This window comes from Nicotiana sylvestris, chromosome 6, assembly GCF_000393655.2.
Source record: "Nicotiana sylvestris chromosome 6, ASM39365v2, whole genome shotgun sequence".
In the NCBI taxonomy this organism is placed as follows: Eukaryota; Viridiplantae; Streptophyta; class Magnoliopsida; order Solanales; family Solanaceae; genus Nicotiana; species Nicotiana sylvestris.
In genome coordinates this window covers 15,960,181-16,104,359 of record NC_091062.1, presented here as the reverse complement: position 1 = coordinate 16,104,359, position 144,179 = coordinate 15,960,181, and the positions used below count along the sequence as shown (strand labels likewise).

Here is a 144,179-nt window from a genome sequence, read left to right as displayed (position 1 = left end):
GGGGTTAGGACAGACACTTACCAGCATATGGGGTTGGTTGTGCTGATGCTACACTCTGTGCTCTTTTGCACATATCACGGAGTTGAAGTAGCCTTTGGATAGCAGCAGTAGATCGGGAGCAGGCCTTCAGTCCAGAGACACCGAGGTAGCCTTGCTGACGTCCGCAGGCCCGAAGTCTCTCTCTCTTTATTCAGTTTGTTATCTTTTGTAACGAAACAAACAGTTTAAAATTTTCTTTCAGACGATTGTATTTAGTAATCTTAGAAGTTCGTGAGCATTGTGACACCAATCTTGGGTAGAGAATTTTATTAAACTTTCCGCAATTCTATTCAGTTTTTATATAAGTTGAGACCTCCGCATGAAATTTTAATTATGTTGCCTTTATTACATGTTGATAATTTCGGAAAAGAAATGTGCGTCAAATGGAAAGTAATTTAAGTTGGCTTGCCTAGCTCCTATTAGTAGGCGCCATCACGACTCCCGAGGGTGAAAAATTCGGGTCGTGACATCCATGGGTTATTCGACATGCTAAAATTATCTAAAGTCGATACTTCTTTCGCTATTTGTAATATATGTCTGTTTGTGTATGTGTGATCTTCTATATATTTTTGAGATAGAAACCACATTAAAACCACAAAAAATTTATAGGTTGTGAAACATAAATAGCTGAACTCTAAACAATTAAAAATTTAACATAATATGTGCTAATTTATAACTTAGAATTGTTATATTTAATTTACATAAAGGGTCATGAAATATTTTGTTTGGAGTCTCCAATAATTTATTCTCTTATATTGTTTGGCGCGACACTTTATAGACAAAATTGTTATTTACCATTTTTCTCAAAATATTTTTTAATATTTTACCTTATAAAAGAAACACTACCATTTAGGAAGAAATTTTATCTCCCATGGTAACAATACATCATTAATACTCTGAAATATGTTAAATTAAAGGAGCGAATTTTATTTTCTTATTTACAAGAGTTGTTCGGAACTTTGGATTGCTTATTTATTTTTTAAAATGAAATTAAATTGCACATGCGAATCTCCTAAAATATGGGTTAGAATTAATTTATTCTAGCAACTATAAAGAAATATGAACCTATTTTTGTCTCATAATAATGAGGAGTCATTCACAAACTTTAATTACAAAAATCAAATTAGCAAATTATGTTTAGAAAAGACTTACGTAAAATCGTTTACAAAAGTTTTAGAAATATAACCAATAATTTATTTATTTTATATTTTTTTGCAGGATACATATTATAAATTCAATGCACAAATAAATAATATAAAAAATAAAAATGATAAGGTCCTTAGAAATGTTGATTTAACTTTTTATCATTTACTAAAAAATTTCATAGTCGACGAAAAAGTCATTTTCTATTTTCTTAAATATTAAATAAGTATAATCTTATACAAATATAGGCTATTTTGGTAAGAATATGCTAGAAATAGAAGTCTAAATAAATATGTTATTTAGTGTCACGATTCAAAAGTATCTTTAATTAAAAATATACGAAACAATATCATGCAAATAATTAATAAAAGGAGTTTTTACTATAAAGTCGCCAGTGATAAAGTTTAATGTAATTCGTTTACAAACGTTTTAGAAATAAAACCAATCCAATTAATTTATTTTATATTTTTCTACAAAATACATATTATAAATTCAATGCTCAAATATAAAAAGTAAAAATGATAAGGTCCTTAGAAATGTTGATTAAAATTTTTCGATTTACTAAAAGATTCCACAATGACAAAAAAGTCATTTGTTATTTTCTTCGACATTAAATTAGTATAATCTTATACAAAATTATATAGGCTATTTTGATAAAAAGTGTGCTGAAAATATAAGTCTAAATAAATATGTCATTTAGTGTCATGATTCAAAAGTACTTTAATTAAAGAGATACGAAACAATATCATACAAATAATTAATAATAGGAGTTTTTATCATTAAAGTTTATCAAATAATACTATACAACAATTTATTCTTCTTGTATACTACATTTTTTACTTATTGACGATGACATGCGCATGCAAAGCACATACACAAGGGGTATAAAATTTAACGGCAAGCAATTTAGCAACGGATTAATGACGAAGTTCGTAACTAATAGCCAGTTTCACCAAGCTTCTAAAATCAGCTTATTTTGAGAAGTGCTTTTCTCAAAAGTACTTTTTAAAAAAATGCTTTTGGTGAGAAGTTTGTATTTGGCTAATTAATTTGAAAAGTACTTTTGATCAATAATTAGTGTTTGGCCAAACTTTTGAAAACTGCTTCTAAGTATTTTTTTTTTTCAAAAGTGCTTCTCAGAAAAGTGCTTTTGGAGAGAATTTGATTTTTTCTACTTCTCAAAAACTGCTTCTGTTTCTCCTCAAAAACATTTTTTTTCCTTCCAAAAGCATGACCAAACACCTCAGTTTTTGGCCAAATGTGCTTTTGGCCCAAAAAAAACTTGGCCAAACAGGCTATAAGTCCAATTCTTTTATGTAGGTATGCGTTTTAATCACCCGCAATGCACGTACATATATATATATATATATATATATATATATATATATATATATGCGCGTGCTTACCAAGTCGACCAGGAAGTCGTGAAAACATATATGAGAAGCCACAGCCTGGATGATATCCTAATCTTGTTTCAGGAGTCGAAAAATACTATGGTATCAATGAAATAAAAGTTAGATACTATGATAAATCTCCTACATATGATATTAAAGTCAGAATTGCATGTATGTGTATACTAATAGATTTTTCAGGGACAACAGAGAACTTCATTGGCACCATCAAATATCCACCTCCCCCATACACATTCCATGAACAAGAGCAACCTGTAGTATATCAACAGTTAGAAAGGGCAAATTCTCTATGACGGGTTAATTTTACATATGATCATTCAACTTTATCTATCTATAACAAAAAATGGTAAATAAAGTTAAATAACCATACGTGAAATTAACCTAATATATGATCTCTCCATTTTGTTTTCCATATCATATACTACTAATTATTGAATTGTAGAGGAGCAACACACAATTTGTACCTGTGGTTTCTTGTATGTATGAATGTGGTACCAAAGCCAATACATTCTATAAATACCTTCAATGCAAGAATCCCCTAAGAAATACAGTCAATAATTCAATACTTTTAGAGTATACAACTAAACATATTTTGTCACCCCAAAAAATTGAAAAAAAGAAGTTAGTTACTTGTCTTTCTGCCATCATAAAAATATTTCAAAGTTCCCACCAGCAGAAAAAGCTCGGCCAGCTCCCTATATATCTTGCATTACATAAAACCCAATATTAAAAAAAAGGCTAAATATGACAATTTGAAAATTTCAAACTCAGTTGTAGATAAAAAAAACTTGATATTAGCTAAGTAAAGAAGGGTAAAGCGATGTACCCATTAGAAATTGAGTTACAAATCGTAAATCACTAATCTCTGACTAAAAAGGCAGCCTGGTGCACGAAACATCCTGCATTCATGTCAGGTTAGGGGAAGTGTCGCACCCTAAGAGGTGTGATGTAGGCAGCCTTTGCTGATGCAAGCATCAGTGGCTAATTCCACGGGTTAAACCCGTGACGTATAGGTCACACGGAGACAACATTACCGCTGCTCCAATGCTCTCCTTCATAAATCACTAACTTCTAACTGATTATAGAAAAAGAAAAAGAAAAAGAAAAAGAAAAATGATTAAAGAAAAAAAAAGATACTTACCTTGATGATAACAAGTTGTGCATTGTCATCTTTCTCAATTTTCTCGAGTTTTTGTCCTAGAACCAATGCCTTGTACAAGGAAATTAAAATATGTTTTTGTGAATGGGAAAGACGCCATTTAAAACAATTCTTGAATTAAATAATCAGATTTAATTTTCTTCTTGATATTTTGTAAAACTTATCACTTTTGTAGAGATGACATTTAACTGGTTAGGACGATTTAAAGTGAGCACTCTAACATGACCAGCTTCCTCAGCAATAACAACCTGGTGAAAAGTTATTTGTCTTTAGTCATGCTATATAAGTTGAATATATATTATAATGCCAACGAACATCTTAGATATATTTCACCTATGGTCACCTATTTTGTTCACTAATAAACTTACAAAATATTTTTTTTTCATATTAAAGTAACAAAATATTTGCATGACGATGATATGAATTGGGTTTGAAAAACGAAGAAGTGATAATTTATATTGCCGAGCATAACTTTATTTGGGGTTGAAGCATAATTATTATTGTTGTAAAGTATCAGACTTTTATCTATATTACAAAAATATTTTTGCCTGTTAAAATATATTACTTTATCAATTAAAAGTTTAAGTTGTTAAAGAAATCAGAAAATTACTTAATTATATTTTCACTATACCAGGTTATAGTTATCTCTTGTATTGATTATAAACGGCTTTTCAATGGGGTTTATATATGACGTCTTAGACCATTCCACCCATCACCTTAAGAATTTGGTTGGATGCTCAAATTTTTTCACATAGTATCAGAATCAAACTTTTGTGCCGTTTGCAACTTTGCATAATCGATTTCTCTTTATTTATCGCTCTCGGCTTCTCTCTCTTAATTCAAGCCGTCGACTCATAACAATTAGGGGCGGATACAGCAAGCGAGTGTCGGGTTCAACTGAATTCAGTACTTTCAACGCGGAGCATAAATCTATATGTAAAACAAAAAGTTCACATGTAAACCCTAGAATTAGCTAGGTTACACATGCGAGAGGGCATTAATTAGAGAAATGCATTTGTCCCTCATTAGTTGTAAAAAAAATTTCCAAAAGAGTTTATCATATCTTAGATTACTTCAACCAATATCTTAAGATTTTGAACTGAATTCTCAAAATTTCACACACATAAAAAATTACCTCTTTATTTGGTTTTAGCATTGCTTGAGCCATTGTATACTTAACAGGCAGGGAGTATTATTTGCTGACCCAAACAACATTGTTGAGATTTAGTTATATAATAGAATTAAAATTAAAACAAACCAAAAATAGCACTAGTCCACTTACAAAATAAATATGAGAACTTCAAACTAGGATGGTAAAACTACGAAGAAAAGGCACAAAAAAAGATGTATAATATAGTAGAGGGATTATTTCGGCTGAGTTTTTTATGCACACAGAAGAGGAATATATATATATATATATATATATGGGTTTGCAGCTTACAAATAGTAAATAATTACACAATCTTTATTTTCATCAACCTAATTTCAGATAATCAGTTATCTACCTACTTTTTTTTTTTTTGGCAATCCGCTAGGCAAGCGCCTAGGGCTAGTTTTTATATATAAAAATCAGAAGAAAAAGAAAATTATTACAACTAATAAAAGTTTGTGGTGGTCTTAAGCGATGAAAGAAATAAAAGTTTAGTGGCACATAAATCCTATTACCGGTGTTGAGGTAAATACTCAACATTGGTAGTACAATTTCCATACTAAAAAAGCATGTAATGTGAGGATGTCTATGCATTTACATTATACATTTTTGGCTTAGTCCATACTTTTGTTTGTAGCGCAAATGACCATATTCCTTTTGTAGCACTTTGAAGATCTTCCATGTTGTTATGTTGCCTTGTATGAAGTCTGTGCAATAGTGGTTTCTTAACACATTGGCCTCTCTCCTATCATCGCAATAGTACTTCAATGTTTTTGAAAATAACCTCCAGTACTATATCAAAGAAAGCATTTGTGGATAGCATTGTGGAGAGGAGTAGTTATCGACAAATGCGATACACCAGCTAGTGTCGTTACTATGGCCCATAGAATCGATCATAAAGCCGTGCAATAATTTGTTGCATATGTCCAGTTTTCTTCTGGATTTGCGCGAATTGCCACACCCATGTTTGGGTTCAAATGAAATATTGCAAAATTCCATAACCGAAAATCTTTGTATATGCAATCCTTCCTTTGAGTCTATTCTTTTTTCTATCTTTAACTTCCTCCCCTTGGAATGAGTGCATTGCACTAATACCACCAAAATGGAATCCATTAAATAATAGAGCCTAGATATAGAAACTGCACCTGCAAATGAAATAAACAGGTTAATGAAGATAAGGCATCCCCTGTGCGCATGATTGGTTCTGCGTGCTTTGGTGCAGAAGTGTGGAAAGATCGAACAAGAATCGAAGCCCAGAATTGGTTGATGTCCCAGAGTAGTAACATTGCATATCTCTAGCTGTGAAAATTTTGTTAACTGCATACCATTTTGCATCATCGAGTAAACCATATATTTAACAAGTGGCGTCGAGAATTGTCGACCAAGTCTGCCCCTAACAAAACATGTACATTCAGTGAATGATTGTCCATATTGTTGTGCCAATAGATTGAGAAAAGTAATGTAACTTGGATTGGGTATTTGCTGTGATTCTCTGCAAGAAACCAATTTCAATGGAATTCTGAAGTAGCTGTGCACTTCCAGTGTGCTAGTGTAATGAGAACCTTGACCTTCCTGCTCGTAATCCTTCATGCTTATGGTAGATTCTCCAATTAAATCAACAGTATGTGCTAAAACCACCCTTTGAAGTCTGATCAACATGTAAGGCATGTCAAAAGGAGTTGTTCCTGCAAAACAGAAAGCTGAGTTATTAGAAAAATGTAACCTTTAAGTTTTAACCATCTCCTTCCTTGCTTGCATCCTTATTGTCTTGCAACTTTCATCCTTAGATAAGGACATTGTAATTTGTCATTATTGACAATTCTCCTGACTTTTGTATTCAGCTCTTGAAAACATTGTGCTTCGATGTTGCCCATGTCAAGTGCTTGATTCGTTAGATGGTCTGCCAAGCAATTCCCTTCTCTCATGATATGTGATAGTTTCACATGAATTCTTGACATCGCCTTTGCGATTTCATCTACATATTTTGCAATGACCCACGGAACAGCCCCAATTCCTTCTATAGCGTTCTTCAAGAGGAGCGAGTCAGTTTGCAAAATAACTTGCGCGAATCCTTTTGCTTCACAGTATTTTAGTGCTTCAACAATTGCCAAAGCCTCTGCCTCGTTATTTGTTGTTTCATGTATCAACTTTCCACAAGCATACTTTATGTTGCCTTCATCATCTATAAGTGTGTAACCAATTGAGCTCCAGCCTGGATTTCCTCTCGATACCCCATCGCAATTGACTTTGATCCATCCGTGTGGTGGCATTTCCCATAAAACTTTAGTAACCTTCAATGGAGGCGTGAACTGTTCCAGCATGCACAGAAGTTGTGGCCAGTTTTGAGGAACGTTAGCCAAGCCAGGTTTCCTTAGTTTAACAAGTGATTGAATGGTTGTGGACACCTGATATATCACCCTTCTAATCGTTACTGCTTCCCCATGTTTGTAGTTGTTTCTTCTCTTCCACAACTCCTATAAAATGATAGCCAGAAGTGCTTGAAAAATTGGCTGCAATCTTGGTAACACTTTGAGCGTCCAGCACTTCACGATTGCCTGGTGCATCAACATACTCTCCAGATTAATTCCAGCATTTATTAGGAAATATGACCAAACTTTGTTGGCAGCAAACGAGGTAAAGAACAGATGCACTAAGGTTTCTTTCCCTGGTTGCGCACAGCACCAACACCGCGAAGGCATGGAGTATCCCATTCTCTTCAAATGGCCGTCTAGAGGTAGTTTCGCTCTCCACACTTTCCACATAAAGAACAAGATCTTGAATGGTAAACCCTTTACCCACATCTTTTTGTATGTTGTCCCTGTATCATTTCTCTGCCTCAAATACTCCCACGCTGATTTAACTGAAAAATTACCTCCTGTCTCAGGACACCAGTATGGTTTGTTAAGTAATTGTTGCTCCCCTGGTGGTTTGATATTGTCGAGAATGTGCACAGTATATTCCTCAGGCAGAATGTTCGCTAACTTGTTTGCATCCCAAGCTCCTCTATCCACAACATCAGAAACATTATTAACTGATTCATCAATGTAGAATTCTGGAGGAGTTATAAAGTATAAAGCTCCCAGTCCCGTCCAGTTGTCAAACCAGAAAAGTGATGAACCCATTTTTGTACGCCACCCAATTTGATGTTCAACAATGTCCCGACATTCTAGCATTTTTCTCCAATCATGTGATCCATATCTCTGAGGTACAACAATTGGATTTAATTTTTTGCATTATTTTTGTGACATGAAAGAGCTCCATAATGTTGGTTTTGTCCTGAAATTCCACCAGAGCTTAGAGAATAGTGCTTTCGCAATATCATGTAGTGATCGAAAACCTGCTCCTCCTTCTTCATAAGGTCGACATAAAGTAGCCCATGATGCCCAGTGCCTACTTTTGCCACCAATAGAACTACTCCAAAAGAATTGTGCGAAAATCTTGTGTAACTTGTTGATGACAAATGGAGGGGGGTTCATTGCCGATAGTAGATGGATCGGCATGCTTTGTAACACATGTTTGATTAAAATTGCCCTACCACCAATGGACAATAATTTTCCTTTCCATGCTTGCAATTTGTCTGTGACTTTGTTGATCAAACCTTCATAAAATTCCATTTTCCTTCTAGTGTAAAAAATTGGGCATCCAAGGTAAATGAAAGGGAATTCTTGCTTGGAAATACCCGTAATTCTTTGGACCTTATTCACCACATATTGAGGAGAAGCATCATGCATGTATACAGCTGATTTGGACTTGTTAATCTGCTGTCCAGATGCTCTTTCATAAGCTGCCAAAATTTCCATTACCAACTGCAAAGATTTAGCATCTGATAAAGAAAAAATTATAGTGTCGTCAGCGTATGATAGATGATTTATTTTTGGACTTCACTTTGGCATTCCAAAAGCACAGAAGTAGAGGTTGAGGTGCAAATCATTTAAAGCCCGTAATAATGCCTCAGCTGCAAGAATGAAGAGAGTTGGTGGAAGCGGATCTCCTTGCTTGACGCCCCTAGTAGACTTGAAGAAACCATATGGTTGACCATTGATGAGAACGGTGTACCAATTATTAGACACAATTCCATACACCAAGCCAATAAATGTTTCACAAAAACCCATCTGCCTCAGGACTTTAGTGAGGAATAACCAAGAAAGACGATCATAGGCTTTCGTCATATCTAGTTTAATCACTACATTTGGCCCGACCTTCGTTCTTAGTCTAATATCAGGGATTATCTCCTGAGTGAGGAGCACATTTTCAACAATGTTTTATCCTTTTACAAATCCAGCTTGTTCATCATAAATGAGCATAGGTAGTAGACTAACTAGCCTCTCGTGAATCGCCCTTGATATAACTTTGTTGATGAAATTACTTAAGCTAATTGGACGCAAATCTGAAAATGTTTGCACTTCTTTCTTCTTTGGTAATAGAATTAGATTTGTATGAGTTACAAATATTGGTAGCGCATGACCATTGAAGAAACTCTTAACCATATTAAGGAAGTTGTCACCAATGATATCCCAACATGAATGAAAGAAAGCGCATGCGAAACCATCTGGGCCTGCTGCACTTTCTCCATTTAGACCCATCGTAGCCTGTTGTACCTCCTCTTTTGTGGGCTGCCTCATCAAGTGGATGTTCTGCTCCGTTCCTACCAATTTTGGAACATGATCTATAATTTCAAAATCACATGGACTTCTGTCTTCATAGAACTGCTCAGTAAAGTAGTGAACTGCTTCATCTGCCATTTGATTGGCGTCTTCAATCCAGATTCCATCTCTGTTTTGAATCCTCGTAGCTGCAATCTCTTCCTTCGCCCGTTGACTTGAGCGTGGAAGAATTTTGTGTTTCTATCTCCATCATTAAACCATGTCATCCCTGCCTTTTGTTTCCAAAATTGTTCCTCAAGAGCAAGAAATTTGATAAGTTCTGCTTGAACTTTGCAAAGCCTTTCCCTATTTGCCCGAGTTGGATTTATTTCAAATTGTGCCTCGTGAACCTTGACGACCTCTTCCAAACTGGAAATCTTCTTAAAAATATCTCCATATGTTGATTTGCTCCAGATTGACAATTCTTTCTTCACTCTTTTCATCTTATGGTTGAATAAAGTGAAAGGATTTGCTTCAAAATCGGCTTGCCAATTTGCCTTGACCACGTCTTTGAACGTCGGATGTTTTGTCCAAAAGTTAAGAAACTTAAAGGATTTCTTTATCGCAATAGTTTCAAGATCACATTTTAACAACATGGGACAATGGTCGGACCCAATTTTTGGCAGATGGGTAACTTTTATTCCAGGGAACATTTGTTGAAATTCAATGTTAGCCATACATCTGTCAAGTCTTTTGAAAATGCAATCTTCTTCTGCTCTTTCATTCCACCAGGTGTATATACTTCCTTTGAAGCCCAAATTAAAAAGATTACAAGTGTTCATGCAATGTCGGAAATCATTGACTTCATTCAAAGTCACCGGAAGTCCCCCAAACTTTTCGTCTTCGTCCCATATGACGTTGAAGTCACCACCAACAGGCCAAGGAATATCCATATCTGCTGCTATTGCATACAATGAGTCCCAAAGTTCAATTCTTTCGATTGCATCACACTTGGCGTAAACCAAAGTAATAATCTGCACAATGTGTGTTTCTGTATGAATCATTTTTAACGTCAGTTGCTGCTCCATGTCGTATAGCACTGTGACTTCATACAGATCATCAAAGAAAGCCCACACCTTATTTGAAATGTTTGAAAAAGCTTGAGATAATCCTATTTTTCTTCTGTACAATTCAAGCTTTTTATTATCCTGCATTGGTTCTATGAGACCAACAAAATCGAAATGATGTTGTCTATGCATTGTTACTAGCCTCTGAAAGGCTTGCTGCGTATTGACGGATCTAATATTCCAAATAATTACATCCATTACAAATTATTTGATTTAGTTAGAGCTCGTCGAGTTTGGATCCCAGCAGTAGGCATGCCAGTTTTGTTTCTGTTGAGTTTTCCTTTTTTTGCTTTTGTCACAGATTTTACTTTTGCAATCTGAGTCGGAGAGAGATCTCCTTTTCTTGCCACATTGAGGAAATTTTGAGCAGTTGATTCCTTATCTAAATCCCTTCCATTTCCCAACATGTTTTCTTCTTCTTTTTCTTGATTATGTAGTGGCCTTGCCAAATCAAGTGAAGGTGGATGAAGCATTATGGCCTTGTCTGCAATATCCTTAAGTGACTTGACCCCACTGTTCTTGCCAGCAGTCTTTTGGTTATCAGCAGTTTTGCTTATTCCTTGTTCTCCCTCATCAATGCGGTTTACAATATGGAGTGATGTGATTTTGATGTTTTCTCTGTTTGAAGGCAGAGTATTTACTCTTTCTGGAGACAGGGTATTTACTCTGTTAAGAGCCAGAGTGTTTTCAGGTACAACAGTTGTGGCATAAAATTTGCCTTCAGGTATATGTTCCCTTTGACATTTTTCAGCTGTCTCGAAACCTTGTATGTCTGCATTTTCTATTGGTATAAATTCATCTGTCATTAATCCCTTTTGGCATTGCATAAGTGCATTCAGATTTTCCATCTGGCTAACCACGACTTCAGAACCTACCAATTGCATGCTGCTTATCTTTTCATTATTGACAATGTTTGTTGTATTGTCATTAACCCTTTGCTCTTCCTCCTCATTTCCTTCATGGTTAGCTTCATCTTCCCCATGTATTCCATCTGGAATTTCGCCTTTTTCGGAGTCTTCTTCTGCTTGATCCTCCCATAGTTTGCCGCTAGTCAAAGATAACCTATCTTTCTCATTCACCTTTTCAGATATACTATGTATCCATGGACTGAGACGGGATATCTTGACATGATTGATTAGTGGTAACTAGCTTGCTTCCAAAAACCTTATTAGCCCATTGTGCAGTAGATTCTTGTTGTGACTGACACTGGTTCAAATTCTCTTTATCAATAAGAGTAAAAGCAGTAGCATTTGGATTTAGCTGCATTGTCACTTTTGATAACCTATTTGTCTGAACAGTAGGAGTTGTTCTTGGATTGGTAACATCTGCTGCTGCAACTACATTCTTATTTGGCTCCATATTAATTCGATATTTTGCAGCAGAGGTTTCTCCTACCCACATCAGATTATTTCCCACATTACCATCACTTTGTTCCATTTCTAGAACTGCAAATCTGTTCAAAGTTTGAACCTGGTTTGGCTGCTCATTTTCGATCTCCACCAATGCCAAATTATTTGTCATCTAATTCTGCTTGGTTACAACATTCAAAGAAATAGTCTCATGCCCAATTTTTATTTGAACACAATTCTCATTATTGACAGGCTTCACACGATTATCCCTTCCCCTCTTTCCATTTCCAGTAGGCCTTTGACCTGTGATGATCGCAATACTTCCTGTAGCATTAGCCTTACCTTTCGTCTTATTCTGAGTATGTGAAGTGTCATCGACCACTCCCTGCATTTGAGTCACATTGACATTTTCTTGCAGCTGATTGGCATCTCTTATTGCATTCAACAATTGCCTTGCATCACCCTGAAGCTGTTCAGTAGAAATCTCATCCAAATCATTTCGACTTTTTTGCTCGATATTTTCCTTTGAAATTTTATTATCTACCTACTTAACCTATTAACTAATAGGAAAAAAATTAATTTTATTATATTTTTTTAACAAGTTTCATAAATGAAGAGTTATGCTGTTAAGGCTTTCTCAAGTAATAGTACTTCATTTAATATTTTCTCTATAAGAGAAAAATAGCATTCTTAGGGATAATAAAACTTTGTATATATAATATTGTTTATACCTCAACTATTATTAATGTATACAGTTTTCTGGAAAGTTAGAAATATTACTTTGATATTATCAAATTGGCAACTCAGTGCAATATAATGCCTAATCAATGTTTTTGGTAGAGTTTTGAGGGACCAATTTAACACCAAATATTATAGGGACCGACTAGAGTTTTGAGGCTCGACCACCTATCTCTGCCAAACTACAAGCTTTTAATTTTTTTTTTTGAAGAATTAGCCAAAATAATCTTTCATCCAACCGCTTAAGTGAATGCATGATATATGTATAATTCTTGTATATAATATATATATATATATATATATATATAATACTGTATAATTTGTATATACTAATTAGAAAAAATAAATAATTGTTACGATCCAGATTCTTTACCCTCGGGAGTCGTGATGGCGCCTACTAATGTGACCTAGGCAAGCTAATCCTTTAAACTAATTACTTTATTATCCAATTAATTCCCTTTAACAGATATAAAACGATAACATATAAATAACGGAATATTTAATTAAACGGAAGAAAAATAATAAAATATCTGAATTTGTAGCTATTACAACTACTTAAGCCTTAATCATCCAAAACCTGGTGTCATAGTGTCACAGTGTCACAGACGGTCTAAGACTGCTAAATACAAGGTCCGAGAATAAAAGACACACTGTTTCTAAAGCAAAAAGATGAAACATGAAATAAAAGATAGAGGAGACGCCAGGGCCTGCAGACGCTTGCAGGTCTACCTTGGATCTCCGCGTGGACTGAAGGTAGCCTCCAACTACGGTCCAAGAGCTGCTCCGGGATCTGCACATAGTGCAGATTGTAGTATCAGCACAACCGACCCCATGTGATGGTAAGTGTCTAGCCTAACCTCGGTGAAGTAGTGTTGAGGCTAGGACCAGACCACCAAATAAACCGGTGCAGTTATATAATATACAGCGGAAAGAAAGCAGGAATAAACAAGTAAAGATGTGAGGGGTAAATATGCTTCGGGGAATAACATGTAAAACAGAATATCAAGAGAACTATAAAGGAATCAAAATCCAACCACTAACAAGAATAAAGAAAACAAAGGCAGATTTCACTTTCTTTTCACATCTCGTGGCAGACGTGCAACCGGATTCCATTTCCTGTTTCTCGTGGCAGACGTGTCACCCGCTCCTATTTCTTGTACCTCATGGCAGGTGTGCCACCTGCTCCCATTTCATTTATCTCGTGGTAGGCGTACCACCCGCTCCCATTTCATTATATCTTGTGGTAGGCGTACCACCCGCTCCCATTTTATTATATCCTGTGGTAGGTGTACCACCCGCTCCCAGTTACAAGCCAACAATAATCACAAGGAATTACTGCAAGAGAACAAGAGCAATATAACAACTTTCCGGCAAGGGAACAATGATATTTCAACAACATCCCGACAAGGGAACAATAATATTAAAACAAACATCCCGGCAAGGGAACAATAATATCAAAACAAACATCCCGACAAGGGAACAATACTATCAAAACAAACGTCCCGGCAAGGGATCATTAATATCAAACAAATATCCTGGCAAGGGAACAATGGTCATAATAACATATGAAACACAAAAAACCACAATGGAGTAATAACAATTATAATACAAGACTCACGGGCATGCTTGGCACCAACATATAGATACTCGTCACTATGCCTATACGTCGTACTCCACAATTAACATGTAGCAAATAAGACACAACTCCTAATCCCTCAAGCTAAGGTTAGACCAAACACTTACCCCGATGCCTCGAACACAATTCACGATTCAATCATAGCTTTACCCCTTGATTCCACCACCAATTCGCTCGAATCTAGCCACAAGTTACTTAATTACATCAATAAACGCTAAATGAATCAACCCCAATGTATGAAAATGAGCTTTTTCTAAAATTTTACCCAAAAAGTCAAAAAATACCCCCGGGCCCATATGGTCAAAACCCGAGGTTCGAACCAAAACCCGATTACCCATTCCCCCACGAACTCAAATATATTATTTGTTTTTAAATCGGACCTCAAATCGAGGTCCAAATCCCCAATTTTTGATAAACCTAGGTTTTACCTAAATCACCTAATTTCCCCCATGAAAATCATTGATTTTAAGTTGAAGTCATGTTAAAAGATGTTAATGATTGAAGAAAACTAGTTAAAAACTACTTACAATTGATTTGGAGAAGAAAAAGCCTTTGAAAAATCGCTCTAGTGTGTTTATGTTTTGAGAGGATATGAAAAATGAGTTTTAAATCGTCTAAGTCTAAAAGTTGCAGGTCTCAGATATGGAAATTGCGAACAGGGGTTAACAATTGCGAACCCCGACCTTTGCTGGCTTGGGAATTGCGAAGGGAAGTTGAGAAATGCGAACTGGGAATTGCGAAGGGAGGTTGGGAAATGCAAACTGGGAATTGCGAAGGGAGGTTGGGAAATGCGAAGCCTGCAGGCCTGCAATTCCTTGAGTCCAAAATTTCACCCCGCGGCCTATCCAAAATCACCCAAGCCCTCGGGGCTCCAAACCAAACATGCACACCACCATAAAAATATCATACGTACTCGCTCGTGCATTAAAATTACTAAAATAACATCAACAACTATGAATTAAACCTCAAAATCAATGAAATTTTCCCAAAACTTCTTTAAACATCAAATTTTGCACTTAAAGTCCGAATCACGTCAAACGGATTCCGTTTCTTACTAAACTTCACAGAGTTATCTTAAATCACATATAAGACCTGTACCGGGTGCCAGAACCAAAATACGGACCCGATACCAACATGTTCTAATCAAAATTCATTTCCAAATCCTTTAAATAATTTCAGAAAATTATTTCTTTAAAAATTCATTTCTCGGGCTTGGGATCTCAGAATTCGATTCCGGGCATACGCCCAAGTCCCATATTTTCCTACGGATCCTCCGGGACCGTAAAATCACGGGTCCGGGTCCGTTTACCCAAAATGTTGACTGAAGTCAAATTAATTTATTTTATAGTCAAAATTTATCATTTTCACATATTTTCACATATAGGCTTTCTGGCTACGCGCCCGAACTGCGCACGCAAATCGAGGTGATGCTAAAATAGGGTTTTAAGGCCTCAGAACGTAGAATTCATTTTAAACACAAGTGATGACCTTTTTGGGTCATCACATTCTCCACCTCTAAAACAACCATTCGTCCTCGAACGGACAGAAGAAGGAAGTGCCTGAGTCGGGGAAAAGATGGGGATAACGGCTCCGAATATCGGACTTGGACACCCAGGTCGATACCTCATGAGGCTGACCTCTCCATTGAACACGAACAGAAGGAAAACTCTTCGATCTCAACTGATGATCCTGCCGGTCTAGAATAGCTACCGACTCCTCCTCATAAGACAAGTCCTTGTCCAACTGGATAGTGCTGAAATCTAATACGTGGGATGGATCGTCGTGATATTTCCGAAGCATGGATTCATGAAATACTTGATGCATGGCTGATAAGCTCGGTGGCAATGCAAGTCTATAAGCCATCTCTCCCACTCGATCAAGAATCTCAAATAGGCCAATGAACCTAGGGCTAAGCTTGCCCTTCTCTCATCACGCCCTTCATAGGCGACACTAGAAGAAATACCCACTCACCGACCATGAATGATAAATCACGAACCATGCGGTCGGCATAACTCTTTTTCCCGGACTGAGCTGTACGAAACCTATCCTGAATGATCCTAACCTTGTCCAAGGCATCCTGAACCAGATCCGTACCCAATAACCGAGCCTCTCCCGGCTCAAACCAACCAACCGGAGACAGATACCGCCTACCATATAAAACCTCATACGGAGCCATCTGAATACTCGTCTGGTAGCTGTTGTTGTTGGCAAACTCTGCTAAAGGCAAAAACTGATCCCACGAGCCTCCAAAGTCAATGACACAAGCTCGGAGCATATCCTCCAAAGTCTGAATAGTCAGCTCAGACTGCCCGTCTGTTTGAGGATGAAATGTTGTGCTCAACTCAACCCGTGTGCCTAATCCTCGCTAAACTGCTCTCCAGAAATGGGAGGTAAACTACGTACCTCTATCCGAAATGATAGACTCGGGAACACAATGAAGATGAACAACCTTCCGGATATAGATCTCAGCTAACCTCTCAGATGAATAGGAGACTGCCATAGAAATGAAATGCGCTGACTTGGTCAGCCTATCAACAATAACCCACACTGCATCGAACTTCCTCTAAGTCCGTGGGAGACCAACAACGAAGTCCATAGTGATACGTTCCCACTTCCACTCAGAAATCTCAATCTTCTGAAATGAACCACCGGGTATATGATGCTCGTACTTAACCTGCTGACAATTCAAACACCGAACCACATATGCAAAGATATCATTCTTCATTCTCCGCCACCAATAATGTTGTCGCGAATCCTAATACATCTTCACGACGCCCGGATGAATAAAGTACCGAGAGCTATGGGCCTCCTCTAAAATCAACTCTCGTAGCCCATTCACATTAGGCACACAAACTCGACCCTGAAATCTCAAAACTTCATCATCACCTAAGGTAAACTACTTGGCACCTCTGCGCTACACCGTGTCTCTAAGAACACACAAATGGGGATCATCATACTACCGATCACGGATACACTCCAATAAATAAGAACTAGCGATAGTGCAAGCTAACACCCGACTGGGCTTAGAAACATCCAAACTCACGAACTGATTGGCCAAAGCTGGAACATCCAAAGCAAGTGGTCTCTCACCGACTGGAATATAAGGAAGACTACCTATACTAACTAGCTTCCTACTCAAATCATCGGCCACCACATTGGCCTTTCCCGGATGATATAAGATGGTGATATCATAGTCTTTCAACAACTCCAACCACCTTCTCTGCCTTAAATTCAACTCTTTTTGCTTGAACAAGTACTGCAGACTCTTGTGATCCGTGAACACCTCACATGCCACACCATATAGATAGTGCCTCCAAATCTTCAATGCGTGAACAATGGCTGACAACTCCAAATCATGAACCGGATAGTTCTTCTCATGAATCTTCAACTACCACGAAGCATAAACAATAACCTTTCCATCCTACATCAACTCTGTGCCAAGCCCAATACAAGGTGCATCACAATAAACTGTATAAGGCCCTGAACTTATGGACAAAATCAACACCGGTGCCGTAGTCAGAGCTGTCTTGAGCTTCTAAAAGCTTGACTCACACTTGTCCGACCATCTGAACTGGGCACCCTTCTCGGTCAACCTGGTCATCGGGGCTGCGATAGATGAGAACCCCTCCACGAACCGACTATAGTAGGCCGCCAATCCCAAGAAACTCCAAATCTCTTTAGCTGATGCTGGTCTAGGCTAGTTCTTGACTGCCTCAATCTTCTTCGGATCAACCTAAATACCCTCTGCCGATACAGCATGACCCAGGAATGCAACTGAACTCAACCCTAACTCACACTTGGAGAACTTAGCATATAACTAGCTATCCCTCAAGGTCTGAAGAACCACTCTAAGATATTGCTTGTGCTCCTCCCGGCTGTGGGAATAGATCAAATATCATCAAATGAAGACTATCACGAACGAATCCAAGTAAGGCATGAACACTCGGTTCATCAAATCCATAAAATTTGTTGGGGCATTTGTCAACCGGAATGACATTACTAAGAACTCATAATGCCCGTACTGAGTGCAGAAAACTGTCCTAGGGACATCGGATGCCCTAATCCTCAACTGATGGTAGCCAGATCTCAAGTCAATCTTCTAAAATACCTTGGCACCCTGAAGCTGATCAAACAAACCATTAATCCTTGGCAATGGATACTTATTCTTGATTGTAACCTTGTTCAACTGCTGGTAATCGATACACATTCTCATCAATCCATCCTTCTTCTTAACAAACAACACCGACGCACCCCAAAGTGAAACAATAGGTCTAATGAGACCCTTCTCAAGAAAGTCTTGCAACTACTCCTTCAACTCTTTCAATTCAAGCTGGGCCATACGATACAGTGGGATAGAAATGGGCTGAGTGCCTAGAGCCAAATCAATGCAAAATTCAATATCCCTATTGGGTTGCATACCCGGCAGGTCTGAAGGGAAAACCTCAGGAAACTCACGAACAATGGGCACAGAATCAATAGAAGAAACCTCAGCATTGGAATCACGAACATATGCCAAATAGGCCAAACACCCCCTTCTCGACCATACGCCGAGCCTTCACATAAGAGATAACACTACGGGTAGAATGACTAGGAGTCCCTTTCCACTCTAAACGAGGCAAACTCGGTAAGGCTAAGGTCACAATCTTGGCATGACAATCCAAGATAGCGTGGTAAGGTAATAACTAGTCCATCCCTAATATGACATCAAAATCGACCATCTCCAAAAGAAGCAAATCAACACGAGTCTCAAGACCTCCAATCACAACTATACAAGAACGATGGAATCGATCTACCACAATAGAATCACCCACCAGTGTAGACACACAAACATGATCACTCAAAGAATCACTAGGCATGACCAGATACGGTGCAAAATAAGATGACACATAGGAGTATGTAGACCCTGGATCAAATAACACTGATGCATCCCTACTACAAACCGTAACCATACATGTGATAACTGCATCGAAAGCCTCAGCCTCGGGCCTGGCTAGAAGAGCATAACATCAGGGCTAGGCCCCACCACCCTGAACTACATCTTTGGGATGGCCTGTTGCTAGCTGGCCTCCACCTCTAGTGGCCTGAGTTCCACCTCTAATACCTCTACCTCCACCTCTAGCACCTCTACCCCACCTCTAGTGTCACGACCCCAACCCCAGTCGTGATGGCGCCCAACACATTGCTAGGTAAGCCTGACTAACAATCAATCTCAACCCTTTTCTTTATAAAATTCGTTACCAGCTAACAGGGTTTAAATACCAATTTAACATAACATAAGTCTAAAAATAGTAGATTAAATGTGCGGAAGTCATAATAATATTACCACATAGCCCACTGATCTGGTGTCACAAGTCTCGAGCCTCTAGTACAAGTTTAATAGCCTAATACATAATCAGTCTGTGAAATACGGAATAACGAAAGGATAGAAGTGAGAGATCTGGGCTGCGGACGCCGTGCAACTACCTCGATGCTCCCGGTGAATACTGAACAGCAGAAAGTTCACACTACGCCTCAGGAACACCTGGATCTGCACACAAGGTGCAGGGAGTAATGTGAGTACTCCGACCCAGTGAGTAATAATCATAAATAATGACTGATAGAATGAAAACACGTAAAAGCACTACGCAGTTCTATATCAAAGCAGTAAATTAACTTAAAACAGTAAAATAGTGAAGAAGTCAAGTGAAATCTCTGTAGATCAGGTAAAACAGGTAGCTTATTAGGAAATTAACAAGTATAAATCTGCTCCTCGAGCACAGTATCCATTAATTAGTACTTATCTTCAGCACTCAATCCATATATCTCTCACAATAACCGAAATCAAAATAACCATTGCGGCGTGCAGCCCGATCCATATATCGCTGTGGCGCATAGTCTGATCCGTATAAATAGTCGACCGCGCTCGCTGGGGGTGTGCAGACTCCGGGAGGGGCTCCTACTGCCCAAGCACTATATTGTTGCGGCGCGCAGCCCGATCCACATAAGCATTTGCTTCAGCGTGCAGCCCGATCCATATAAGCATTTTCTGCGGCGTGCAGCCCGATCCGTATAAGCATTTGCTGCGGTATGTAGGCCGATACATAACATCCTCACTGTTGGGTTCTCAACCCCTCTCAGTCATTATACTCACAGCCTCTCGGGCATAATAATATAAGGTAGGGATCTCAACCCACATATTTCTCTCATTTAGGATTAGCATTGATAAAACCGGTTCTTATTTTTTAAAACAAATACAAACATGACTGAGAATATGATTTTTAACAAGTGAAGTGAGGAGAATCATTCAAAATGCCCCTAAGGGTTCTACAGGTCGGTACAAGGCCCCAAACATGGCAACTAGCCCAAATCACAATGATATTAAATAAGTCTGAGTCAAAAACATGTAGTGAAATCGTCAATTGGGACGGACTGAGTCACAATCTCCAGTAGTAATGGACCCCACGCTCATCATACAACATGTGTCTCAAATCAATATAGCACTTCGTTGTACAAATTCGGGGTTCAAACCTTCAGGACATCATTTACAATCATTACTCACCTCGAACCGGCTAAAGCTCTAGCTTGTGACGCCTTTTCGTCTCAAATCGGCCTCCTCGCACATCGAATCTGACCAAAACCAGAACAAATACGTCACAATATGCTAAGAAAACAATACCTAAGCGAAAACAAACGAAAAATATCAAAAATCTCTAAATTGGCAAAACTCGAGCCCCAGGCCCACTTCTCGAAACTCAGAAATTTTCACATCAACAGGTTCCTTATCTCTCCACGAGTTCATACATATAAAAATTTCTCAAATCCGACCTCAAATGGCCCTTCAAATCCCAATTTAAAATCTCAAAATCCCAAGCCCTAGTTCTTCCATTTTTAGCTAAATTTCCATGAATTTCTAGGTTAATTTCACAATATAATCACATTTTTGGTTCATAGAACTTACCTCCAATCGCTTCTCATTGAATCCTTCGTCAATTTCCCTCAAAGAGCTCCCAAAATACTCAGCTATGGAGGAAATATGGCTCAAAGTCGCGGATGAAATGTTTACAAACTTCACTGTTCAGTTCTGGAATCCCTCCTCCGCGAACGCGGCACCATACCCGCTAACGCGAAGAGCAATAGCTCCTGGACATTCACGCGCCAATCTCAACTATGCGAACGCGACATCCATCACGCGAACGCGAATCACAACCTCAGGCCCCTCCGCAAACGCGAGCCAAAAGATGCGAATGTGAAGCACAAACTCAGGGCCACCCCAACTTCATTCTACGCGATCGCGAGGGACCTCTTGCGATTGCGAAGGCCAAAAATCCTCTGCACTGCTGCTGCATTTTCTGCAATTCCTTAAGTCTCAAAACTTCCCGTTAGCCATCCGAAATCACCCCGAGGCCCCCGGGACCTCAACCAAAAGTACCAACACATCCTAAAACCTCATTCAAACTTGTTCCAATCATCAAAACACCTAAAACAACACCAAATCCATCAATTCACATCTAATTCAAGCCTAGCTTTTCTAAAAACTTCCGAAACACACTTTTGATCAAAATCCCAACCAAACCACGTTTGAATGACCTGAAATTTTGCACAAACATCACAAATGGCATAACGAAGCTACTGCAACTCTCAAAATTCCATTCCGACCCTCGGATCAAAAATCTCACCTATCAACCGAAAATCGCCAAAATACTAACTTCGCTAATTCAGCACTAACTGAATCGTGCTGAAATCATCATATTGGATTGGCGAAACCTTCAGCAAGACCTTCTCACCAATCATGTAGGATACATCTCAAACCTTTTGGTCTGCATAACGCTTCTGGCGCGACTGCGCTGTACAAAGCCTCTCCTGAATTACCTTCACATTCTCTAAGGCATCCTGAACCAAATCTGTCCCCAATAGTCTAGCCTCGCCAGGCTCGAACCACCCAACTGAAGATCTACACAGCCTCCCATACAAAGCCTCATACGGATCCATCTGAATACTCGACTAGTAGCTGTTGTTGTAGGCAAACTCTGCAAGCAGCAAAAACTCATCCCATGAACCTCTTAAAACAATAACACAAGCACGTAACATGTCCTCCAATATCTGCATAGTACTCTCGGATTGTCTGTCCGTCTGAGGATGAAATGATGTGCTCAACTCCACCTGCGTACCCAACTCTCTCTGCACGGCTCTCCAAATTTGCGAAGTAAATTGAGTACCTCTATCTGAGATGATGGAAACCGGAACGCCATGTAACCGAACAATCTCCTGGATATAAATCCCTACCAACCGCTCTGAAGAATAGGTAGTACACACAGGAATGAAGTGCATGGACTTGGTCAGCCGATACACAATCACCCAAATAGCATCAAACTTCTTCAAATTCCGAGGAAGTCCAACCACAAAGTCCATAGTGATCCTCTCCCACTTCCACTCGGGAATAACCATCTGCTGAAGCAAGCCACCCGGTCTCTGATGCTCATATTTTACCTGCTGACAGTTAAGACACCGAGCTACAAATCTCACAATATCTTTCTTCATTCTTCTCCACCAATAGTGTTGCCTCAAGTCTTAATACATCTTCGTGGCACCCAGATGAATAGAATAACGCGAGCTATGGGCCTCCTCAAGAATCAACTCTCTAAGCCAATCCACATTGGGCACACAGATCCGGCCCTGCATCCTCAACACCCCATCATCACCAATGGTCACATCTCTAGCATCATCATGCTGAACTCTGTCCTTAAGGACAAGCAAATGGGGATCATCATACTGGCGCCCTTTAATGCGATCATATAAGGAAGAACGAGAAACCATACAAGCCAATACCCTACCGGGCTCCGAAATATCTAGTCTCACAAACCGATTGGCCAAGGCCTGAACATCGACTACAAGGGGTCTCTCCCCAACTGGAATGTACGCCAAACTCCCCGTACTCACTGCCTTTCAGCTCAAAGCATCGGTCACCACATTGGCCTTTCCCGGATGGTACAGAATAGTAATATCATAATCCTTAAGCAACTCTAGCCATCTCCACTGCCTCAAATTAATATCCTTTTGTTTGAACAAATGCTGAAGACTGCGATGATCGATGAATACCTCACATGATACGCCATACAAGTAATGCCTCCAAATCTTCAATGCATGAACTATGGCAGCCAACTCCAAATCATGAACATGGTAGTTCTTCTCATGGGGCTTCAACTAACGAGAAGCAAAAGCAATAACTCTACCCTCCTGCATCAATACACAACCCATCCCGACTCTCGAAGAATCACAATATACAGTATATGAACCTGAAGCTGATGGCAAAACCAATACTGGGGTTGTGGTCAAAATTGTCTTGAGCTTTCGAAAGCTCTCCTCACACTCGTCCGACCATACCAATGGGGGACCCTTCTGAGTCAACATGGTCAAGGGCGATGCAATGGATGAGAATCCCTGAACAAACCGGCGATAATAGCCCGCCAACCCAAGAAAGCTACGAATCTTTGTGGCTGAGGACGGTCTGGGCCAACTCTGAACCGCCTTTATCTTCTTTGGATCAACCTGAATACCCTCGCTGGACACCACATGTCCCAAGAAAGCCAATGAACTAAGCCAAAATTCACACTTGGAGAACTTTGCATAAAGCTTCTCCTCCCTCAGTCTCTGCAATACAACCCTCAAATACATGAACGCTGCTGGGGCATTGGTCAGCCCGAAAGACATGACAAGAAACTTATACTGACCATATCTAGTCCTGAAAGCAGTCTTAAGAATATCTGAATACCTGATCTTCAACTGGTGATAGCTCGAACGGAGATAAATCTTAGAGAACACCCTCGCTCCCTGAAGCTGGTCAAATAAATCATCAATGCGAGGCAAAGGATACTTGTTCTTAATTGTTACTTTGTTCAATTACCTATAATCAATGCACATTCTCATCGTGCCATCTTTCTTCTTCACAAACAAAATTGGTGCACCCCAAGGTGACAGACTAGGCCAAATGAACCCCTTATCTAGGAGTTCCTGTGCAAATCTGGGGTTTCAAACCCTCAGGACATCATTTACAATTAGTACTCACCTCGAACTGGCTAAAGCTCTAGCTTGCAATGCCTTTGCCTCTCAAATTGGGCTCCTCACGCGTTGAATCTGACCAAAACCAGAACGAATACGTCACAATATGCTAAGAGAACAACCCAAGCAAAAACAAACGAAAATATCAAAAATCTCGAAATTGGCAAAACCCGAGCCCCGGGCCCACTTCTCGAAACTCAGAAATTTTCATATCAACGGGTTCCTTATCTCGCCACGAATTCATACATATCAAAAGTTCTCAAATCCGACCTCAAATGGCCCTTCAAATCCCAATTTAAAATCTCAAAATCCCAAGCCCTAGTTCTTCCAATTGTAGCTTAATTTCCATGAATTTCTAGGTTAATTTCACAATACAATCACTTTTTGGTTCATAGAACTTATCTCCAATCGCTTCTCCTTGAATCCTTTGTCAATTTCCCTCAAAGAGCTCCCAAATACTCAGCTGTGGAGGAAATATGGCTCAAAGTCGCGGATGAAATGTTTAAAAACTTCACTGTTCAGTTCTGGAATCCCTCCTTCGCGAACGCGGTCAAACCCATGCATTCGCGATGCACAATTTTCCTTGACCCACAAATAACCCTTCGCGAATACGGCACCATACCCGCGAACGCGAAGAGCAATAACTCCTGGACCTTCACGCGCCAATCTCCACTATGCAAACGCGACATCCACCACGCGAACGCGAAGCACAACCTTAGGCCCCTCCGCGAACGTGAGCCAAAAGAAGCGAACGCGAAGCAAATACTCAGGGCCACCCCAACTTCATTCTACGCGATCACGAGGGACCTCTCGCGATCGCGAAGGCCAAAAATCCTCTGCACTGCTGCTGCATTTTCTGCAATTCCTTAAGTCTCAAAACTTCCCGTTAGCCACCCAAAATCACCCCGAGGCCCCCGGGACCTCAACCAAAAGTACCAACACATCCTAAAACCTCATTCAAACTTGTTCCAATCATGAAAACACCTCAAACAACACCAAATCCATCAATTCATATCGAATTCAAGCCAAGCTTTTCTATAAACTTCTGAAACACGCTTTTGATAAAAAATCCAACCAAACCACGTCCGAATGACCTGAAATTTTGCAAACACATCACAAATGCCATAAAGAATCTTCTACAACTCTTGAAATTCCATTCTGACCCTCAGATAAAAAAACTCACTTATCAACCGGAAATCGCCAAAATACTAACTTCGCCAATTCAAGCCTAATTCTGCACCGGACCTCCAAAACCAATTCCGATCACACTCCTAAGCCACAAATCATATACTGAAGCTAAACGAATCATCGGAACTCACATCCAAGCCCTCTAACTCATAATTCAACATCCGGTTGTTTTTCCAACTTAAGCCTTCTTAAAAGAGACTAAGTGTCTCATTTCTTACCAAATCCACTCTGAACACAAACTTCTCAAGTCAACCACATAAAACACGGATAACGAAGCATAAAGAAGCAGGAATAGGGGAAAACGGAGTGGTAACTCATGATACAACTGACCGGGTTGTCATATCTAGCTGGGGGCTCTGGCTGCTGGTCAGTTGATAATGAAGCGCGTGTTCTTGCCATCCGCGAAAGAACAGAGTAAAAATTCAATTATCTTTGAGAAACCAAATTGCACGACAGGAAAGAATAAATGTGAGGTTTTTCCTAATTCTGTAGCCTCTAGGGGGTAAATACAGACATCTCCGTACTAATCCCTCAGACTCTACTAAGCTTGTCTGTGAACTGTGAGATCCATGTAACCTAGAGCTCTGATACCAGCTTGTCACGACCCGGATTTCCCACCGTCGGGAGTCATGATGGTGCCTACTAATGTGAGCTAGGCAAGATAATCCTTTAAACTAATTACTTTAGTATCCAATTAATTTTTTTAACAGATATAAAGCGATAATGTATAAACAGCGGAATATTTAATTAAGCGAAAGAAAACCAATAAAATATTTGAATCAGTAGCTATTACAACTACTTAAGCCTTAGTCACCCAAAACCTGGTGTCACAGTATCACAGACGGTCTAAGACTGTTAATACAAGGTCCGAGAATAAAATACACACTGTTTCTGAAACAAAAAGATGAAACTTGAAATAAAACATAGAGGAGACGCTAGAGCCTACGGACGCCTGCTAGTCTACCTTGGATCTCCGCGTGGACTGAAGGTAGCCTCAAACTATGGTCCAAGAGCTGCTCCAGAAGCTGCACATAGTGCAGAGTATAGTATCAGCACAACCGGCCTCATATGCTGGTAAGTGCCTAGCCTAACTTCGTTGAATTAGTGATGAGGCTAGGACCAGACTATCAATGTCACGACCTAATTCCCCGAACCCGGTTGTGATGGTGCCTCTCATGAAGATAAGGCCAGCCAGACCAAAACAGACCACCTCTTTTACACATTTAAATACCATAAGTAGTTCTAAAACATGATATAATAACCATAATTTGCGGAATTAACGATAACAATAGTAGAAACCATCTTGACACAGCCCAAACCGGGGTGTCACAAGTCATGAGCAACTAAGAAATCCGGATACAAGTCTATTGAACATTAAATCTGATACAATAGTTCTAAGAACATGAAAATGATAAGATAAGGAAGGCACGGGGCTGGGACACCAACAGCTACCTCGTAGTCTCCGAATCACTGCCTGAACTGGGAGAATCATCACTCAGGAGCGAACTCTGCGATGCTTGAATCTGCACACATGGTGCAGGGAGTAATGTGAGTACTCCAACTCAGTGAGTAATAATTATAAATAATGGCTGAAAGTATGAAAACGCGTAAAGGCACAAAGCAATTCCATATCAAGCAGTAAATTCACTTAAGGCAGTAAATCAGTGAAGAAATCAAATGAAATCCCTTTTAAAACAAGTAAAATAGGAAAATTTTAACAGGTAAATATCAAGTAGAAATCTGCTCCTCGAGCACAGTATCAATCGCTCAGAATAGTATCAGTCCCTCGGACTCACTCTCAGTAAAATATCAGCCCCTCGACTCACTCTCAGATCATAATGGGTACCCGTGCTCACTGTGGGCGTGCAGACTCCGGAGGGGACCCTTACGGCCCAAACACTATATCAAGCCACCTCGTGGCATCATCACTCGGCACTCGGCCTCACATCACTCAGCACTCGGCCTCACATCACTCAATCCACCTCGTGGCATATAAAGTATCTCAGGATCTCGGCCTCATATCACTCAGCATATCCTCACATATGGCCCTCGGCCTCACTCAGTCCAAAAATCATCACAAGCCCCTTGGACATTAGTAAAACAGTAGTTCTCAGCCCAAAACATGATGAAGAAATATTATTTAAGTTTCAAATCTGAGTAAAAGTGGTTGAGTTTGTAAAACAATAGATATCAACCGGACTGAATTCAAACAATAAGTCAAGCAGTGAGGAAAACAGTGATAAAAATCCCCGAAGGGTCCAAATAGTTGGCACGAAGCCTAAATATGGCAATCAGCCCAAATCATGATGATAACAAATAAATTTCAGTCAAATACGTGGTAAAATCATCAATCGGAACGGACCAAGTCACAATCCCCAATAGTAAAAGACCCCGCGCTAATCATCCAGCGTGTGTCTCACCTCAATATTGCACTACGATGTGCAATCGGGGGTTTCAAACACTCAGGACATCATTAACAATCATTACTCACCTCGAACCGGCTATAACTCTAGCTCGCGATGCCTTTGCCCCTCGAATCGGCCTCCACGCGCGTCGAATCTATCCAAAATCAGAACAAATACGTCACAATATGCTAAGGGAACAAAACCCAAGCGAAAACAATAGAAAAATATCAAAAATCCCGAAATTAGCAAAAACCCGAGCCCCGAGCCCACTTCTCAAAACTCAAAAATTTTCACATCATTAGATTTCTTATCACCCCACGAGCTCATACGTATCAAAAGTTCTCAAATCCGACCTTAAATGGTCCTTCAAATCCCAATTTAAAAGTTCAAAATCTCAAGCCCCAGTTCTCCCATTTTTAACTTAGGTTCCATGAATTTCTAGGTTAATTTCACACTAGAATCACATTTTAGGTTCAAAAATCTTACCTCCATTCGATTCTCCTTGAATCCCTCTTTAATCACCTTCAAAAAGCTCTCAAAATGCTCAGTTATAGAGGAAAAATGACTCAAAATCGCGGATGAAATGTTTAATAAACTTTCTGCCCAGGTCTGACCTCCCTTCTTCGCGAACGCGGTCAACACCTCGCGTTCGCGAAGCATTAAATTTCGTTGACCAACTTTTGCTCTATGCGAACGCGTCAACCCATTCATGAACGCGATGCTTCTGCCTCCTATACCTTCGCGAACATGGACGACCTTACGCGAACGCGATGAAGAAATTACTTGGACCCCAATTTACTCTATGTGATCGCGAGTCTCCTCTCGCGAACGTGATGCACACCATCACCACCATTCGCGAACGTGGCACTTGCCTCGCGAACACGAAGGCCAAACCTTCACCTCCCTCAGCAGATTCTTCGCGAACGCGAGGGTCCTCCCGCGAACGCGAAGAACAAATGTCTGCAACTGCTGGAACTGATTTTATACAGCTTCCCAAACTCTAATTTGGTCCGATTGACCACCCGAAACTCACCCGAGGCCCCCGGGACCTCAACCAAAAGCCCCAACACGTCCTAAAACCTCATTCAAACTTGTTATAATCAACAAAACATCTCGAACAACACCAAAACCATCAATTCACATCGAATTCAAGCCTAAGTTTTCTAAAATTTCCGAAATACGCTTTCGATCAAAAATCCAACCAAACCACGTCCGAATGACCTGAAATTTTTCACACACATCACAAATGACATAATAAAGCTACAGCAACTCTCGGAATTCCATCCCGATCCTCGGATCAAAATCTCGCCTATCAACTAGAAATCGCCAAAGTACTAACTTCGCCAATTCTAGCCCAATTCTACATCGGACCTCCAAAACCAATTCCGATCACACTCCTAAGTTATAAATCAACTCCCGAAGCTAATCGAACCATCGGAACTCACATTCGAGCCTTCTAACACATAAGTCAACATCCGGTTGACTTTTCCAACTTGAACCTTCTAAAAAGAGACTAAGTATCTCATTTCTTAGCAAAATCACACCAAACGCAAACCAATCCACTCGACCACATAAAAAGCGGATAACGAAGCATAAAGAAGCAGAAATGGGGGAAAACGGAGCGGTAACTCATGAGACAACTGATCGGATTGCCACAATCAAATAAATTTGTGCAGTTATATAATACACAGCGGAAAGTAAAGCAGGATTAAACAAGTAAAGATGGGAGGGGGAAAGAATGCTTCGGGAATTTTAGGTAAAAAACAGAATATCAAGAGAATTATAAAGGAACCAAAATCCAACTACTAACAAGGATAAGGGAAACAAAGGCAAAATTCACTTTCATTTCACATCTTGTTGCAGGCGTGCAACCTACTCCCATTTCATATATCTCATGGCAGGCGTGCCACCCGCTCCCATTTCATTTATCTCGTGGCAGGCGTTCCACCCGCTCCAAATTCATTTATCTCGTGGCAGGTGTGCCACCCGCTCCCATTTCATTTATCTCGTGGTAGGCATGCCACCTGCTCCCATTTCATTTATATTGTGGCAGGCATGCCACCCGCTCCCATTTCATTTATCTCGTGATAGGCGTGCCACCCGCTCCTATTTTATTATATCTTGTGGTAGGCATACCACCCACTCCCATTTTATTATATCTTGTGGTAGGCGTACCACCCGCTCCCAGTTACAAGCCAACAATAATCACAAGAAATCCTGGCAAGGGAACAAGAGCAATATAACAACTTCCCGGCAAAGGACCAATGATATTTCAACAACATCCCAGCAAGGGAACAATAATATCAAAACAAATATCCCGGCAAGGGAACAATAATATCAAAACAAACATCCCGGCAAGGGAACAATACTATCAAAACAAAGATCCCAACAATGGATCATTAATATCAAACAAACATCCTGGCAAGGGAACAATGGTGATAATGACATATGAAGCGCAATAAACCACAGCGGAGTCATAACAATTATAATACAAGACTCACGTGCATGCTTGATGTCACACCTCCTTTTTATATACCCGCGAGGGTACAAGGGAGTTTTTTCCAATTAAAGGATAATCGAAACGGGATTCGTTTATTTATTTCAGAGTCGCCACTTGGGAGATTTAGGGTGTCCCAAGTCACCAATTTTAATCCCGAATCGAGGAAAAGAATGACTCCATATTACAGTCTGCGCACCAGAAATCCGGATAAGGAATTTTGTTAACCCGGGAGAAGGTGTTAGGCATTCCCGAGTTCCGTGGTTCTAGCACGGTCGCTCAACTGTTATATTCGACTTGATTATCTGATTTTATACAAATATGAACTTATGTGCAAAATTTTATCTTTTTACCGCTTTCTTACTTATTGTTATTATTTTACGAGAATTGCAATGTCGTGGAAACATATCTCGAACCACGTTACATCAATGCACCCGTAGTTGTTTGGCATATCTCGACTCGGTTGAGATTTAGATTTGGGTCACATAAATGTGCACCCGAGTTAAGGAAAATAAATTATTAAAGGCGCGCCTAAAGCAACTAGCGTCTTGTTATTTTGGGGAAGGCCGTAAAATTCGCTAAACGGCCTATCCTCGAATTCTAAGTATTTTAATATATACATTTAGAGGGCCCCGCAGCTTGTGCATTTTTTGTTTGTCGAGGCTCGTCTCATTCATTATTAAAAAGAATTTGCAATGTCATGGAAATACATCTCAGACCACGTCACAATCAATGTACCCGTGATTAGAGACACATTTCGATTTCGTTGAGATTTGGATTTGGGTCACATAAATGTGCACCCGAGTTTAAGGAGATAACATTATTAAATACGCGCCTAAAGCGACTAGCGCAGGGTTATTTTGAGAAAAGGCCGTGAAGTTCGCTAAGCGGCCGATCCCGAGTTCTAAGTAATTAACACATACATTTGTGAGGGCCCCGCAATCTATATATTTTACTAGGCGAGGCTCATCTCATTTATTTTAAATGGACAAATCCTAAAGCGACTACATCTTTTCTATTAAAATTAGTCTCTAAAATAAATAAAGAAAATCCTAATTAATTACGAGCTTTTTTTTATTTAAGAAAGCATGGCATACTAATTGCTATATTAATACAAATATTGATGAACAAGAATTTTACTAAAAAAATTCGAAATTATAAATAAAATAAAAATTTGACAACTAATATTCAAAAGAATCAAATATAGTTAGATTGAAGCTCGCATTGTTATATATAAAAAAAACTATTGGAATTAATTATTCACAACCATTTGAAACTGGATTTAACCATAATTACTAAAGCTTAATAGAAAGTTTATTAGACTTAAACGTTCTTCTAATTTTGTTTGAACTCAAATCATGCCTTAATACCTAATTCACGAAATTTAGTTCAAATTCATGCCTTAGCTAAATTTAAGTACTTGTTCACAATTAACCTACTGTTGATAATCTTAGAACCTTCATAGCTAGTGAATTAACCCGTTTTGCCAAGCCGATTCATTAAAGACTAACTTATGTTATTTTCTCTTATTCCAATTATTATTCAATAATACATAAAATAGCCTAAATACAATCAATAAAAGGAACAGAGAAAAAGCGAAATTAAAACTTCAAAATTCGATTCTTCATATGTATTCATGCTTCCACATTTTTAGCTTGCAATAACTAGTATTACATTCGTGTACCTGGTATTGGAAAACAAGAGAAGATGAAGCTGAGAAGCAGCAACAGTAGTAACAATGTAGCACAACAACGACAGTCCAGCAACACAGGAATAGACCAGTAACAGTAGGAATAGTAGAAAACCCAGGAGACTATAAACGACTCCAAGTATAGAGAAGAAGTAAAAGGCAGGAAGGTTCTGACTATTTCAGATCTTAAGCGAGGCAATGAAACAGTAACTATTCTTTTTCAACTTCAAAACTCTCCAAAATGAATTCTGCCCCTGTATATTCAGTGTATCCAGAATGTATATCGGGTGTATACTTCTCACTCCGCCCCCTCTTTTTTTCTTCTCTCTATCTAGTTTTTCCTCTCTTTTTTTCCACCCTTCTTCCTAAATTTTCTCTTCTATTTATAGCAAAATTTTCGAAATTTTCAGATTTGTTTTTTTATTATTGTATTATTTTTTTAATTAAAAGAAATCCCACTTACAAATTGCTTTTATTTTTTTAGAAAAAGAAATCCCACCTTTATTTACTTTTATTTTTAAAATTCCAACTTTAATTACTTTATCTTATTTAAAATCCCACTTTTTATTTTTTTAAAAGAGAATCTCACTTTATTTAACTTTTCTTTAAAAAACAAACCACTATCTTTTCTTTTTCTTTTAAAAATGCTACTTTCAATTACTTTAAATTTTTTAAATTTTCAGATACCTTTATATTTATTTTTTAATTCCAACCTTATTTTACTTTTAAATTTTTTAAAACTTTTTACTTTTTTTAAATTTTCTACATTCTTTTACTTTTTTTTATTTTTTTATTTTTTATTTTTTTAAAATCATTTCCGAAATTACTATATATATATATTTTTTAAAATAAAAATAATAAATAAAATAAAATATTTTCGGATTTATTTTTATATATATAAAAAACAAAAAATAAAACTATTAATAGTGATAATTCACTTTTTATTTTTTATTTTTTCGGTTTTGTTTTGTGTTGGACAAAAATGAAGAAGGGGTGTTGGGTTAATGGAGCGGACCGGATCGACCCGGTTTGAAACGGACCGGGTCATGGGGAAAGTTGGGCAATTATTTGGGCCTGTGGTTTGAAATTGAAGAAGTGGCCCAATCCGATTTTTCTTTGTATTTTTGTTCTCTTTTCTTCTTTTATTTTTCTAAAACTAAATTATAAAAGTACTTAAATTATTATTAAGAACTAAATTAAGTTATAAAAGCGCAAATTAACTTCCAATAACAATTAACGCACAATTAAGTAATAATTAAGCATAAAATTGTTCATTTGGACATTAAATGCTAAAAATGCAAAAGATGCCTATTTTTGTATTTTTTATTAATTTAACAAATAAACATGCATAGACAAACATACAAATAGTTACACAAAATATCACAAAAATTGCACACCAAGAAAAATTATTTTATTTTTGAATTTTTTGGGAGTAATTCTCATATAGGGCAAAAATCACGTGCTTACAGCTGCCCCTCTTTGCCCGAAGACACGAATGGTTTTCGTGCAAAGATAAAGCGAGCGATTTTTGCCCATCCGAGTACTCCGTGTGAAGCATTTTTTTTTATTTTGAAAAAGATTTGACCGAACCTTTGCTTCAAAGGTTTCCTACATATCCTGGGCTAAACAGGAATCAGGTCAATGTAGTTCGGGAAGTTTTGGTAGTTGGAACTACCGTGGGACTGCAATGTTACTGTTGTTGCATGCTATTACCACTGCTTACCGATCTCTTTGTTACACCGTGCTTAAAAGAAAACAAGAAGCTAGGCTAGACTACAACTTGTTCTTGTTGCCTTCCTTTCTTGTCGGCTTGTGTTTCCTCCGGTGCTTTTCTTCAGTGAATTTGGGGATGACACAGGCCCTTTGCTTTTCTGAATACCAGTTTTCATCATTTTGTTCGGTCCGCTGGGGACATGACTTCCTTCATTAAGCTTTTTGGCGGTTCCTCTGGGGATACGGCTCTCTTCATCAGATCTGTTATGCTGGGCATAATTTAATGTTCACAGGCCGCTTCTTTCAAGACGCGTCTTTTCTTCCTTTTGACTCATGCGCTTGAACTTGTGTTGGGACCTCTTGTTGCAACTTTCTGCTTTCCGGTGCTGGGGATTTTTATTGTTTCCTGCTGGGGATTCCTGTTGTAACCTTCTACCTTCCGGTGGGTTACTGATTTCAAGATTTGCAGTATAAGACTCAAAAGTATTCCTCTTGTTATACAGGTGGGTGCCTGAATGCAAAAATATGAAATGTATGCCCGCATTATACTGGTGGGCGACCTAGAACAGAAATGAAAAGACAGAAATGTATTCCCGCATTATACTGGTGGGCGACCTTGGGCGACCTAGAACTGAAAGTATTCCCGCATTTTACTGGTGGGCGACCTAGAACTGAAAGTATTCCCGCATTTTACTGGTGGGCGACCTAGAGCTGAAAAGTATTCCCGCATTTTACTGGTGGGCGACCTAGAGCTGAAAAGTATTCCCGCATTTTACTGGTGGGCGACCTAGAGCTGAAAAGTATTCCCGCATTTTACTGGTGGGCGACCTAGAGCTGAAAAGTATTCCCGCATTTTACTGGTGGGCGACCTAGAGCTGAAAAGTATTCCTGCATTTTACTGGTGGGCGACCTAGAACTGAAAGTATTCCCGCATTTTACTGGTGGGAGACCTAGAACTGAAAAGTATTCCCGCATTTTACTGGTGGACGACCTAGAACTGAAAGTATTCCCGCATTTTACTGGTGGGCGACCTAGAAATGAAAAGTATTCCCGCATTTTACTGGTGGGCGACCTAGAGCTGAAAAGTATTCCCGCATTTTACTGGTGGGCGACCTATAGCTGAAAAGTATTCCCGCATTTTACTGGTGGGCGACCTAGAGCTGAAAAGTATTCCCGCATTTTACTGGTGGGCGACCTAGAACTGAAAGTATTCCCGCATTTTACTGGTGGGCGACCTAGAGCTGAAAAGTATTCCCGCATTTTACTGGTGGGCGACCTAGAGCTGAAAAGTATTCCCGCATTTTACTGGTGGGCGACCTAGAGCTGAAAAGTATTCCCGCATTTTACTGGTGGGCGACCTAGAACTGAAAGTATTCCCGCATTTTACTGGTGGGCGACCTAGAACTGAAAAGTATTAAAATTGTTTCCTCGTTCTTCCGAGAAAATTTTTGACAATCGGCAGAAAATTTTCTGCCCCGGTTTTGGTGATTTCCCTGGCATCGCGTCCTGCTGCCATCATCAATCCTTCGCTTTCCTGCAGCAGACAAAAGGATTTAGTTAGTTTTAATCATGGTGGGAGGAGGTGCCTTTCCGGTGGATGATTTTTCCTCTCTTTCCCTTTTCTTGCTCTGTGCCCCCATAACTGGTTGGTGGACAAAGTTGCTTGCTGGGGGTTTCCGGCCTGCTGGGGATTGGTTTTCAATTTATCCCCTTTTCTGCTTTCTCTTTACAGTACATGCCGTGGGAGTCTGCTTTTACTCCCGGAAACACTCCCTTTAGGAGTTTACTTCCTCCAAAACTGCAGGGCACAACATTGCATTGCCTGGGGCTAGCCTTTAGGACTGTTGGGGTTACCCTGCATCGGATGAATCCCTCTTCGGTCTCTGGTAGTAAGCTTTAAAAAATCCTTTTCAAGACAAATTTTTAGAAAGAGAAATAAAAAGATAGAAAAGGAGAAAATCTTTCTGAACCAATACTTGGCGGGAAAAGAAATTCAGAAGAACTTATCTGGATGACATGACTGGTCCCCGTGATCATGACGTGCACCATAGATTCCCGACCCAGTCTATTTGTATTAATCAACTTGCCCGATGGTCTTACTTGCTGGGGATAAATGAGTGTCCATTTCTTTGCGAATGTGGACCCTTTTGTTGATCTGTCTTGTCGCCTCATAGTGCCCTTCGAGGGGTTTTCACTAATGAGACTCTCTCTTTTCTCTCAACTCCCGGCGCCTTATGGTGCCTGTGAAGGTTTTCACCAATAAGACTCTCTCATCTTATGTCGCCTTTCGGTGCCTATGAAGGTTTTCACCGATAAGACTCTCTCATTTTATTTCTTCATCGAGGAATCGGGGTGTTGTCGATGTGACTCTCTCTTCTGGAGATCCCTTTGGACTATCAATTCATTTCCAATTTCATGATCCTCTTCTTTGCTGGGGATCGGCGTATTATTCTCGGCTTTATTTGCATGACTTGGCACCTCTTGGATATTGATCGGGAGGTCTTTTGGACGTCGATGTTGGTTTTGGTGTGGGGCTAAAGCAAGGCTATCAAAATGAAATAATTTGATGGGTGATCTGCTACAACTTTTGGAATCTAACCTTTGTTGGAATTTTTAAAACATAACCTCTGCCCCAGTTTTCTTGCTTGGGGGATTTTATTTTTACTCTAGGTTGAGCTACGTGCGTTATGCACACTGTGCCTATTATGCATACTTATGGACATTATGCACACTATGACCGAGCCGTGAGGCGCCTACGTATCCTCTTCGAGGAATCAGGTCAAACGTAGTTCCCACGGTTTTGTATTTCTTATGATTTTTATCTTCTTTTTCTTTTCTTTCTCCTTCTTTTTTTTCATTTTCCTTTAATGATTTTTTCTCTTTTTTTTCTTTTTCTTTCATATCTTTTCCATTAGTGATTCCAAAAGAGGGGTATGAAAGAATAACTTAAGGCTCAAAAGGGGGAAACAAGGGTTAAAAGTGTTTGGATAGAAGAAAGAACTGCCTCTGTCATTTCATTATCCAATAAGCACCAAGTACAAACAAACGAACCGATAATTGCCATAATTAAAGAAATTACGCATAATATCTCTTGACTGCATCAGAATTGATAGCCATGTCGACACATCTCCCCTCGATATCTGTCAAACACACAGCACCGTTGGACAACACTCTGGTCACAATATAAGGCCCTTGCCAATTTGGGGCGAACTTGCCTTTTGCCTCGACCTGATGCGGGAGGATCTTCTTTAACACCTGCTGCCCTACTTCAAACTTCCTGGGGCGTACCTTCTTATTGTATGTTCTCGCCATTCTCTTCTGATACAGCTGACCATGGCACACTGCTGCCAATCTTTTCTCATCTATCAAGCTCAACTGTTCCAATCGAGCTCTGACCCATTCATCATCATCAATCTCGGCTTCAGCGACAATCCGGAGGGACGGAATTTCGACCTCCGCCGGTATTACGGCCTCAGTTCCGTACACCAACAAATAAGGAGTTGCACCTATGGAGGTCCGGACGGTAGTGCGATAACCCAACAGAGCAAAGGGTAATCTCTCGTGCCATTGTCTAGATCCTTCCACCATCTTTCGCAGTATCTTCTTGATGTTTTTATTGGCTGCTTCGACCGCTCCATTCGCCTTGGGACGATATGGGGTGGAATTGCGGTGTGTAATCTTGAATTGTTGGCATACCTCTCTCATCAGGCTGCTGTTAAGATTCGCACCGTTATCCGTGATGATTACTTTTGGGATCCCAAATCTGCAGATGATATGGGAGTGCACAAAATCCACCACCGCCTTTTTAGTTACCGACTTGAAGGTTTTAGCCTCAACCCATTTGGTGAAGTAGTCAATGGTTACTAAAATGAACCTATGACCGTTGGACGCTGCTGGCTCGATAGGTCCAATGACATCCATGCCCCATGCCACAAACGGCCAGGGTGCTGACATCGTATGTAACTCTGTTGGCGGAGAATGAATCAGATCTCCATGTATCTGACACTGATGGCATTTCCTTACGAAAGTGATACAGTCGTGTTCCATGGTGAGCCAATGATACCCTGCCCTGAGGATCTTCCTTGCCAATACATATCCGCTCATATGTGGCCCGCAAACTCCAGCATGTACCTCTGCCATAACCGTCGTGGCTTGACCGGCATCCATACATCTCAACAATCCCAAATCCGGGGTTCTTTTGTACAAAACTCCTCCGCTGAGGAAGAAACCATTCGACAAACGCCGAAGGGCTCTTTTTTGGTCTCCAGTGGCCTGTTCCGGATATATCCCCATTCTGAGGTATTCCTTGATATCATGAAACCAGGGCTCGCCATCTGCCTCCTTTTCTACGGCGTTGCAATAAGCGTGCTGATCACGGACCTGGATGTGCAAAGGATCAACATACATTTTGTCAGGGTGGTGCAACATTGATGCTAAGGTGGCCAATGCATCCGCTACCTCGTTATGAATTCTCGGGATATGTTTGAATTTCACCGATCAAAATCGCTTGCTCAAATCGTGCAAGCATTGTTGATAGGGTATGAGTTTCAGATCCCGTGTTTCCCATTCACCCTGAATCTGATGTGTCAAGAGGTCCGAGTCTCCCAAGACCAAAACGTCTTGGACATCCATGTCCGCAGCCAATCGCAGACCCAAAATGCAAGCTTCATACTCAGCCATATTGTTGGTGCAATAGAAGCGTAGTTGAGCCGTAACAGGGTAATGGCGTCCTGTTTCAGAAATGAGTATTGCTCCTATTCCAACCCCTTTCGCGTTTGCAGCTCCATCGAAGAAAAGCTTCCAACCTGGTTCCTCGGGTAACTCCAGCTCATTTGTATGCATTACCTCTTCGTCGGGAAAATATGTTCTTAAAGGCTCATATTTTTCATCAACTGGATTCTCTGCCAAATGGTCGGCCAGCGCCTGGGCTTTCATGGCTGTCCTGGTCACATAGACAATATCAAACTCTGTGAGCAGAATTTACCATTTGGCCAACCTTCCTGTGGGCATAGGTTTCTGAAAGATATACTTCAATGGGTCCAAACGGGATATGAGATAAGTAGTATATGACGACAGGTAGTATTTCAACTTCTGAGCTACCCAAGTTAGGGCGCAACATGTTTTCTCGAGTTGAGTGTACTTGACTTCATATACTGTGAATTTCTTGCTAAGATAGTAGATGGCTTGCTCCTTCCTTCCTGTGTCATCATGTTGCCCTAGTACACAACCAAATGAATTTTCCAGGACCGTCAGATAAAGAATCAAGGGCTTCCCTGGCTTAGGCGGGACCAATACGGGTGGATTAGACAGATACCCTTTGATTTGGTCGAAAGCCTCTTGACACTCTGCCGTCCAACTTACCGCAGCATCCTTTCTCAGCAGCCGAAATATGGGCTCACAAGTTGCTGTGAGTTGAGCGATGAACCTGCTGATGTAATTGAGTCTACCCAGCAAACTCATTACCTCTGTTTTGTTCTTTGGCGGTGGCAAATCTCGGATGGATTCGATTTTGGATGGGTCTAACTCAATCCCCCGTCGACTGACGATGAATCCTAACAGCTTTCCTGACGGAACCCCGAATGCGCATTTGGCCGGGTTAAGCTTGATATCATACCTTCGGAGTCTTTGGAAGAATCTCCTTAGGTCTGCTATATGGTCTTCCTGACGCCAAGACTTTATGATCACATCATCTACGTACACCTCAATTTCTTTGTGTATCATGTCGTGAAACACAGCAGTCATTGCTCGCATGTACGTTGCCCCGACATTCTTCAGTCCGAACGGCATTACCCGATAGCAGTAAGTTCCCCATGGCGTGATAAATGCTGTCTTTTCCGCATCTTCCTCGTCCATTAGGATCTGATGATATCCCGCATAGCAATGCACAAAGGATCCGATCTCGCGCCCAGCGCAATTATCGATCAGGATATGAATGTTGGGCAACGGAAAATTGTCCTTGGGACTTGCTTTGTTGAGGTTGCGGTAGTCGACGCACACCCTGATTTTTCCATCCTTCTTTGGAACTGGTACCACATTGGCCAACCACTCGGGATATCGAGTGACCCGAATGACCTTTGCCTGCAACTGTTTAATTACCTCTTCTTTGATCTTTACACTCATTTCTGTTTTAAATTTCCTTAGCTTTTGCTTGACCGGAGGGTATGCCGGGTCAGTGGGCAATTTGTGAACCACTATATTGGTGCTTAATCCCGGCATATCGTCGTATGACCATGCAAAAACATCTTTGAATTCTACGAGGGTTTTGATCAATTCTTCCCTGACATTCGGCTCAATATGGATGCTGATTTTGGTTTCTCGGACATTATCAGCGTCTCCTAGATTCACAGCCTCAGTGTCATTTAGGTTAGTTTTGGGTTTTTCTTCAAATTGACACAGTTCTCGGTTTATCTCTTCGAAGGCTTTATCTTCGTCATATTCAGATTCATCATCACAAACGACCTCTTGCATCATTGAGTCGGATTCAGATTGATTTATTAGACTAGGTCGAAGATCCGTTGTGCATGCCATGTCATTAGAACCAGTAAAAAGAGAACTGTTCAGAAAGAAAAAGAACAAAACAAAATTAAAATGGGACAAAAGAAGAGAACTTTATTAAACTTGCGGGATAAAAGGGTTCACACTTTTACAAAACAAAAGTAAAATTTGGATTACACCCTGGAATAATCCGAACAAAACAAAACAAACAAAACATAAATCAAAGCCTACTACCAAGACTCCCCTCGGACAGGAAGAGGAGTAACTGTCCAATTGTTGGTTTTGGCCTCAGGCCCCACAAACTGTATCTCTGCTCTGCTGGAACCTTCTCCAGCTTCTACCATACTGACATCAGCGAATAGCCGCTCGAAACTCTGATTCAGGTCCCCATCCATACCAATCAATGGTCCTAGAATCTTTGGGACCGGTGGCCTTTTGGCGCTTGCTCTGACAAAAGATCTTGAGAGTCGTGGCACGGGTTTGGGAAGATACCAAACTTTCTTCTTCATTTTCCGCGCTTGCTTTACATCTGTTGCAGTTGGTTTGAACCCCAATCCGAAAGTTTCTAGATTTTTAGGCAGGGAGACAGGTTGGACAATCCCCTGAAGCTCGACTCCCAGGCCCTTTCCCGGCACAAATCCATTACCCAGCATTTCCGAGACCATCATGACTGTCGCGGCGGCTACCCTAGGGTGCGGGATGATTTCTCCTTCAGAAATTTTGTTTGCCGACACTGTATCGAAAATCTGGTAGACCCAAGGACCTTTGTCATCATAGGTCTCTATGAAGGGCACAATGGCGCCACCCATGGTGCATGCCGTGTCCTCGCCGTGTAGTACGACCTCCTGCCTATCCCACTCGAACTTCACCATCTGATGTAGGGTGGAGGGCACTGCTTTGGCTGCATGAATCCATGGTCGTCCTAACAGAAGGTTATAAGATACTGTGGCATCTAATACCTGGAACTCCATGGTGAACAGGACAGGACCGATCGTCAATTCAAGTACAACATCCCCTACAGTAGCTGTTCCATTTCCGTCAAATCCTCGGACACAGATGCTATTCTTGTGGATTCTTCCGTGGTCGATCTTTAACTGGTTCAGGGTGGATAATGGACAAATATTGGCACTTGACCCGTTATCCACTAATACCCGAGTAACTACCACGTTTTCACATTTGACAGTCAGATAGAGAGCTTTATTATGCTCCGTACCTTCCACTGGCAGATCATCATTTGAGAACGTTACCCTGTTCACTTCGAAAATCTTGTTGGCAATGGTTTCCAGGTGGGGTATAGAAATCTCGTTGGGTACATGAGCTTCGTTCAGTATTTTCATCAGGGCCCGACGATGTTCCTCAGAATGGATCAGTAATGATAGCAGCGAGATCTGTGCTGGTGTTTTCCTCAGCTGCTCGACCACGGAGTAGTCCTGCACTTTCATCTTCTTCAAGAACTCCTCAGCCTCTTCTTCAGACACAAGTTTCTTGGTTGTAGCGGGGTTGGTTCTTCTTAGCTCCACCGGAGCAAAACACCGACATGATCGAGTCAGTCCTTGCGCTTCACAACTAACTTTCTCCACTTGTTTTCCTTTGTACATCACCACTGCCCTCTCGTATTTCCAAGGCACAGCCTTACTATCAACCATCGGCAACTGAACTGCGGGCTTTATTGTGACCAGTTCCCTGTATACCCCTTTTAACACAACTGCAGGTGTGGGCGGAGTCCCTGATATTACCAACTTGTTTGGCTCGGGTTTGCTTGTTATGGCGGACGGTCTCTTCCCCAATATCACTACCGGCTTGACGCCTTCTCCCTGGGACTGTACCCCTGTTCCTCCACTGGTCGGTCCTTCTTTCGGAGCGGCCTGGATCATCATCACTGTTTGTGAGGGTTTTCTCAATTCTCTTCCCTCATACACCAACTCAATCATGTGAGTCTCGTGGTGCGCTGGCAATGGGTTCTGGTTGATGTTAGGAGCTTCCGGTGTCTGGACCTCGATCTTATTGGTATCAATAAGATCCTGTATGGCATGCCTCAATTTCCAACACTTTTCGGTATCATGCCCCAGCATCCCTGAGCAGTACTCAACAACTTATTGATCGGTCCAAATTCTGGGGTGGGGGATTTGGTTCTCGAGTCTGGACAGGACTAACCAAACCCAACTGCCTCAATTTGTGGAACAAAACGGTGTAGGTTTCTCCCAACTCTGTGAAAGTTCTGTGCTTCCGCAGCCTGTCATTCCTAGCATCTGGATTTCCCCGAAAGCCTGCCCCTGGAGGGTTTCTATATGCCCTTGGTGGAGGATAGGTGTTTTGGGGTGGTGCATATGTGTTCTGGGGAGCCGGCGCGCGCCATTGCGGGCGAACCGGAGGCTGAGTGTATGTCTGGGCTTGGTGTATGGAGAAATGTGGTTCTCGGTGTGGATAGTAGTGTTGTGGTAGGCTGTATGGGTAGTTTGGCCCGTGGGGCCTAGGTTGATTGTGGTGGGGTTTGCCAGACCTGGCCCAACTGCTTGCCTCAATCGTGGCAATTTCTTCTTTCTTTCTTCTTCCCAACGCACCTCCCGTGCCGCTCTGAATAGCCTGGGTCGTAGCCTTGAGTGCCGAGTAATTCAGGATTTTGTCAAACCTCAGACCCTCTTCTATCATGACCCCTATCTTCACTACCTCGTTGAAGGATTTTCCGACTGTTGTCACCAAGTGACCAAAGTAGGTTGGATCCAGTGTTTGCAAGAAGTAGTCCACCATTTCTCCCTCTCTCATGGGAGGATCCACTCTAGCTGCTTGCTCTCTCCAGCGGAACCCGTACTCGCGAAAACTTTCCCCGGGCTTCTTCCCGGTCCTCAATAATGTGAGACGGTCAGGGACTATCTCGAGATTGTATTGGAAATGACCTGCGAAAGCCTGCGCCAGGTCATCCCAAGTGTACCATCTGCTGGAATCCTGCCTGGTATACCATTCTAGCGCAGATCCGCTCAGACTTTGGCCGAAATAAGCTATCAGCAGCTCATCTTTGCCGCCTGCCCCTCTCATTTTGCTACAGAATCCCCGCAAATGCGCCATGGGATCACCGTGCCCTTCATATAAATCAAACTTAGGCATCTTGAACCCAGCCGGGAGTTGGACGTCCGGGAAAGGGCATAGATCTTTGTAAGCCACGCTGACTTGGTTGCCCAATCCGTGTAGGTTCCTGAAGGACTGCTCCAGGCTTTTGAACTTCCTCAATACCTCATCCTGTTCAGGGGCTTTAACCGGCTTTTCAATCTCTGCCGGTACCTCCAAGTGCGGGTTGTAGGCCTGTGGTTCGGGGGCATGGAATGTGGGCTCAGGGGGATAGTATTGCGTATCGTGAGCCTGAAACAATGGCTCGTTGGAGGATCTTTGCAACGTGGCTGGCGGAGGTGCCCCGACAACGGGGACGATTGGCGGAGGAGGGTTTTGTTTGGGTGGTGGAGCTTGGGGATTATAGGAAGAATCCCCTTGGTAGTATTGGGCAACGGGGAAGCCCGTTGAAGGGCCGGGTAAAGGGTATTTCGGTGTGTGTCCCGGTGGGGAAGTAGGAGTGACGAGTGGTTCGGGCCCCTTTTGCGCCTTAGCCATGGCTAGCTGCATTTCATGCATTTCCAATCTCAGTTTTTCTATATTGGCCATCGCCTCCTTCAGCATCTGATGTGCCGCCCCTTCCGACTCAACACTATTTTCTGAGCCAGTCATGCTTTCTGGTATAATCCCTTTTGATCTTGTTTGATAATGGTATGGTGCCAGTACGCTTTAACAACTAACTGTTTGGATTTGGACAAACAACAAACTTGTTAGCGTTAAAGTTTTAACAGATATTGCAATTGCATGTTGGGGAACGCAATTTTCTTAGGCAGTTAACCATTTCTAACATGTTTTTTTTCTACCGCGTGCATCCTCCCGCGTGAAACCCTTCATTCCACCCTTTTTTATTTATTCTTTGTGCCTTTTTTATTTATTCACTTTCTTTTTCTTTTTTTCTTTTTTTTTGTTGTGGTCGAATCTTATGGAGATTGCCTACGTATCATGCCCCCGCATGAATCAGACCTTGCGTAGTTCGGACCAATAATAGATAAACAATAATGAACATTTTTTTTCAATTTTCATATTAAAACAAACTGAGTTTCAAAGGTTTGAAGATGACCTACAAACTCGAAAATCAAACAACCCACATATTCTAATCAAAAGATTTACAAACTCAAAAACAAACGGCCAGCTTCCTTTCCCCGTTTGTCAAATGCAACCAAACGACTATTTTTGCAAATGTTGCCCCTTCCAAATCTCACATGAATTTTGAGGCTGGGGAGGATTATTTTGACACTTTACAAACTTGTCCATTCTTTTACGAAAACAGCCTTTCGACAACTGAAAGATACTCTAAGGCTATTTCGGCGAGAACGGTTTAAGACGCGGCCGAAGCTGGCTCGGCTTATTATGACAAAATTCAAACGGTATTCACCTGACCGCTGACTCTTTGTTTTTTTTTCTTTTCAAAATTACGAAAAAAACTGGTGTTGCAAACACGGCCCTTCAGCGCCTCGGGGACGAAGATTTCTAAGGCTGTGTGGGTCCACTGGACAAAAAATCATAAACATGACCCAAAAGGTGGCTGTTTATGCAAAGTCAGCCTTTCGGCGTCCCTTTAGGGAACATTTGGCTATTTATGACAAAACAGCATCAGCTGACTTATTCATGACTCTTTTTATCGTTTTCAAATTAGCAAACTCAATATTGCAAACACGGCCTTTCAACATCTCGGGGACGAAGATTTTTAAGGCTGAGTGGGTCAACTGGATCAAAATCCTAAAATGACCCAAAGGTGGCTGTTTATGCAAAGTCAGCCTTCCGGCGTCCCTTTCGGGAACATTCGGCTATTTATGACAAAACAACATCGCCTGACTTCTTTATGACATATTATTTTTATTATTATTTATGTGTTTTTGGTTATTTTAGCAAAAATGGGGGTTGGACCCGATGAGGGTTGCCTACGTATCTCACATCCGGTGAGAATCAAACCCGCGTAGTTCGGGCAATCAAGAATAAGTAGATGAACTAACTTCCTTTTTTGAATTTGTGAAAGAACTACTTTAAAAGGAGAAAGGAAATATTTTTGATTGATTTTCTTTTTAAAAGAAAGACTTCTAAGATATATATATATTTTTTAATTTCCATTTGTTTTTTTTTTCTTATTCTAAAGGAAGAAGAAAATATTTTTCGGAACTTTACCTTTAATAAAAGAAATGCTTCTAAAAAATATTTTTTTTTGAATTTTTAATTTTCTTTTCAATTTTGAAAGAAGAAAAATATTTTCGGATTTTTTTCTATCTTATTATACATTTTTTTTAAAAAAAATAGTTAAAAGACTTTCTAAAGAAGTTAATAATGGAAAATATTTTTGGATTTTTTTTTTGTTTTTGAAAATTGGGGGTCTAAAAACCTTTCTAGACTTTTTGGCAAGACAAATATTTTTGCAACAAATAAAGACATATATATATTTTTTGGAAATAAAAACTTTTGGATATATATATATATATATATATATACATATATATATATATATATACATGTATATATTTGTGACAAATAATGAAAGACTTTTTTTTATTATTATTATTATTATTTGAATTTTCATAAAAAACCCATTTTAAAAAAGTAAGACTCTTTTTAATTTTTATTTTTATGATAAGACAAACTATATATTTCTATATTTTTTTTTTTTTGAAAAACAAAACAGAACAACGATTTCTTTTTCTATTTTTCCTTTGCTTTTAATAAAACAAACTAATAAGACGTTTTTTTTTCTTTCCAAAATTTCGGCAGAGTTTTGACAGTATTTGGGTAGTGGGTTTTTTAAAAAATAAACAATCAATTCCCTAACCGCTATTTCCTTTTTTTCAATTTCACAATATTCATAATATTCAAACACCGGTCAGCATGCGGGCACGAGACAAATAAATGCACGGAAAACAAATAGGATGCATCAGGATGGCCTTTTCATATCAGGTTGCTAGTCCTAGACGGACCCAACCCCTGTGTTGAGTCCCCTAAGTCAAATGCAACGTGATGCAAATAAGCGTTCCTACTAGGGATCTGGCATGAAGTCACGTTATTCTATGTTCAAAACCTGGGTCGGTGTTCTAGACAGTGTACCCGAGCGGACCACTCGAGTTGAGGAAGGAGCTCCTGTCCGGGAACCAAAAGGCTAACCGACTTAGAAACTTTCCGAGCCTCTTTTATTTAGGGTATGACACTAACAGAATAGGGAGTCTTAACCAGTAAGCACATCCCCGGAGGTAAGAAGAGTAGGTTTCGGCACAGTTTATATACAGTTCAGATAATATCAAAGCGGTAAAGGCAACATTTAGCACATTAGGCTCAAAACATGTAAAAATCAGATAAAGCCAAATATAACAATTTATCTAAGCTCGAATTTCTAACCCTGAACCAGTGGTTCTGGGTCAAAGTATTCCCCAGCAAGAGTCGCCAGAGCTGTCACACCTCCTTTTTACATACCCGCGAGGGTACAAGGGAGTTTTTTCCAATTAAAGGACAATCGAAACGGGATTCGTTTATTTATTTCAGAGTCGCCACTTGGGAGATTTAGGGTGTCCCAAGTCACCAATTTTAATCCCGAATCGAGGAAAAGAATGACTCCATATTACAGTCTGCGCACCAGAAATCCGGATAAGGAATTCTGTTAACCCGGGAGAAGGTGTTAGGCATTCCCGAGTTCCGTGGTTCTAGCACGGTCGCTCAACTGTTATATTCGGCTTGATTATCTGATTTTATACAAATATGAACTTATGTGCAAAATTTTATCTTTTTACCGCTTTCTTACTTATTGTTATTATTTTACGAGAATTGCAACGTCGTGGAAACATATCTCGAACCACGTTACATCAATGCACCCGTAGTTGTTTGGCATATCTCGACTCGGTTGAGATTTGGATTTGGGTCACATAAATGTGCACCCGAGTTAAGGAAAATAAATTATTAAAGGCGCGCCTAAAGCAACTAGCGTCTTGTTATTTTGGGGAAGGCCGTAAAATTCGCTAAACGGCCTGTCCTCGAATTCTAAGTATTTTAATATATACATTTAGAGGGCCCCGCAGCTTGTGCATTTTTTGTTTGTCGAGGCTCGTCTCATTCATTATTAAAAAGAATTTGCAATGTCATGGAAATACATCTCAGACCACGTCACAATCAATGTACCCGTGATTAGAGACACATTTCGATTTCGTTGAGATTTGGATTTGGGTCACATAAATGTGCACCCGAGTTTAAGGAGATAACATTATTAAATACGCGCCTAAAGCGACTAGCGCAGGGTTATTTTGAGAAAAGGCCGTGAAGTTCGCTAAGCGGCCGATCCCGAGTTCTAAGTAATTAACACATACATTTGTGAGGGCCCCGCAATCTATATATTTTACTAGGCGAGGCTCATCTCATTTATTTTAAATGGACAAATCCTAAAGCGACTACATCTTTTCTATTAAAATTAGTCTCTAAAATAAATAAAGAAAATCCTAATTAATTACGAGCTTTTTTTTATTTAAGAAAGCATGGCATACTAATTGCTATATTAATACAAATATTGATGAACAAGAATTTTACTAAAAAAATTCGAAATTATAAATAAAATAAAAATTTGACAACTAATATTCAAAAGAATCAAATATAGTTAGATTGAAGCTCGCATTGTTATATATATAAAAAAAACTATTGGAATTAATTATTCACAACCATTTGAAACTGGATTTAACCATAATTACTAAAGCTTAATAGAAAGTTTATTAGACTTAAACGTTCTTCTAATTTTGTTTGAACTCAAATCATGCCTTAATACCTAATTCACGAAATTTAGTTCAAATTCATGCCTTAGCTAAATTTAAGTACTTGTTCACAATTAACCTACTGTTGATAATCTTAGAACCTTCATAGCTAGTGAATTAACCCGTTTTGCCAAGCCGATTCATTAAAGACTAACTTATGTTATTTTCTCTTATTCCAATTATTATTCAATAATACATAAAATAGCCTAAATACAATCAATAAAAGGAACAGAGAAAAAGCGAAATTAAAACTTCAAAATTCGATTCTTCATATGTATTCATGCTTCCACATTTTTAGCTTGCAATAACTAGTATTACATTCGTGTACCTGGTATTGGAAAACAAGAGAAGATGAAGCTGAGAAGCAGCAACAGTAGTAACAATGTAGCACAACAACGACAGTCCAGCAACACAGGAATAGACCAGTAACAGTAGGAATAGTAGAAAACCCAGGAGACTATAAACGACTCCAAGTATAGAGAAGAAGTAAAAGGCAGGAAGGTTCTGACTATTTCAGATCTTAAGCGAGGCAATGAAACAGTAACTATTCTTTTTCAACTTCAAAACTCTCCAAAATGAATTCTGCCCCTGTATATTCAGTGTATCCAGAATGTATATCGGGTGTATACTTCTCACTCCGCCCCCTCTTTTTTTCTTCTCTCTATCTAGTTTTTCCTCTTTTTTTTCCACCCCTTCTTCCTAAATTTTCTCTTCTATTTATAGCAAAATTTTCGAAATTTTCAGATTTGTTTTTTTATTATTTTATTATTTTTTTAATTAAAAGAAATCCCACTTACAAATTGCTTTTATTTTTTTAGAAAAAGAAATCCCACCTTTATTTACTTTTATTTTTAAAATTCCAACTTTAATTACTTTATCTTATTTAAAATCCCACTTTTTATTTTTTTAAAAGAGAATCTCACTTTATTTAACTTTTCTTTAAAAAACAAACCACTATCTTTTCTTTTTCTTTTAAAAATGCTACTTTCAATTACTTTAAATTTTTTAAATTTTCAGATACCTTTATATTTATTTTTTAATTCCAACCTTATTTTACTTTTAAATTTTTTAAAACTTTTTACTTTTTTTAAATTTTCTACATTCTTTTACTTTTTTTTATTTTTTTATTTTTTATTTTTTTAAAATCATTTCCGAAATTACTATATATATATATTTTTTAAAATAAAAATAATAATAAAATATTTTCGGATTTTTTTATATATAAAAAAAACAAAAAATAAAACTATTAATAGTGATAATTCACTTTTTATTTTTTATTTTTTCGGTTTTGTTTTGTGTTGGACAAAAATGAAGAAGGGGTGTTGGGTTAATGGAGCGGACCGGATCGACCCGGTTTGAAACGGACCGGGTCATGGGGAAAGTTGGGCAATTATTTGGGCCTGTGGTTTGAAATTGAAGAAGTGGCCCAATCCGATTTTTCTTTGTATTTTTGTTCTCTTTTCTTCTTTTATTTTTCTAAAACTAAATTATAAAAGTACTTAAATTATTATTAAGAACTAAATTAAGTTATAAAAGCGCAAATTAACTTCCAATAACAATTAACGCACAATTAAGTAATAATTAAGCATAAAATTGTTCATTTGGACATTAAATGCTAAAAATGCAAAAGATGCCTATTTTTGTATTTTTTATTAATTTAACAAATAAACATGCATAGACAAACATACAAATAGTTACACAAAATATCACAAAAATTGCACACCAAGAAAAATTATTTTATTTTTGAATTTTTTGGGAGTAATTCTCATATAGGGCAAAAATCACGTGCTTACACTTGACACCAATGTATAGATACTCGTCACCATGACTATATGTCGTACTCCGCAATTAACATGTAGCAAATAAGACACAACTCCTAATCCCTCAAGCTAAGGTTAGACCAAGCACTTACCTCGATGCCTCGAACACAATTCATGATTCAATTATAGCTTTACCCCTTGATTCCACCACCAATTCGCTCGAACCTAGCCACAAGTTACTTAATTACATCAATAAACGCTAAATGAATCAACCCCAATGCATGAAAATGAGTTTTTCTAAAGTTTTATCCAAAAAGTCAAAAAAGCCCCCGGGCCCACATGGTCAAAATATGAGGTTCGAACCAAAACCCGATTACTCATTCCCCCACGAACCCAAATATATAATTTGTTTTGAAATCGGACCTCAAATTGAGGTCCAAATCCCCAATTTTTGAAAAACCTAGGTTCTACCCAAAACACCCAATTTACCCCATGAAAATACTTGATTTTAAGTTAAATCATATTAAAAGATGTTAATATTTGAAGAAAACTAGTTAAAAATGACTTACAATTTATTTGGAGAAGAAGAAGCCTTTGAAAAATCGCTCTAGTGTGTTTATGTTTTGAGAGGATATAAAAAATGGGTTTAAGATCGTCTAAGTATAAAAGTTGCAGGTCTCAGGTATGGGAATTGCGAACAGGGGTTCGCAATTGCGAAGAGAAGTTGGGAAATGTGAACTGGGAATTGCAAAGAGAGGTTGGGAAATGCGAACTGGGAATTGCGAAGGGAGGTTGGGAAATGCGAACTGAGAATTGCGATGGGAGGTTGGGAAATGCGAAGCCTGCAGGCCTACAATTCCGTAAGTCCAAAATTTCACACCGCGGCCTATCCAAAACTCATCTGAGCCCTCGGGGTTCCAAATCAAACATGCACACCACCCTAAAAATATCATACATACTCGCTCATGCATTTAAATCACTAAAATAACATCAACAACTATGAATTAAACCTCAAAATCAATGAAATTTTTCCAAAACTTCTTTAAACATCAAATTTTGCATTTAAGGTCCGAATCACATCAAACGGATTTCGTTTCTTACCAAATTTCACAGAATTATCTTAAATCACATATAAGACCTGTAGCAGGCGCCAAAACAAAAAATACGGTCCTGATACCAACATGTTCTAATTAAAATTTATTTCCAAATCATTTAAACAATTTCAGACAATAATTTTCTTTAAAATTTCATTTCTCGGGCTTGGGACCTCGGAATTCGATTCCGGGCATACGCCCAAGTCCCATATTTTCCTACGGACCCTCGGGGACCGTCAAATTATAGGTCCGGGTTTGTTTACCGAAAACATTGACCGAAGTCAAATTAATTCATTTTATAGTCAAAATTTATTATTTTTCATAGACTTTCACATATAGTCATTCCGGCTATGCGCTCGGACTATGCACGTAAATCGAGGTGATGCTAAAAGAGGTTTTTAAGGCCTCGAAATGCAGAATTCATTTTAAACACAAGTGATGACCTTTTTGGGTCATTAAAATAATGAATTCAGTCGGTTATTTGTATTGTAATGACCCGACCGATCATTTTAATTTTTAGATCTCAGTTCCCCTAATTAAGACTCCCCGTATGTGCTTTTAATGTTTTATGACCCGGGAGCATTTGGGCGCTTAATATTGAAATTTGGCGCATTGAAGGTTTTCCAAGTTTTTCAAGTTTGTTTTGAGTAGACTTTGGTGTTATCGAGGTCCGTTTGGGATTCCAAATGTGGGACTAGTTCGGTATAGTGATTTATGACTTACGTAAATTTTGACGTCATTCCGAGTTTATTTAATCTGAATCGGACTGGCGGAAGTATTTTTAGAAGTTTTTGAGTTTCATGATTTAATTCATGCGTTTTGGCCTCCGATTCGTGATTCTAGATGTTATTTCGGTGTTTTGATTGTGCGAGCAAGTTTGTATGATATTTTTAGACTTGTGTGGATGTTTGGCGTAGATCCCCAAGGGCTCGGGTGAGTTTCAAACGCGTTCAGAAGGGGGGGGGAGGACTTCAGTTTTATGTTTTTTTTTGTTTTTTGTTTTTGGCTAGTTCCTCAACGCAAATGTGAAGTTTTTTTCACATTTGTGAGGAACCTTTCGCATTTTCGAAGTTGGGAAGGCACTGAGGATTTCGCATTTACGAAGATCATGCCGCTTTTGCGAACCTGCCCCTCTTCGCATTTGCGAAGTTTTTGGTTGCATTTGCGAAGTTTTTGGTTGCATTTGCGACCATGGCAGAGATGGCTAGCCTTTGTATTTGCGATGGTTTTGTTGCATTTGCGACCTTCGCATTTGCGAACAAGACTTAGCTTTATGGTGCGAGAGCTTATTACTACGACACTTAACTTTATTTCCCTCATTTCCCACTTGGTCTTAGGCGATTTTTAGAGCATTTTGTGGAGGTATTTCTTCAACATCAAGAGGTAAGTGATCCCTATCAATTCTTTAGCTAAATACGTGAATCTTAGGTAGATTTAACACAGAAAAATGATGAAATTAATGGGGTTTTGAGGAAAGCCTATGGTTTTGGTAAAAAAATGAGATTTGACCACGAAATTGGTTATGTAATTAAGTAAAATTATATATTTGAGTTCGTGAGACTATGAGTGATATTATCTTCGAATATTTTTGGAAACTAGGCATATGGGCCCGAGGGCGAATTTTAAGAATCTTTCAATTTGGGTTGGGTAATAGCTAAATTATGAACATTTAAGAAAATATTGATTCAATTATATAATATTTGACTAGTTTCGGATTATTCAACATCAACTTGGGGCTTTTACAGCAGATTAGTGGACCGGAAGTGAGCTTGAAAACGAGGTAAATCCCTTGCCTAACTTTGCAAGAGGGAACTCATCCACTAAGGTGTATCTTTGTTATATATTACTTGTGTGGGAAACTACGTCCACATGAGGTGACGAGAGTCTGTGCATAGATATATTCCATGATATGTCCATGTAGACTTAAATCCACATCATGTTTTTAATTGTACTGTTGTGTTTATCATGCGTATTACGTATCTTTAATAGGGTTGAAACTAGTGATTTTAATGTTGCAATTATCAACTTAGCCTTCTTACTGTGGTAAATTGATGAATACTTAATAACTATGAAAAATCCATGTCCTCTCGCATCGGAAGTACTTTCGCGAGTGAAGTAAACTTCTATACTCTAATGGGATCGGGTCATTCACCTCGGCAGCAGAGTAACACCACTCTTATGGGATCGAGTCGTTCGCCTCGGCAATATGGTAACACCACTCTTATGGGATCAATCGTTCGCCTCACCAATATGTGTCACAACCCAAAACCATCCATTGTGATGGCGTCTATTATAGAACTAGGCAAGCACACTACTTAGACATTCCCAACACTTTAAAGATTTGAAAGATACGGAAGCAGATAAGTTTAAGAAAACCTTTTTAAAAGCAGAATAAGAAATCAAAACTCAATACAAAATCTCTCCCAAAACCAAGGCGTCACCGAGTATATGAGCATCTACATAAAGATATAATCTAGTACACCATCTAGAAAACAAAACTGAAACATAAAATTAAAGATAAGGGGGGAGAGTCAATGTCTGCGAATGCCAAGCAGCTACCTTGATGATCTCCAAAGGTCCGGACTCCATAACTCAGCAACCGCTGTGAACGGAAGCACCTGAATCTGCACACGAGGTGCATGGTGCAGCGTGAGTGCAACCAAATTAATAAGTAACAAATCTAACTTTTGGACTGAAAATAGTGACGAACTTAGCAGGTACAGTTCAATAAAAAAATAATAGTACAAGTCAACAGTTAAACCCAATACAAGATAGATCAATTGTGAATGATATGAGGAATATGACCTCTCTACATCTACATGCAAATGCACATGCTGTATGTGATGCACCACACTGAAAGTCTCGTGTACTCACACTCTCAGAATACTTATTCACTCAGTACCGTATATGGCCAATCCAGTCCAGGGAAGATCCATTCCAGATATATACACATCAACTAACAGTTAGTCACTCAGTACTGTATAAGGCCATTGAATCCCAGGGGAAGATCCATCCCCAAATATAAATGATTCGGGAAAAATACATGCTCAGGGAAGGTATATCCCTCAATAAAAATTAAGTGCGTTCACTCGGGTGTGTACAGACTCCGGATGGGCTCCTTCAGCCCAAGCGCTATAATAAGCCAGATCCAGGCATATATCTATAAAACCTATTGCAGCGTGTAGATCGATCCCATAAATGTCACTCACAATCAGTCCCTCGCCCTTACTCAATCATCAATCTCTCCAGTCTCTCTCTCTCTCTATCGGGCTCAATATATCGTGAAACTATCCCAAAAAGATGATATGATGTATTAATAAATAGCAACATAGACTGAGATATGACATGCAATGAATAAATATGACCGAGTACAAAATTTCAATGTAATCAATAAGTCAACAGCAAGAAACGACCACTATGGGTCCCAATAGTAGCAGCATATAGCTTAAACATAATTTCTAGCATGATTGACAGCTCAATTACTTTATCAAATGATGAAAACATGTATATTAATAAGATAAATCCGCTATACAGTTCCATCTAATCGACAAACTCACAGTTCTTATAGTGCACGACCACCACTTTGCATGTACGTCACCTCAACACCAATCATATAACACATAATCCAGGGTTTCGTACCATTAGGACCAAGTTTAGAAGTGTTAATTACCTAAATCTGAGCAAATCTCTATTCCAACACACCTTTGCCTTGCAAAACGGCCTCTGAATCTAGCCACAAACAATGCGGTACAATCAAAATGGGCTAAAGAAATCAATTTCATAACGAAATACTAAGCTATTAATCACAAGTCAAAAGTCGACTTAGAATCCGCCTACCGGGTCTACAACTCAAAATCTGATAAAAGGCACAAAACCCGAAATCCCATTCAACCACGAGTCCAACCATATCAAATTTACCAAAATCTGACACCAAACCAAACTTTCCAAATCTCTAGCCTCATATTCCCAAATGTCACCTCAAAACCACACAATCTAGATGGTAAAATTAATGGGGAAACAAGATTATTGAATAAAATGAGCACAAGTTACTTACCTCAAGAAACCCCTCGGAAATCTCTTAAAAGTAGACTAATCCCAAGCTTGATATGTTAAAAATGGTGAAAAAGATAGAACCCACATTTTTAATATACTGCCCAGGCCTTCTCGCACCTGCGGCCACTTACCCGCTTCTGCAGTATCGCATAAGAGACAATTCTCCAGCTTCTTTAGTTTCCTCTGCTCCTGCGGCTGGGCTTCCATAAAGCTGCTTATGCGGACCCAGCTCCCATCTCCACAAGTAAGTGTGTGACTCCGTATGAGGACCTCTTTCTCTTCTGCCCACTCTCCGTTCACACGGTTCTCAAAGCAGAGGAGGAAGGGTGGGCAGCAGGTACCACGAGCCCTCTGTCCCATACATCTATCCAGAAGCAAGTGTAGTTCACCGGTTCCACCTAATGCTCCTATCTCTCGACAAAGATCGTGTGAGTGTGCAGTTATGCTTCGGATGCTTCACCATAGAATAGATCGATCCAGTTCCCGTTCTTTTCCGGTGCATTCACTTTATATCTCCGACACACAAAGAAGGATGCGGTGGGAAGGAAGTAGCCCTAGCCTCTGTCCGGCCGATCATTCCGCTGGCATCTTGCATTCATGCCCCCGTTTGATTGCCACTCGGGGATGTAGTTGTAGATAGGTTAGTCTTAGTGGGTCGTTGGCTCCACCTATTATCTCCTTCTATGACATGCTGTTATCGTCGCCATATTCCATATGTCACTTATTCATCTCTGCCTCGCTGCGGGTCAGCACCTCCGAAAGAAACGGAGGACTTCATTCAGTGACCTCGCGATCGCCCTCTGAACAATCAGAATAAGGTAAAGCTTGAAGATAAGTTTTGTACTGAATTAATTTCTCAGTACCTCTAACATTTCCGCTTCTGCGCTCCCATCACCATATCTGCAGCCACATAGGTGCGGTAATTCCCTCGCACCAGACATTTATGGTTTTGTATACAACCAAAAGCGAGGAGACAAATGTCTTAGAAAGATCAACATTAGACTTGGGATGATTCATCACGTTGTGAGGAAATGTGAGGCCAAAAGTATTTACGTTCTCGCTTGCCCTTTTGAGTGCCTCTTTAATTTCTTATTGAATTCTATCATATTGTCGAACGACAATAACTATGCCTCAATATCAAGCAGGTTGAGATTGGCTATATAAATTCTTACTATATAGCTCCATTTAGGCTTGTTCAATCTAATAACATATGGCCTAACTGTATTAGTTAAAAAATGAAAACACTAGGCTCTACTTTATCATAAACAACAACATACCACATATAAGGTCTCACAAATAAGGTCTAGAAGGATAGTGTGCACATAGCTTTATCCCTATTTTGTACAAGTAGAGAGGCTGTTTCCGATAGACCTTCGGTTCAATGCAAGCATGCATAATCACAACAGAATAGAGTAATAAAAAAATCAAAGAAGCAATAACATCATGAACATAATATAAAAACTAAAACAAAATCAACATCAAGTAATAATAGAAATCTAAGAATATGGAAAACTAGAATAACGTAACGTTAATACTACTGGAATGAAAGAGACGATGCTCGACTGCCTACTACTCTTCTACCCTAATTCTAGACCTTCACACCATCCTATCAAGGGCCATATGATCGGTAAACTGATGATGCACCAATGTGTCATAATTGTGTCCATGTTGTAGATCCACAACAATGTATTTTTCATTTTCCTCTTCATCATCTTAGACTTATTGTACATGTACAAAAATTATTTCTTGGAAAAATATTATTTCCACAAACACACATAAAAAAGATTTTTTTCGAAATAGTATCAGATATTCAGATGATACCCCTTACCAAATCGTCTTTGCCTCAAACATACATTTCTACAAATAAAATAGAAGTTGTAATCTAATAATCTCATAATGCAGATTGTCTACGACCAGATCCAAGAGCAATTGATTGGGATATTCCTCTTTGATTCTTCTTTTGGTTAAGTTGATAATACACTGAATTTTCATATTTTCCACCCCCACTTGTTGATCATATTATATGAATTATTACACAATGATATAATGTAAGGTAATTTTTGATGCAAAGAAGAACAATTTTGAATGCTTACAAATATGAACTCTTCTTTGTCTGGAATTTGGAGCACCAAATATTCTTTAAATGGCTTAAAAATCATGTTGAGTTTCTCATCTTTTACCTTCTCAAGAGTTGGAGGGTACCACTGACAACAAACTAAGTAGCAATATAACTTAGTTTAAGGTTCTTCTGTAATGATTTAAATAAAAAATTGGACTAAATCCATTCTAATGCACTTCTAGAGTAAAAAATCCATCAAACCATAGTTAGCATAATTCTATCATTTCTTTCTTATTTTTCCTGGAGCCGTATGATTGAAACTAATCTCTTTACTTTTTTAAGGTAAGGATAAGGTCTGCATAGACATTACTTTCCCCAAACTTTACTTATGAGATTACATTAGGTTTGTTTTTTGTTCTTTCTCATTTTCGTAAATCTTTGCACGACTCAATACTTCCTCCAGTCACGCAAATATCAGTTGTTTTGACAAATTGATTTTGTTCCAAAATATATGAAGTTTTAGAATAATAAGAAGTATTTGTTACTTTTCTTCTTCGAATTCCCGTTACTGTTTCAATTAGTGGAGTTTTAATTAAGTGAAAAATTTAAGAGAGACATCGGTCTAGTTCATATACTCTTATAATTAAGGCTATTAGATATCTTTCTTAAGTGTATACAATAACCTTATAATACAGATAACACGGACTAGATGTAGCATAATATATTTAAATTGGGTTGGTGATAATAACAAACATGAATGTGTGATGTGTAATGTGTGATGTAGACAGGGAACGCGATGCACGAAATATTCCGTTTTCACAAAGCATTCGGAGAAGGGCCACCCCCATAGGGGTTCGATGTAGACACCTACCCTAAAACAAGCATCAATGGTTGCTTCAACGACTCTAACCCATGATCTGCATGTTATACAAAAATACGTTACTGTTTCTTTAAGGCTCCCCTCAAGAGGAAGAGAAATATACCTTTGAAGAATTATCCTTGTCAATTGTGATAGCCCGTATGCCCTTATAAATGAAAAAATAAACTCAACCAATTAGATTCAAAAGGGAGATATTATTACAATTCAACTTTCTTAATACAAATTATTGAGAAATATGTACATATTTAATTACCTCATAGATATCGCTAGATATGAAAGTCTAAATTCTTGCTTGAGGCATTCAGACAACGTTAGTTTTCTTCCTTCTCGAATCTAAAATACTTGAGATTATACATAATTAGGTTACATATAAGATATTACATATAAATTTTTTGAATGAATGTGAGTGGTAACCTACACTAATATAGTGCAAAATATTTATATTGTCAATGTATATAATTAAATCCTTTGGTCTTCAAAATGAATAGAAGTCAAAGCAAGTATATTTTATTTTTGGAGCCCGGTACTGGTCTTATATGTGATTTAAGTTGAGCCTGTAAAATTTGGTAAGAAACAGAGGTCATATGACGTGATTCGGAACCTTAGTTGTAAAATTTGAAACTTTGAAAGTTTTTGCGCTTTTCTTTAATTTTGATGCTAAATTTATAGTTGTTGATGTTATTTTGGTGATTGAATTGCACGAGCAAGTCCGTATGATGTTTTTGGGTTTGTGTGCATGTTTGGTTTGGAGCCCCGATGGCTCGGGTGAGTTTTGGTTAGGCCACAAAGTAGAATTTGGACTTAGGAATTTCTAGTATGTTGCAGGTATGCAGGCTTCGCAAATGCGAGCCCGCAAATGCGAAGTCTTATCACAAATTTGAAGATGACGTGGGCTGCCATGGGTCGCAAATGCAACGTGTTTATCGCAAAAGCGATATCGCAAATGCGAAGGTCCCTTCGTAAATGTGAAAATGCCCTGAACTCCCCTGTGTAACAAATGCGACAACCCTATCGCAAAAGCGAGTTTGCAATTGCAAAAGTTAATCGCAAATGCGATGATAGAAATCTTCTAAAGGGTTCAAAATTTCGTACCCTGGTTGCAATTGCGACATCTGCAACCTGCAAATTCATAACTTAGCCGAAAATCTTTCATATTTCAAACCCTTTCAAAACCAAAACACTTTTGGGCGATTTTTCAAAGACAAGTACTCTTCCAAATCAATTGCAAGTCATTTCTAACTCGCTTTCTTCAATATTTAACATCTTTTCTTATGGTTTCAACTCAAATCAAAGGTTGTCATGGGGGGAAATTGGGTGTTTTGGGTAGAACCTAGGTTTTTTAAATATTGGGGATTTAGACCTCGATTAGAGGTTTAATTTCAAAACAAATTATATATTTGGATTCGTGGGGGAATGGGTAATCGGTTTTGGTTCGAACCTCAGGTTTTGACCATGTGGACCCGGGGGAAATTTTTGACTTTTTGGGGAAAACTTTAGAAAACCTATTTTCATGCATTAGAATTGATTCATTTAGCATTTATTAATATAGTTAGGTAACTTATGGCTAGATACGAGTGAATTGGTGGTGGAATCGAGAGGTAAAACGATAGTTGAAACTTGAATTGTGTTCATGGCATCGAGGTAAGTGTCTGGTCTAACCTTAGCTTGAGGAATTAGGAGTTGTGTCCTATTTGCCACGTGTTAATTGTTGAGTACGACGTATAGACACGGTGATGAGTATCTATACGTTGGTGTCAAGGATGCCCGTAAGTCTTATACTATGATTAATGTGACTCCGTTTGTATTATTCATAACTTATGTGATGATTTCTATTATTGAGCAAAGCTTGTGGAAGTAATATTGGTATTTGAATATTGAAGAGTGTTGGCTCAAGTTGTAAAATGAATTGTGGAAGTATAATTGATGATTGAACCTTATAAAGCATTGACTCAAGTTGTGAAGTAAATGTGAAAAAGAGAAGAGTATTATTATATTGTCTCCCTTGCCGGGATGTCGTTGCTTTTAATGCTATCTTCCTTGTCGGGATGTTATTGCTTTTGATATTGTTCCCTTGCCAGGATTCGATTGTTGTATCATTGTTCCCTTGTCGGGATTTTATTGTGATTTTATTTATTTCCTTGACCAAATTGCTTTGGAGTACTCACATTACTCCCTCCACCTCGTGTGCAGATTCAGGTATATCGGAACCCGGTAGCGTATGTTGATTGTTCAGGCACGAAGCCATCAAAGTTAGCAAGGTGGCTGCATGACATTTGCGCTTCCTTCCCCTCATTAGTGTTACTATGTTTAGTACATTTTTAGACTTTTGTTATACTCAGACCTTGATAGTTGCTCATGACTAGTGACACCCCGATGTTGGGCTGGTATTTTATTCCGCACTGTTATTTCAGGATTTTATTGTGAAACATTATTTAATTAAAGGCTTAAAATGACTCTTAAGGCTTAAGGGGTTAATGTGAGTGTGGTGTCGACTGGCCTTGTCTTCACGAGAGGCGCCATCACGACCGGGCCGATTTGGGGTCGTGACAAGTTGGTATCAGAGCCTAGGTTACATAGGTCTCACGAGTCATGAGCAGGTTTAGTAGAGTCTCGCGGATCGGTACGGAGACGTTTGTATTTATCCTCGAGAGGCTGCAGAACCTTTAGGAAAATTTTGAATTCTTAAATTCTTATCGTGCGTCCTTGATTCATCTTGAAAAGTAACTCTTGAAATTCCTTCCACGCATTCGTATATGCGCATGAGCGCTCAGTATCAGATATGCCTTGATGGCTTGTGATTACTGATCGAGGGGTGAGATATGATCTCTGTGAGTTTGATGTTGGGCCAGTCTAGAGGACTTGAGGCTGGATCTTTGCCTATGGCTTGAGCACCGAGGTGCTGATTGTGTGAGCAAGTGTTTTGAACTTATATGTGCGGTATTGTCCCTATTAGTAGAAGTGATGGCTGTCAACTATGCGATGAGTATGTTGGTACTGCGAGAGGTATCTATATGACTTGGAAGTGATGAGGAAGGTCTAATGGATGATAGATGAACTATTAAGTTTTTGATTTCTATTGTGGTTGGATGTGTAGCCCCGAGTTATGGGTGCGTGAAGAATTTTTTCATTTCTCCTAGTTGGAGTGAAGTAAATTTCATGTTGCGGTTTGAGTTCAGACTCAGGAAGATTAAGTGACTATGTAATGTGTATGACAGTGGAAGGTATATAGAAATGTTATATTGAGGCGAAGCAGGCGGGTTGTCTCCTGCGGTGTTCTGAGATTGTGTGATCCTTATTCTGTCTATTAGAAGATCTCATTCACAAGTGAAACATGTGTTGAAATTTAAATTTGGGTCACTTAATAGATTGGGCTTAACTGTTACGAGAGTGAATGCGAGATTTGCATAGAGTTAAAGTACCCAATGGTCGGTGTTCCAAGAGCTTATGAAGGACTGAGTCTAATCTCACTATGGTATTATGGAAGCAATAAAGTATGCGCGTTATAAGTTATGGTGTGTGTTTTGATCTATGGCTTTGAGCCAAGTGGGGGAGTCCGCTATTGAATAGTTGATTGCACGATTATGAGCTCTAATGGTTCTAGTTTGAGTCGTATTTGTGAATTAGTTATGGCTCGAGTAAAGGAAATTTCAATAAAGGTTATGTTATTCCTTATGGGTGTATGAGCTTCGGGGAATGACTTGAGTTGTGGTTGGTAAGGAATGCTCGGTGCATAGGGTAGGAAGTTGCTTGGTTATATTGAAATGAGGTCACATTCTGCAGTGTCGGAGCGCAAATGATGCACAGGTTGTTCGGTTTGTTTAATCAATCTAACTGCGGTTTGAGTAGAGCGGATGCCTCTAGATAATGGTCCTATTGTGTTCAAACTTTTAAATGCAATAATTGGAGGCTTTCAAGTTGTACTTATGGATTGAAATTGAGTTTTCCTTGGAAGAGGTCAAGACTTGTGGTGTTTTCTATATTAGTTGTGGGATTCTATGTATTAATATTAGTAAGTAACGGATTTAGATCCGAAGGAAGTTCTTTAGAGCGAAGTATTTCGAATGTAGTGCTTTTGGGAATATTTAAGAGAGAATATCAAGATGAAGATAAATCAGAAGGAAATTTAGATAGATGGGGTAGCTTGATAGTAGACCGAATCGGTATGGTAAGGATATGATTAATTCCTGGTGTGTATTCGAGGTAATAAGTTCTTTCAGGTATTTTGCGGCGATGCTCTTAAGTTTTGATGGCTTGCTTAGCTTGGTTGAGTTAGAAGGATTCAGTCCTGACCTGTCTGATTTGTGCAAAGGTAACTCGGAGAGTTCTTGATGGTTTTTACCATGGTTTGGAGATGTATATTTTCTGTGGGCATGTGGAGCATGGGATACATAGTGATTTTTCTTCTAGATTGGGACCAATAGAAAGTTCTTGACCAATTTAGTACGTAGATGTTTGTGTCTCGGAAGGTAGATGAAGTTCACATGTTATCCTGAGATGGTATGGCATATGTGGTAGGTTGTGGAGGATTGACAATTGCATGTGGATTTGGAGATGGAAGTTCTCATATTCAGGCTATGTTGTGGTTGTGGATCATATGTATCAGCACTGTTTAGCGACAATTGGGATTTGGAGGCCCGAGTGGATCTTTCTTTGCTTGGCATATTAGATTTTGGATGTGATGTTGGGGTTTAGACTGGTTGTCTCCGTGTTGGGTTATTACGTACTATTGCGCTTGGGGCTATGCTGGAAATGCCACGGGTTGAGTGGCGAGGTGCGTCGGATTATGTTCTAGTGAAGTGGTTTATATTTCAAGGACCTAGCGGACGACTGGGAAGGATTGCCTTTCTTAATTGAGCCTTCGTGATGGATGTCAGTGTAGAGGATTCTACCACTGATTCAATTCTGGTGTTGAGGGACTCTACGGATGTGTTTCTTATGGTCGGGCATGTCGCCGGGTAGGGTTGTTGATTTCGGTATTGACTTGGTGTCGGGCACCGTATCATATGACTTCGATAGGAGTTATAGTAGTGGAAGGAGCAGCTTCAGGCTTCCTTGATAAGGAGTTTGTTGGCAGGCCAATGTGGATGCGTGTTCTAGCAGAATCGACTTAGTTGGCCCCAAACTATATTGTTGAGGGACAGGTTGATGCGACCGTTATTAAGCTTACTAGTGATCTGGGATATCTATAAGTTACCTTCCTGTGTTGCGAGACGTTATGATTTATTTTTGGTTATGGGAACATATGGTGCGGTTCTATTAGGGTACATAGTAGAAGTTGATCGGGAAAAAGTAATTGGTTGTTGCTCGGTGGATAATAACGTATCAGTTACGTCCTATCGGGTCTGTGTGGTGTATGTTATTTGCTTCACCGTGAGTATGATGAATTGCTTTGGTTCCAGATATCAAATTGTGCGTGGTTGTCGATTTCGAGCATAGTGACTTAAGGTGGTTCCATGTGGAGCAGTGTTTAAATAAGGTCGTGCATTGCAGTGAATATATGTGGAGGTATGACCTTGTAGGGTAGATTCGTGTGTTCTGTTCCTATGATATGAGATGGGTTCTTAGTCTTGTGTTGTGGTGGTATTGGTGATCTTGAGGTACAACGTTTTCATTTGAGTATGTTCGGACTGTTGCTTATTGGTGCGTGTATTATGCAAGTTGTGGCTTAGGCCTATATTGTTGTGTCATATCACCAGAGTGGTGTATTGGATTAGAGGAGATCCTCGGGAACATTAATGAATACAAACGGATTCGATTTCAGTATATCGGGAGGATAAATATAGAGGTTCGGCTCAGAAATTTGCTATGGTCCTTGCCAAAGGAGAAGTGGCCTTATGAATGATTGATCTGAGAAATGGTTATGGTTTATTGCATGTTTCATTTATCATTAGCAGTATATGGAAGTGTTAGAATGAGACTTTAGTTGATAAGATGTTTCCTATTGGTATTTGGTTGTTATGTACAACTGTTATGATTAGAAGTTATCGCTGCTGGTGTTTGAGTTATGTGGTATATCATGTGATTGCACCTGAGATAGCGGATATGGTTTGTTATGGCTTGTTTGGAGTTATTCACATATAGATGTGAGATTCTGATCTTGTGACTGATTTCAGAAGTAGAAATGTGGTTCTATGGCGTATGGGTTGGAATGGGTTTTGAAATTTTAGTTGCATGTGTTATCGGACCTATATGAGATAGGGTGACGTGGGATCACCCCCGGGTATATGCAAGGTGAGGTTATTCAGCGATTGGTTTGTTTTTAGAACAACTCCGGGCACGTTCTAGGACGAACGTATATTTAAGTGGGGGAGGATGTATCGACCCGACCGATCATTTTGAACTTTTGCACTTTGATCACCAGTCTTCGGGCATGACTTGCCTCGTGTATATATTATGCCTTATGTAAATCATTGGTTTTGATTTTTAGAGTAATCGGAATGAATTTGGAAGAACAGTTCTCAGTTTGAAGCCTTAAATTTGAAAGGTTTGACCAAGAGTTGACTTGTTTGTATATGATCTCGGAAGGGAATTTTTATGATTTGGTTAGCTCCGTTAGGTGATTTATGACTTAGGAGCGTGATCGAATTGTGTTTTTGAGGTCCATAGATAATTTTAAGCTTGAAATGTCGAAAGTCGGATGTTTGAAGTTTCCGGTCCGATAGTGAGATTTTTATTCAAGGGTCGGAATGAAATTTCGAAAGTTGGAGTAGCTCTACAGTGTTGAATATGACTTGCTTGCCAAATTTCAGGTCATTCGGACGAGATTTGATAGACTTGTTGAGCGAAAGCATAATTTAAGAGTTCTTGGAGTTCTTAGGCTTGAATCCTATGTTAAATTGGTGATTTGATGTTGTTGTGAGCATTCCGAAGTTTTGAGCAAGTTTGAACGATGTCATGTGATGTATTGGTACAATTGGTTTGAAGTTCCGGAAGTTCCGGGTAGGTTCCGGGATGTTTTAGTGCGAAAATCATAGTCGTAGCAGGTCCAGAAGGGTTACAGGCCCCGGAACTCACCCACGCGGTCCGCACAAAATGAAGTGCGCCCGAGATGAGTGCAGTGCGGACCGCACAAAAGCGGGCGTGGGCGCGGTAGGCTTCGCGTGGACCGCACAAAAGTGGGCGCGGCCGTGGTGAAGAACCTTCCCGCTGGTCCTACTTTGGAAGCTCATATCTTTTATCTACAAGGAATTTCGAGGTGATTCAAAAAGGAAAGTTGTAGATCTTTGTGACTAGTTTCCATAAACGTACAGATATCATAATTTAGACATCTGTAGCGAAAGCTATGGCCAAAATACTAAATCTTGTCACTGCAAAGGAAGGCCTGTGCGGTCGCGATTGTTTTTGCGCGGACCGCACTGGATTGCGCGGAACGCGGTCGATTTGGTGTGGCCCGTGGAGGCTGAACCCTGAGAAATACTCTATAAATACAAGGTTTTGGAGTTTATTTAATATTTTGACCTAGAGAGTTCAGATATTGGCGATGTTTCGAAAGTTTTTCAAGAAATCCATCGGGGTAAGTGATTTTAACTCAGATTTGGCTAGAGTACATGAATCTATCATTGAATTCGTGATTTGGAATGGAATTTGGGAAAGAAATTGTGAAACCTTTCAAAAATATAAAATGATAATTTGAAGGACCAAATGGTATCGGAATTGGATAATTTTGGTATGGTTAGACTCGTGAGGGTATGAGGATTCTGAAAATGTAAATTTTACCCGATTCCGAGACATGGGCCCGAGGCTCGGGTTTTGGTAATTTCGGGAATCATGCCCTTTGTTGATCGTTTTCGCTTGGGCTTTGCTCCCTTGGCATATTGTGATGTACTCATTCTGATTTTGGATAGATTCAACGCGCGTGGAGGCCAATTTGAGGGGCAAAGGCGTCGCGAGCTAGAAATTTCGCCGGTTCGAGGTATGTAATGATTGCAAATATTGTCGTGAGGGTTTGAAACCCTGGATTAAACATCATTGTATTACTTTGAGGTAACTTACACGCTAGATGATGAGCGTGGGGTAGAGCACCGCTGTGAATTGTGACTTAGTCCATCCCGAATGATTAAATTAAATGCGCATTTGATAGTTAATTGTTTGATGTTATTATAACTGTTTTGGGCTGTATGCCATGTTTAAGGCCTTGTGCCGACTTGTTGAGACTTTTAGGGGCATTTTACTATTTTTTCTCACTCTATTTGTTTGAAAGCACAACCTCAGTCATGTTTTACCTACTTATTGCTCAAATCTAGCTTTATCACTACATTCTTAAAAATGTGGAAACTGTTTTGGGCTGAGTTCCCTGTTTTACTGATATAGACCGAGGGTCTGATTGTGAGATTGATGAGTGAGATATACCGAGAGTCTGATGGTGAGGTAAATGATTGAGAGAGGTCGAGGGCCAAGCTATGAGTATTATATATCTATGGATCGGGCTGCATGCCGCAACAATATACATACATATATATGGATACGGATCGGACTGCACGCTGCATCAATGCTTATATGGGTCAGGCTGCGCGCCACAGCAGTGTTATACTGACATTGATATAAGGCCGAGGGCCTAGATTTGATGCCACGAGATGGCTTTATATTGCTCTTGGGCCGTAAGGGGCCCCTCCCAGAGTCTGCACACCCCCAGTGAGCGTCGTCGACGAGATATATGGATCGGGCTGCAAGCCGCAGCGATATATGGATCGGGATGTATGCTGCAGCGGTTATTATATGGTACCTATTGAGTGTGAATACTGAGTGTGAGTATTTATTGGTAACAGTTGAGTCACGAGGGATAGAGAGGCTAGCCCGAGGGGCGATAGATATATATACTGCATATGAGTGATGCTTTGCCTGAGAGGCCTGTTTATGAACTCATTGATTTCGCTCCTCTTTAAAGTGAGTTTCTATCGAATATGTTGATTTGGTGACTGTTTTTCACTCATTTTTATATTAAGCCTCTGTCGAAATGTTGAACAAATATTTTAAAACACCTTTTATTTATACTAGGGTTTATGAGATGTTCAAAAATTAATCACTGATTTGGCATTGGTTATTTCCACTGAGATTTTCAAGTTAAGAAGTGTTTATGACTACTGTTTTGCCCGAGGGGTTGTTTTACGAACTATGCTTTGTCCAAGGGTGCCGATTATGGCTTTAATCACTATTTTTTTAAAGGGCATTGAACCCCTAGTGAAACTACTGGAAAGTATTTCAAAATAATTTGTACTAAAAGTTGGATTTTAAAAAGGGAAGATTGACTCATATTATGATTTAAAAGCCTGTTATGTTTATTGTGCCTAATGTGAATGTGGATTCATTGTTTCCTACTGCTCAGCCTTTATTTACTCTTATTACTTACTAGGTTGGAGTATTCACATTACTCCCTGCACTCGTGTGCAGATTCAGGTATATCGGAACCCGGTAGCAGGTGTTGATTGCTCAGGCGCGAAGTCATCAGAGTTAGCAAGGTGGCTGCATGACGTTCGCAGCATCGCTTCCTTCCCCTCATTAGTGTTACTGTGTTCAGTACATTTTTAGACTTTTGTTATACTCAGACCTTGATAGTTGCTCATGACTAGTGACACCCTGATGTCGGGCTAGTATTTTATTCCGCACTATTATTTCGGGATTTTATTGTGAAACATTGTTTAATTAAAGGATTAAAAATGACTCTTAAGGCTTAAGGGGTTAATGTGAGTGTGGTGTCGGCTGGCCTTGTCTTCACGAGAGGCGCCATCACGACCGGGCCGATTTGGGGTCGTGACAAAAATATTCCACATTCACATAGGGTTTGGAGAAGGGCCAACCCCTATGTAAACACCTACCCTAAAGCAAGCATCAGTGGTTGCTTCAACGACTCTGACTCATGTACAAAAATGACGTTACTGTTTCTCTAAGGCTCCCCTCGAGAGGAAGAGAAACATACCTTTAGAGAATTATCCTTGTCAATTGTGAAAGCCCGTATGTCCTTATAAATGGAAAAATAAACTCAACTAATTAGATTCAAAAGGGATATATTATTACAATTCAACTTTCTTAATACAAATTATTGAGAAATAAGTACATATTTAATTACCTCATAGATATCGCAAGATATGAGTTCTCAATATGTTTATTGAAAGTCTAAATTCTTGCTTGAGGCATTCAAACAACGTTAGTTTTCTTCCTTCTCGAATCTGAAATATTTGAGATTATACATAATTAGGTTACTTATAAGATATTACATATAAATTTTTTGAATGAATGTGAGTGGTAACCTACACTAATATAGTGCAAAATATTTATACTGTCAATGTATATAATTAAATCATTTGGTCTTCAAAATGTATAGAAGTCAAAGCAAGTTTATTTTGGTTATGAAGCCCGATACAGGTCTTATATGTGATTTAAATTGAGCCTGTAAAATTTGGTAAGAAACAGAGGTCATACGACGTGATTCGGAACGTTAGTTGTAAAATTTGAAGTTTGGAACTTTTTGAGATTTTCTTTAATTTTGCTGCTAAATTCAGAGTTGTTGATGTTATTTTGGTGATTGGATTGCACGAGCAAGTCCGTATGATGTTTTTGGGTTAGTGTGCATGTTTGGTTTTGATCTCCGAGGGCTAGGGTGAGTTTTGGGTAGGCCATGGATTGAAATTTGGACTTAGGAATTTCTGGTATGTTGCTGGTTTGCAGGCTTCGCAAATGCGAAGTCTTATCGAGAATGCGAAGACCACCTGGGATGCCATGGGTCACAAATGCAACGTGTTTATCGCAAAAGCGATATCGCAAATGCGAAAGTCCCTTTGCAAATGCGAAAATGCCTTGAACTCCCTAGTGTCGCAAATGCGACAATCCTATCGCAAAAGCGAGTTTGCAATTGCGCACGTTAATCGCAAATGCAATGATAGCAGTCTTCTGAAGGGTTCGCAATTGCGAACCCCGGTCGCAATTGCGACATCTGCAACCTACAAATTCATAACTTAGCCGAAAATGTTTCATTTTTCAAACTCTTTCAAAACCAAAACACCTTTGGGCGATTTTTCAAAGACATGTACTCTTCCAAATAGATTATAAGTCATTTCTAACTCGTTGTCTTCGATATTTAACATCTTTTCTTATGATTTCAACTTAAATCAAAGATTTTCATAGGGAAAAATTAGGTGTTTTTGGTAGAACCTAGGTTTTTAAAATTTTAGAGATTTGGACCTCGATTTGAGGTCCGATTTCAAAACAAATTATATATTTGGGTGAACGACCCGAATTTTCGTTCTATGAATTCGCATTTTCGTTCAACGGCTTAAGACCATGAGAAGCTTCGTAAGATGCATCATGACTCACATGTATGGTCGAGTTTGGTTTTCGTAAGATTCAGAGTTAAATTTAAAGAAAACAAATCTTATTTTTGAAGCTCAAATGGAAAGAGTTGACCAAAGAGTTGACTTTTGAGTAAATAACCCCGAAATGGAATTTTAATGGGGTTAATAGCTTCGTATGGTGATTTCAGACTTAGACGTGTGTCCGAATTTGGATTTGGAAATCCACAGGACAATTCGGCACATTTCAGTGAAATAAGAAAGTTGGCGTGTTCTAATTATATTATCTTATATGTGGAAGAGATCTATTACCATGATGGATACCAATTGGATATTATAGCAAGTGCATGAGGCGTACTAAGATATATGGGGGCTAAGGAAAGTTCTAAGTCTAAGCCAAGTTGGAAAATTACATAATATACAATATTTTGCAAATGAGTACGCACAAGACCTCACTTTGGATGAGCATATATACGTGGATATAACGATATGCATGATGAATAACCTATCAAATTAAATCTCTGTGAGTCTAGTTTCTAGTGAATCAAACCGTTCATCATTTGGAAGTGTATACAGAAAGTTATGGCCATTTTACCGGACCTGTGTCATAACCACGACCACTGTGAATTAGAAGTTTTCTGCCTGTGAACGCGGCAGGAGTGCGGCAAAGCACGTAAAATCCCTGTAATACCCCTGGGCAGTATAAAACCGAAGGGGTCCGAAATTTCTTCCATTTTTGGTCATTCAAGCACGGATTTGGGCGATTCTAAAGGGGGTTTTCACGATTTCGACTTGGGTAAGTGTTCTATATCCGGAAGTGATTACATTTCATGAATCTATATCAATATTCATCGTTTATTTCGGATTTGGATGAAAGAAATTGTGGTTTTTGTAAAGATTTCCAAAAATGAAAATTTAGGATTTCAAAGTCCATTTGACATCGGAATTCGATAATTTTTGTATAGTTGAATTCGTATCGGAATGGGTTGTCGGATTTTATGAGTTTCGTCGGGTTCCGAGACATGGGCCAACGGGCAATTTTTTAGCTAAATTTCAGATTTTAATCCGGAAAATTTGTAAATTCATATAGAATTAGTTCATATGATTCGTGTTGAGTATTTTGAATTGTTTAGGACCAGATTTGAGAATTTCGGGCACAAATTTGTGAGGCAATGGCTTGTTGAAATTTTGAATTGGTTGCAAAGCGAGGTAAGTGTTTGGTCTAACCTTAGCTTGAGGGATTAGGAGTTGTGTCCTATTTTCTATGTGTTAATTGTTGAGTACGACGTATAGGCATGGTGACGAGTATCTATACGTTGGTGTCAAGCAACCCGTGAGTTTAATACTATGACTAATGTGACTCCGTTTAGTATTGTACATGCTCTATATGATAATTTCTATTGAGGAATATGACTTGTGAAAGTATTATTGTTAGTTGAACATGGTAGAGCGTTGGCTCAAGTTGAGATTTAATTGTTGAACATAGTAGAGGGTTGGCTCAAGTTGAGAATTGAATTGTTGAACATTGTAGAGCATTGTCTCAAGTTGAGAATTGAATTGTTGAACATTGTAGAGCATTGGCTCAAGTTAAGAATAGAATTGTTGAACATTATAGAGCATTGACTCAAGTTGTGAATTGAGTTGGAAAGTAAACGTGAAAGAAGAAAGGAGAGAGAGAATCATGATATTGTCTCCCTTTCCGAGATGTTATTGTTTTGATATTATTTCCCTTGTCGGGATTTGATTGTTGTACTATTGTTCCCTTGCCAGGATTTTATTGTTGTACTATTGTTCCCTTGACGAGATTTGATTGTTGTACTATTGTTTCCCTTGTCGGGATTTGATTGTTGTACTATTGTTCCCTTGCCTGGATTTTATTGTTGTACTATTGTTTCCCTTGCCGGGATTTGATTGTTGTACTATTGTTCCCTTGCCTGGATTTTATTGTTATACTATTGTTTCCCTTGCCAGGATTAGATTGTTGTACTATTGTTTCCTTGCCGGGATTTGATTGTTGTGCTATTGTTCCCTTGCCGGGATTTTATTGTGATTTCATTTATTTCCTTGCCCTTATTTCTTGTGATTGTTGTTTGGATGAGGAAGAGTGTTAAAGAACGAAAGGTGATGCCATGTATGATTTTGTGAGGAAGAGTGTAAAGCATGAAGGGTGATTCCGTGCTGCACGATGTATAATTCCGTGCTATTGTATGATTTTGTGAGGAAGAGTGTAAAGCCCGAAAGATAATGCTGTGCTGCACGATGTACAATTTCGTGCCAATTATATTGATTTCATGGTGAGGATGAGGGCAAAAGAACAAAGGGTGATGTCGTGTAGTTTATATTGATTCTTATGGTGAGGACGAGAGTAAAAGCACGAACGGTGATGTCGTGCACTTGTCCTTGATTTTTCCTGATTCTAGTTGAGCTATGTTGCCCTTTACGTTTATTTACTAATTTTCTGTTATTACTTGATTTTAGTTCGATGTTATAGATTCTCTTATCCTATTTGCCTTGTGTTTGTTTCTTAGGTGAGGAAGAGTGTAAAACACGAAGGGTGATGCTGTGTATTGTTTTGGTGAGAGAGTGTTAAAGCACGAAGAGTGATGCCATGTATTATTTTGGTGAGAGAGTGTTAAAGCACGAAGGGTGATGTCGTGCACTTTCTGTTTGATGTGTTTACTGTTATTAATAATTCAATTGTATTAACTGTTAGATCCCTTTACTGTTGTGATCCTTGGTGTTGGAACCTACAGTGTTTGCAATATCTCACTGCATTTATACATATATATACATTCCATTACTTCAAACCTCAGAAATTGTTACATTTTTAACTCAATTGATTTCTCAACTAAAGTTTCCTTAAATCATTTGAGGTTGTACTTTACTTAAAAAGGAATTTCTAATATGTTCTGATCTATTGATTTCTCGTATTAAAGGTAATGATTCATTCGATATTGTAATTTAATTGAAAAGGGTATTTTCTTTATCAAATGATTTCTAAAAATAACTTTATCTTTTCTTGTTGATTTCCTAATTGGGTTGGAAGCTGTACTCTACTTTATATTAAGTAAATGAGGCTCTTTGAATATTATTAATTGCATTCAATTATGGACCCTATGAATTGAGTAACATGAGAATGTTGTTGCAAAATGCGAGACAGAAACATGTGGGCACAAGGTGCTGGGAAAAATATGATGATTTTTATTAATGACAGATTATGATATAGGCACGAGGTGCCGGGGAAAATATTATGATTTTATTTAATGACAGGTGAGTTATCCGTGCGGTTGTGATATAAATAAGGGCACGATGTGCCGTAAAATATGAAAGTGGGCTGAGACCTATATTATTTATGATTGTGAAATGAGGCGTCACAAGGTGACCTTTACTCGAAAGAATTATATTCGAAAGATGCTTATTTGAAAGATATTTATTTGAAGGAAATATATTCGAAATATATTTATTGAAAAGCATATTATCTTAGAGATTATTACTTGAAGGATTTATATGCGAAAGATTTATATTTGAAGGACTTGATTAATTGATCGCACTTGTATTTATTATTTGTTGAGAAACATTTATGGTGTTCTTGTTGCCTGCTATTTATATCACTGGTTGATCATTGTTGTCATCATTGTTATCTGTTTCCTATTATTTTTGTATGCTATATTGCATAGGTTTATTTGGTAGTCTGGTCCTAGCCTCGTCACTACTTTGCCGATGTTAGGCTAGGCACTTACCAGCACATGGGGTCGATTGTGCTGATACTACACTCTGCACTCTTTTGTGCAGATCCCAATGCTGTAGACTTCGGACCATAGTGGGATTGATGTTTCTTGTTCATCAGGCAACCCGAGGTAATCCTGCAGGCGTCCGCAGGCCTTGGCGTCTTCTTCTATCTATTATTCCTGTTTCTTTCATGTATTTCCAGAGACAGTGATGTATTTATCTTTTTTTTACTACTCCTAGAAAGGCTTATGACTTGTACTACCAATTTTGGGAATTGTAATTTGTTTAGAGTAATTTAATTTAAAGTTAGTAAATACCCATATTATTACAGTAAATGTTAGGCTTACCTAGTTTAGAGACTAGGTACTATCACGACTTCTTGGAGGGATTTTTAGGTCATGACATTGGGTTCGTGGGGGAATAGGTAATCGGGTTTTGGTTCGAACCTCGAGCTTTGACCATGTGGGCCGGGGGCGATTTTTGACTTTTTGGGGGAAAACTTTATAAAACCTATTTTCATGCATTGGAATTGATTTATTTAGCATTTATTGATATAGTAAAGTAACTTGTGGCTAGATACGAGTGAATTGGTGGTGCAATCGAGAGGTAAAGTGGTAGTTAAGACTTGAATTGTATTCATGGCATCGAGGTATGAGTTTGGTCTAACCTTAGCTTGAGGAATTAAGAGTTGTGTCTGATTTGCTATGTGTTAATTGTGGAGTACGACGTATAGGCATGGTGATGAGTATCTATACGTTGGTGTAAAGCATGCCCGTAAGTCTTATACTATGATTAATGTGACTCCGTTTGTATTGTTCATAACTTATGTGATGATTTCTATTGTTGAGCAAAGCTTGTGGAAGTAATATTGGTATTTGAATATTGAAGAGCGTTGGCTCAAGTTGTATAATAAATTGTGGAAGTATAATTAAAAATTGAACCTTATAGAGCATTGGCTCAAGTTGCGAAGTGAGTTGTGAAGTAAAAGTGAAAAAGAGAAGAGAATTATTATATTGTCTCCCTTGTCGGGATGTCGTTGCTTTTAATGCTATCTCCCTTGCCGGGATATTGATGTTTTTGATATTGTTCCCTTGCCGGGATTTTATTGTGATTTTATTTATTTCCTTGCCCAAATTGCTTTGTGATTGTTGCTTGGGTGAGGAAGAGTGTTAAAACATGAAGGGTAATGCCATGCATTGTTTTGGTAAGAGAGTGTTAAAGCACTAAGGGTAATGTCGTGTATGATTTTGTGAGGAAGAGTGTAAAAGCACGAAGGGTGATGTCATGACGCACGATGTACAATTCCGTGCCATTTATATTGATTTTATGGTGAGGACGAGAGTAAAAATACGAAGGGTGATGCCGTGCACTTGTCCTTGGTTTTCCTGATTTTTGCTGATAATTGAGTTATGTTATCCTTTACGTTTATTTACTGATTTTCTGTTGTTTCTTGATTTTATTTTGATGTTATTGATTCCCTGGCCCAAATTGCTTTGTGATTGTTGCTTGGGTGAGGAAGAGTGTAAAAGACCAAGGGTGATGCCTTGTACTATTTTGGTGAGAGAGTGTTAAAACATGAAGGGCGATGTCATGCATTGTTTTTGTGAGAGAGTGTTAAAGCAAGAAGGGTGATGCCGTGCACTTGTCTTGATTTCCTGACTTTTATTGATTACTGAGTTATGGCTTCTCCACGTTTAATTGTTGGTTTTTTGTTGATACTTGTTGTACCCCGCAGCATGATCCCCCCATCCTATCATCAATTGAGCTGTGGTAATCCTTATATTTATTTGTTGTTCTTATGTTATTATTCGATGTCCCCGCAACATGGTTCCCCCCTCCCATCCTTAATTGTACAATTCTGCTTTTATTTTCCGTTGTATATGATTTAACTGCACAGGTTTATTTGGTAATCTGGTGCTAGCCTCGTCACTACTTCACCGAGATTAGGCTAGGAACTTACCAACACATAGGGTCGGTTGTGCTGATACTACACTCTGCACTGTGTGCAGATCCCAGTGATGTAGCTTTTGGACCCAGTGAGATTTGCTGCCTTCAGTTCATTCGGAGATCCAAGGTAGTCCTGCAGGCGTCCGCAGGCCCTGACATCTCCATCTATCCTTTCATCCTCTTTCATTTATGTATTTCAGAAATAGTGTTGCATTTATTTCTCGGACCTTGTTCGTAGTATTCCTAGACCATCTGTGAAGTTGTGATACTAGTTTTGGGTAGTCTTTGTTTGAGAAATTGTATTGAAAATATTTAAATGGTTTTATTTGTTTCTTCCGGTTGTTTAAATTCCACTGTTTATAAACTGTTGGTTCATAATTGTTAAAGGATTAAAAATGAAAAAAGGTAGATAGTTCGAACGGTTGGCTTGCCTAGCTTTCACTAGTAGGTGCCATCACGACTCCTGAGGGTAAAAAATCCGGGTCGTGACACTTTTGCACATGTTTTTCGTGTGCAGATCTAGGTACCTCCTACCAGCCTCGCTTTTAGTTGCACAGTCGTTGCTGCTCCGGAGGCTTCAAGGTACATCTGCCGCGTCCGCAGACCTCGGAGTCCCCCTCTATCTCCTTGTGTTGATTCTTCCTTTACTTCTTTTAAACTGATATGTAGAACTGTAGAAAAATTCTTAGAAGCTTGTGACTTATGGTGTTCCGGGTCTTGGGAGAGTTTTGTGTTTATTTTTAGAGTTGGTTATTGTACATGCCGAGCAGCATTTCTATCAATATTTAATTACCTGTTGCAGTTAGCTATTAAATTTATGCTTTCATTTTTATTATTCCGCAAATGTTAGGCTTAGCTAGACGTAGAGACTAGGTTCCGTCACAACATCTTACGAAGGGAGATTTGGGTCATGACATTGTGTTTACATTGTAGATCCACAACAATGTATTTTCCATTTTACTCTTCACAATAACAAACATTTATCATCTTAGACCTATTGTACATGTACAAAAATTATTTCTTGGAAAAATATTATTTCCACAAACACGCATAAAAAGATTTTTTTTCTGATAGCAGTATCAGATATTCAGATGATACCCCTTACCAAATCGTCTTTGCCTCAAACATACATTTCTACAAATAAAATAGAAGTTGTTATCTAATAATCTCATAATGCAGATTGTCTACAACCAGTTCCAAGAGCAATTGATTGAGATATTCCTCTTTGATTCTTCTCTTGGTTAAGTTAATAATATACTGAATTTTCATATTTTCCATCCCACCTGTTGATCATATTATATGAATTATTACACAATAATATAATGTAAGGTAATTTTTGAAGCAAAAAAACAACAATTTTGAATGCTTAGAAATAGGAACTCTTCTTTGTATTGAATTTGGAGCTCCAAATGTTCTTCAAATGGCTTGAAAATCAAGTTGAGTTGCTCATCTTTCACCTTCTCAAGAGTTGGAGGATACCACTGATAGCAAATGAAGTAGCAACATAATTAGTTAGTTTAATTAGGTTCTTCTGTAATGGTTTAAATAAAAAATTGGACTAAATCCCTTCTAATGCACTTCTAGAGTAAAGAATCCATTAAACCATAGTTAACATAATCTGTCACTTCTTTCTCATTTTACCTTGAGCCGTGGGCCTATTGGAAATAACATCTCTACCTTCCCAAGGTATGGGTAAGGTCTGCCTGCACACAACCTCCCCCTCCCCTCCCCCAAAACCCACTTATGAGATTGCACCGGTTTGTTTGTTGTTCTTTCTTATTTTCGTAAATCTTTGTACGACTCAAAACTTCCTCCAGTCATGCAAATATTAGTTGTTTTGACAAATTGATTTTGTTCCAAAATATGTGACATTTTAGAATAATTAGAAGTATTTGTTACTTTTCTTCTTCGAATTCCCGCTACTGTTCCAATTAGCAGCGGAGTGTTAATTAAGTGAAGCATTTAATAGAGACAACGGTCTAGTTCATATACTCTTATAATTAAGGCTATTAGATATCTTTCTTAATTGTACGCGATAACCTTATAATACAGATAATATGGACCAGATGTAGCATAATATATTTAAATTTGGTTGGTGATAATGACAAACATGAATGTGATGTAAATAGGGAACGCGATGCACAAATTATTCCGCATTCACATAGGATTCGGAGAAGGGCCACCCCTATAGGGGTGCGATGTAAACACCTACCCTAAAGCAAGCTTCAACGACTCTAACTCATGATCTACATGTTATACAAAAATGACGTTACTGTTTCTCTAAGGATACCCTCGAGAGGAAGAGAAACATACCTTTGGAGAATTATCCTTCTCAATTGTGATAGCCCGTATGCCCTTATAAATGGAAAAATAAACTCAACTAATTAGATTCAAAAGGGAGATATTATTACAGTTCAACTTTCTTAATACAAATTATTGAGAAACATGTACCAATTTAATTACCTCATAGATATCGCTAGATATGATTGTTCTCAATATGTTTATTGAAAATCTAAATTCTTGCTTGAGGCATTAAGACAACGTTAGTTTTCTTCCTTCTCGAATCTGAAATATTTGAGATTATACATAATTAGGTTACTTATAAGATATTATACATAAATTTTTTGAATGAATATGAGTGGTAACCTACACTAATATAGTGCAAAATATTTATACTGTCAATATATATATAATCAAATCCTTTTATTAAATCCTTTGGTCTTCAAAATGTATAGAAGTCAAAGCAAGTTTATTTTGGTAAAACGTAAAGAATTACCGATCTGAGTTTTATTTTCAATCTTGTTGGGGATGATCCTTTTAGGCTTCCAAGCACTGCTACAATCCAATCATTTCCTACCTTCCTTGCTTCAACTTCCTCAACATGAGATAAGCATTAAATAATTAGAGTCGTGGTAGAGTGGTTATCACTTGTGTTATAAGTGAATTCAGTGTTCCTAGGCCTAAAAACCTCCTTTTACCTTATCTTGATTTATGTACGTGGTCCAGATCTATATCCGAAAAGCATTCTATGTGAAAATATGAGTAATCGAAATTTTTAGAGTTAAAATTTGATTATGCTTGACTTTGGTCAATATTTTTAGCAAACGGACCCGGATCCATGTTCCGACGATCCTGGGAGGTCAGCAGTAAAATATTGGACTTGGGCATATGCCCGGAAATGAATTCCTAGTTCCCATGCCTTAGAAATCAATTTTTGAAAGAAATTATTTTACTGAATTATCTAAGAAATGAAGAAAAGAATTAATGTTTGAAACCATTGTTATCGGGCCCATATTTTGGTTTCAGAGCTCGGTACAAACTTGCTATCGTATTTGAAAGATTGTGAAATTTTGTGAAAACGGAGTTTATTTGACGTGAGTTGGACTTCCGGTTGAAGAGTTATGAACTTTGAGAGTTCTTGATAAAAATGTTGAGTTTTGAGGTTTAATTCATGATTTTACATGTTATTTTAATGATGTGATTGCACGAGTAGGTCCATATGATGTCTTTGAGTTAGTATGCACACTTGGTTTGGAGTTCCGAGGGCTCGGGTGAGTTTCGGGTAGGTTCCGGGATGTCTTAAGCTTAAAACAGGGATGTTGCAGGTTCAGAGAAGTGCAAATCTCTGAACCCGTCAGTGCTGACCGCATTGGTTTTAGTGTTGTCCGCGGTGGGGGCTGTGCGGCCGTACTCGATTTTGTGCGGTCCGCACAGGTTCACTGGTCCGACTTCAGAAGCCTATATCTTTTGATCTACAAGGAATATTGAGATGGTTCAAAAGGGAAAGTTATAGCACTTTGTGTCTAGTTCCACAAAGGTAAAGAAACCACAATTTGGACATCTGTAGAGAAAGTTATAGCCAAAATACTAAAGCATATCACTGCAGTCCACATGGAGAGTTGTGCAGCCGCACTCGATTTTGTGTGGTCCGCACAGGGGATCTGAGAGAGGTATATTAAAATGGAATTTTCAGTTATTTTACATTTTTCAAAACCCCAAAAACACAAGATGCAATTTTTCAAAGACAACTCTTCTTCCAAATCGATTGTAAGTGATTACTAACTAGTTTTCTTCAATCTTTAAAATCTTTTCACATGATTTCAACTCAAAATCAATGATTTTCATGGAGAAAATTGGGTGTTTTGGGTAGAACTTAGGTTTTTCAAAAATTGGGGTTTTGGACCTCGATTTGAGGTCCGATTTCAAAACAAATTATATATTTGAGTTCGTGGAGGAATAGGTAATCGGGTTTTGGTTCGAACCTCGGATTTTGACCATGTGGGCCCGGGGGCCATTTTTGACTTTTTGGGTAAAACTTTAGAAAACTCATTTCCATGCATTAGAATTGATTCATTTAGCATTTATTGATGTAATTAAGTAACTTGTGGCTAGATACGAGCAAATAAGTGGTGTAATCAAGACGTAAAGCGATAGTAGAGACTTCAATTGTGCTCATGACTTTGAGGTAAGTGTTTAGTCTAACTTTAGCTTGAGGGATTAGGAGTCGTGTCTTATTTTGCTACGTGTTAATTGTGGAGTATGATGTATAGGCATGGTACGAGTATCTATACATCGGTGTCAAGCATGCCCGTGAGTCTTGTATTGTAATTGTGATGACTCCGTTGTAAATTATTGCACTCCACATGTTATTGAAATATTATTGTTCCCTTGTGGGGATGTTGTTATATTACTCTTGTCGGGATGTGGTTATATTGCTCTTATTCCCTTTCCAAGATTCTTTGTGATTGTTTTTGATTTGAAATGGGAGCGGGTGGCATGCCTTCCACGAGATAAACGAAATGGGAGCGGGTGGCATGCCTGCCACAAGATAAATGAAATGGGAGCGGATGGCACGCCTACCGCGAGATAAATGAAATGGGAGTGGGTGGCACGCCTGCTACGAGATAAATGAAATGGGAGCGGGTGGCACGCCTGCCACGAGATAAACAAAATGGGAGCGAGTGGCACGCCTGCTACGAGATAAATGAAATGGGAACGGGTGGCACACCTGCCATGAGATATATGAAATGGGAGCGGGTTGCACGCCTGCAACAAGATGTGAAATGAAAGTGAATTTTGTCTTTGTTTCCCTTATCCTTGTTAGTAGTTGGATTTTGGTTCCTTTATAATTCTCTTGATATTCTATTTTTACCTATTATTCCCCGAAGCATGCTTTCCCCCTCCCCTCTTTACTTGTTTATTCCTGCTTTACTTTTCGCTTTGTATTATATAACTGCATAGGTTTATTTGGTAGTCTGGTCCTAACCTCGTCACTACTTCACCAAGGTTAGGCTAGGCACTTACCAGCACATGGAGTCAGTTGTGCTGATACTACACTCTGCACTATGTGCAGATCCTGGAGTAGCTCTTGGACCGTAGTATGGAGGCTACCTTCAGTCCACGTGGAGATCCAAGGTAGACCTACAGGTGTCCGCATGCCCTGGCGTTTCTTCTATCCTTTATTTCCTATTTTATCTCTTCACTTCAAAAACAATGTGTATTTTATTTTCAGACCTTGTATTTAGCAGTCTTAGACCGTCTGTGGTACTCTGACACCAGTTCTAGGTGATTAAGGTTTAAGCTGTTGTAATAGACACATGGTCATATATTTTATTGCTTTCTTCCGCTTATTCAAAATTTCTATTATTTACGCACTATTGTTTTATATAATGTTAAAAAGAATAAAAATTGGCAAAAGGGTAATTTGTCTAATAATTGGCTTGCCTAGCTCGCATTAGTAGGCGCAATCACGAATCCTGAGGGTGGAAAATCCGGGTTGTGACAAGTTGGTATCAGAGCTCTAGGTTACATAGGTCTCACAATTCACAGACAAGCTTAGTAGAGTCTGAGGGATCGGTACGGAGACGTATGTATTTATCCCCTAGAGGCTACAGAGTTAGGAAAAAAATTTCACATTCATTCTTTCCTGTTGTGCGGTTTGGTTTCTCAACGCTGATTGAATTTCTACTCTGTTCTTTCGCAGATGGCAAGAACACGCGCTTCCTTATCCACTGACCAGCAGCCTGAGCCCCAAGTAGCAGCACTAGAGGTGGAGCCTCAGGTTGATTTTGATGATGAGGTTCTGGCCCCAGCAGTTCCAGTGGGCCCAACTCAGGTCCCAGAGGGGTTTATTGCTACCCCAGTTCTTCAGTATGCTCTGGTCCGTCTAGTGGGCCTTATGGAGAGCGTTACCCGGGAAGGTTTGCTTCCTGTAGCACCAACCGTCTCTTAGGCTGGAGGAGGAGCCCAAACTCCTGCTACTCACACCCTAGAGCAGGTAGCTCCCCAGATTCAGACTCCAACGGTTCAACCAGTTGCAGCAGTTTAGCCGGGAATGGTAGCTCAGACCGGTGATGGAGCTGTTATGTCTGCCGATGCTTTGTGGAGGCTGGATAGGTTCACCAATATCTTTAATACTACTTTTAGTTGTGCATCTACTGAGGATCCCCATGATTATTTAGACAACTGTTATAAGGTTCTCAGGAATATGGGGATAGTTGAGACCAATGGGGTCGATTTTGCCACTTTTCGATTGTCTGGATCCGCCAAAGACTTGGTGGAGGGATTTCTGTTTGGCTAGACCAGCCGGATTGCCAGCTTTGACTTGAGAGCCTTTTACTTAGCTATTTCTGAAGAAGTTTCTCCCCATCACTCAGAGAGAGGCCTATTGTAGGCAGTTTGAGTGTCTCCAACATGGTTCTATGACTGTTACCCAATATGAGACCAAATTCATCGACTAGGCTCGTCATGCTCTTATCATACTTCCCACTAAGAGAGGGAGGGTGAGGAGGTTCATTGATGGACGTATTCAGTCGATTCATCTTCAGATGGCTAGGGAGACTGGGAGTGAGATATCTTTCCAGGAGACGGCCAATGTGGCCAGGAGAGTTGAGATGGTTATATCGTAGGGAGGTGGTTAGGGGTCAGACAAGAGGCCTCGTCATTCAAGCCGATTCAGTGGTACCTCGTCTGGAGGTAGGGATTCATATGGTAGAGGCCATCCTCCTAGGCCTTTTCAGTCACCACTTCAGGCTTTTCACGGTGCTTCAGGTGGCTATGGTTCTCAGATGCAGTATTCTGATTAGCAATCCTATAGTGCACTACTAGCTCCTATCAGTGCACCACCGCTTCAGAGTTTCCTGGGTCATCAGCCCCAGTAGCCGAGGGCTTGTTTTACTTGTGGTGATATGAGGCACATTGCTATGTATTGCCCTCGAGCATCGAGCAACTCACAACATCAGGGTTCCCGTGCAATGGTTCAGGCACCGAGTGTTCCACATCCCGCCCATCCAGCTAGAGGTAGGGGTAGAGGTACTATAGGTAGAGGTATTAGAGGTGGATCTCAGGTAGCTAGAGGTGGAGGCCAGCCAGAAGCAGGTCGTCCCAAAGATGTAGTTCAGGGTGGTGCGGCCCAGCCCCGATGTTATGCTCTTCCAGCCAGGCCCGAGGCTGAGGCTTCCAATGTAGTTATCACAGATATGGTTTTGGTTTATAGTAGGGATGCATCGGTGTTATTTGATCTAGGGTCTACATACTCCTATGTGTCATCTTATTTTGCACCGTATCTAGTCATGCCTAGTGACTCTTTGAGTGCTTCTGTTTATGTGTCTACACCGGCGGGTGATTTTATTATGGTAGATCATGTCCATTGTTCTTGTATAGTTCTGATTGGGAGTTTTAAGACTCGTGTAGATTTGCTTCTTTTGGACATGGTTGATTTCGATGTCATATTGGGGATGGACTGGTTATCACCTTACCACGCTATCTTGGACTGTCATGCTAGGACTGTGACCTTAGCCTTATCGGGTTTACCTCGTTTAGAGTGGAGAGGGACTCCTGGTTATTTTACCTACAGTGTTATCTCGTATATGAAGGCTCGGTGTATGGTCAAGAAGGGGTGGTTGGCCTATTCTATGTTCGTGATTCTAGTGCTGAGGTTCCATCTATTGATTATGTGCCCGTTGTTCATGAGTTTCCTGAGGTATTCCCTTCAGACCTGTCGGGTATGCCACCCGATAAGGATATTGACTTTTGCATTGATTTGGCTCCAGGTACTCAGCCCATTTCTATCCAGCCATATCGTATGGCCTCGCCTAAGTTGAAAGAGTTGAAGGAGCAGTTGCAAGACTTGCTTGAGAAGGGTTTCATTAGACCCAGTGTTTCGCCTTGGGGTGCGCTGGTATTGTTTGTTAAGAAGAAGGATGGATCGATGAGAATGTACATTGATTAATGGTAGTTAAACAAGGTTACAATCAAGAATAAGTATCCATTGCCGAGGATTGATAATTTGTTTGATCAGATTCAGGGTGCCAATGTATTTTCCAAGATTGACTTGAGATCTGTCTACCATCAGTTGAGGATTAGGGAATCCGATGTCCCTAAGACAGCTTTCCGCACTCGGTACAGACATTCTGAGTTCTTGGTGATATCATTCGGGTTGACAAATGCCCCAACAGATTTTATTGATTTGATGAACCGAGTGTTCAAGCTTTATTTGGATTCGTTCATGATAGTCTTCATTGATGACATTTTTGATATATTCCCACAGCCAGGAGGAGTACGAGTAGCATATTAGAGTGGACATTTAGACATTGAGGGATAGTCAGTTATATGCTAAGTTTTTGAAGTGTGAGTTCTAGTTGAGTTCAGTTGCATTCCTGGGTCATATTGTATCAACAGAGGGTATACAGTTTGATCTGAAAAAGATTGAGGAAGTCAAGAACTTGCCTAGACCAGCATCAACTACATAGTTTCAAAGTTTCTTAGGGTTGGCAAGCTACTATCGTCGGTTTGTGGAGGGGTTTTTATCTTTTGTAGCCCCGATGACCAGGTTGACCTAGAATGGTGCCCAGTTCAAGTGGCTGGACGAGTACGAGGTGAGATTTAAAAAGCTCAAGACAGCTCTAACTATGGTACCTGTGTTGGTTTTTCCCATAGGTTCAGGTCCATATACAGTTTATTGTGATGCATCTTGTATTGGGCTTGGTGTGGTGTTGATGTAGGATGGTAAGGTCATTGCTTATGTTTCACGGCAGTTGAAGATTCATGAGAAGAATTATCCGATTCATAATTTGAAGTTGGCAGCCATTGTTCACGCGTTGAAGAATTTGGAGGCATTATCTATATGGCGTGGAATGTAAGGTGTTCACAGATCACAAGAGCTTGCAATACTTGTTCAAGTAAAAGGAGTTAAATTTGAGGCAGAGAAGGTGGTTGGAGCTGTTAAAGGACTATGATATCGCCATCTTATATCATCCGGGAAGGCCAATGGGGTGGCCGATGCTTTAAGTAGGAAGTCAGCCAGTATGGGCAGCCTTGCTTATATTCCGGTCGGTGAGAGACCGCTTGCTTTGGATGTTCAGGATTTAGCCAATCAGTTTGTGAGGTTAGATATTTCTAAGCCCATCGGTGTGTTAGCTTGCACAGTCGCTCATTCTTTATTATTGGAGTGTATCCGTGATCAGTAGTATGATAATCTCCATTTGTGTGTCCTTAGAGACACGGTGCGGCACGGAGGTACCAAGCTGGTTACCTTAGGAGTTGATGAAGTCTTGAGGTTGCAGGGTCGAGTTTGTGTGCCTAATGTGGATGGGCTTCGAGAGTTGATTTTAGAGGAGGCCCATAGCTCTCGGTACTATATTCATCCGGGCTCCGCAAAGAGGTATCAGTATTTGCGGCAACATAATTGGTGGCGAAGAATGAAGAAGCATATCGTAGCATTTGTGGATTGGTGTGATGACCCGACCGTTCGTTTTGAGCTTTTGCACTTCGCTCGCCAGTTCTCGGGCATGACTTGCCCCGTGTGGTATATTATGACTTATGTAAATTGTTGGTGTTGGGTTTTAGGTTAACCAGAATGAATTTGGAAGAACAGTCTCAGTTGAAAGCTTAAAATTTGAAAGGTCTGACCAAGATTTGACTTTTGTTTATTTGATCTCGGATTGGAATTTTTATGGTTTGGTTAGCTCCGTTAGGTATTTTGGTACTTAGGAGCGTGATCAGAATGCATTTTGGAAGTTCGTGGAAGGTCTAGGCTTGAATTGGCAAAATTGAGATATCAACATTTTCCAAATTAATAGGTGAGATTTTAATATAGGGGTCGGAATGGAATTCAGAAAATGGGAGTAGGTCTGTTGTGTCATTTGTAATGTGTGTGCAAAATTTCAGGTCATTTGGACAAGATATGATAGATTTTTTGATCGAAAGCATAATTCGAAAGTTTTGGAATTCTTAGGCTTAAATCCGAGGGTTATATGATGTTGTATTGAGCATTCCGAAGTTGTAGCCCTTCGTTTCTAGTTTCCAGCAAGGTAAAGATATCGCAATTTGGACATCTGTAGCGAATGTTATGGCTAAAATACTAAAGCGTGTCACTGTAGATGAAAACCTGCGCGGCCGCAGTCGTTTTTGTTCGGACCGCACTGGTTTTGTGTAGACTGCGGTCATTTTTGTGCGGTCTGCAGAGGTGGAAATCTGTGGGGTACTCTATAAATATGAGGTTTTGGGTTTTATTTAATATTTTGACCTAGAAAGCTCGGATTTTGGCGATGTTTTGAATGTTTTTCAAGAAATTCATCGTGGTAAGTGATTCTAACTCAGATTTGGCTAGAGTACATGAATCTATCATTGAATTTATCATTTAATTCGTGATTTGGGATGGAATTTGGGAAGAAAACTTGTGGAATCTTCCAAAAATATAAAAGGATGATTTGAAGGACCAAATAGTACCGGAATTGGATAATTTTAGTATGGTTAGACTCGTAAGGGTATGAGGATTCTAAAAATATAAATTTTAGCCAATTTCGAGACATGGGGCCGGGGCTCGAGTTTGGTTATTTTGGGATCGTGCCCTTTGTTGATTGTTTTCGCTTGAGCTTTGTTCCCTTAGCAAATTGTGACATATTAGTTGTGATTCTGGATAGATTCGATGTGTGTGGAGGCCGATTCGAGGGGCAAATACGTCGTGAGTTAGAGATTTAGCTGGTTCGAGGTAAGTAATGATTGTAAATGATGTTGTGATGGTTTGAAACCCTGGATTTGCACATCGTAGTGCTATATTGAGGTGAGACACACGCTTGATAACGAGCGTGGGTCGTGCACTCTTGGGGATTGTGACTTGGTCCGTCCAGATAGATGATTTTACCGCGTATTAACTGAAACCTATTTACTATCATCATGATTTGGGCTGATTGTCATATTTGGGCTTTGTGCCAATTATTTGAATCCTTCGAGGATTTTTATTACTATTTCCTCACTGTTTTGACTTATTACTTGAACTCAGTCATGTTATTTTCCACTGTTTTACTACTCATCCATTTTACTCAGTTTTGAGACTTAAATGATAATTTTAAATGATGTTTTGGGCTGAGAAATACTGTTTTACTATTGCCCGAGGGGCTTGTGATGATTTTTGGGCTGAGTAAGGCCGAGGGCCTAGTTGTGAGGATACATTGATACTAATATGAGGCCGAGGGCTTGAGATACATAAATATACCACGAGGTGGCTTGATCGATATAAGGCCGAGGGCCTAGATTTGATGCCACGAGATGGCTTGATATTGCACTTGTGCCGTAAGGAGCCCCTCCCAGAGTCTGTACACCCCCAGTGAGCGTGGGTACCCATTGTGATGTGAGATTGAGCCCGAGGGGTTGGTATTGTTCTGATATTTGAGCCCAAGGGGCTGATACTGTTCTAAGATGTTGCCCGAGTGGCTGATTTGTTGATACTGTGCCTGAGGGGCAAATTTCTATTTGTTTACTTACCTGTCAATTACTTGTTTTACTTGTTGAGAAAGGGATTTTCACTTGAATTTTCACTGTTTTACTATTTTAAATGATTTTACTGCTTCAGTATGGAATGCCTTGTGTTTTACGTGATTTCTTACTTTCATTCATTATTTACATTTGTTACTCACTGGGTTGGAGTACTCACTTTACTCCCTGCACCCTATGTGCAGATTCAGGCGTAGCTGGTACCGCTCCGGAGAGCTGATTCCTCTAGTTCCTGGCGGTTTTCGGAGACTACGAGGTAGCTGTTGACGTCTGCAACCCCGTGTCTCTACTTCTCTATCATTTATGTTTCCTTTCAAACACTTGTAGTAGTTTATGACATTAGTAGGCTAGTATTATGGTTTAGAGATGCTCGTGACTTGTGACACCCCGGTTAAGGCTGTGGCGGGTTGGACTTTTAGCATTGTTATCGATATTTCCGCAATTTAGTATTGTTTAAATCATGTTTAGAGTATTTTTATGTTGATTAACTGCTTTAATATTTGAGTTGGGTTGAACTCGCTGCCCTTGTCTTCATGAGATGAGCCATCACGACCGGGTTCGGGGTTAGGGTCGTGACAAGTTGGTATTAGAGCCTAGGTTACATAGGTCTCACGAGTCTCGCGGATACGGAGACGTCTGTATTTATCCTCGAGAGGCTACAAAACCTTTAGGAAAACTTCACATTCTTGAAATTCTTATCGTGCGTCCTTTGATTCAGCTTGAAATGTAACTCTTTGAATTCCTTCCGTGCATTCGTGTGCGCGCATGAGCGCTCAGTAGCATATGTGCATCGATGGTTTGTGATTCCCTGATCGAGGGGCGAGACATGATCTCTGTGATTAGATATTAGGCCAGTCTGGAGGACTTGAGGCTGGATCTTAGCTATAGCTTGAGCACCGAGGTGCTGATTGTGTAAGCAAGTGTCTTCGAACTGATATGGTCAGTAGTGTCCCTATTAGTGGAAGTGACGACTGCATAACTATGTGATGAGTATGTTAGTACTGCGAGATATATCCATATGATTTGGAAGCGATAAGAAGGGTCTGCTAGAGGATAGAAGAACTATTAGGTGCTTGATCTTCATCTTGATTGGAGGTATAGCACCGAGTTATGGGCGTGTGAAGAATCTTTTCAAGTTTCCCAGTTGTGAGTGAAGTAAATTTCATGTTGCGGTATGACTTCAAACTCAGGAAGACTAAGTGATTGTGTACAACTTATGATGGTGGAAGGTATACAAAAATGTCAGTTGGAGGCAAAGTAGGTGGGTTATCTCCTGTGAAGTGTTCTGAGGTTGTGCGATCCTTTTGTGTCTGTTAGAAGATCTCATTTGCAAGTGAAAGATATGTGTTGTAATTTAAATTGGATCGCTTAAAATAGTGGGCTTGACTGTTGCGAGGATGAATGCGAGATTTGCAGAAGAGTTAAATTCTATATGATCCGTGTTTTCACGAACTTATGAAGGTTTGAGTTTAATATCACTATGGTATTGTGGCAGTAATAGAGTATATGCGTTATGAGTTAATGTGTGTGTTTTGGTATACGACTCCAAGCCAAGTGGTGGAGTCTACTATTGATTAAGTGATTGCACGATTATGTGCTATGTTGGTTCCTATTTGAGACATTTGGGTTAATTAGTTATGGCCTACAGAGGTTAAGACCGAGGATGGATCGGGTAAAGGAAAATTTTCATCAAGATTATATTATGCTTCATAGGTGTGTGAGAATCATGGGATGTCTTGAGTTGTTGGTGGCAAGAATGCTCGGTGCATAGAGTAGGAAGTTGCTTGGTTGCATTGGGATGAGGTTACATTCTGCGATGTTGGAGTGCTAATGTGGCACCGGTCGTTCGGTTCATTTGATCAGACTAATTGCAGTTTGAATAAAGTGAATGACTCTCGAGAATGGTTCTAATGTGTTCAATATTCTACATATAATAATTGGGTATTTTAAAGTTGTATTTGTGGTTAGGAACTAAGTTTTCATTTGGAAGATGTCAAGACTTGTGGTACTTTCTACATTAACTATGGGATTCTATATATAAGTATTAGGAAGGTAATGGTTCCATATTCGCAGGAAGTCCCTTCGGAGTAGGTATTTTGATTGTGGTGCTTTTGGAAACATTTAAGAGAGTACTCAGCGGCTTATGAGCCTTAGACAGTGTGGTTTTATGCTTGAGGTCTCATGTGGTGAGTCTGGGTTGAGGAATTGTGGTGCTACAGCAAGAGGGAATGTCAAAGATGAATCAGAAGGAAACTTGGATAGATGGGATAGCTGGGTAGTAGGCCGAATCGGTATGGTAAGGATATGGGTGAGTTCCTACCGGTATTTTGCGGAAACACTCTTAGGTTTTGATGGCTTGCGTAGCTTGGTCGAGTTAGAGGGATTCAGTCCTGGCAGGTCTGGTTTGTGTAAGGGGAACTCGGAGAGTTCTTGATGGTTTCTACCTTGGTTGAAGATGTATATTTTCTATAGTCATGAGGAGCATGGGATGCATAGTTATTTCCTTCTATATGGGATCAATGGAAAGTTCTTGACTAGTGGAGTACGTAGATGTTTGTGGCTCGGAAGGGAGATGAAGTTCTCATGTTATCCTAGGATGGTATGGTATATGCGGTATGTTGTGGAGTATTGAGATTTGCGTGGGTAAGGTTACGGTTCAGTTTTGAATGGAGAGTCATAAAATTCTTAGGCAGCACAGACAGTTTTAGATGATTAGAGAAATGAGCTTAAGATGATTAGGGGGATGATCTCCAGATGATTAAGGAAATGGTATTGCTAAATGGGAGTGATTTGACGAGGGTATATGTTTCAGAAAAGGCAATGTGATTAAGTTGATAGTACTTTGGTAGAACTGTGGCGCTTTCTTGTTAGATCGACTACTAATATTCAAGTTTGCTTGGTGACACAGGGGAATTTTAGAGTATCTTTTGTGGAATGATTGGGTATTTGAGGTGCGGTATGCATTCAGACAGCAAAATTGGGATCAGGTATGTTGATTCATGTGCCATATGGATTTGGAGACATGGAAGTTCTCACATTCAGGCTATGTTGTGGTTGTGAGTCATATGTATCAGCATTGTTTAGTGATTATCGGGGTTTGGATACCCGAGCGGATCTTTTGTGCTTGGCATGTTAGATTTTAGATGTGATATTAGGTTCATACTGGTTGTCTCTGTGTTGTGTCATTGTTGACTATTGCGCTAAGGCGGCAATATTGGCTATGCCAGAAATGCCACAGATTAAGTGGCGAGGTCCGTAGGATTATGCCCTAGTGGAGTGGTTTTATATTTCGAAGACCCAGTGGACGGCTGGGAAGGATTGTCTTTTTTATTTGGGCTTTCGTGATGGATGACAGTGTAGGGGCTTCTACCTTTGATTCAGTTCCATTGATGAGGGACTTTTCAGATATGTTTCTTGTGGTCGGGCATGTCGCTGGGCAGGGTTATTGATTCGATATTGATTTGATACCGGGCACCGTATCGTATGGCACATGTAGAGTTAAAGGGGTGGAAAAAGCAGCTTCACCTTTATAAGGAGTTCATTGGCAGGCCAATATAGATGCGTGTTCTAACTTGAGTCGGTTTGGTTGGCTCTGAATTGTATTATTTATAGAGGTGTTGGATTCGTCGATTATTGAGCTTATTAGTAATCTGGGGAGGCCTATGAGTTACCTTTCCGTGTTGCGAGGCATTAGGATTTGTTGGTTATCGGCACATGTGGTGCGGTGTTATTGAGGTCTCTCAATAGGATTCGAGCGGGAGGATTATTGGATATTGCTTGGTGGATTGTGCATCTATTATGCCTTTCAGGTTGTGCAGTGTTATGTACTTGCCTTACCGTGGTTATGATGATTTACTCTGATTCTAGACATCAATTGCGCGTGGTTGTCAAATCCGAGCAGAGTGACTTAAGGTGTTCCATGTGGAGCAGTATTTGGATAAGGTCGCGCATTGCAGCGAATATATGTGAAGGTATGACCTTGTAGGTTAGATTCGTGTGTTATGTTCCTATGATGTGAGACGGGTTCTTAGACTTGTGTTGTGGTGTTACTGGTGAGCTTGCGGTACAGCTCTTTCATTTGAGTCATTTTCATGATTTGAGTATGTTCGGACCGTTGCTTATTGGTGCACGTATTATGCAAGTTGTGTCTTAGGCCTATATTTATGTATCATGTCACCAGAGTGGTGTGTTGGATTAGAGGAGATCGATGGGATCATTAATGAATACGAACGGATTCAATTTTAGTATAATGGAAGGATAATATCGAGGTTTGGCTCGGAAATTTGCTATGTTATTTGCCAATGGAGAAGTGTCTTCATGAATGGTTGATCTGAGAAATGGTTATGGTTTATTGCGTGTTTCATTTATCATTGGCAGTATATGAAAGTGTTGGAATGAGAATTTAGTTGATAAGAGGTTTTCTACCGGTATTCGGTTGTTGTAGGTAGCTGCTGCGAATAGAAGTTATCGCTACTAGCCTTTGAGTTACGTGGTTTATCATCTAATTGCACCTGAGGTTGCAGGTATGGGTTATTAGAGCTGGTTCGGGCTTATTCTAAATATAGATTTGAGATTCTGATCATGTGAATGATTTCGGAAGTGAAAATGGGGTTCTAAGGTTTATGGGCTAGGTTGGATTGTAAAATTTTAGTTGCATTGTGTTATCGGACCTGTATGAGATATGGTGATGTGGGATCACCCCCGGGTATATGCATGGCAAGGTTATTCAGTAATTGGTTTGCTTCTGGAACAACTCTGGGCATGTTCGAGGATGAACGTGTGTTTAAGTGGGGGAGAATGTAACGACCCGATCGGTCGTTTTGATCTTTTGAACTTCGCTCGCCAGTTCTCGGGCATGACTTGCCCCGTGTGGTGTATTATGACTTATGTAAATCGTTGGTGTTGTGTTTCAGGTTAATCAAAATGAATTTGGAAGAACAGTCTCAGTTGAAAGCTTAAAATTTGAAAGGTTTGACCAAGATTTGACTTCTGTGTATTTGATCTCGGATTGAAATTTTTATGGTTTGGTTAGCTCCATTAAGTGATTTGGGACATAGGAGCGTTATCGGAATGCATTTTGGAAGTCTGTTGAAGGTTTATGCTTGAAATGGCGAAATTGAGATTTTGGCGTTTTCCGATTGATAGGTGAGATTTTGATATCGGGGTCGGAATGGAATTCTGGAAATGGGAGTAGGTCCGTTGTGTCATTTGTGATGTATGTGCAAACTTTTAGGTCATTCGGATGAGATTTGTTAGACTTTTTGATCGAAAGCATAATTCGAAAGTTTTGGAATTCTTAGGCTTGAATCTGAGGGTGATTTGATGTTTTGATGTTGTTTTGAGCATTCCGAAGTTTTGAACAAGTTTGAACGATGTCATGGGATGTGTTGGTACAATTGGTTTGAAGTTCCAGGGGTTCCGGGTAGGTTCCGGGATCTTTTAGCCGAAAATCATAGCTATAGCAGGTCTAGAAGGGTTGCAGGCCTCGGAACCCACCAGCGCTGTCCGCACAAAATCAAGTGCATCTGCGGTAGGTGTTTTGCGGACCACACAAAATGCAGTGCGGCCGTAGTAGGGAATATTTCACTGGTCCTATTTCGGAAGCTCATATCTTTTGATCTACAACGAATTTTGAGATGATTCAAAAACAAAAGTTGTTGCCCTTCGTGTCTAGTTTTCAGAAAGGTAGATATATCGCAATTTGGACATTTGTAGCGAAGGTTGTGACCAATATAATAAAGTCTATCACTGCAGATGAAAACCTGTGTGGCCGCAGTCATTTTTGTGTGGACCGCACTAGTTTTGTGCGGACCGCGGTCGTTTTTGCGCTGTCCACAGAGGTGGAAATCTGTGGGGTACTCTATAAATATGAGGTTTTGGGTTTTATTTAATATTTTGACCTAGAGAGCTCGGATTTTGGTGATTTTTCGAAGGTTTTTCAAGAAATTCATCGGGGTAAGTGATTCTAACTCAGATTTGGCTAGAGTACATGAATCTATCATTGAATTCATCATTTAATTCGTGATTTGGGATGAAATTTGGGAAGAAAATTTGTGGAATCTTCCAAAAATATAAAAGGATGATTCGAAGGACCAAATGGTACCATAATTGGATAATGTTGGTATGGTTAGACTCGTGAGGGTATGAGGATTCTGAAAATGTAAATTTTACCCGGGGCTCGGGTTTTGGAAATTTCGGGAATCGTGCTCTTTGTTGATTGTTTTCGCTTGGGCTTTGTTCCCTTAGCATATTGTGACGTATTCTTTATAATTTTGGATAGATTCGACGCGCGTGGAGGCCGATTCGAGGGGCAAAGGCGTCGTGAGTTAGAGATTTAGCCGGTTCGAGGTGAGTAATGATTGTAAATGATGCTCTGAGGGTTTGAAACCCCGGATTTGCACATCATAGTGCTATATTGAGGTGAGACACAAGCTTGATGACGAGCGTGGGGTCGTGCACTATTGGGGATTGTGACTTGGTCCGACACGATTGATGATTTTACCGCGTATTTGACTGAAACCTATTTGTTATCATCATAATTTGAGTTGATTGCCATATTTGGGCTTTGTTCCAACTATTTAAACCCTTCGGGAATTTTTATTACTATTTCATCATTGTTTTGACTTATTACTTGAACTCAGACATGTTATTTTCCATTGTTTTACTACTCAGTTTTGAGACTTAAATGATAATTTTACATGATGTTTTGGGCTAAGAAATACTGTTTTACTATTGCCCGAGGGGCTTGTGATGATTTTTAGACTGGGTAAGACCGAGGGCCTAGTTGTGAGGATACATTGATACTGATATGAGGCCGAGGGCCTGAGAAACATAAATATGCCACGAGGTGGCTTGATTGATTTGAGGCCGAGGGCCTAGATTTGATGCCATGAGAAGGCTTGATATTGCGCTTGGGCCGTAAGGGGCCCCTCCCGAAGTCTGTACACCCCCAGTGAGCGTGGGTACCCATTGTGATGTGAGATTGAGCCCGAGGGGTTGGTATTGTTCTGAGATTTGAGCCCGAGGGGCTGGTACTGTACTGAGATATTGCCCGAGGGGCGGATTTGTTGATAATGTGCCCGAGGGGCAAATTTCTATTTGATTACTTACCTGTCAATTACTTGTTTTACTTGTTGAGAAAGGTATTTTCACTTGAATTTTCACTATTTTACTGTGTTAAATGATTTTACTGCTTCAGTATGGAATGCCTTGTGTTTTACGTGATTTCTTACTTTCAGTCATTATTTACATTTGTTACTCACTGGGTTGGAGTACTCACTTTACTCCCTGCACCCTGTGTGCAAATTCAGGCATAGCTGGTACCGCTCCGGAGAGTTGATTCCTCTAGTTCAAGGCAGTTTTCGGAGACTACGAGGTAGTTGTTGACATCCGCAGCCCCGTGTCTCTACTTCTCTATCATTTTCGTTTCCTTTCAAACACTTGTAGTAGTTATGACATTAGCAGGCTAGTATTATGGTTTAGAGATGCTCGTGACTTGTGACACCCCGGTTAGGGCTGTGTCGGGTTGGACTTTCTGCATTATTATCGATATTTACGCAATTTAGTATTGTTTAAATCATGTTTAGAGTATTTTTATGTTGATTAACTACTTTAAAAGTTGAGTTGCTTTGAACTGGCTGGCCTTGTCTTCACGAGAGGAGCCATCACGACCGGGTTCGGGGTTAGGGTCGTGACAAGTTGGTATCAGAGCCTAGGTTACATAGGTCTCACGAGTCATGAGCAGGTTTAGTAGAGTCTCGCGGATCGGTACGGAGACGTTTGTATTTATCCTCGAGAGGCTACAGAACCTTTCGGAAAACTTCACATTCATGAAATTCTTATCGTGCGTCCTTTGATTCAACTTGAAATGTAACTCTTTGAATTCCTTCCATGCATTTATGTGCGCGCATGAGCGCTCAGTATCATATGTGCATCGATGACTTGTGATTCCCTGATCAAGGGGCGAGACGTGATATCTGTGAGTTGATGTTGGACCATTCCTAAGGACTTGAGGCCGGATCTTTGTTATAGCTTGACCACCGAGGTACTAATTGTGTGAGCAAGAGTCTTTGAACTGATATGTTCGGTAGTGTCCCTATTAGTGGAAGTGACGACTGCATAACTATGTGATGAGTATGTTAGTACTGCGAGATATATCCATATGATTTGGAAGCAACGAGAAGGGTCTGCTGGAAGATAGAAGAACTTTTAGGTTCTTGATCTTCATCTTGATTGGAGGTATAGCCCCGAGTTATGGGCGTATGAAGAATCTTTTCAAGTTTCGCAATTGTGAGTGAAGTAAATTTCATGTTGCGTTATGAGTTCAGACTCAGGTAGACTAAGTGATTGCGTACAGTGTATGACGGTGGAAGGTATATAGAAATGTTAGTTAGAGGCAAAGTAGGTGGGTTATCTCCTACGAAGTGTTATGAGGTTGTACGATCCTTATGTGTCTGTTAGAAGATCTCATTTGCAAGTGAAAGATATGTGTTGTAATTTAAATTGGATCGCTTAAAAGAGTGGGCTTGACTGTTGCGAGGATGAATGCGAGATTTGCAGAAGAGTTAAATTCTAGATGATCCGTGTTTTCACGAGCTTATGAAGGTTTTAGCTTAATCTCACTATGGTATTGTGGTAGCAATAGAGTATATGCGTTATGAGTTATTGTGTGTGTTTTGGTATACAGCTCCGAGCCAAGTGGGGGAGTCTTCTATTGATTAAGCGATTGCATGATTTTGTGCTATGTTGGTTCTGGTTTGAGACATTCGGGTGAATCAGTTATGGCCTACGGAGGTTGAGACCGAGGATGGCTCGGGTAAAGGAAAATTTTGACAAAGATTATATTATGCTTCATAGGTGTGTGAGAATCATGGGATGTCTTGAGTTGTTAGTGGCAAGAATGTTTGGTGCATAGAGCAGGAAGTTACTTGGTTGTATTGGGATGAGGTTACATTCTGCGGTGTCGGAGTGCCAATGAGGCACAGGTTGTTCGATTCATTTGATTAGACTAATTGCAGTTTGAATAAAGTGAATGACTCTCGAGAATGTTTCTAATGTGTTCAAGATTCTACATATAACAATTGGGTATTTTAAAGTTGTATATGTGGTTATGAACTGAGATTTCATTTGGAAGATGTTAAGACTTGTGGTACTTTCTACATTAACTATGGGATTCTATATATAAGTAATAGGAAGGTAATGGTTCCAAATTCGCAGGAAGTCCCTTCGGGGTAGGTATTTTGATCGTGGTGCTTTTGGAAACATTTAAAAGAGTACTCTGTGGCTTATGAGCCTTAGACAGTGTGGTTTTATGCTTGGGTCTCGTGTGGTGAGTCTGGGTTGAGGAATTGCGGTGCTACAGCAAGAGGGAATATCAAGTTGAAGATGAATCAGAAGGAAATTTGGATAGATGGGATAGCTGGGTAGTAGGCTGGATCGGTATGGTAAGGATATGATTAGTTCCTTGGGTCTGTATGGGGTAATGAGTTCCTACCGGTATTTTGCGACAATGCTCTTAGGTTTTGATGGCTTGCATAGCTTGGTCGAGTTATTGACTAGTGGAGTACGTAGATGTTTGTGGCTCGGAAGGGAGATGATGTTCTCATGTTATCCTAGGATAGTATGGTATATGCGGTATGTTGTGGAGGATTGAGATTTGCGTGTGTAATATTACGGTTCAGTTTTGAATGGAAAGTCATAAAATTCTTAGGCAGTGATCACTACCTACTCCGCACTACTAAAAATTAGGAAGAGAGGGTCGCAATAGCTTTTACCTGATTTGTGGGTCGGGATCGATTTCCACAGGGAGCTAGGAATGGAGTCGAGTATCTATTTAGATTGGGATTATGTAGTTGTTCCAAATATCACTTCCAATCATTTTTGGGTTTTTCTTTAATAAGTTACTATTATCAACTACTAATTATAATTGCAACTAGATTATGCTAAACAAGAATTGCTAAAAGTTGTATCTAATGGATAAAAAGGCACTAGGGTAGTGGCATCCTCCTAGGTGGCCAATTGACGGGTAATTGCTTCTAAGGCACGATTGATATGATTGGGGAAATATTCTATAACCGTTGCGCGATTTTACCTACTCTCACACCTCTCGGTAGAGAGAGTGATTTTGACCAATTAACTTTCTCAAGACCAAATGGGTAGGCAAATTTGCTCAAGCAACTAGGGTTCAAGTCGGGTAATTACTCTCTCGAGGTTTAACCCTTTAATTGGGACTATCAATTCTCTTGAGTCCATACCAATTCCTTGTTGGGTCAATTTTGGAGACTTAGGCTCTCTTTCTAAAGAACAGCCAAGTCAACTTAGCACAAACCTGTGTTTGCAACCACCAATTCATAAATTAAACCATAAAATTGACCCAAATAACAAACACCCATAGTCAATCTAGCCCTACATCACAATACCCATCAATTATCCACACTAGGGTTGAGCCACAACCCTAGCGAATGGGTCTAGCTACTCATTCTTGAAGAGAAAAACAGAGAAATAAATGAAGATAAAGACATATTAATTAATTGCTAAGGTAAATACAAAATTTCAATGATAAAAACTAAGTAAAAATGCCCAAAATGTCTACAGATGGTCTTCTCACGAGCGCAGCTCAGTTCAGAAAATAGCTGATACCCTAAAAATGGAAAAAGGTTCTATTTATACTTAGCTAGAAAAACTGGACTAAAATTCTCCTGTGGGGTCAGTGCGGACTGCACAAAATAGTGTGCGGCCGCACTAGACTCTTGACTCTGAAATTTCAACTCTCTGAACTCAGGCTTCGCGAACCGCGTAGAATGGACCGCGGTCGTGGAGGCTTCCAATGCTGTTCGCGCAGAATGGGTTGCGACCGCACAGGCTTGAACCTTGACACTTGACATCTCTCTGATGTTTGCTTCCGCGGATCGCATAAAATGGTAGTGCAGACCGCACAATGTGTACTGCGGCCGCACTGCTTTGATGCATTCAAATCCAGCTCTCTAAATCTCCCTAGTGCGGACCGCACAAAGTGTAGTGCAACCGCACTAGGCCTGTTTGTCCTGAGTTGTCTTGTCTTTAGTACTTGTGCAGGTTTCACTCCTTTTGAGTCGATCTTTGACGTTTCGTCACTTTGTTGATCAAACGTGCAATCAAGTACAACTTATGAGCCTTTTTGGGACTATTTTGTAAGAATTTATAATCAAAGTGTAAGCAAGAAGGAGCATGAAACACGTCAAAATCCCTAGTTATCAACTCCCCCAAACATAAGCTTTTGCTTGTCCTCAAGCAAACAAAATAAGACCCACCCGTAAGGAAAAATCCAAGAATTTTCAGATATCCTAAAATAACCTCAACTAGCATCAATTGGGACTAACAATTGCCCTCAATATAAATGAATCATTAACAACATTTAACCTTTGAAAAACCATGGATCAAGTGTGACACAAGAGCATCAAGAGTTGACTCATTACGTCAAAGAACTCCCTAAGCAAACCTCACCTTTTAGAATATTGGCACACAAACCGAGGTTAATGGGAATTCACTCATCTCTCTCAAGAAAAGGTCACAAGTATGGCTCTAAATACCATAATCTTGCCCCTTATATAAGTATCCACTAATGTAAGCTTCATTCAACTCAAGATCATATAAGGCTTTTGTGGAGTCATTGTGAAGGCTTTTGGTTCAGGGTAGGAAATGTTTTGATCTAAGTAGGTTCCATCTTCCCTTAAGCACTTCTTTTGATTCATTTGGCACACATTCTCTTGACTCTTTGAGTCATCTCACTTCTTTTTAGGGGGTTAGAGGGACACGCTGTCAATCTTCCTTATGCAATTCAAACCGTTTCTCCTTTTTCAACTTTCCATACCTTTCATTCTTTTGCTTTTCTTGAATCCCTTTTTATTCTTTTTCACATTGAGTATTCTTTTTGTCTTTTGCTTTTCTTTCTTTTTCATTGTCTTTCCTTTTCTTCATTTTGTTCCTTTTACCACTTTGTTGCCACCCTCGTCTCTCCCCCCAAACTTATACTTTTGCCATATGCTCAAGGAAAGATCGGGTGCCAAGAAAGGGTATCTTTTAGAACGGGTATAGGCTTGTCTCATGGTTCTTGAAAGAAAAAGGTCTAAGGCTCGAAAGGGTTAACTAGGGATCATATCATTGGTAGACTATGGAATTTTTCAAGCTATTATTTGGATCAAGGAGGGCCTATAATCACGTCTCAAGTCAAATTTCACTTAAGATTTCGCCTCAACAAACATTCAGGGCAAGTTCTAGACCAATGGCTCGGGACTTGGACTCGCAATTCGATTTCTCACTATACAAGCTAAAGGATCGCTAAAGACATAGAGTCGAGGGCCCACAACGACCTTAGATATGATTTGAGCACATAATGGTCCCGAAAAACCACTTGATGATTATCGGTAACCACAAGAGTTTCAAGGTCACGACTTTCACCATCCTAACATAACATTTTGTCTTTGACCATGAGATCAAAGGCAAATGTGCTAGGCCCAAGTGAAGCTTTGCTTGAGGTATCCTTAACTATAAACTACTAAAAACATAAACAAAAACGGACTCAAACCCTTAAGAAGGTTGTCACGCCATCCATCATTGGGAAGAGCCACCCGGTTTACACAACACTCGACCTTTGGAAAGAACCATGGCATTAAGAAAATCAAAGGCTTATTGAAAACGTCCAACACAAAGCAAAAAGCTACGAAAATAAATAAGAAGCTAAAAATGGAAAAATTTTGCAAAAATAGAACGAATATATACAATAGGGGAATTGAATATACAATGGGGATGAATATATACAACGATGTAACTTTATATACACACCCAAAGAAAGATGAAAAATGCAATAAAAGTAGCTAAATATCAAATTATATACAGACCAAATGTGAAAATAAAGAAAGCATAAAATGAATTAATATATACAGTCATCCAAAATGTACGGCGCACCCCCTCAAATAAAAGCTGGCATTGTCCCCAATGCCAACTAATCCAAATAAGCATCAAAAATAATAAAAAAGGATATGAAGACTCCCTAAGTCGTGTCTGTCTGCATATGCTCATGGGTGGTCCTTGGGTCCTCTATGTGCTCGGGAACCTCAGACTGGTTCTCGGTGGTCTACTCTACTGCTACTGGGACCTGGGTCTGGACCTTGACAGTCTATGGAACTGGTACATCCTGTGGCTGACTGGAGGAAGCCTCCGGTGGATTCGCCAACTGGATGATGGCATCATCTGCTCTAGGGATCTTCCTCCTCTTCGGAGGCCTCTAGGTCTGCTCTGGCTGTAGATGAGCTGTTGATACTGGGTCATCGAGCAATAGGTCCAAAGGCAGCTGGTCTGCGTTCAGTCTATCTACATCTGCCCACAGCTCCTTCACGGACTCCTTGGAGGCTCGTGTCTTCCTAATCTTCTTATGCTCCCGAGCAAGCTCCTTGAGAGCCTTGTTGTGTGAATCGACTACCTTGGTCAATGTCTCCTGAGTAGTGAGGATTTTCTTCTGGTTCTCAAGTATCTCTTTCAAAGCATCCTCTATCGACTGGGGCACCTGTGGGTCTAGAGGAGCTTACTGAGCCTCTACTGTGGTAGTCAATGTGGACAACTTGGATGAGGCAGTCTGAATCCAGCTGTTTATACTTAGAAGGGCCTGGCTCAGCCGGTGGGCAGTGATGGGATGGGCCTGGGTAGATGGGATCTTCGGGCCTGCTGATGTGGAAGGTCAGGGAGGCATCTCAGTATGAGTGGAGACAGGCTCAACAGCGGTCTCTACCACAACTGGCTCTTCAGACTGGCCAGTTGGGGCAGAAGTAGGGGTTTTGTAGTTCTTGTCCTTAGGGTTGTCATTCCTCTTCAAGTTGTACCAGGAGAACGAGGTTGTCACCTTGACCTTGATGTCGTATGGCCTCTTGTCCACCTGCAAGTCCCGGAAGTACATAATAAGGGTGTTGGGGAAGGGATAGTTCTGGTCGCTCTCAGCACCCACTATAGAAATGATTCGGTACATCACATTCCCCACGTTAATGGGGTACCCCGCCATAATGTAAGCAACCAAAATAGCCCGGTGGAGAGGAAGTGTCTGGTCATGGGTAGTAAGGTCTAACCGGTTGCACACAAATGTCTCCCAGCCTCTCGCCTCAAAGTTTAGGGTCCTCCGTAGTATTTTGACCCCAACAGTCAACCACTCTGGAATGGTACCTGGGATTGCCAAGTACTGAGCTAACCATGGACGGACCTCCTATCCCATCTCCAGCTTTGCCATATAAAGAGACTCATCTTCCTCATTGAAACCAGGTATTCGTTGAGCGACTTCCCATCAAACAACACCTTAAGTTTCCGAACCTTAGTCACTTTGTAACCCTTTACGATGTGGGCTACATTACAGTATAACTCTTTGGCTAAGTGTTCATTGGCATGCATGTAGTCATCTAAAAAGTTCTCCCAACCCACTCTCGTTCTGAACTGTCTATGCACGTTAGGGTTGTGGGGTAAATGATCTCTATCAATGAAACTCCGCTCCGGTATCAATTTTCTCACCCGCCACCACTCCCTAAATTTGTGGTACGCCACCTGGCTCACGAACCTATCCTCCCAAACTTCGGGTTTTCTAGTTCGGGCAATTCCCCCAACCTGAGGCTCACCACCCTCAGCTACCTCCTCATCCCCTTGCACTTCCTCCTCAACTCCGTCTGCACCCTCCCCAGATAATGAAGATGTGGGGGAGGTGGAGTATTCACCACTACCGGTTGCTGAGCCCTCAGATGACTAAGTAGAAACAAGCCATGGTGCTTGGGCAGTGGGTGATGGTGGAGGAGTGTCATCTGTCAATCTGAAACTTGAGTAGAAATGTGTTGGTGCTGAGTCTGAAGAGATATCTTGGGAGGGCAGATACTCACTCCCCGTCTGATCACAGGCTCTATCAGCTGCCTTAATTGCCTTTCTCATCTTTTTTATGTTTTGACGAGCCTGGGGAGTGAGTTTAACCAATCTCTGCTTCCCTTCCTGGGAGGAATCACCTCTGTCGGGTTGTTTGGAGCCTTTTCCTCTTTGTTCAACCATTATCTTCAAACACAGTGAGCAATATTTCTACAGAAAGAATTGTAGACAGAATTGAAAAGTTGCAGCTAGGTTGCAGAAACAGCACAGTGCGGACCACACAAAATGGAGTGCGGCCGTAGAGGGACCATCATAGACCGCACAATAACGACCACGGTCTGCACAATGAAGGGGTTCAAACTACCCTTCCTCTGAATCTAACCAGTACGGTCCATACGAAATGGTACCGCAGCCGTACTGGGCCAGTACGGACCGCACAAAATGTAGTGCGGCCGCACTAGGCAAGGGTCACCTTGACACAAGATCATCAGTGTGGTCTGCACAAAGTGGTACTGCGGACCATACTAGGGAACCGCGGACCGCATAAAAATGACCGCAGTCCGCACAACGTGCCCAAAAGTGGGACTAAGTTAGGGTTCTTAGATTTACCTTAAAGTCCAATTTTCCACTAAATTATTGTCCCTAAACGATTTACCCAGTCCATAAAACTACTAAGTCCACAGAAATCAACCTTCAAACTAATCTAACCCAAGAGTAGAACTAATTATGGGAGGAAGAATAAAAAGTATAAGCTATGAAAAGGAAAATGAAAACAGAACAAAATTACAAAATTAAACATGGAAGAGATGAGTGTAATGTTACCAGATTATGAGGTGGAGTGAAGTTAATCAATGCAAAGCAAGTTTTCACAATCAATATCAGGGAGTGAACAGTAATAATATGCTCTGAGATTCAATTTTTTGCAAAAAGAGTAAAAAAGGGCCCCCCAGGGTCTATTTATAGAAAAGCCCCTGGCGCCCAGCCTCACCTACCAGTGCGGACCGTACAAAATGGACCGCGGTCCGCATTGGGCTGTTATGATCAAGCTTGGCCTAGTATCCCATTGCGGTCCACACAAAATAGATCGCGGCCGCAGTGGTCCACTGCATACCGCACAAAGTGTAGTGAGGCCGCAGTTACCAACTACAGAGAGGTATCACTTTGGCCTTCACCAGTGCAGACCACACAGAGTGTAGTGTGGCCGCACTGGAAACTTTAGAGACTAAAAATTTTCTTACTATGTCTTGCATTGCCTCAACACAATCCCTGCAACATCTCACAACCAGTTAGCCTAAAAATCAATCTTATACTACAAAGAAAATCAAATAAAACAAGAATAAAAACACATGGGTTGCCTCCTAAGAAGCGCCTGATTTAACGTTGCGACACGACGCATGTTACCACCACATCACTTGAGATGAAGGAGCGCCACCACGTGGTTGTCATAAAACTTTCCAAGATAATGCTTGACTCGGTACCCATTAACTACGAAGACTTCACCATTTTTGTTTTACAAATCAAGAGCACCAAAAGGGGTCACAAACATAACTTCAAACGGTCCACTCCATTTGGATTTGAGCTTTCCCGGAAACAGACGTAACCGAAAGTTGAACAAGAGAACCAAATCACCTACGTTAAACTCCTTTCCACGAGCATATTTGTCATGAAGGTACTTTATCATGTCCTTATACAAGGACGAACTGGAGTAGGCATGGATTCTAAATTCATCGAGTTCATTGAGTTGTTCAATACAAAGATTAGCTGCAACATCCCATTCAAGAATTAACTTCCTCAAAGCCCACATGGCCTTGTGCTCTAACTCAACCGGAAGATGGCATGCTATCCCAAACACCAACCAATGCGGAGACATCCCAATCGGAGTTTTGTAAGCCGTCTGATAAGCCCATAGAGCGTCATCCAACTTCTTCGACCAATCGGTCCTATTTGCATTGACCATCTTTGACAAGATACTTTTGATTTCTCTGTTGGAGACTTCCACTATACCACTAGCTTGAGGATGATAAGGGGTTGAAACCTTATGATTGACACCGTACTTGGAAAGCAATGTGTCGAAAGTTTTATTGCAAAAGTGAGACCCCTCATCACTAATAATCGCACAAAGAGTGCCAAACCTTGTGAAGATGCTCTTTTTAAGAAATGCAACAATACTCCGGTATTCATTGTTAGGAAAAGACACGGCTTCAACCTATTTTGAGGCATAGTCAACCGTCACGAGAATGTAAGTATTCCCACAAGAGCTAACAAATGGACCCATGAAATCGATGCCCCAAACATCAAAGATATCCACTTCAAGAATGGTATTGAGAGGCATCTTATCCCTTTTTGAAATTTCGCAAGCTCTTTGGTAATCGGCACACCTCTTCACAAAATCACTCGCATCTTTGAACAAGGTGGGCCAATATAATACACAACTAAGAACTTTTGAGGCGGTCCTCACCCCACCATGATGGCCATCATAGGGTGAAGAATGGTAAGCCTCTAAGATACTCAATTGTTCTTCCTCCGGGACACATCTACGAATCACACCGTCCGTGTAAATCTTGAACAAGTATGGCCCATCCCAATAGAAATCCAAACTATCTCGCTTGAGCTTCTTCTTTTGGTTAGAAGAGAGCTCACACGGGATTACTCCAGTCACAAGGTAATTGGCAACATCGGCAAACCATGCCATATCATTCATTAACACCGCAAGGAGTTGTTCGTTGGCAAATGAATCATTGATCTCAAGGCCATCACCAGGCCTCCCCTCCTCCTCCAAACGGGACAAGTGGTCCGCCACTTGATTCTCACTACCTTTCCAGTCCACAATTTCTAGATCAAACTCTTGAAGTAGTAACACCCATCTCATCAATCTTGCCTTGGAGTCTTTCTTTGTTATCAAATACCTAAGGGCGGCATGATCAGTGTGCACTATAACTTTGGCCCCCATAAGATATGGTTAAAACTTTTCCATTGCAAACACTATAGCCAACAACTCTTTCTCGGTGACTGTATAGTTCCTTTGATCCTTATTCATGGTCTTGCTTGCATAGTACACCGGATGAAACATATTGTTAACCCTTTGACCCAAAATATCCCCAACCGCAATGTCACTTGCGTCACATATGAGCTCGAAAGGAAATGATGCAGTAATGATAGAGGTAGTGGTCAGCTTAAGCTTGAAAAGCTCAAATGCTTGCATACATCCCTCATCGAACACAAACTTTGCATCCTTTTCTAGTATCTTGCACAAGAGGTGTACCACTTTGAAAAATCTTTTATAAACCTTCGGTAAAAACCCACGTGCCCAAGAAAACTCTTCACCCCTTTGACAGAAATGGGGGGCAGGAAGCCTAGAAATCACCTCTATCTTAGCTTTGTCAACTTCAATTCCATGCTTTGAGATTTTGTGACCCAACACTTTACCCACTTCAACCATGAAATGGCATTTTTCCAAATTGAGTACAAGGTTTGTATCTTCACATCGGGCCAATACTCTATCGAAATTTCTCAAACATTCTTCAAGGGAATCACCAACCACGCTGAAATCATCCATGAAGACCTCCAATATATCTTCCAGCATGTCAGTGAAAATAGCCATCATGCATCTTTGGAATGTTGTCGGAGCATTACACAATCCAAACGGCATCTGAGGGAAAGCGAAGGTTCCATACGGACAAGTAAAAGTGGTCTTCTCTTGGCTCTGTAGGGAAATTGAGATTTGATTATACCCTGAGTACCCATCCAAAAAGCAATAAAAACACGTCCCGCGAGACGATCAAGCATTTGGTCAAGGAATGGCAATGGGAAATGGTCTTTTCGGGTCACCTTGTTTAGCTTCCGGTAGTCCATGAAAACCCTCGAACCTATGACTATCCGAGTAGGAATAATTTCATTGTTGTCATTGGTCACCACAACCATACCACCCTTCTTCGGTACACATTGCACCGGAGAAGTCCATGAGCTATCAGAAATGGGGTGCACAACCCCTTCATCTAACCATTTGATCACCTCTTTCTTCACCACTTCTTGCATAGCCTCATTCAATCTTCTTTGATGCTCCAAGGAAGGCTTTGTATCATCCTCCAAGATAATTCTGTGCATAAAGAATGCGGGGCTTATTCCCCGAATGTCAGCTAAAGTCCATCCAATTGCCCTTTTTCACTTTTGAAGCACCGCCAAAGTGGCCTCAACCTGCATGTTAGTGAGGCAAGAAGAATGAATAACTGGTAAAGTAGAGTTTGAGCCCAAGAATTCATACCTGAGGTGTGGAGGAAGTGGTTTCAACTCCAACACCGGTGGCTCCTCAATTGATGGTTTAGTTGGTGGAGTTTTCCGGTTTTCAAGATCCAAAGACAAGTTTCTAGGCTCATAAGAATAAGAGTCCATCCCATGTAAGGCATTCAAGCACTCCACTCTACTTACATCATCATTGACATCCATATTTAATAGCACAACCTCAAGAGGATCCTCCACGTTGATCATAGAACTGGTATCATCCACAATCACAGCTATGACAAGGTCTATAAATGAGCACACCTTGGTTCTGTTGGGTTGTTTCATAGATTTTCAAAAATGGAAAATGACCTTTTCATCTCCCACTCGGAAAGTGAGCTCACCCACTTCAACATCAACCAATTCCTTCCCCATTGCAAGGAAAGGTCTGTCCAAGATAATAGGAAACTCATAGTCCACTTCACAATCCAAAATGACAAAGTTGGCCGGCAAAATGAATTTGTCCACCTGGACAAGCACGTTATCAATAATGCCCAAAGGTTGCTTCATCGATCGATCCGCCATTTGAAATATCATTGAGGTTGGCCTAGGTTGCCCGATACCCAAAGTTTTGAAAACCGAGTAGGGCATTACATTGATACTAGCTCCCAAGTCACATAGAGCCTTGGAAAAATCCGCACTCCTAATGGTTCAAGGAATGGTGAAAGCACAAGGATCTTCAAGCTTAGGGGCCATTGAATGCACTATAGCACTAACTTGGTGAGTCATCTTTATAGTTTTACAATCCATAGAACGCTTCTTTGTAACCAAGTCTTTCATGAATTTTGCATAACTCGACATTTATTCAAGTGCCTTCACCAAAGGCACATTAATAGATAAGCTCTTCATCATGTCAATGAACTTTTTAAACTGATTATCATTCTTCTGCTTCACGAGCCTTTGAGGATAAGGTGGAGGTGGCCTTGGCAAATGAGCCTTGGCTTTTGGCACAACCGGCTCCGGCATGTCAATTATGTGTTCCCTAGACAGGTTCACGTCATTTTGGGTTTCCATCTCGACTTCTTGAATATCAATCCTCACTTCATTCTTTACATTTTCATCAACCACATCTTCAACTACCAAAGGGACTTTATCATCTTCAAACTCAACATCATCATCCATGACTTGCTTTTGCTTAGAGGCATTCACATCAGCGCCTCTCCCACTTCTTGTTGTGACCACCATAACATGATTTTCCCACCCTTTGGGTTCACTACCGTACTACTTGGTAGAGCACCCTTCGGGCGAGTATTCCATGACTAAGAGATTTGGCCTAATTGCACCTCCAAGTTTCGGATAGAGGCGTTGTGAGAAGCTAATTATGCATCGGAATCCGCATTCCTCTTCATCATCTGCTCGAACATCATTTCAATTCTACCCATATCATTACTAGAAGAACTAGGACCTTGAGAAGGGAAAGGGGGTGGATTGTTTGGTTGTTGGTACATTGGGGGCCTTTGAAAGCCTTGCCCTCGGTTGCCTTAGTTTCCATTGTTGTTCGACCCGCCTTGATTTTTGTTGTTGCCCCAATTGTTGTTATTTCCATCCCAATTGCATGGGTTGTTTTTTTGATTACCCCAATTGTTGTTTTGGTTGTTGTTGTTCCAATTGCCACCACCTTATTGTTGATTGCCCCAATTTCCTTGGGGTCGCCATTGTTGGTTTGAAGAGTTGCCTCTATTGCCTTGATAGTTGTTAACATATTATACCTCTTCACTTTGGTCATCATAACCATTATTTTGATACCCATCATATTCATCAACAAATTACTCAGAATTTCCTTGATTTTGTTGCCTCATTTGCCTTCTCTTGTTGACAAGCATACTAACACCATCCATGGCATTCACTTGGCGAGGATTATGAACTTGTTGCAACTGCGCCTTAGCCAGTTGGTTCATAGTAGTAGTAAGCTCAGCTATCGCTTGCCCATGATCATGTAATTCCTTGTGGAAATGGATAACCGTAGGGTCACCTTAAGGTACATTTGCTCTACTCTGCCATGCTGAAGAAATGTCTGCCATTTCATCAAGTACTTCACATGCCTCATCATAAGAAAGCTTCATAAAATTGTCCCCGGTCAATTGGTTCACAATGCATTGATTTGTAGTATTTATGCCCCGGTAGAAGGTTTGTTGGATCATGACCTCGGTCATATCATTATTTGGTCATTCCTTCACCATCGTCCTATACCGCTCCCAAATTTCATGCAAAGGTTCTGTTAGCTCTTGCTTGAAGGCCAATATTTCATCCTGAAGTGCCGCCATATGATTCGGTGAGAATAATTTGGCAATAAACTTATCCGCCAACTCATCCCAAGTTGTGAAATGGTTGGGGAGTCTCTAGAGCCAATCTAATGCCTTCCCCCGAAGTGAGAACTGGAAAAGTCGCAATCTCAATACATCCTCGGACACATTCATCTGTTTTCTCCCCCAGCATATATATAGGAACCCCTTGAGATGTTTTTAGGCATTTTAATTTGCAGCGCCCGTGAAGTACTCACGCTGCTCAAGTAAGGCCAACATTACATTGGTTATCTGAAAGTTACCCGTTCGGATTCGTGGTGGGACAATAGCACTTGCGTAGCCTTGGTTCGGTAATACTTTGGGAGCCACTCTTGGGGGAACCGGGGGAGGGTCTATAATATTGTCATTTGGATTAGCATTGGCATTTCGGCCTCTCCGTTTACCTTGAGGTGCAAGAGGCACCTTATCTTGCTCAAGATCATCTACCTCCTCCCCCGCTATCACATTTCCAAGAGGGTCATTCGCATTGTTTATGCCGTGTTGGTACCTGAGTAATAACACAAACAAGTAAGTAACAAAGAAGGAAAGACTAACAATACACAAAACTAACTAAATAGATAGCCAAAACCGTTAGTTCCCCAGCAACGGCGCCAAAAAGTTGATCACTACCTACTCCGCACTAGTAAAAAGTAGGAAGAGAGGGTCGCAATAGCTTTTACTCGATTTGTGGGTCGGGATCGATTTTCACAAGGAGTTAGGAATGGAGTCGAGTATCTATTTAGATTGGGATTGTGTAGTTGTTCCAAATATCACTTCCAATCATTTTTGGGTTTTTCTTTAATAAGCTACTATTATCAACTACTAATTATAATTCCAACTAGATTATGCTAAACGAGAATTGCTAAAATTTATATCTAAAGGATAAAAAGGCACTAGGGTAGTGGCATCCTCCTAGGTGGCCAATGGACGGGTAATTGCTTATAAGGCACGGTTCACATGATTGGGGAAATATGCTATAACCGCTGCACGATTTTACCCACTCTAACACCTCTCGATAGAGAGAGTAATTTTGCCCAATTGACTTTCTCAAGACCAAATGGATAGGCAAATTTGCTTAAGCAACTAGGGTTCAAGTCGGGTAATTACTCTCTCGAGGTTTAACCCTTTAATTGGGACTATCAATTCTCTTGAGTTCATCCTAATTCCTTGTTAGGTCAATTTTGGAGACTTAGGCTCTCTTTCTCAAGAAGAGCCAAGTCAACTTAGCACAAACCAGTGTTTGCAACCATCAGTTCATAAATTAACCATAAAATTGACCCAAATAACAAACACACATAGTCAATATAGCCCTAAATCATAATACCCATCAATTACCCACACTAGGGTTGAGCCACAACCCTAGATAATGGGTCTAGCTACTCATGCTTGAAGAGAAAAACAGAGAAATAGATGAAGATAAAGACATATTAATTAATTGCTAAGGTAAATACAAAAATTCAATGATAAAAACTAAGTAAAAATTCCCAAAATGGCTACAGATGTTCTTCTCATGAGCGCATCTCAGTTTAGAAAATAGCGGATACCTAAAAATGAAAGTGTTCTATTTATACTAATCTGGAAAAACTAGACAAAAATGCCCCTGCGGGGTTAGTACGGACTGCACAAAATAGTGTGCGGCCGCACTAGGCTCTAGACTCTAAAATTTAAACTCTCTGAACCCAGGCTTGAACCTTGGCACTTGACATCTCTCTGAAGTTTGCTTCCGCGGACCGCATAAAATGGTAGTGCGGTCGCGAAGTCTTCAGTGCGGACCACACAATATGTACTGCGGCCGCGATGTCTTCAGTGCGGACCGCACAATATGTACTGCGGCCGCACTGCTTTGATGCCTTCAAATCCAACTCTCTGAATCTCCCTAGTGCGTACCGCACAAAGTGTAGTGTGGCCGCACTAGGCATGTTTGTTTTGAGTTGTCTTGTCTTTGGTACTTGTGCAGGTTTCACTCCTTTTGAGTCGATCTTTGACGTCTCGTCACTTTGTTGATCAAACCTGCAATCAAGTACAACTTATGAGCCTTTTTGGGACTATTTTGTAAGAATTTATAATCAAAGCGTAAGCAAGAAGGAGCATGAAACATATCAAAATCCCTAGTTATCAGGCAGCACGGGTAGTTTTAGATGATTAGAGAAATGAGCTTCAGATGATTAGGGGGATTATCTCCAGATGATTAAGGAAATGGTATTGCTAAATGGGAGTGATTTCACAAGGGTATATGTTTCAGAAAAGGAAATGTGATTAAGTTGTGGTACTTCGGTAGAACGGCGGCACTTTCTTGTTAGATCGACTACTGATATTCGAGTTTGCTTGGTGACACAAAGGAATTTTAGAGTATATTTCGTGGAATGACTAAGTATTTGAGGTGCGGTATGCATTCGGATGGCGGAATTGGGATCAAGTATGTTGATTCATGTGCCATATGGATTTGGAGACATGGAAGTTCTCACATTCAGGCTATGTTGTGGTTGTGAGTCATGTGTATCGACACTGTTTAATCACTATCGGGGTTTAGAGACACGAGCGGATCTTTTGTGCTTGGCATGTTAAATTTTGGATGGGATATAGGTTTAGACTGGTTGTCTCCGTGTTGTGTCATTCCGGACTATTGTGCTAAGGCGACACTGTTGGCTATGTCAGAAATGTCACAGATTAAGTGGCGAGGTCCGTAGGATTATGCCCTAGTGGAGTGGTTTTATATTTTGAAGACCCAGCGGACGGCTGGGAAGGATTGTCTTTCTTATTGGGGCTTTTGTGATGGATAACAGTGTAAGGGCTTTTACCATTGATTCAGTTCCGGTGATGAGGGAATTTTCGGATGTGTTTCTTATGGTCGGGTATGTCGTCGGCCAGGGTTGTTGATTTCAGTATTGATTTGATACCGGGCACCGTATCGTATGGCACCGATAGTTAAAGGGGTGGAAGGAGTAGCTTCACCTTGATAAGGAGTTCGTTGGCAGGCCAATGTGGATGCGTGTTCTAACTAAAGTCAGCTTGGTTGGCTCCGAATTGTATTATTGAGAGAGGTGTTGATTCATTGATTATTGAGCTTATTAGTAATCCGGTGAGGCCTATGAGTTACCTTTCCATGTTGCGAGGCATTAGTATTTGTTGGTAATCGACACATGTGGTGCGGTGTTATTGGGGTCTCTTAGCAGGATTCAAGCGGGAGGAGTATTGGATATTGCTTGGTGGATAGTGCATCTGTTAAGCCCTTTCGGGTTTTGCGCTGTTATGTACTTGCCTTACCGTGGTTATGATGATTTACTTTGATTCTAGACATCAATTACGCGTGGTCGTCAATTTCGAGCAGAGTGACTTGAGGTGTTCCATGTGGAGCAGTAATTGGATAAGGTCGCGCATTGTGGCGAATATATGTGGAGGTATGACCTTGCAGGTTAGATTAGTATGTTCTGTTCCTATGATGTGAGACGGGTTCTTAGCCTTGTGTTGTGGTGTTACTAGTGAGCTTGAGGTAGAGCTCTTTCATTTGAGTAATTTTCATGATTTGAGTATGTTCGGACCGTTGCTTATTGGTGCATGTATTATGCAAGTTATGGCTTAGGCCTATATTGAGGTGTCATGTCACCAGAGTTGATCTGAGAAATGGTTATGGCTTATTGTGTGTTTCATTTATCGTTGACAGTATATGAAAGTGTTGGAATAAGACTTTAGTTGATAAGAGGTTTTCTATCGGTATTCGGTTGTTATGGGTAGCTGCTGTGAATAGAAGTTATCGTTACGAGCATTTGAGTTACGTGGTTTATCATGTAATTGCACCTGAGGTTGCAGGTATGGGTTATTACAGCTGGTTTGGGCTTATTCTAAATATAGATGTGAGATCTGATCATGTGGATGATTTCAGAAGTGGAAATGGGGTTCTAAGGTTTATGGGCTAGGTTGGATTGTGTAATTTTAGTTGCATTGTTTTATCAGACCTGTATGAGATAGGGTGACATGGGATCACCCCCAGGTATATGCATGGTAAGGTTATTCAGCAATTGGTTGGCTTCTGGAACAACTCTGTTCACATTCAAGAACGAACATGTATTTAAGTGGGGGAGGATGTAACGACCCAACCGGTCGTTTTGAGCTTTTGTACTTCGCTTGCCAGTTCTCGGGCATGACTTTCCCCGTGTGGTGTATTATGACTTATGTAAATCATTGGTGTTGGGTTTCAGGTTAATTAGAATAAATTTGGAAGAACAGTCTTAGTTGAAAGTTTAAAATTTGAAATGTTTGACCAAGATTGACTTGTGTGTATTTGATCTCGGATTGGAATTTTTATTGTTTGGTTAGCTCAGTTAGGTGATTTGGGACTTAGGAGCGTGATCGGAATGCATTTTGGAAGTCCATGGAAGGTTTAGGCTTGAATTGGCGAAATTGAAATTTTGGCGTTTTCCGGTTGATAGGTGAGATTTTGATATCGGGGTCGGAATAGGATCCTGGAAATGGGAGAAGGTCTGTTGTGTCATTTGTGATGTGTGTGCAAAATTTCCGGTCATTCGGACGAGATTTGATAGACTTTTTGATCAAAAGCATAATTCAGAAATTTTGGAATTCTTAGGCCTGAATTCGAGGGTGATTTGATGTTTTGATGTTGTTTTGAGCGTTCCGAAGTTTTGAACAAGTTTGAACGATGTCATGGGATGTGTTGGTACAATTGGTTTGAAGTTCCAGGGGTTCCGGGTAGGTTCCGGGATGTTTTAGGCCAAAAATCATAGTTGTAGCAGGTTCAGAAGGGTTGCAAGCCTCATAACCCACCAGCGCGGTCCGCACAAAATGAAGTGCATCCACGGTAGGTGCTGTGCGGACCGCACAAAATGTAGTGCGGCCGTGGTGGGAACATTTCACTAGTCCTACTTCGGAAGCTCATATCTTTTGATATACAAGGAATTTTGAGATGATTCAAAAACAAAAGTTGTAGCTCTTCGTGTCTAGTTTCCAGAAAGATAATGATATTGCAATTTGGACATCTGTAATGAAAGGTATGACCAAAATACTAAAGCATGTCATTGCAGATAAAAACCTGTGCGGCCACAGTCATTTTTGTGCGGACCCTACTGGTTTTGTGCGGACCACAGTTGTTTTTGTGCGGTCCACAGAGGTGGAAATCTATGGGTACTCTATAAATATGAGGTTTTGGATTTTATTTAATATTTTGACCTAGAGAACTCGAATTTTGGCGATTTTTCGAAGGTTTTTAAAGAAATTCATAGAGGTAAGTGATTCTAACTCAGATTTGGTTAGAGTACATAAATTTATCATTGAATTCATCATTTAATTCGTGATTTGGGATGAAATTTGGGAAGAAAATTTGTGGAATCTTCCTAAAATATCAAAGGATGATTTGAAAGACCAAATGGTACCAAAATTGAATAATTTTGGTATGGTAAGACTCGTGAGTGTATGAGGATTCTGAAAATGTAAATTTTACCCGATTTCAAGACGTGGTCCCGGGGCTCGGGTTTTGGTAATTTTGGGAATTGTGCCCTTTGTTGATTGTTTTCGATTGGGCTTTGTTCCCTTAGCATATTGTGACGTGTTCGTTCTGATTTTGGATAGACTCGATGCGCGTAGAGGCCGATACGAGGGGCAAAGGCATCGCGAGTTAGAAATTTAGCCGATTCGAGGTGAGTAATGATTGTAAATGATGCTCTGAGGGTTTGAAACCTCAGATTTGCGCATCATAGTGCTATATTGAGCCGAGACACATATTTGATGACGAGCGTGGGGCCATGCACTTTTGGGGATTGTGACTTGGCCTGTCCCGATTGATGATTTTACCGCGTATTTGACTAAAACATATTTTCTATCATCATGATTTGGGCTGATTGCCATATTTGGGTTTTTTGCCAACTATTTGAACCATTCGGGGATTTTTATTACTATTTCCTCACTGTTTTGACTTATTACTTGAATCAGTCATGGTATTTTTTACTGTTTTACTACTCAGCCATTTTACTCAGTTTTTGAGATTTAAATAATAATTTTAAATGATGTTTTGGGCTGAGAAATACTATTTTACTATTGCTCGAGAGGCTTGTGATATTTTTGGACTAGGTAAGGCCATGGGCCTAGTTGTGAGGATGCATTGATACTGATATGAGGCCGAGGGCTTGAGATACATAAATATGCCATGAGGTGGCTTGATTGATATGAGGCCGAGGGCCTAGATTTGATGCCACGAGATGGCTTGATATTGCTTTTGGCCGTAAGGGGCCCCTCCTGGAGTCTGTACACCCCCAGTGAACTCGGGTACCCATTGTGATGTGAGATTGAGCCCGAGGGGCTGGTATTGTTCTGAGATTTGCACCCGAGGGGTTGGTACTGTTCTGAGATGTTGCCCGAGGGGCGGATTTGTTAATATTGTGCCCGAGGGGCAAATTTCTTTTTGTTTACTTACCTATCAATTACTTGTTTTAGTTGTTGAGAGAGGGATTTTCACTTGAATTTTCATTGTTTTACTATTTTAAGTGATTTTACTGCTTCAGTATGGAATGCCTTGTGTTTTACGTGATTTCTTACTTTCAGTCATTATTTATATTTGTTACTCACTGTGTCGGAGTACTCACTTTATTCCCTGCACCCTGTGTGCAGATTCAGACGTAGCTGGTACCGCTCCCGAGTGCTGATTCCTCCAGTTCCAGGCGGTTTTCGGAGACTACGAGGTAGCTATTGACGTCCGCAGCCCCGTGTCTCTACTTCTCTATCATTTCTGTTTCTTTTCAAACACTTGTAGTAGTTTATAACATTAGCATGCTAGTATTATGGTTTAAAGATGCTCGTGACTTGTGACACCCCGGTTAGGACTATGTCGGGTTGGACTTTCCGCATTGTTATCGATATTTCCGTTGTTTAGTATTGTTTAAATCATGTTTAGACTATTTTTATGTTGATTAAGTGCTTTAAAAGTTGAGTTGGGTTGAACTGGATGGCCTTGTCTTCACGAGAGGCGCCATTACGACCCGGTTTGGGGTTAGGGTCGTGACACTTGGTGTTTGAATTATTAGCAGGTTACGTATGAGCATTAGAGGTTTGGTGGTTTGTTCCAAAAGATTGAGATTCCTGAGTGGAAGTGGGAGCGGATCACTATGGACTTCGTTGTTGTACCCCCACGGACTCAGAGGAAGTTCGATGCAGTGTGGGTTATTGTTGATAGGCTGACCAAGTCAGCGTATTTCATTCCTGTGGCAGTCTCCTATTTTTCCGAGAGGTTAGCTGAGATCTATATCCGGGAGATTATTCATCTTCATGGTGTGCCCGAGTCTATCATTTCGGACCGAAGTATGTAGTTTACCTCACATTTCTAGAGAGTTGGGCACACGGGTCGAGTTGAGCACAGCATTTCATCCTCAGACGGACGGGCAGTCCGAGATGACCATTTAGATTTTGGAAGATATGCTCTAATCTTGTGTCATTGACTTTGGAGGCTTGTGGGATCAGTTTTTGCCTTTAGCAGAGTTTGCCTACAATAACAGCTACCAGTCGAGTATTTAGATGGCTCCTTATGAGGCTTTATATGATAGGCGGTGTAAGTCTCCTATTGGATGGTTTGAGCTGGGAGAGGCTCGGCTATTGGGTACGGATCTAGTTCAGGATGTCTTGGACAAGGTCAGGATCATTCAGGATAGGCTTCGTACAGCTCAGTCCAGGCAAAAGAGCTATGCCGACCGCAAGGTTCTAGATTTGGCTTTCATGGTCGGTGAGCGGGTATTGCTTCGAGTGTCGCCTATGAAAGGCGTGATTAGATTTAGGAAGAAAGGCAAGCTTAGCCCTAGGTTTATTAGCCTATTTGACATTCTTGATCGAGTGGGAGAGGTGGCTTACAGACTTGCGTTGCCGCCTAGCTTATCAGCCGTGCATCCAGTGTTTCATGTGTCCATGCTTCGGAAGTATCATGGCGATCCATCCCGCGTATTAGATTTCAGCACTGTCTAGTTGGACAAGGACTTGTCCTATAAGGAGGAGCCGGTAGCTATTCTGGACCGGCAAGTTCATCAGTTGAGGTCGAAGAATTTCCCTTCTGTTCATGTTCAGTGGAGAGGTCAGCTGCTGAGGCATCGACTTGGGAGTCCGAGTCCGATATGTGGAGCCATTATCCCCATCTTTTTCCCGACTCTTGTACTTCCTTCTTATGTTAATTCAAGGACGAACAGTTGTTTTAGAGGTAGAGAATGTGATGACCCCAAAGGTCATCACTTGTGTTGCAAGTGAATTCAGAGTTCTGAGGCCTAAAAACCTCCTTTTTACCTCATCTTGATTTACGTGCATGGTCCGGACCTATCTTCGAAAAGCCTTCTATGTGAAAATATGAGAAATAGAAATTTCAAGAGTTAAAATTTGATTATGGTTGACTTTGGTCAATATTTTGAGCAAACAGACCCGGATCCGTGTTCTGACAATCCCGAGAGGTCCGTAGTAAAATATGGGGCTTGGGCATATGCCCGAAAATGAATTCCGAGGTCCCAAGCCTTAGAAATTAATTTTTGAAAGAAATTATTTTACAGAATTATCTAAGAAATGAAGAAAATAATTAATGTTTGAAACCATTGTTATATGGACCGTATTTTGGTTCCAGAACCTGGTACAAACTTGTTATAGTATTGGAAAGATAACTGTGAAATTTGGTAAAAATGGCGGTTGAAGAGTTATGAACTTTGAGAGTTCTTGATGAAAAAGTTGAGTTTTGACGTTTAATTCATGATTTTACATGTTATTTTGATGATGTGATCGCACGAGTAGGTCCATAAGATGTCTTTGAGTTAGTATGCACACTTGGTTTGGAGTTCTGCGGGCTCGGGTGAGTTTCGAGTAGGTTCCGGGATGTCTTAGGCTTAAAACAGGGATGTTGCAGGTTCAAACAAGTGCAAATCTCTGAACCCGCTAGTGCTGACCGCATTGGTTATAGTGATTTCCACGGTGGGGGTAGTGCGATCGCACTTGATTTTGTGCGGTTCACACAAGTTCACTGGTCCGACTTCGGAAACCTATATCATTTTATCTACAGGGAATTTTGAGATGATTCAAAAGCGAAAGTTGTAGCCCTTCGTGTCTAGTTCCAGAAAGGTAAAGAAATCACAATTTGGACATATATAGAGAAAGTTATGGCCAAAATACTAAAGCATGTCACTGCAGTCCATATGGAGAGCTGTGCGGTCGCACTCGATTTTGTGTGGTCCGCACAGGGGGTTTGAGAGGGGTATATTAAAACGGGATTTTCAGTTATTTTTCATTTTTCAAAACCCCAAAAACATAAGAGGCGATTTTTCAAAGACAACTTTTCTTCCAAATCGATTGTAAGTGATTTCTAACTAGTTTTCTTCAATCTTTAACATCTTTTCACATGATTTCAACTCAAAATCAATGATTTTAATGGGGAAAATTGGATGTTTTGGGTAGAACCTAGGTTTTTCAAGAATTGGGGATTTGTACCTCGATTTGAGGTCCGATTTCAAAACAAATTATATATTTGAGTTCATGGGGGAATGGGTAATCGGGTTTTCGTTCGAATCTCAGGTATTGACCCTGTGGGCCTGGGGGCGATTTTTGACTTTTTGGGTAAAACTTTAGAAAACTCATTTTCTTGCATTAGAACTAATTCATTTAGCATTTATTGATGTAATTAAGTAACTTGTGGCTAGATACGAGCAAATTGATGGTGGAATCAAGAGGTAAAGCGATAGTAGAGACTTGAATTGTGCTCGTGGCTTTGAGGTAAGTGTTTAGTTTAACCTTAGCTTGAGGGATTAGGAGTTGTGCCTTATTTTGCTACGTGTTAATTGTGGAGTATGACGTATAGGCATGGTGACGAGTATCTATACGTCGGTGTCAAGCATGATCGTGAGCTTGTATTGTAATTGTTATGACTCCATTGTAAATTATTGCACTCCACATGTTATTGAAATATTATTGTTCCCTTGTCGGGATGTGGTTATATTGCTCTTGTTCCCTTGCCGGGATTCTTTGTGATTGTTGTTGATTTGAAATGGGAGCGGGTGGCACGCCTGCCACGAGATAAATAAAATGGTAGAGGGTCGCACGCTTTCCAAGAGATAAATAAAATAGGAGTTGGTGGCACGCCTGCCACGAGACAAATGAAATGGGAGCGGGTGGCATGCCTGCCACGAGATAAATGAAATGGGAGCGGGTGGCACGCCTGCCACGAGATAAACGAAATGGGAGTGGGTGGCATGCCTGCCACGAGATAAATGAAATAGGAGCGGGTGGCACACTTGCCACGAGATATATGAAATGGGAGCGGGTTGCACGCCTGCAACAAGATGTGAAATGAAAGTGAATTGTTCATTTGTTTCCCTTATCCTTGTTAGTAGTTGGATTTTGGTTCCTTAATGTTTCTCTTGATATTCTCTTTTTACCTATTATTTCCCGAAGCATGCTTTCCCCCTCCCATCTTTACTTGTTTATTCCTGCTTTACTTTCCGATGTGTATTATATAACTGCACATGTTTATTTGGTAGTCTGGTCCTAGCCTCGTCACTACTTCGCCGAGGTTAGGCTAGGGACTTACCAGCACATGGGGTCGGTTGTGCTGATACTACACTCTACACTATGTGTAGATCCCTGTCACGACCCAGATTTCTCACCCTCGGGAGTCGTGATGGCGCCTACTAATGAGAGCTAGGCAACCCAATCCTTAACTACTTACTTCATTATCAAATTACTTCTTTTTAACACTTATAAAGAGATAACATGAAAACAACGGAACTTTAAATAATTAAGCGAAAGGTAACAATTAAACATCTGAATTCTACGTCTATTACAATTACTTAAGTCTCAACCTCCCAAAATCTGGTGTCATAGTGTCACAGACGGTCTAAGATTTTCTACATACAAAGTCTGAAGAAATAATAACACACTGTTCCAGAATATAAGGGAAATGAAACAGGAATAGTAGGTAGAAGAAGACGCCAAGGCATGCGGACGCCTGCAGGACTACTTCGGGTCGCCTGATAAGCAAGAATCAGCAATCCCACCGCGGTCCGAAGTCTACAACCCTGGGGTCTACACAAAAGAGTGTAGAGTGTAGTATCAACACAACCGACCCCATGTGTTAGTAAGTGCCTAGCCTAACCTCAGCGAAGTAGTGACGAGGCTAGGACCAGATTACCAAATAAACCTGTACAATTTAACTATATACATCAGAAAAGAAGTACGGAAAGAAACGGTCACATACAGTCAAGTATGGGAGGGGGAAACATGTTGCGGGGAAACATCAAATAGTAACAGAAAAGCAACAAATAAGTATGAGGATCACCACTGTTCAATTGAAAACAGAAGGGGAAATCATGCTACGGGGTACAACAAGTATCAACAGGAAGCCAGCAATTTAGTGTAGAGAAACCGTAAAACGGTTATAAATAATAAAATTAGGGAAATCAAAGACAAGTGCACGGCATCACCCTTCGTGCTTTTACTCTCTCTCACCAAGACAATACACGGCATCACCCTTCGTGCTTTAACACTTTCTCACCAAAACAACACACGGCATCACCCTTCGTGCTTTACGCTCTTCCTCACCCAAACAACAATCACAAGGCAAATAGGGTAAGGGAATCTATAACCTCGAAGTAAAATCAAATAACAACAAGTAATGAAAGAAACAACATAACTCGGATATCAACAAAGAATCAGAAATCAACAAATACACGGCATCACCCTTCGTGCTTTTACTCTCGTCCTCACCAAAGCAATCATATAATAAAAATGTGCAGGGTATCACCCTTCGTTCTTTTACTCTCTTTACTCACCATATAATCAATAAAATCAGCATAGAATGGTACATCGTGCAGCACGGCATCACCCTTCGTACTTTACACTCTTTCCTCACAATAACAAACAATGCACGGCATCACCCTTCATGCTTTAACACTCTTCCTCACCCAAACAACAATCACAAAAAGGGGCAAGGGAATAAACAAAATCATAATAGGAATCTCGGCAAGGGAACAACAATTAAACAATTAAATCCCCGCAAGGGAACAACATCAATAATATCAACATCCTAGCAAGGGAGATAACCAACAAAGCAACAATATCCCGACAAGGGACAATTTAGTAACACTTTCTTTTTCTTTCATTTTTATTTCATAATTCACTTCACAACTCGAGCCAATACTCTAGAGTTTTTACTTCACAACTCATTTCACAACTCGAGCCAATGCTCTAAAAGTTCAATTGTCACTTATATTTTCACAATTTTGCTATACAACTTTATCCAACGCTCCTCAATGTTCATAGTTCACAAATTTTTCCACAAACTTTATACAACAATTAGAAATGTTCACCAAGGCATGAATAATACAACGAAATCATGAAAATTCACAATATAAGACTCACGGTCATGCTCGACACCAATGTATAGATACTCATCACCATGACTATGTGTCGTACTCAACAAGAAGCAAATAGCAAGTAGGACACAACTCCTAATCCGTCAAGCTAAGGTTAGACCAAACACTTACCTCGAACTTCCACAGCCAACTCAAGCCTCAAACACCACTTTTCCTTTCAAATTTGGCTCCAACTCAATCGTATCTATACACGATTGACTTAATAACATCAATAAATGCTAAACAATCCAATTCCAATGTTTAATTATAGCGTTCTAATCATTCTTCCCAAAAATTAAAAATATCGACTCCGGGCACGCTTTGTCAAAACACGACGTTCGGGCCAAAACCCAATTACCCACGAGCACGAATATATAATTTGTTTTTAAATCCGACCCCAAAACGAGGTCTAAATCATACTTAATCAAAAAGCCCTAATTCTACCCAAATCCCTAATTTCTACCCTTAATTACATGTTTTAGGCCTAGAAATCTAGTGGGTGTTAATGGAAAATGAAGAAAACAAGTTAAAGATTACTTACCCAAAAGGTTATGGTGAAGAAAGGCTTCAAAAATCGCCTAAGAGCTTTGGAGAAGAAGGGGTTTATGAAATTTTGCAATAATCTCGTAAGGCTATTGTTCTGGATTTTAAAAATTATCTGGGCGAATTTACTCTACGCGTTCACGACAGGCTCATCGCGTTCGCGATGAGTCAGACCTGCTAGGCCTTCGCGATCGCGTGAAAAGGCTCGTGTTCGCGGAGCTTTGGCTCCTCAAGCCTACGCGTTCACGTGCCAGTGGTCGCGTTCGCGATGAATAATTTGGTGACCCCTCCCCAGCACCTTATGTGTTCGCGAGTGGAGGGACACGTTCGCGAAAGGTCTCCCCCGTCAGCTTCGCGTTTGCGTCACAACCTTCGCGTTCGCAAAGAAAAATTTGGGCACCTGGGATTTTTGCCTTACGCGTTCGCGAGAGGGACCACGCGAACGCAAAGGGTTAAATCCCTAGGTACTAACAGCAGAAATCTGCAACTTTTCCACAAGTTCAAAACTTCCCGAATCACAACCGAGCCCTCAGGGATCCTAACCAAAAACACGTACTAACTCAACAACATCTTACGAACTTATCTGTGCGATCAAATTGCCAAAGTAACCTTAATAACAATGAATTAAACGTCAAAATCAAAAGATTTTTCTCAAACTTCATCAACTATCAACTTTAGCAATTTAGGTCCGAATCACGTCAAATGATATCCGTTTTTCATCAAATTTCACATAAACATCTTAAATCACATATAAGACCTATACCGGGCACCGGAACCAAAATACGGGCCCGATACTAACTTGTTCTAATCAATTTTTATTTCAAATTTCCTCAAACAATTTCAGAAAACAATTTTCTTTAAAAATTCATTTCTGGGGCTTGGGACCTCGGAATTCGATTCCGAGCATACGCCAAAATCCCATATTTTCCTACGGACCCTCCGGGGACATCAAATTACGGGTCCGGGTCCGTTTACCCAAAACGTTGACCAAAGTCAAATTAGCTCACTTTATAACCAAATTTTATCATTTTTCACAGAATTTCATATCTAAGCTTTCTGGCTACACGCCCGGACTGCGCACGCAAATTGAGGTGACTCTAAATGAGATTTTCAAGGCTTCAGAACACAGAATTTCGTTTTAAGGTAGTTTAGAGGCTACCTTCAGTCCACGCGGAGATCCAAGGTAGACCTTCAGGCGTCCGCAGGCCCTGGCGTCTCCTTTATCCTTTATTTCCTGTTTCATCTCTTTGCTTCATAAACAGTGTGTCTTTTATTTTTAGACATTGTATTTAGCAGTCTTAGACCATCTGTGGTACTATGACACCAGTTCTGGGTAATTAAAGTTTAAGCTATTGTAATAGACACATATTCAGATATTTTATTGCTTTATTCCGCTTATTCTAAATTTTTGTTGTTCATACATTATTGTTTTATATAATATTAAAGAGAATAAAAATTGATAAAAGGGTAATTTGTCTAATAATTGGCTTGTCTAACTCACATTAGTAGGAGCCATCACGACTCCCGAGGGTGAAAAATCCGGGTCGTGACAGTGGTGAGTACTCCTTTATCTTTAATCATAGGTCTCGGGTTTGAGCCCTGGGTATGAAGTTGCCTTTGTTAGAGAGAGCTTTACCCCTCAATATGAGACTTCCCAGCACGAATCCGGATTTAGTCGAACCGCAATGCGGGTATCGGACCAGATGAAAAATAAAAATAATTACTACATTTTTTATCATCATAACGTGCATTAAGACTGAAGAATTATCTTACAAATGATTTCATAATGTCCTCCGATCCATGGAAAAGCACTCATTGATTATGGAAAGCCTAAATATATATAATCCATATATATCTCAGTTCATATCAAAAGATTATATAAATAAAGATTGCATTAAATTAATATAAATGTGTTACTTGTTCATGATACTTCTTTCATCTATCTCAACTTCTGTTGAGAATTCTTGAATGGCTGATCTGATAGCCTTCTCTTCTCCAAGCAAACCAATTTCTAACATTCATAGAAACACAAAATACTTAAAGATGACTAAGAAATTAAATTAATATAGATTTTATGTTCTTTGTATTGGCTATCAGGTTAAGTTGACCTACATAACGCGTGTAATTTTTCATATCAAGCCTAATATGCATGATAACCAAAATAACGGCAGTCTGGTGCACAAAGTATCCTGTGTTTATATATGCAGGGTTCAGGGAAGGGTCGCACCCAAAGGGAGTGCGATGTAGGCAGTCTATCCTGATTCAAGTATCAGTGGCTGATTCAATGACTCGAACTCGTGAGACAACTTTACCGTTGCTCCAAGACTCCCCTTATAACATGCTATAAATTACACTGATAGTGTAAATTCTTTACACTCTTCGTGCATATAACTTAAATACATCCATGTATACTCAAAGAAGGAGCAAAAAGTATGTACTACAAAGTCAAGGCTAACAAACATCTCTATTTTGGTTATCAGTTGAAACTAGAAAAGAAAAAGTTTAGAGAAAAATGATCTTGAACTGACATCGGAAGGAACAAAATGAGTGGCAAGTCCAGCACTAACAATTTCTTTACCCTTCAGTTTTGCCCCTGTTAAGCCCAAGTATTCTCCTACGTATACACATTGTCACTTGAATATATCAACAATCCCTCCTTAGTTCATCATATAAGAAATACAAAATAGTCAAAAATACTAGTATCTCATTATACAAATATCTTAATTTTATCGTCCGTTATATTTTAGGTTCATTCATATCTTTGTTATTAGCAAATTCTCATTTTTGCCTCATACCTTAACAATATTTGAAAGTAGATGGGCAAATTTGGACCGTTTTTCTAGAGTTTTTTGACACGTGAAATCGATCTATCTAGTCCATGTTGGTCATCTATTAAGGTCAAGGAAAAATACAAGAGGATTTGCTAAATTTAAGTGATTGAGTAACCCTTAAGGGATCATTTGGTTGGATGCATTAGAGAAAATAATGCATGTATTAGCTTTGATATTACTAATCCCTTATTTGGTACACGTTTTTAACAAACCTATATATTACTAATACAAGTATTAGTTATACAACCTATTTGGTATTATCCTATACTTAACTAATACGTAGCAAACTATGGTATTAGCAATGCCAAGGCTATTAATGCATGCATTAGCATGGTTAAGGATAAAATTGTCCTTAAAGTCCCTTAAAACTAAAGAATATGGAGGGCATTTTTGTAAACAATTAATTTTTAAAAAAATTATGCAATGTATTTTAATTTTTAATGCACAACACTACATAGTGGTTAAGAAATAATCTCTGCATTAGTACTGCTTGTATTACTAACCCATACATTATTAATCTGTACATTACTAATACACGTTATTCAACACTATTCTTATACACTCTACCAAATGAACCCTAAGTATATATAATAGAGGATAAATTAAGTTTTTCATATAGTAGATCGGTAAATTTGGACCTTTTTCCTAGAAGAAAAAGGGATTATTTTATAATCACTTTAAACACACACATATACAATGGCAGATCTATGTATTTAGTTATGGGTGCATGAGCACCCATTACTTTTGCAGCCACACACTATTTACTTATATAGAAAAATTAATAATTAATATAAATATATTAATTGAGCACCCACAGTAGTAATTTTCAAATTAAATATAATTAAGTGCCCATAATTTAAAAATTCTTGATATATATGTGTGTGACACGCGCGCGCTATTTGAATGCTTACCAAGTCGACCAGGAAGTCGTGAAAGCATATATGAGAAGCCACAGTCTGGATGGTATCCTAATCTTGTTTCAGGAGTCGAAAAATACTATGGTATCAATGAAATAAAATTTGGATACTATGAAAATCTCCTCCATATGATATTAAAGTCAGAATTGCATGTATGTGTATACTAACAGATTTTTCAGTGACAACAGAGAACTTCATTGACACCATTAAAGATCCACCTCCCCCGTACACATTCCATGAACAAGAGCAACATATAGTATATCAACAGTTAGAAAGGGAAAATTCTCTATGACGGATTAATTTTACATATGATCATTCGACTTTTACTATTTATAACAATAAATTGATAAAATTACATTTGTTACATTAAAATAACTAATCTTTATTAACTATTTGTAAACTGATCAACAAATCTTACCCAGTAATAGTAAAGTCAAAACTGTGTTTTCTCACATTAAAGTAACTCATGGATTTTTTCTACCAATAAAATAACTAAACTTTATCCACTAACTATATATGACAGACTGTCAACAAACCTATCCATCAAGGTAACATTATTGTTGTAGTGGATAAATTTACTACTATTATAATGCGTAAAATTATTAAAAAAAATTATGACAAAAAATAATTTTGTGACCTTACAATTATAATGGGGTAATGTTTAGTTCCTTTGATGTGATAAAAAATAATTTGTGACGCTACTATCATAATGGATAATATTCAATTACTTAGTATGATAAAAAATTATTTTACAACTTTACTATTATGGTAAATAAAGTTAAATAACCATATGTGAAATTAACCTAATCGATGATATCTCCATTTTTTTTCCATATCATATACTACTAATTAATGAATTGTAGAGGAGCAACACGCAATCTGTACCTGTGGTTTCTTGTATGTATGAATGTGGTAGCAAAGCCAATACATTCTATAAATACCTTCAATGCAAGAATCCGCTAAGAGATTGTACAGTGAATAATTTAATAGTTTTAGAGTATACAACTAAACATATTTTGTCACCCCAAAAAATTGAAAAAAAGAAGATAGTTACTTGTCTTTCTGCCATCATAAAAATATTTCAAGTTCCCACTAGCAGAAAAAGCTCTGGCAGCTCCCTATATATTTTGCATCATGAAACCCAATATTAAAAAATGGCTAAATATGACAATTTGAAAATTTCAAACTCAGTTGTAGACAAAAAAATTGATATTAGTTAAGTAAAGAAGGGTAAAGCGGTGTACCCATTAGAAATTGAGTTTCAAATCGTAAATCACTAACCTCTGACTAAAAAGACAGCCTAGTGCACGAAGTATCCCATAAGCCTATTCTGATACAAGTATCAATGGCTAATTTCACGGTCGAACCCCTGACCTATAGATCACACGGAGATAACTTTACCGTTGCTCCAAGGTCCCCTTCATAAGTCACTAACTTCTAACCTATTATAGAAAAAGAAAAAGAAAAATGATTAAAGGAAAAAAAAAAGATACTTACCTTGATGATAACAAGTTGTGCATTGTCATCTTTCTCAATTTTCTCGAGTTTTTGTCCTAGAACCAATGCCTTGTACAAGGAAATTAAAATGTGTTTTTGTGAATGTGAAAGACGCCATTTAAAACAATTCTTAAATTAAATAATCAGATTTAATTTACTTCTTGCTATTTTGTAAAACTTATCACTTTTGTAGAGATGACATTTAATTGGTTAGGACTATTTAAAGTGTGCACTCTAACACGACCAACTTCCTCAGCAATAACAGCCTGGTGAAAAGTTACTTGTCTTTAGTCATGCTATATAAGTTGAATATTTACTATAGTGCACACGAACATCTTAGATATATTTCACCTATGGTCACCTATTTTGTTCACTAATAAACTTACAAAATAATTTTTTATCATATTAAAGTAACAAAATTTTTGCATGACGATGATATGAGTTGAGTTTGAAAAAAAAAAAAAAAGTGAGAATTTATATTGCAGAGCATAACTTTATTTGGGGCTGATGCGTAATTATTGTTGTATTGTAAAGTATCAGACTTTAATCTATATTACAAAAATATTTTTTTGTCTGTTGAAATATATTACGTTATTATTTAAAAATTTAAGTTGTTAAAGAAGGCACGAAATTGCTTACTTAATTATATTTTCAACATACCGGGGTAACAATTATCCCTTGTACTGATTGTAAAAAGGCTTTTCAAAGGGGTTTATATATGGCGTCTTAGACCATTCCACCCATCACCTTAAGAATTTGGTTGGATGCTCAAATTTTTTCACATAGTATCAAAATCAAACTTTTGTGTCGTTTGCAACTTTGCATAATTGATTTCTCTTTATTTATCGCTCTCGGCTTCTCTCTCTTAATTCAACCTGTCGAGTCATAACAATCAGGGGCGAATGCAACAAGCGAGTGCCGGATTCAGCTGAATTCAGTACTTTCAACGCGGAGCATAAATTTATATGTAAAACAAAATTTTCACATGTAAACACTAGAATTAGCTAGGTTACACATGCGAGAGTGCATTAATTAGAGAAATGCATTTGTCCCTCATTAATTGTAAAAAAATTTCCAAAAGAGTTTATCATATCTTAGATCACTTCAACTAATATCTTAAGATTTTGAACTGAATTCTCAAAATTTCACATAAATAAAAAATTACCTCTTGATTTGGTTTTAGCATTGCTTGAGCCATTGGATACTTAACAGGCAGGGAGTATTATTTGCTGACCCAAACAACGTTGTTGAGATTTAGTTATATAATAGAGTTAAAATTAAAACAAACCAAAAATGGCACTAGTCCACTTACAAATATGAGAACTCCAAATAGGATGGTAAAACAACGAAGAAAGGCACAAAAGAAAGATGTATAATATAGTAGAGGGATTATTTAGCTGAGTTTTTTATGCACACAGAAGAGGACCTTATATATATATATTAGTATTTACCCGCGCTTCGCGCGGTTATAAAAATATAAAAAAATGATAAAAGAGTAATGCTATAATTTCTATAACCAAATAAAGTTTACTAATCAACTATGTTTACATGATTTTACCATCTTTTCTCTCTTTTCATGATTCTCTTAAAATACTGCTATATGAGATTTTTTGACAGTAAAATCTTTTCATGATTTATTTTTAGATCTTATATATTAAAAAATTAACGGGACAAATTGTGAATATCCCTGGTTTTGAAATAATACATTTAAAATCATTTATATCAATATATGTAACTTGAAATAGAAAAACACAATCTTTTTTGAAACAAGGAACTAATGAAAAAAGAGAAAAAATGATAAGACAAAAATCTGGGAATGTAAATCTAAAATATCGATTGCTTTCTTTTCTTTATCTAAGGCCTTGTTTCTTAAATTTTTTTAACTGTTAATTACTCATACATATATTGTATAAAGTTGACAGTTTTTTTTAATTCTCTCAAATAAAAATTAATAAAAAAAGTAATAAGAGAATGATAGAAAAATGAAAAAACAAATTGAAGAAAAAAAGAATCAACTAAATGTATCTCTCTTTTACTTGAGTACTTATTCATCCGACCCTTCTTCCTTTTTAGAACTTTAAAATATGGAGTTTTCTGTTCCTCTCTCTCTCTTCTTTTTCTTCACTCTCGCTTTAACACAATTTATTGGCCTTGACTCATAATCAAATACTGCGCCAAACATACATGTTGTGAAATTCTTCTTAGATAACAAAGGCAGACACTTAAAGTAGGTTAAACCTCATAAGAATAGGACCCTTTTTATGAAGACACTTATAGCCAATCTTCTACAATATTTCGCGCATAATAGGCATCAAATGGGGGGAGTTAACTAATGAACAAAAGCTTTGCTAGGTAGCAATATATTTTTAAATCGAAAAGTAGCTATGTGAAATAATTGGAAAAGAAGAATAAAATTAGGGAAGCAACAGAAGATTAACTACAAATGGCATAAAATTTTAATTCAATTTACATAAATAACGAATATAAATAATTCCTAACCGGCAAACCTGAACATTAAATTATTTATCTTTCAGCATCTAAAAAATAATGCAACAAAAAAATATAATTTTAACAATATAACCTTAGTGTAATTATTCTCTCCACTCCATATATAGCCCTTTACAAATAATCCAAATATTGCAGGCAGAACAAAGTTGTTGCAAGAGTAAGTTACTCTATTGACTTGGTAAAGTTCCTTGCTACTACATCTCTCACGATATCATATTTATTAATTATCGGGTTTGCATCGTCTATAGATGTTTGATGACAGTGTCAACATATTTGCAATATCTTCCATAGAGTAGGATATTAAAAAATAAGTAACCAAATATTATCGACATATTCAATTGTCAAAAAAAAAAAATCAAATCAATAAAATGATACATTATTACCTCTATATTATTATAGTTCCATAAACTGCTCGTTGGTGAAGTACTGATGAGGGTAAAATATAGAACAACTCATAACAGTCTTACATTTGGATTTATAAACAAAACGCTGCACTAAAAATAGATGTAGATGATGTAGTAAGTAAACCCATGTCAATTTCGCTCCAGTTGTCTTTTTTCTGCTAAGCAGGCGACTTACTATAAGAAAGCGCCTTCTTTTCTTTAGCTCTTGCCTTATCTTCTTCCAATTTTTCAGATCTTCAAATGTAGATTTTTTCTCAAGAAATGCAGTGAGTTGTTTTAGACTTTTAGATGCATTTGACTCAACAGAATAATGTACAAACTATCGGATAAAAAAAATTTGTGGGAGTTAAAACTTAAGCTTGGAATATGAAAAGACTATTCTGCAATCCAAAAGGCACTTATGCAACTTTAATGACCCATTTTAACATCAATTCAATCGTTGTAACCGTTAGTTGAATTGTTGCAACGTTTTACATTGTTCACGTTGGAACAAAGAAAATAAGACATTTAATATAATAGAAAATGAGAGGAAAAGCCAAAAAAAGGAGAAAAAAGATAGTAATTGAGTTTCTTGGCCAAAGAGAGGTGTCACCTCACGTTTCTATTGCTATCTCTTTATATATATATATATATATATATATATATATATATATATATATACTCCCTCCGTTTCAATTTATGCGAATCTATTTCTTTTTTGGTCCGTTCCAAAAAGAATGACCCTTTTCTAAATTTGGAAACATTTTAGCTTAAACTTATAATTTTACCTTTAATGAGAAGCTTTTAGAACCACACAAATACTCTGGGCCCCTTTTTGACTTATTTAGTACCACAAATTTCAAAGTCTTCATTTTTTCTTAAACTACGTGCTCACTCATATATATATATATATATATATATATATATATATATATATGCGTTTGCAGCTTACAAGTAGTAAATACACAATCTTTATTGTCATCAACCTAATTTAAGAAAGTCAGTTATCTACCTACTTAACCTATTAACTAATAGGAAAAAATTTAATTTTATTATATTTTTTTAACAAGTTTCATAAATGAAGAGTTATGCTGTTAAGGCTTTCTCAAGTAATAGTACTTCATTTGATATTTTCTCTACAAGAGAAAAATAGCATTCTTAGGTATAATAAAACTTTGCATATCTAATATTGTTTATACCTCAACTATTATTAATGTATACAAATATCTGGAAAGTTAGAAATATTACTCTGATATTATCAAATTGGCAACTCAGTGCAATATAATGCCTAATCAATGTTTTTGCTAGGCCTATCCAATTTAACACCAAATATTATAGGGACCAACTAGAGTTTTGAGGCTGGACCACCTATCTCTGCCAAACTACAAGCCTTTAATTTTTATTTTAGAAGAATTAGCCAAAATAACCTTCCATCCAACCACTTAAGTGAATACATAATATAGGTACAATTCTTGTATAATATATATATATATATAATACTGTATAATCTGTATATACTTATTAGAAAAAATAAATAATGAATTCGGCGAGCTATTTGCATTGTAACGACCCGACCGATCATTTTGCTTTTTAGATCCCCATTCCCCTAATTAAGTGTCACGACCTGGATTTCCCACCCTCGAGAGCCGTGATGGTGCCTACTGGTGAAAACTATGCAAGCCAAATTATTCTAATTACTTAACCTTTTCCAGTTTTAAACCATTATCAGTGATGGGTAGATATCATGCAAATAGCGAAAATAATTAAGCGGAAGACAAAATCTGACAATTTATCTTAATACAAAGCCGCGGAAGTCTAAATACAACTCTACCCAGAATTTGGTGTCACAGCTTCACATGCGGTCTAAGAATACTACATGCAAAGTCTGAAAGATAAAATATACACTGTTTCTGAAATGAGTAAAGGAAACAAGATAAAGGAAAAGATAGGAGGTGACGCCAAGGCCTGCGGATGCCTGCAGGACTACCTCGGGTCGCCTGATGAACAAGAAACAACAATCTCACTACAGTCTGAAGTCTACAGCACTGGGATCTTCACAAAAGAGTGCAGAGTATAGTATCAGCACAACCGACCTCATATGCTGGTAAGTGCCTAGCCTAACTTCGGCGAAGTAGTGACGATGCTAGGACCAGACTACCAAATAAACCTGTGCAATATAGCGTACAAAAATAATAGGAAGCAGATAACAATGATGGCAACAATGATCAACCAGTGATATAAATAGCAAGCAACAAGAAGACCATAAATGTTCTTCAATAGATAATTAATACAAGTGCAATCAATTAATCAAGTCCTTCAAATATAAATCTTTCGAATAAGCATTTTTTGAATATAATTCATTCGAGTAAAGGTCACCTTGTGATGTCTCATTTCATAATCATAAATAATATAGGTCTCAGCCCACTTTCATATTTTCACGGCACCTCGTGCCCATATATTTCTGTCTAACATTGCACAATCATATTCTCATGTTACTCAGTTCATAGGTTCCATAACCCAATACAATTAAGAATGTTCAAGAAGCCTCATCCACTTAACATAAAGTGGAGTATAGCTTCCAACCCAATTAGGAAATCAACAAGAAAAGATGAAGTTATTTTTTAGAAATCATTTGATAAAGAAAATACCCTTTTCAATAAAAGTAAAATATCGAATGAATGATTACTTTTAATACGAGAAATCAATAAATCAAAAATAGTAGAAATTCCTTTTTAAGTAAAGTACAATCTCAAATAGTTTAAGAAAATTTTTTGTTAAGAAATCAATTGAGTTAAAAATGTAACAATTGTTGAAATTTGGAGTATTGAACCTATAAAAAAAATATGGCGAGGTATTGTAAACACTATGGATTCCAACACAAAGGACCACAACAGTAAAGGGATCTAAATAGTTAATACACTTGAATTGTTAATAACAAGTAAACACAGCAAACAGAAAGTGCACGGCATCACCCTTCGTGCTTTAACGCTCTCTCACCAAAACAATACACGGCATCACCCTTTGTGCTTTAATACTCTCTCACCGAAATAATACACGGCATCACCCTTCGTGCTTTACACTCTTCCTCGCCCAAACAACAAACACAAGGAAAATAGGTAAGGGAATCTATAACATCGAAATAAAATCAAGTAACAACAGAAAATCGGTAAATAAACGTAAATGACAACATAACCCAATTAGAATCAGGAAAAATCAAGGGCAAGTGCACGGCATCACCCTTCGTGCTTTTACTCTCGTCCTCACCATAAGAATCAATATAAACTGCACGGCATCACCCTTCGTTCTTTTACTCTCATCCTCACCATAAAATCAATATAATCGGCACAGAACTGTACATCGTGCGGCATGACATCACCCTTCGTGCTTTACACTCTTCCTCACAAAATCATACACGACATCACCCTTCATGCTTTAATACTCTTCCTCACCCAAACAACAATCACAAGAAATAAGGGCAAGGAAATAAGTGAAATCACAATAAAATCCCGGCAAGGGAACAATAGTACAACAGTCAAATCCCGGCAAGGGAAACAATATCAAAACAATGACATCCCTGCAAGGGAGACAATATCATGATTCTCTCTCTCGTTTCTTCTTTCACGTTTACTTCACTACTCAATTCACAACTTGAGCCAATGCTCTACAATGTTCAATAATTCAATTTTCAACTTGAGTCAATGCTCTATAATATTCAACAATTAAATTCTCAACTTGAGTCAATGCTCTACCATGTTCAATTAACAATAATACTTCCACAAGTCATATTCCTTAATAGAAATTATCATATAGAGCATATACAATACGAAACGGAGTCACATTAATCAAAGTATAAGACTCATGTGTATGCTTGACACCAACGTATAGATACTCGTCACCTTGCCTATATGTCATACTCAATAAATAACACATAACAAATAGGACACAACTCCTAATCCCTCAAACTAAGGTTAGACCAAACATTTACCTCGCTTTGCAACCAATTCAAAATTCCAACAAGCCCTTGCCTCGCGAATTCGTGCCCAAAATTCTCAAATCTAGTCATAAACAATTCGATTCAGTCAATAAAAATTGTAGGAATTAGTTCCATATGAAATTCTACATTTTCCATTAAAATCCGAAATAGCACTAAAAATTTGCCCGTGGGGCCCACATCTAGGAATTCGACGAAAGTTGCGAAATATGAAACCTCATCCAACCCCGAGTCTAACCACACCAAAATTACTAAATTTCGATAATATTTCGACCCTCAAATCCTCAAATCTATTCGAGAGGGTTTTCAAACTCTTCCAACTAAATTCACAGATTTAATACCAAAACTAATAATAGATTCGGGTAATCTAACCAAAATTAAGTTAAGAACACTTACCCCGTTGTTTTCTCTGAAAATCTCCCGAAAATCAGCAGTTGTCCAAAGAGAAAATTCAACAGTCTTTTTATATCTGTTAACCTTCCGAAATCCACCCTAGGCCCTCGGGACTTCAACAAAATACACCAATAAGTCCTAAAACATGATACAGACTTAGTCAAAATCTCAAATCACATCAAATAATGCTAAAACCGTGAATCACACCCCAATTCAAGCCTAATGAAACTAAGAACATCCAACTTCTATATTAGATTCAAAAACCTATCAAATCAAGTCCGGTTGACTTCAAATTTTGCAACAAGTCATAAATGACATAATGAAGCTATGAAAATTCTCAGAACTGGATTGTGACCCCGATATCCAAAAGTCAAATCTCCGGTCAAACTTAAGAAATCTTTAGCCTTAGATTTCTAGTTTCCATTAAATGGCGATAATTTGATCTAGGGACCTCTAAATTTGATTTCGGGCATATGACCAAGTACCAAATTACGATACGGAACTACCGGAATAGTCAAAACTTTTATCCAGGTTCGTTTGCTTAAAATAATGACCGAAGTCAACTCAGTTGACTTTTTATAGCTCTAGTTCATAATTTAATCCATTTTTTTACATAAAAACGTTCCAGAAAATTATACGAATTGCGCACGCAAGTCGAGGAATTATTGATAGCGCTTTTCAAGGTCTTAAAATATCGGTATGATTATTTAATTTAAATATGAGATTTTGTCCATCACATTAAGACTCCCCATATGTGCTTTTAATTTTTTATGACCTGGGAGCGTTTCGACGCTTAATATTGAAATTTGGCGCATTGAAGGTTTTCCAAGTTCTTTAAGTTTGTTTTGAGTAGACTTTGGTGTTATCGAGGTCTGTTTGGGATTCCAAACCTGGGAGTAGTTCGGTATAGTGATTTATGACTTACACGCAAATTTTGGCATCATTCCGAGTTGATTTGATCTGAATCGGACGCGCGGAAGCGTTTTAGAAGTTTTTGAGTTTCATGATTTAATTCATGCATTTTGGCCTCCGATTCGTGATTCTAGTTGTTATTTCGGTGTTTTGATCATGCGAGCGAGTTCGTTTGATGTTTTTAGACTTGTGTGGACGTTTGGCGTAGAGCCCCGATGGCTCGGGTGAGTTTCAGACGCGTTTGGAGGGGTGGAAGGACTTCAGTTTTATGTTTTTTTTTGTTTTTTTGGGGTTGGTTCCTCAATGCAAATGTGAAGTTTTGTTTGCATTTGTGAGGAACCTTTCGCATTTGCGAAGTTGGGAAGGCACTGAGAATTTCGCATTTACGAAGATCATGCCGCTTTTGCGAACCTGCCCCTCTTCGCATTTGCTAAATTTTTGGTCGCATTTGCGATGGTTTTGTTGCATTTTCGACCTTCGCATTTGCGAACAAGACTTAGCTTTATGGTGCGAGAGCTTTTTTATTACGAGACTTAACTTTATTTCCCTCATTTCCCACTTGGTCTTAGGCGATTTTTAGAGCATTTTGTGGAGGGATTTCTTCACAATAACTATTGGTGAACAGTACTATCACTATTAATAAATAGTACTTCACTATTGTGAATAGTGTTAGTATTGATGATCAATAGTGTCACACTATTCTTGTGAATAGTACCTGAACCAATACGATACTTTTTTTTACCAAATGTGACGACTCGGCCAGTCGTCTCATGAGTTACCGCTCTGTTTCCCCAATTTTTACTTCTTTATGCTTCGTTATCTGTGTTTTATGTGGTCAAGTTGATTGGTTTGCGTTTGATGTGGTTTTAGTAAGAAATGAGATACTTAGTCTCTATTAAGAAGGCTTAAGCTGGAAAAGTCAACCGGATGTTGACTTATGAGTTAGAGGGCTTGGATGTGAGTTCTGATGGTTCGTTTAGATTCGGGAGCTGATTTGTGACTTAGGAGTGCGATCAGAATGGGTTTTGGAGTTGTAGAGAAGATTTAGGCTTGAATTGGCAAAATTGATATTTTGGCAATTTCTGGTTGATAGGAGAGATTTTCATATAAGGGTCGGAATGGAATTCCGAGAGTTGTGGTAGCTTTGTTGTGTCATTTGGGATGTGTGTGCAAAATTTCAACTCATTTGGACGAGATTTGATGGACTTTTTGAGCGAAAGCATAATTTAAGGGTTCTTGGAGTTCTTAGGCTTGAATCCTATATTAAATTGGTGATTTGATGTTTTTATAAGCATTCCGAAGTGTTGACCAAGTTTGAACGATGTCATGGGATGTGTTGGTACAATTAGTTTGAAGTTTCGGGGGTCCCGGGTAGGTTCCGGGATGTTTTAGGGCGAAAATCATAGTTGTAGCAGGTCCAGGAGGGTTGCAGGCTTCGGAAACCACCCGTGCGGTCCATACAAAAAGAAGTGCAGCCGTGGTATGTTCTGTGCGGACCGCACAAAAAGAAGTGCGGCCACGGTAGGTGTCATGCGGACCGCACAAATGGTGTGCGGCCGCGGTGGGGAACGATTCGCTGGTCCTACTTTGAAAGCTCATATCTTTTGATATACAAAGAATTTCGAGATGATTCAAAAACAGAAGTTGTAGACCTTTGTGTCTTGTTTTCAGAAAGATAAAGATATTGCAATTTGGACATTTGTAAAAAACATTATGGCCAAAATACTAAAGGCTGTCACTGCAGAGGAAGGCCTGTGCGGCCGCGGTTGTTTTTGCGCGGACCGCACTGGCTTGTGCGGACCGTGATCGATTTGGTGTGGCCCGCGGAGGCTGAAATATGAGGGGTACTCTATAAATACGAGGTTTTGGGTTTTATTTAATATTTTGACCTAGAGAGCTCGGATTTTGGTGATTCTTTGAAGGTTTTTCAAGAAATTCATCGAGGTAAGTGATTTTAACTCAGATTTGGTTAGAATACATGAATCTATCACTGAATTCATCATTTAATTCGTGATTTGGGATGGAAATTGGGAAGGAAATTGTGAAACCTTTCAAAAATGTAAAATGATGATTTGAAGGACCAAATGGTATCGGAATTGGATAATTTTGGTGTGGGTTAGACTCATGAGGGTATGAGGATTCTGAAAATGTAAATTTTACCCGATTCCTAGATGTGGGCACGGGAGTCGGGTTTTGCTAATTTCGGGATTTTTGATATTTTTCGAATGTTTTCGATTGGGCTTTGTTCCCTTAGCATATTGTGATGTATTCGTTCTGATTTTGGATAGATTCGACACGCGTGGAGGCCAATTCGAGGAGCAAAGGCGTCGCGAGCTAGAGAATTAGCCGGTTCGAGGTGAGTAATGATTGTAAATGATGTCCTGAGGGTTTGAAACCCCGGATTGTACATCGTAGTGCTATATTGAGGCAAGATACGTGCTGGATGATGAGCGTGGGGTCTTTTACTACTGGGGATTGTGACTTGGTCCGTCCCGATTGATGATTTTACCGCGTATTTAACTGAAATTCATTTGTTATCATCATGATTTAGGCTGATTGCCATATTTGGGCTTCGTTCCAACTATTTGAACCCTTCGGGGATTTTTATTATTGTTTCCTCACTACTTGACTTATTATTTGAACTCAGTCTTGTTAATATCTATTGTTTTACAAACTCAACCACTTTTACTCATATTTGAAACTTAAATGATATTTCTACATCATGTTTTGGGTTGAGAACTAATGTTTTACTAATGCCCAAGGGGCTTGTGATGATTTTTAGACTAAGTAAGGTCGAGGGCCATATGTGAGGATATGCTGAGTGATGTGAGGCCGAGGGCCTGAGATACTTTATATGCCATGAGGTGGCTTGAGTGATGTGATGCCGAGTGCCGAGTGATGTGAGGCCGAGTGCCGAGTGATGATGTCACGAGGTGGCTTGATATAGCGCTTGGGCCGTAAGGGGCCCCTCCGGAGTCTGCACACCCACAGTGAGCACGGGTACCCATTATGATCTAAGAGTGAGCCTGAGGGGCTGATACTGTTCTGAGTGATTGATACTGAGCCCGAGGGGCTGATACTATACTTAGAGTGAGCCCGATGGGCTAATACTGTTCTGAGCGATTGATACTATGCCCGAGGGGCGGATTTTTTATTTGTTATTTACTTGTTAAATTACCTGTTTTACTTGTTTTAAAAATGAATATCATTTGATTTCTTCACTGATTTACTGTTTTAAGTGATTTTACTGCTTGATATGGAATTGCTTTGTACCTTTACGTGTTTTCATACTTTCAGCCATTATTTATAATTATTATTCACTGAGTCGGAGTACTCACATTACTCCCTGAACCATGTGTGCAGATTCAGGCATCACAGAGTCCGCTCCTGAGTGTTGATTCTCCCAATTCAGGCAGTGATTCGGAGACTACGAGGTAGTTGTTGGCGTTCGCAGCCCCAAGCCTTCCTTATCTTATCATTTTCATGTTTTTAGAACTATTGTATCGGAATTAGTGTTCAGTGGACTTGTATCCAGATTTCTTAGTTGCTCATGACTTGTGACACCCCGGTTTGGGCTGTGTCGGAATGGTTCTTACTGAGGTTATCATTAATTCCGCAAATTATGGATATTATATCATGCTTTAGCACTATTTATGATATTTAACTGTTTAAAAGAGGTGTTCTGTTTGGTTTGGTTGGCCTTGCCTTCACGAGAGGCGCCATTACGACCGGGTTCGGGAATTGGGTTGTGACAAGTTGGTATCATGGCCTAGGTTACATAGGTCTCACAAGTCATGAGCGGGTTTAGTAGAGTCTCGCGGATCGGTACGGAGACGTCTATATTTATCCTCGAGAGGCTATAGAACCTTTTTAGGAAAAAACTTCATATTCTTGAAACTCTTGTCGTGCGAACTTGTTGGTCTGAGTACTAAACTTCTGTTATTCCATTCTCTCACAGATGGTGAGGAAGCGAGCTACCGTACGAGGTAGACGACCACCAGTTCCACCCACTGAGGCCACCCGAGGCCGTAGATGCGGTCGTGGCAGAGGCAGAGCAGCGAGGGAACTACCTGTAGGTCCACTAGCTGCCCTAGATCCAGATCAGGCTCCAGCTATGGATGCTCCAGCAGCACTAGTTCAGGCACCAGTTGTGCCCATCGTGATTCCTGGTCTTCAGGAGGTCTTGGCACAGATCTTATCAGTTTGCACTGGCTTGACTCATGAAGTTTTAGCCACTACAACCACAGCTACTTCACAGGCCGGGGGAGGCAGTCAGACCCCTACTACTCGCACACTTGAGCAGGTAGTGCAGGGACTACAGACACCGGTGGCACTTCCAGCTCAGCCGGCTGCACTAGCTCAGGAGTTTGTTGTGCCAGTTATGCCGGATGATGAGCACTGTCGTCTTGAGAGGTTTGGTAGACTCTAGCCTCCGTTATTCAGTGGTGTTGTGGGTGAGGATGCCTAGGGTTTTTTTGATAAGTGTCAGCGGATGCTCCGTACAGCAGGGATTCTTAAGACTAGTGGTGTGGCATTTACCACCTTTCAGTTTACTGGGGCTGCCTTCACATGGTGGGAGGCGTATGAGAGGCATAGGCCGGTTGGAGCAGCGCCCCTTACTTGGCATGAGTTCTCCACTCTATTCTTGGAGAAGTATATACCGCGGTCTCGCAGAGAGGAGCTGCGTAGGCAGTTTGAGTGGTTGCGACAAGGGGATATGACTGTGTCACAGTAGGAGTCGAGGTTTTCTGAGTTGGCTCATCATGCCGTCTGGATGGTTCCGATAGATCGTGAGAGGATCAGGAGATTTGTTGAAGGTCTTAACTGCCATCTCCATATTCTGATGACTAGAGAGAGAGTGTTGGGTGCTACGTTCGAGGAGGTGGTTGATATCACTCGCTATATTGAGACGGTTCGCCTTTAGGATCGGGAGGAGAGGGAGGCCAAGAGGCCTTGAGGATCTGGCAGTTATAGTAGTGCTCCTTCGAGGGGCCAGTTTAAGCATGGTAGAGGCCATTCTTTCAGGCCTGCTCAACCAGCTCGCCCAGGTTATCGTGGGGCATCTTCGGGTCATGGTTATCACAGTACTCAGTAGGGCCAGTCATCATTTAGTGCCCTTCCATCCCAGAGTTCATCTCGTGCCCCGTCAGCTCAAGGTTCTTCTTTGCTGAGTGTATCAGCTGGTCACTCCGGTGCGAGGGGTTCCCTTCAGTCCCCTTCTCCAGCACTTGGGAGTTATTTTGAGTGTGGAGAGTTTGTACATGTGTGGAGGTAGTATCCTCGTCGTATTGCTAGTTTATCTCAGCAGAGGGGTCAACCCTCGACTTCTACTCCAGTTACCTCACCACCCGCCGAGCCAGCTAGGGGTGGAGGTTAGGCAGCCAGGGGTCGCCCCAGAATGGGAGGTCGATCAGGGGTGGTCAGGCCCGTTTCTATGTACTTCGAGGCAGGCCAGATGCTATTACTTCAGATGTTGTCATTACATGTATTGTTTCAGTCTGCCACAGAGATGCCTCTGTATTATTTGATCCCGGTTCCACCTTTTCTTATGTGTCCTCATACTTTGCTCGTTATTTGGGTATGCCCCGTGAGTTTCTTGCTTTACCTATTCATGTATCTACCCCGATGGGCGATACTGTTGTTGTATACCGTGTGTACTGGTCATGTGTGGTAACTATTGGGGGTTTAGAGACCCGAGTAGATCTATTGCTATTGAGCATGATGGATTTTGATGTCATTTGGGGCATGGATTGGCTATCTCCTTGTCGTGCTATTCTAGACTGTCATGCTAAGACAGTCACTTTGACTATGCCAGGTGTACTGCGGATCGAGTGGCGTGGTGTGACTGATTATGTTCCTAGTAGAGTGATATCTTTCTTGAAGGCCCAACGTATGGTTGGGAAGGGTTGTCTTTCATATCTAGCGTTTGTGAGGGATGTTGGAGCTGAGACCCCTAGTATCGATTTTGTCCTAATTGTGAGGGATTTTCCCGATGTGTTTCTTGCAAACCTGCCGAGCATGCCACCGGACAGGGATATTGATTTTGATATTGACCTGGTGCTGGGTACTCAGCCCATTTCTATTCTGCCATATCGTATGGCACCAGCAGAGTTGAAGGAATTGAAGAACAGCTTCAGGAACTCCTAAATAAAGGGTTCATTCGGCCTAGTGTTTCACCTTGGGGTGCACCAGTTTTGTTTGTGAAGAAGAAGGATGGCACGATGAGAATGTGCATTGATTATAGGCAATTGAACAAAGTAACAATTAAGAACAAGTATCATTTGCCTCGCATTGATGATTTATTTGATCAACTTCAGGGTGCCAGGGCGTTCTCCAAGATTGATCTCCGTTCCGGTTATCACCATTTGAAGGTTAGGGATTTAGATATTCTTAACACTGCCTTCAGGACCATATATGGTCATTATGAGTTCCTTGTGATGTCTTCCGGCTAACCAGTGCCCTAGCAGCATTCATGCATTTGATGAACTGTGTGTTCCAGCCTTATCTGGATTCGTTCGTTATTGTATTCATTGATGATATTCTGGTGTACTCTCGTAGCCAGGAGAAGCACACGGAGCATTTGAAAGTTGTGTTGCAGAGATTGAGGGAGGAGAAGCTTTATGCAAAATTCTCCAAGTGTGAGTTTTGGCTCAATTCAGTGGCTTTCTTGGATCACGTGGTGTCCAGCGAGGGTATTCAGGTTGAACCAAAGAAGATAGAGGCGGTTCAAAGTTGGCCTAGACCGTTCTCAGCCACAGAGATTCGTAGCTTTCTTGGGTTGGCAGGCTATTATCGCCGGTTTATTCAGGGATTCTCATCTATCGCATCGCCTTGACCAAGTTGACTTAGAAGGGTGTTCCATTTGTATGGTCGGACGAGTGTGAGGAGAGCTTTTAGAAATTCAAGACAGCCTTGACCACAACTCCAGTGTTGGTTTTGCCATCAGCTTCAGGTTCATATACCGTGTATTGTGATGCTTCGAGAGTTGGGATTGGTTGTGTATTGATGCAGGAGGGTAGAGTTATTACTTATGCTTCTCGTCAGTTGAAGCCCCATGAGAAGAACTACCCTGTTCATGATTTGGAGTTGGCTTCCATAGTTCATGCATTGAAGATTTGGAGGCATTACTTGTATGGTATATCTTGTGAGGTATTCACCGATTATCACAGTCTTCAGCATTAGTTCAAGCAAAAGGATCTTAATTTGAGGCAGCGGATATGGTTGGAATTGCTTAAGAATTATGATATCACTATATTGTACCATCCGGGAAAAACCAATGTGGTGGCCCATGCGTTGAGCTGAAAGGTAGTGAGCATGGGGAGTTTGGCATATATTCCAGTTGGGGAGAGACCCCTTGCAGTTGATGTTCAGGCCTTGGCCAATCAGTTCATGATATTGGATATTTTGGATCCCAGTCGGGTGTTGGCATGTGTGGTTTATCGGTCTTCCTTAGATAATCGCATCAGAGAGAGCCAGTATGATGATCCGCATTTGCTTGTCCTTAAGGACAGTGTTCAGCATGATGATGCCAGAGATGTGACCATCGGTGATGATGGTGTGTTGAGGATGCAGGGCCGGATTTGTGTGCCCAATGTGGATGGGCTTAGAGATTTGATTCTAGAGGAGGCCCATAGGTCGCGGTATTCTATCCATCCGGGTGCCGCGAAGATGTAACAGGATTTGAGGTGGCACTATTGGTGGTGAAGAATGAAGAAAGATATTGTGGGATTTGTAGCTCGGTGTCTCAACTACCAGCAGGTAAAATATGATCATCAGCGACCGGGTGGCTTGCTTCAGTAGATGGTTATTCCTGAGTGGAAGTGGGAGAGAATCACTATAGACTTTGTGGTTGGACTTCCTCAGACTTTGAAGAAGTTTGATGCTATTTGGGTGATTATGGATCGGCTGACCAAGTCTGCGCACTATTCCTGTCTGTACTACCTATTTTTCAGAGTGGTTGACAGGGATTTATATCCGGGAGATTGTTCGGTTGCATGGTATGCCGGTTTCCATCATCTTAGATAGAGGTACTCAGTTTACATCGCAGTTTTGGAGAGCTGTGCAGAGAGAGTTGGGTACTCAGGTGGAGTTGAGCACATCATTTCATCTCAAACGGATGGACAATTCGAGCGTACTATTCAGATATTGGAAGACATGTTGCGTGATTGTGTTATTGATTTTGGAGGTTCATGGGATGAGTTTTTGCCGCTTGCAGAGTTTGCCTACAACAACAGCTACTAGTCGAGTATTCAGATGGCTCTGTATGAGGCTTTGTATGGGAGGCGGTGTAGATCTCCAATTGGTTGGTTCGAGCCTGGCGAGGCTAGGTTATTGGGGACAAATTTGGTTCAGGATGCCTTAAAGAAGGTGAAGATGATTTAGGAGAGACTCCATACAGCGCAGTCGTGTTAGAAGAGTTACGCGGACTGGAAGGTTCGAGTTGTGTCCTACATGGTTGGTGAGAAGGTCTTGCTAAAGGTTTCACCCATGAAGGGTGTTATGAGGTTTGGTAAGAAGGGAAAGTTAATTCCGCAGTTCATTGGGACTTTTGAGGTGCTTCGGAGGATGGGGAAGGTGACTTATGAGCTTGCCTTGCCACCCAGCTTGTCGAGTGTGCATCCGGCATTTCATGTTTCTATGCTCCTAAAGTATATTGGGGATCCGTCTCATGTTTTGGACTTCAGCACGGTTCAGTTGGATGATGATTTGACCTTTGATGTGGAGCTAGTAGCTATTTTGGGTCACTAGGTTTGGAAGTTGAGGTCAAAGAATATAGCTTCAGTGAAAGTGCAGTGGAGAGGTCGGCCCTTGGAGGAGGCTACCTGGGAGACCAAGCGGGAGATACGGAGCAAATATCCTCATCTGTTTAAGGCTTCAGGTATGTTTCTTGACTCGTTCGAGGACGAACATTTGTTTAAGTTGGGGAGGATATGACAACGCGGCCAGTCATCTCATGATTTACCGCTCCGTTTCCCCCATTTCTGCTTCTTTATGCTTCGTTATCCATGTTTTATGTGGTCGAGTTGATTGGTTTGCGTTTGGTGTGGTTTTAATAAGAAGTGAAACACTTAGTCTCTTTTAAGAAGGCTTAAGCTGGAAAAGTCAACTGGATGTTGACTTATGAGTTAGAGGGCTCGGATGTGCGTTCCGATGGTTCAGTTAGCTTCGGGAAGTGATTTGTGACTTAGGAGCGCGATCGGAATGATTTTTGGAGTTGTAGAGAAGATTTAGGCTTGAATTGGCAAAATTGATATTTTGGAAATTTCTGGTTGATAGGTGAGATTTTGATATAAGGGTCGGAATGGAATTTCGAGAGTTGCAGTAGCTTCGTTGTGTCATTTGGGATATGTGTGCAAAATTTCAGGTCATTCGGACGAGATTGAAAGACTTTTTGAGCGAAAGCATAATTTAAGAGTTCTTGGAGTTCTTAGGCTTGAATCCTATGTTAAATTGGTGATTTGATGTTGTTGTAAGCATTACGGAGTGTTGAGCAAGTTTGAACGATGTCATGGGATGTGTTGGTACAATTAGTTTGAAGTTTCAGGGGTCCCGGGTAGGTTTCGGGATGTTTTAGGCCGAAAATCATAGATGTAGCAGGTCCAGGAGGGTTGCAGACCTTAGAAACCACC

At 39.7% G+C, this 144,179-nt stretch overlaps 1 protein-coding gene and 2 pseudogenes across 1 annotated transcript; 1 reads left to right on the top strand and 2 right to left on the bottom strand.

The window, feature by feature from the left end:
- Positions 1-9,569: 9,569 nt before the first annotated feature.
- LOC138870301 (uncharacterized) lies at positions 9,570-10,745 on the bottom strand. The gene has a single exon (XM_070148093.1). It carries the CDS (start codon positions 10,743-10,745, stop codon positions 9,570-9,572), a length of 1,176 nt encoding a protein of 391 aa, XP_070004194.1.
- Positions 10,746-43,721: 32,976 nt separating this feature from the next.
- LOC138870300 (uncharacterized) lies at positions 43,722-55,933 on the top strand (annotated as a pseudogene).
- Positions 55,934-76,259: 20,326 nt separating this feature from the next.
- On the bottom strand, positions 76,260-127,561 carry LOC104214194 (3-hydroxyisobutyryl-CoA hydrolase-like protein 5; annotated as a pseudogene).
- Between the last annotated feature and the right edge of the window lie 16,618 nt (positions 127,562-144,179).

Excerpts from the sequence above, each read along its gene's own strand:
- LOC138870301 (XM_070148093.1), bottom strand. The coding sequence starts at position 10,745 with ATGCATAGACAACATCATTTCGATTTTGTTGGTCTCATAGAACCAATG.